This window comes from Sturnus vulgaris, chromosome 14 (genome assembly GCF_052056855.1).
Source record: "Sturnus vulgaris isolate bStuVul1 chromosome 14, bStuVul1.hap1, whole genome shotgun sequence".
NCBI lineage: Eukaryota > Metazoa > Chordata > Aves > Passeriformes > Sturnidae > Sturnus > Sturnus vulgaris.
In genome coordinates, this window is record NC_142256.1 from 5,892,793 (window position 1) to 6,027,674 (window position 134,882).

Here is a 134,882-nt window from a genome sequence, read left to right on the forward strand (position 1 = left end):
GGGGCTGAAAAAACCCACTCAAATAAAATTCAAAACCTCTTGAATTTGAAAAAAGAAACCCCGACTTTTTTTTTTCCCCCTTTCCCAGATTAAGGCTAGAAGGTTGGGTTAAGACTGGAGCCATTATTTGGATTTGAGAAATCACCCTTCAAAAATACCTGTTCAGTCAAGTGCTGAGAACTGGAAAAGCAGAGCTGGCTAAACACAGGTTAGAGTCAAAGTGGTGTCCAAGGGAGTTGCTCACCTCTGGAGCAGGCACAGTGAAGCAAACTGCTTGTGCAGAGGAGTAATGAACCCCGGGTTGGTTGCCATGAATAGGGATTTTAGGATTTCTTGTGCAGAGAGCAGCACTGCCCTCATTCCAGGGGTGCTGCCCAGTGTGGGTCTTTCCAAGGTGGAGCAGACCCTGCACAGCCTGGCAGAGATCCTGGCCCCACTGAGGCCAGCCACACCTGCACGGATTTCATCAGGAGGATTTTATGGCTCTGCTCGAATGGGAAAAATCCCAAAGGGCTCCACTCTGTTCTCCCACTCCTTCCCCCCGTCTGCCCTATTGTTGTTACAGCTCCTGGTTTTGGACAGGAGCTCTCACAGGTGCACACACACACCCTTTCTCCAGGCCACTGTGCATTTTCCAGCTTAGCAGGTTATCCCCAGACGTGTGAGGATTTAAAAGCACAGCCCAATCCCAGCAGTGAGAACGCTGTGGCTGCGAGTCCTGCAGCAGCTGCAGAGGGACAGGGACACCCTGACCTGCAAAAATCTGCTGTCCTTGTTAAAAATCACCTTACACCCTGACACTGCTTCTCCTTGCTAACAAGAAGGGCTGTTTGAAATGCTAATTTCGGTGCTTTCTGAACTAGCGGGTGAGCCGTGGTCAGCTCCCATCGCTCACATTTACATTCCATCCTCCAGCCTGGGCAGCCAGCTCAGAGGAAAAGCCAGCCCAGCTCTGGAGATGATTTTCACCATCACTCGCCGGTGCTGTTGGGATTCTCAATGCGTGGATCAGGTTCCCAATAGCACGAGCAGCTTTGGAAAGGTTAGTTTGTTTTAAATAGCTCAGCCATCTGTCCTGCGGTGCCTGACGGGAGCTGCAGGGATCCGAGCAGCCAAAACAGAATTTTTCAAACTGTCAGTTTCTCCTTACAAACATTGCAGTTTGAAACAGACTCGTGTCCTTTACAACAAAGTTAATTCTCTGTGTTTTTCTTGTGCATTACACAAACACTGCCAGTGGGCTTTAGCAGTTTCCTCGTGTTGTTGGAATTTTATCAATGCAAATATTGGGCCTGAACCTCACCAGCACCAGGCACTGTGCAAACCTCATTTGTGTACTCTGAGACTTTGAACTAAAAAATATTTATTTATGACAGGCAGCCACAACACATAACCAAGAACCAAAACAGAGCAGTAAGGAAAACACTTCATAAATGGAAATCAGGCACGTGGATTTGCATTTTTCTCAGCCACTTCCTAAATGTCAGCTGAAGCCCTGGGTTCACCTATTCTAGAAAGTTAAATCGATTTATTCACTTAATTCACAGGATCCACTTTCTTAATTAAACATTCATTTTGAGGGAAATGAGTTGAGAGCACACAGGCCAGCTATGATACCAGCAATTGCTGATACACTGCTGGAAAAATAAAAATGTATGAGAAGCAAGCAGTTATTTCCTTAGGCAAATGCTGCTCCACATCAGACAAACAAGCATGGCCTTGCAGGCAATAAAACCCCAGTGAAAATGCTGATTGTTCCTCTAGTACTGCCCTGGAAAAGCCCACACAATCCCAGGAGTATCCAGAGAGATGAGACAGACAACAAATGTATATTAATCAGAACAACATACCAAAGTTTATTGATTACTTCAAACAAAAGTTTCTGTAATGAAAAAAGAGCAAGTTGCATTCATAAAAGGTAACATTCACATTCAATTTCCTTGATATAAAGCAACATAAATGTATAAAATTGCATTTAAGTGAAAAAAATGTAAGGTTGCAGTCCTTTTTCTTTGCAAGAAGCTGAAAATGTATCTGCTCATTGCCTGTATATAATTTACATTTTCTATATACTACATGGTTTTTTAAAAAAATTCATAGCTGGGAAATTGGATAAATGGTGCAGTATTAGGAAAGTTTTTCAACTGAGTGTATACAAATTCAATTTGAAGCTTTTATGCAATTCCAAGTCATTTATAATATTCTCCTAACGATTAGGATTAGTTTTTGAAAAGTCTCTATGACTACACCAAGCTCCACTGTTACCACATAAGAGTTTTAGAGGGAATCTTAATTACTTTCCTTATCTTTCAGTGTCACTAGTCAGTGATAAAACTTCAAATGACGATGAGAAAACCCCAGCCTTTTTTCCTTCAAGTTTCTCCACCGAAAAGCCTGTACTGACCTTTTACTGCACCTATGGGTGAGGCAGGGCACCAGGAGTGTGGTGACACCAGGGGACACGAGCAGCCCCCATGGCACTGCTGTCCCCACCACTGCCACCCCAGCCCTGCCCCTGCCACCACTTCTGTCCCTCTCTGAGCCCGGGAGGGGTCTCCTGCTTCCCCTCATTCCACAGGTCACCCCCAGCAGCAGGAATTTTGTCGTTGCCATCGCTGAGTGATGAGGATCAGCTCCTCTGCAGCTCCAGGGCAGCCTGGCTGTCCTGGCACTCAGCACTATACTACCTGAAGACCCAAGCCCAAGAAAAACTGCATTTTTCCCAAAAAGAGCTGCTATTCAAGACATTCCACGTGAATTGCACCCCACCTCAGCACACACACCTTGGGTTTGAACACGCAGCTGCTGCAGTGGCTTGTTCCAGCTGGAGACAGGACACTTGCAAACACCAAGAGAAAGATTTGGTTTCTTGAGACAGGCAGCAGGAATTATCCTGTTCCCATGACTATTTGAAGAGTTCAAGTTTCACTGCTCCTGCTGGTATCACCAGTGGAATTCCAGGGGAACAGGCTGACCCTTGGAGCAGAGCAGGACACAGAACAGAGAAGCAAGGTGTCAGGCTTGGGACCATTGGGGCTTGGAATGGTTTTGAATCACAGGAATCAGGCATTTTAGTGCCCATTTTTGAAAGGTTATGTAAACACAAGTCAGCAACCGTGTATTTAAGGAGAATGGTTAGATTTGGCATATAGAGCTTATCTTCATTTATTCGTTGTGTACTTGATCTGTAGGCACCACGTTTCAGCAAGAAAACTTGAGAACGGGACAAGGTCTGCAAGTCGAATTCCAGGTCTGTGAAATGAGCTAGGAAAACGGGAAAAAAAAAAGGAAAAAAGAAAGAAGAAAAGGAGAGCTTTGCCCACGGGACACATGCTGGCAGTGCAGCTCCTGCCCTGCATGCAGCAAGAGCTGAGCTGTGCTCACTGACACAGACTGCACTTGTGGTGAGGCCAGTGCAGAGTGTATAATACAGTGTACAATCCATCCATCCATCCATCCATCCGTGCTGGGCAGGGCAGGGCAGCACAGGGATGTGCACTCCCCTCTCCCACTCAGGGAAGGCCCATCCAAATTCCTCCTGCTGCACAGGGAATGTGCCAGCAGCTGATCCACACCACGAACCACAGGGCTGGCAGCCAGAGAGCAAGACTTGATCCTTCCAAAAAGTAACAGCCTGCAGTCCACAAAATTCAGTGAGGGGAATGTTCTGTCTAGTCCCAAATTGTTCTGTGGTATGTACATGACACAGAGCCTGAGTGAGCAGGAGCCAAACCCAGCACAGAGCTTGCAGCTTCTGAACGAGCCTTGAAGCTTCTCACAGGAGTTCCTTGGGGGACATCAGCACGAGGGAGGGACTGTCACACCACCCAGCAGTGGCACAGAGGCTGGCTGTCACTGCTTATGACTCAACACAACAAAAAAAGCTGCTCTTACCACATATAAAGTATCAGAGGAAAAAAAAAAATAAAATATTGAGAGCCAGGCATCTCACCTTTGCTGTGCAGAACCTAAAGAGAAAAGTTCCTACGACCATGGTACAGGTAGGTTTAAAAAGAACATGCCAATTCAAAAAACAAATAAAATGTAAAATGAAATCAGGTTCATTAAACTGTCTTCTTTTTTTCTTAGTGCAAATAACTCAAGATGCAGTTTTGTGCACCTGCAGGTTCCCAGGCACAGCCCACGTCCCTGGGATGAGCCAAGGACTGTCCCTCAGGCACAGTGCAGTAATGCCAGCACAGCCCCAGGAGCTGAGTCTGCCACAGCACAACCTCTGCGACTCCTTTCTCCCCCACAACAGCTCCTTCCATCACAAACAGCCACAAAAGCACCTTTTCTTCACCCTCCAGCAGGAATCAACCCATCACAGGCTGGCTGTGGGAGGATGCTGTGGCACTTGGCAGCACTGCAGGTCTTCCCGTGGACACGCTGCTGTGGAAGGAGCACAGGCTGCTTCCCCTTGGAGGAGGGAGCAGCCAAGAGCCCTCCCGAATTTTCAGCTGATCCTGCCGTGGGCATCCGAGCAGCCTCTTCCCAGCACCTTCAGGGGCTGCAGGGGAACGTGACTGGGTTGGGCTCTGTGCTACTTCTTTGGTGAGGCAGAGCCAAGCTGCGGGCAGCGGGCACAGGAAAGGCCCTGTGAAAGGGGCTGGCACTGCACTCCTGCACTTCCATCCGTGCTGTCCTGGCTGAACTCCTAAAGATGCTCTCTCAGCCTCCAGTGATGCAGGACTTGGCAGAATTGGTTTTTCTGGGAGGGCAGGGAAGCCACAAGACCAAAGACTAAGGAGGGGCCAGAGCCCTGGCTGCTCTGTCAGCACTGCTCACAGTCCTTGGTACCAGCACAGGGCACTGCCAGGGTAAAACCATGGGTTTCCTACAGCATGACAATCTGCAGGGTTTGTGTGGAGCACTTTAAGGTATCCTGAGAGGATATCTTTCTGCCAAATTAGTAACAGCATCTTCAGCCTTCACATAACCATTCTCTATACGTTTGTATGACACTAACACAGGCAGATCAAAGGGGCCAGCCTGCAAAAATCAGAAGGAAAACAAACATGTATTGCAACTGTTACATCCCCAAACTCTCAAACCTTTTCCTGAGTTATTGAAAAAAATTATATAGGAGAAGAAGAATGATTAGCCCACGATAAAAGTGCCAAATATCATTCACAACCAAGTCATCAGATGATAAATCAACTTTCACAATTTGCAAAACGCTGTGTGAATTCTGAAAGTGGCACCTGCCCCACTGTGGCTCTTGCTCTGTGCTGGTCCCACACCAGTGTGCACCAGTATGTGCTGGGGGAGAGCACCACCTTATGTCCGTGGGGAAGGACTGGCTGCACTGCAGGCCTGGCTGCTGGCCCTGCCATGCCCACAAACCTCATTTCTTTAGCAGCACAAAACTGAGAGAGGTTTGTAGAAAATCTGCAGATTTATGTTTGCAGCAGGCACCACACACAACATCTCCCCTAAAAGCAGAATTGTGAATTCAATCAGGCACTTTTACTTTTTTTATTCTGCTATTGGCTAACTACAAAGTTTAAAATCGAGTCAATTCACATGAGGATGCTCTGGGTGTGTGCACGGACACCCAGACATGCCTCTGTCCCATGTGCTGACACACAGATAAGTACATGGGTTTAGTGTCCATCTATGCAGATGAATTAAAACATACTTATTTCTATCTGACAGAACAGCATGCACCCTAGAGAAAGGGATTTTGGTACAATTCAGATGCAATACTGGAATCATTTTAACAACTGAGATTTCCATCCTTCACTGCAAATGTATCAGCTTTTATAACCAGTGTTAGCACAATTCAGAGTGCACTCTCAAATTAAATTTTCTGCCAATATTAGACTGAAGTCACAGTTAGATTGAAAGATTCGTTTAGATATTGTTGAATATTTGAACAGATCTGTAGAGATACAGATTCTGAAGAAGCTGGAGAGTACAACATCCCCAGATTAAAATGCATCCCAAACATTGCATCTCCATTCCACAAGGACAGGTGCCCCACACCGATAGCCAAGAGGATTACAAGAACCATGGTTTAATTGATTTGGAGGGTTACATTTGGTTAATCAATGCCTTTAAACCATCCCAACTCCTCCAGACAGGGTACCTGTTACAACACATTAGACTCATCTGAGAATGTTCTTAACAGAAGTGGTCTGACAGAAGGTCTGGCCGACAATGAATCAGGGACCTTCCTGCTGCTCTGAAACAGCGAGGCAAAGACACTTATAGCACACAGAGCCGAGCCTGCCTGGGCCAAAAACACTGCAGCACACACAGAGCCCAGCCTGCCTGGGCCAAAAAACACTGCAGCACACACAGAGCCCAGCCTGCCTGGGCCAAAAACACTGCAGCACACACAGAGCCCAGCCTGCCTGGGTCAATAAACACTGCAGCACACACAGCCCAGCCTGCCTGGGCCAAAAACACTGCAGCACACACAGAGCCCAGCCTGCCTGGGCCAAAAACACTGCAGCACACACAGCCCAGCCTGCCTGGGCCAAAAACACTGCAGCACACACAGAGCCTGCAGCAGCACCCAGGGCAGCACAGCCAGGGCTGGGCACTGCAGGGGCCATGGCACTATTCACAAACTCTCCAGGATGGCTGCAGAGTGATGCTCCAGGAGCTTCTGAGGAGGAGGAAGACATCCCTGATCCCCACTGGTACTTCTAGAACAGCAGGTGATGGTGGAGATGTGCAGTGGATCCAAACACCAGGGATGTGCAGTCAAGGTGCTTTGCTCTGGGTCACCCCACCAGTGCCATGGGCAGCCAAGTCCAAAACTGTCCCTTGGAGTGAGGGCTGTGGTTCAATCACTAAGAACAACAACTGGGATGGACTGGGCAAGGTGGGCACTGGGGAAGCTGCTCGTAGGTCAGACAAGCCTGAGCCATTTGACAAGTCCTCCAGAGGACAATCAACATCAGTTCCACCTTGTCCCACTCCTATCTGGTCCACTAACACAAAACTACAGCAAGGAAGGAGAGTGTCACCAGCTTTGTCTGTGTCCCCCTCACCTGGACATCCTGAGCACGACCAGCTCACCCACCTGAGGAACAGCAAGACACCCAAGGGGAAGAGACAGACCAAATATTTCAGCAGAAGATTTAAATTAAGGCAAAAGGTGGGGAAAAGCAAGGTTCTGCTGCGTGAGCAGATCTAAACGTGGGTTTTCAGGAGTCAGGCATTAGAAGGAAGAGAAAAAGCAGTTGAGCAAGCAACACATTGCGACTCAGAAAGGAAATCACCTTATTCACTCCAAGAAAAGCTGTGATTGCTGGAAGTTTGAGAAAGCATGAAGATAGTGGATGTTCCTGAGGAAGGAAGGCGCTTCGTTACCTAGTTCACAACAGCACAAAAGACAGAAAATTGCAGTACAAGAAAGAGAAAGGCAGAAACCAAGGAAAACACAAATGCGCCTTGCAGTTAAAAAAACAAAGAAAACCAAAACAAAAACAACATTTCCACACAGCAAATTTAATAAAGGCTGAGCAGAGCTGATGAGCTGTTACAGGAAACTGGGGGTGAAACCCTGTCCCATTGGGATCAGCCTGGCCTCAAATCCATCCCCCCTTTCCATAAGGGACAAGCTGTGACTCAGGCCTCTCTGCAGTGCCCCTAATTTTGTTCTTCACTTACTGCTTCTCTTGGGACACTGATCTTTATTTTATTTCAATATTGAGGTCAGGATTCTCAATAAGGGTTTTGATTTGAAATCATCTAGCTGGTCTCAGATTCCTTTACAAATCAGGCAGTTGGCTTTGGTGTCTGATGGCTGGCACAGATATCAGAGCTGCTATCTCCTTCAGGCACTTATAACAAAGCTCTTACTCAAAATGTACATTTAAATATGGCTCAGCCTGTGTTTGGTCTGGGATGCACATCTGAAGAGACTTTTCTAGTTGACACTCACTTTGCTTTGCTAAGTGATTTCACAAGAGCCTTTTTTAAATTAATATAAAGCACTCTTGAAAGTAAGTACTGCAAGAGGGGATGGATCTTTGGTCAGCAGCTGAAGGCAAAAGTGGGTGACACCTCCCAGGTGAGCTGAGCTGCGGCTCAGAAATCCCCAGGTCACCCTTCCAGGGCACTGTCCCCAAACTGTCCCATGTCTGCAGCTGAGAGCAACTCCCTCCACCCTATTCAACAGGGGTGTCCAGCTAGAAACTATGAAACCACACTCAAGTGGAAAAAGTTACAGGGATCCTCACAAAACACAACCACAGCTCTCCTACCATCCCTACTGATTTCAACTTTAATGATGTCCCATCCCTGGAAGTGCTCAAGGCCAGCTAGGATGGGGCCCTGAGCAACCTGACCCCATGGCAGGGCTGGAACTGGGTGAGCTTTAAGGAGCCTTCCAAGCCCAGCCATTCTGTGATTCCATCAACAACCAGGGGACCTGACTGCCTGTGACCCCACCCCACATCCCTGCAGCTCTGCACGGGACATGCAAGCCCCAGGGCTAGAGACCAGGGCTGGCTGGCAACTCCCACGTGCTGGCCCAGGGCAGGACTTGATGCTGCAGGGGAAGAGAGGAGGGGAGCAGGGGCTGCCCCTGGGGATGCTCAGCCCCTCGGGGCAAGCAGAGACAAGGGGCAGGGGCTCAGCACAGCCTGGCAGTCAGTGCTGGCTTCACCACTCACAGGAGCAATGGAGAAAACTTTAAAAGAGGTTTCCACTCCCAAAGGGAGCCCTCCTCCCCAGCAGTGAAGGAAAAGCTCTTAAAAAACCAGACAATTTCCTGGGAAAGTGAACATCATGGGCTGAGCCTTTGGTTATTTATGGAGGATGAGCAAATGTGACCAGACCTGCCCCTGGTGCCACTGCACCAGCACCTGAGGACACACCTGGGGGAGCATCCTGCTTGCTCCTGACAGACAAACAAGCAGCTCTTCAGGACAACATCAGGTGTGCTCGGTGAGCAGCTCAGCTGGACAAGGCTTGTGCACTCCTCTAGGAGACACCACACCCCCACCCAGGGAAGGCACAGGTGGGCTCTCTCCCGGCTACAGATCTAGGCAGCATTTTTAGAATAACTTCTTGACGTTTTGGGCATGTGAAAGAGCAAGGCAAGACTCTGGAAAGCCTTCCTTGAGATGTGAGTGGTATGTGGTATTGTTAGAGGCCCATCTAGTGCCTGAGGGTAAGAAAGGTCTTCCTAAAAACAGTGTGAGACATCATCTTGTTCCTTACCTGATGGTTTTTCTCTTTTATATTTTTTAAAACTATTAGAAGAATTTCTGGGAAAAGGCTGATAAAGATCAGGAGAATTATTGCCAGCCATGTGGAAACAGAAGTCAGCATGTGAGCAAATACAAAATACATTCTTTGCTGCTTCAAGAAAGGCCTGAAAAAAGAAAGGATACAAATAAATTCTGGTTAACATGGGTTTTCCAAGAAGATCAGAATCAAAGGAGACTTCAGGTACAGCCATTAGCAGCTATGCCTCCCTTTCAGACAGAGATGGATGCAGCACACAAACACCCTGTCCATCCTTCTCCCCACCCATCTCCTGCCTCCAGCTGCACTATTTCTGGAAGATTGTCATGATCCATTTTGCATCTTCCACGTCTGTTTCTTTTCAGGGTGGGAAGGAGTTTGAATTTAGCCACCATCATTGAAAAATAAAATATTCACCTCATCAAAAACAAGGTCATTTTATTTCAACACCACAACCTGGCTCTCTCCTGTTGATTTTTCCCTCTGTCCCAGAGAGCCAGATCCTCTTGCTCTGTATCTGTTCCTTCCTTTTGTTTCACTGGGGTTCTTTCCACCACAAATTCTTTCTGTCCCTCTCATCCAAGTGCACAAACAGACCCTGGAAGTTTTACTCCAGAACCTCCCAATAAAGACAAGAGCCCCAGCACCAGGAATGACCCTGTGGGCAGAGAAGCAAACACCCCCTGCCAAAGCTGAGCACCTGGGTGATGCCCTGGCTGTTTTCTCTTTCGGGCTCTCCAATCTGGAGGGCTGAGACCTCCTCAAACACGTCCCATCACACACCAGCCCTCGTCCAGCACTGGCTCTGGGATGGAGGCATCCCCTCCTGCACACACCTTGCCACTGCAAATCCCAGGAGCCCCCAAGGAGGGGATGCTGCCCTGCCAGAGCCAGCACTGGGCACTCACTCCCCAAGAAAGCACAGAGGAAAAAAGAAAAGATACTTGCCAAATGACTCCTCCCCAAAAGAATGAGAAAAACACATAGAAAGCAAGGGAGCCCCAAATCACAAAGTGGTTCATCCACGTCCAGAATCGGGTATCTAATGCTAGCTGTGGGAATAAAAAGAGACAAAACAGGCTTTAATGTATGGGATTGCACTGAAATGAAATTTCTGACTGGTTTCACATTAAGGCTGAAGGTTCTCCAAACAGCTGTGCATATGGGCACCAGGAAAAACATTTTCAATGTCCACAGTCTGGCACAACGTTAGCAGGGAAACAGAGACATTCTAATTGTAACTGACATTTTTTAATGGAATAAATTTGATGCAACCCTTGATGTTACAGGAAAGAAACATCTAAAGGTTACAGGGGCTGTAATTGCCTCTTGTCACCACCTGCTGTCCTGAACCAAACACAAAAGACCTTTTGTAAGGTCTTATGCAAACAGTTTGTTCTGGAAAGCTCCATGAAACAAAATAGATTTGCTATTGTTATTTGACACGTGTGCTTTTGTGATCACTCTGGCACTCAGCCTTGTCTGAAACAAGGTAGACAAACCCAAATTCTCTACTGCTCCTCTCCTCTTGCTGGAACTGAACATCAAGAGGTGAAAGCATGGGGAAAAGTCAACCATTACCAACTAGAGTCCTTAAAAGAGGGGGAAAAAATAGAAAAAAATAAATTAAACAATACAAACACTTAATGACTACAGAAAGGAAAGCAAGCAGCTTCTGCCTCTGTGGAAGAAGAGATTGAAGTGTGGTGGAAAATGAGCACATGAATCCATGATTCTACAGTGCACCCGGGAGCCCTGGAAAGGCTGCAGGGAGATTCTCACCTTGAGAGTGACAGTGAACACCAGCACGGTGAAAACAATCGTCCCAAAGGTCCAGTTCCCAAACACCTGCAAAACACAGAGCACTGCCACAGGCGTCCCTGCCCTCCTCTGGGAGACACAGGGACACTGTGGGGACAGGGGGCAAGCAGGGGACACTGCTGGGGGACACAGACACTGCCGGGGGACACAGACACTGCCAGGCTCCAGCACACACACACCTCACACCCACCATGCCACCCTGAGCCATGCAGTGCCACACAGACAGGTGAGAGCTGGGACAGTGACAGGGACACTCTCCTACTAACAGCAAGTCATTGCACCACCTGCATTTCAGCCTTTCTTGGCAATTTACTCAGTTTCTGCTTTCTCACCACACTCATCATCATCTCTCTGCAGTCCCCTCTGCAGAATGCACCAGTGGGTTCTGTTCTGGTTGGGTTTTGGGTACTAGTGACTACACACACAAAGAAAAGCAGATACTGTCTGTAAATCCAAATGATGGCAATGAATGGGAGAGATGCTTACCAAAGGCTGTCAAGATCTGAGTGCATACATTAAAACAGAAAGTGAAATGTAAAAGTTTTCAAAAAATGCAAAAAAATTAAAGTCAACAGGAGTGAAAAACGAGTCAATCAAACATACATGGATAATTATGAACAATTGCTGGTAGCAGTTCTTACAGGCATAGGTGTTTACAGAGCAGGACATAACCACACGTTTTATTGTAGTGCCACATAGACTTGACCTCTGAAGGCATTCACAGAACATATCAGTGCTCCATGTTTCACTCAAATACAACCAGGATGGCTGCAGACACAGCAGAGCACTGATCTGACACTCAGGGGCTTGGCTACAAATAGCTGGGGCCATAAATGCTGGCATTGATGCAATGTATGAATATGCATATATAAATTTCATCAGCTTTTCTCTAAGTGTTAGCCACTAAAAAAGGTGCAGGTGATGGTGTAAAGAAGTTTCCCATCAGTCAAGATCTAATAACTGCACATTCCCTTGGGGAAAGGGTCCTGAAACAGCTCAGGCCACCACACATGGCAGCTGCCCTGCACTAAGGCTTTGCTCTGTACTCAGTGAACCAGCAAAATAAGAGAAAATAAGAAAAAAAGGAAAAATAAAAAGTACCTCCATCTTTTTTCCTGCTCTTTCTGTGCAAGTTAACCCCTGCAGCTCCCACAGCAGAGGCACAGCAAGCAGGGACAGCATCCTGCAGCCTCCAGCAGCTGGGGACTTCTGCTGGCTCCAAAAAGGAGCAGAAGGCCAGCACTGGCCTCCCCCCGGGCAAGGGAGATGGAGCTGAATGCAGAGGCCAGAGCAGGCACAGCACACCAGCAGCCCTGCACCCTGTCTGCCCTAACCAGCACCATCTGCCAAGGTGGGCTAACTGAGCCAGCCAGGCACATGCCCAGGGTGAGGCTGGCACTGCTCCTGCCTGGGATCACACAGCAGAGGGGACCAGCACCGTGCTGAGCTCACTGGCTGGGAACAGACCACTGATTTTACCTAGTGAGTGTAACCAGCTCTGCCCTGTTTCCATGGCGATCTGGAAAAGGTTTTATTTCAAGCATTTGCTGCAGAATCACACCATAAGCAAGGCTACAGTGCTGGACAGGACTGGAGACACACTGCACAGATTAAGCAGGCAGATATTCCCTGCCAGGAGCAGCAGAGGCAGGGCACAGAACAAACCCATCCTCCCTGCAGCCGTTACCTTTCCGTTATCTTCCAACGACGAGTTTTGAAACAGAAAATAAACCCCAAAGAAAAACACAAGTCCTTCAAAGGCTCCCAGAAAGGTCCAGTACAGGAAGGGCCTCCACTGCAGCATTGCATTATCTGACACCTTCCTGCCAAGAGACGAGCAACAACAACATCAGCACCACGCTCAGGCTGCACTGCAAGGCTCCTCACAGACACGGACTGGGGGCAGGAGGCAGGGGGGAAACCACAAAAACACCTGCCAGGACATAAAACTTCTCATATGCAGCTGCTGATCATGAGAGATCACAAGAGGTTCAACATATGAATTGTTTTGCCCCTCTCCTCTAGGTAACTTGGACCAAAAAAAACACAGAATGAACAGAGGCAATGCTGTCCTGAACCCCTCCTGCAGCCCCTGGTATCTGACATTATCTGCTAATTTTAAAAGCAGGGTAAAGCTGAAGATCCACGGTGTGCTTCCCTCTTTTTGTTGAATGCACAAAGTCCTTTCCTGAGAAAAGCTCTGCAAGTCCTGTTCCCTCAAGTGGTGTTTTTCTGCACAGGCTGAAAATAACCCCCTGAACGGTATGGTGGGTGTTTTTATCACAGGGGTTGTAGCAGGAGGCTCTTGGCTGAATACAGGATGAGATCTGGCATGGAGGCAGCAGCAAATGGATGGGCTGTGGGCAAAGCTCTGCAGGGACCACACACAGGGCCTGGGGAGTGAGGGTGGCTATCAGGACAGCGGGGAGTTAAAAATAGGTCCCCATATAATTCTTTTCAGATCACTGTCTTTAAAGTCCCCACCTTTTTTGCATTATTCTCCTTAACTCCTAAAGCAACACATCCATTTTTAGCAAGATGCTCTTTGCAAACATGTGTGGTGCTGGGCTCCTGTAACTGCAGTTTCTGAAAGGAGACCCCATTGAAACCCACACACAAGGATGCTGTGACCACACTCTAACATATCCCAGTTTGGGTCTGAGAAAAGAGCAAGGATAAAGCAGACTGGAAGTGTGGGGTATTGCAAGGAGAGAAAACACAAGCAGCTTCCTCCCTGCCAGCTCTGTTTTGCATTCCCATTTGTGTCCTGCAGTGCTGGTGGTAAACAGGCTTTTCCAGAGTCAGGATCTGCACTGCAGCAGCTCAGCACTTCCTCCAGCAGCTCTGCAGCCAGCAGCACATGCACAGTCATGAATATTCCAGCTCAGGCTGCTTCCCCTCAGACAGACCCCAGAGAGTAGAGAGCCCACCAGGGGAAGGCACAGGGGCCTGCTGTTGCTGCTCTCTGTTGCACAATATTCAATTACCAAGCTATTTAGAAACACAGACGGTGGCGTTTTGCATAGAGTGCAGAACAGAGCTCTAATCAATCATGGCTCTGAGTGTTTACTTCAGAACCACCCAAGCCCCTTCCCAGCCTTACAGCTCTCGTTGCATTCACTGCTTTTTCTATACCTAAGGCAACTTTCACACAGTATTTTGGGCACCTGGTAATTCCCTTTGCTGTCTCTGCACAGAGATCACTCTTGGCTCGAGCAGCCCCGTGTCACACCACAGCAACAGGGCTGGCACAAACAGCCCTGACCTGGCTTTTTCCACAGGGCTGAGCTGATGCCAGGCTGGGGAATTAGCAACAGGGAGGCACAGAGAGGGGTTTCCTCCAAAAAAAAAAAAAAATCTTCCTTAGTCTCTGCTGAAGGGCTGCCCCAAGCACGTGTGAGGGAGGAAGATGGAAAGCATCTCTGCTTCTGTGCAAGACTGGAGCCTCTCCCTGCTGCAAGCAAGGAGAGAAAACGACAAGCCAACAGAGAGAGACAGTCTGAGCTGTCCTTTCCCTGGGCAACGTGGCAGGAAACAGTGTGGATCAATGAGCAGAGCTCCCTGGGCTCTGATAAGGGGACCTGGCCTGTGGAGGGGAAGCCTGGGGGACCAGATCTATTCAGACAAGCTGAGAAACCACCTGCCTGAGCTGGGCTTCAGAAACATTCATCTTCCTGGAAATGAATGGATCTTCTTTTCCTCCTGAAAGCTGCATCTCCTCTCCCTGCATTACAGGCTGCATCACGTGCTTGGCTCAAAGGTAAAGGGAATGAATGAACGGTCTGGCCACACTCACAGCTCCATTCTTCTTATGGATGAATTCCACCCACAGTTTACTCTCTCACAGACACACAGCAGTGCAATTTGCTAGAGCAGATACTGTCAGAGAGCATAAACAAGCAGCAATAGGCAGTCAACATGAGGCTGCTCAGCTTGAACGCAGGGACAGCTGAGCCAGGGGGGACAGAAATGGCTTTTTCTGCATTTCATGGTGATCCCATCCCTGACACAGCACAGGGACACCTGAACCAAGAAAACTCCAAGCTGTGCAGAGGCTGAGCCAGCCCAGGATACTCACATGTAGAGCTGAGGGTCTGAGGTGAGAGTGTCAATGCTGATGTGCTGCTCCAGGAGGCTGTAGGCCAGGATAGGCAGTGATGTGAAGCAGATGTTGTACATGGTCAGGTAAGCAGCATCATACAGTGGCTTGGAAGGGGAAGAAAGGGTTAAATGAGAGACAGAAAAAGAAGACTTCCTTTTCTCTCCACAAAGAAACCAAACCACAGATTTCCAGCCCTTGTCTCCTCCATCCCTTTGTCCCTCACTGCATGGGAGCTGTGCCCTGGGCACTGCAAGGGGAACAAGGCACCCCAGGCTGTGCCCAGGGACCTGCTCCCACTGACAGCAGCTTCTGTAACTGGCTGGTCTCATCTCCAGCTTATCCCCCAGGAAAACAGGACTACCCAGCCCTGATCACAGCTTTCCTCTTGCTGCTCTTGTGCTGCCGTTTCTATTAATACATTTCATGCCTCCTGTGGCTCTCTGAAGACTAGACTGTTTGAGAGGAACTATAGCTTCTTTTTTTTAAAAAAAAAAGGAAAAAGGCAAGTGTTGCTGCCAAAACAAGCAGAGAATTCTCTCTCACCATTTACTCTGTTACTTTTGAGACCAAATAGACACAAAAGCCCCTTCAGTTGACACAAAAACCAAGCACATGAACCCCCTCACCACACGGATCTGCCCCTCTGATGCTTACTAGGACTAAACAAAGCTCTGGTAACACCCATTGTGTCTTTTTTTAAATCTGCTATAAAAGAATGAACCGTTCTTCCTTCTGAGTGTATTTCTAATGCAGTGAGAGGCAGAAGAGGAGGCAAAATCAGGAAACCTTTCAAAACTTGTTCTCATAAGAGAAGCAGAAGTAGCAAAATCAGGCACTGACAAAACAGCTAAATCCTTCTCTCATTACTTCAGGAAGGTGTCCACAGCTGGTGGGTGGCAAAGGAAAGAAAGCAGATTGCTTTCTTTTCAGTTATGGTCTCAAAATATTATGTTCCAGATATGGTGCTGAGCAACAAGGTCAGCTCCTACTGTCCTCTAGAGCAAGGTGGTGAAGGGACAGGATGCCAAAAGCCAAGTCTCTGCTAAGAATCCTCATTATGCCACTTGCTTTTTATCCTGCATTTATAGACAAATTACTGGAAGTTACCTGCTGTGAGAATCCACAAAAGAACTGGTATAAAAACTGTGGTAAAATGAAGCAAAGGTTCTGGGAAAACAAAAGACAAATGGTCAGCAGGGAAGCACCTGACTTCTCAACCTAAATCCAAGCAGCTTTCCCTGTTATCAGACATTAGTGTCTGACATTACAACATCAGACAAGGCAGGGCACTTGTTCAATCAAGCACAAAAGCAATGCAGTGAGCAGTCAGTATCTGCAGGAGACACCAGAAGAATGCTCACATTCCCCTGGAAGCTCTGCTTTCCATGGACAGGCACGTGGCAGACACAGCCTGTCCTAGGGAAGGAAAACAGAACTACAGAATACCCCACATATTTTTTTTTCCTGTTTATTATTTTATTCTATTGCCAAAGAAGTGCAGAGGATAAACAAAGACCAGCTGCACGCTGCCCCTTACCTTATAGAAGAAATACTGTACAAGGTGTGCTATTCTCACATAATATAAATGCCCATGTGCTAGTAGCAGTTTTCTTAAATGTTTAAACTTTGGCACAGCATAGTCGCTGTTTCTGGAGGCCTGGCGTCCTTCTTTGCCTTTTATCCCTGCAGACAGAAGCACGGCAAGGGTTAATCCCAGAGGGGCTGGCATCTGGACACTGCCCACTGGCTTTGCTCACATCACTCAGTGGCTCAAGGCACGACAAAGGCTGAGTTTCCCTCCTGAGTGTCCCAGGAGACCAAAGATGAATACTTTAAGTGTGGTTTTGGCTCCACAACACTCAGACCTGTCTCTGGAGTTTTTAAGCTATTTTTAGGCTGCTCTGTGATTTCCTGTGTAAGTGTGGTGAAGGGTGTCTAGGCAAACGTGCTGGGAGATAAGGAATTGGATCCCCATGGGCTGGCCTGCATCTCACACAGCTCAGTTATTGCCCTGCAGCTGCCCAGCCTCCTGAGCCATCCCCACAGAGCTGGCTTTTCACAAAAGCCACATCCAGATGAACTGCACTGGATTCCCTTCGTTAGAGGGCACCACTGCATTTCCAACAGCCCCAAATGAAGAACTGGTATTGCAGCAGTGTCCCACATTTCAGACACCAACGTGCAGCCAGGAGGAGCCTCCAGCCTGCTGTCAAGTCCCTGGGCACCAGCCCCAGCACACACCCGGGGCTCCCTGTGCTCAGCTGCTGCCACCAGCCAACACTGCAGTCCCTGCACTGCCACAACTGCCACCAATCATTCCCCAGCAATCACTGGTCATCTGTATCTGCTTGTGCCCCTCCTTCTCCTGAGCCCCCAGCAATCCTGGCCACCACTACTCTGCTCACAGAGTTTCTGAATTACCTGCAGTGTCTCCCTGACAGAACAGTACTAGCACAGGTGAGCAGTACATGGTGATCTCATCTCTCTCTCCTTTACAGTGAGGGTGGTAAAACACTGGCACAGGGTGCCCAGAGAGGCTGGGGATGCCCCATTCCCGGGAACATTCAAGGTCAGGCTCTGAGGGATTTGATGGAGTTGAAGATCTCCCTGCTCATTACAGGTACTGGATCCTTTAAAGGCCCCTTCCAACCCAAACTATTCCACGATTCTATAATCTCAAGGATTAATCTGGAATTAAACTGTGCCTCCAGAGAATGCAAGAGCAGACCTCCCACACTTTTCAGTGGGATTGGTTTAGCCAGGTGAAGTCAGAAATACCAACTGCACTCAGCAGTGAGCCCCAGGCAGAGCAGCCAGGTCAGGGCTGTGAGCTGGGTGTTCCAGGGACTCTTACCTATTCCAACATGTGCTTCCAAAATCATACTGACATCATTTGCACCATCCCCTATGGACAGAGTTATGGGGCTTCCTTTTGTGTTCTTCACCATTCGCACAATCTAAAAGATTTTAGAAAAGGACAGCAGCAGAACCCAAAATTCAGTCAAAAAGCCTGCAGAGACCTTCCCACTGCTCCCCCCAGGACAAGCAATCAGGCTTTTCCAGCAGCAACACAACACCTGGAGAGCTCAGGTTGATAAAAGCCCTTGTTACTCTTTGCAATCACAACAAGAGCAAAAGCCCAATCCAGCTGTGCAGGGCTGAAGGACAGAATTTAAAAACAAACCCCAGCAGCAACATCCTGCTCTTCCCTTCTGCCAGACCCTGCTCCCCCAAAGGTGGGATCTCTGACAGATCCCAGGGTGCAGAAACATCACTGATCAGGCTGGGACATCATCTGCTGGAGTGAGGAAGTCACTGACTCCACTTGACAAATTTGGAAAGGGGAAAAAAAAAAAAAAAGCAAACTGGGAGGTTTTGTTTATGTCTAACTGGCCTGGGTTTATGGGTTCCTGCCAGCATATTAAACAAAGGGTTTGCATTCAGCTTTGGAGGAATGGTGTGCTTTCATCATGCTGTGAAGCTTACACATAGCCTGGAGAAGTCCTGCTTGATTAGTATGATCAGGTCAAGTCCCAGCTGATGAATTCAGCTTGTGTCACATCAGGCAGGGAGAGGTAAAGAAATAAATACCTGTGCTTTCTGCAGTGGAGCCATCCTGCAGCAGAGCACTGCAGTGCACTTCAGGCAGATCTGCAGGAATATGCTTTTGTAATTGCTGGAGCCAGAGTCCTGAGAAGGGTTCAGGATCAGGGACAGTGTGGAGCCATCGATGATCAGTCCATATTCCTGACTCAATGTCCAGCTTCTGGGGAACAACAAGGAACACGTTTGAAAATCAGACTGAGAAGTCAACCTAGCTGCTTGTATCATCTTAGTGAAAATAAAAAACGGTTTTGGGTTAATCTTCTCTCCATCCATTTTTTGGGGCTTAGCAATTTTAAAAGGCTTAGACTTAACACGTGCCCTTCACTAAAGGAACAGTGCAAAGTTCAAAGCCAACTAATACCAGAGATGATGAGCAAAGCCAAGGAAGCAAGCACAGTGTCTGCAGGCAGCCAGTGCCCAGGGCCACAGCACGGGGCTCCTCCTCTCCCAAACCTGCATCTCAAACGTGCACAGCTGGCTCCTCTGGCTCACTCACCTCTTCAGGCCTCCCCGGTTTTTGGGAACATCCTGGATGAGTTTTTTGTGGTACTCCAGCAGCAGCTCATGGAGCCGATCCTCCTTCCTGTCAGTGTCCCCCACTGTCGAGGCTGTGAGCTCCAGCAGCTCTGTGCTGGTCTGGAACAGCCTGCAGGCGTAGCACGTGGACTTGGCAGTTTCCATCTTGTCCCCTGTCAGCACCCACACCTTCATGCCAGCTGCATGCAGGGCTTCGATGGTCTCTGCCAGCTGCTCCTGCAGCCTGCAAGCACGAGAAAAATCACCACACAACCCTGATTCTGCTTCTGCAGGTACAAAACACCAGCTCAAGACAAGTTAATTGGCATTTTCCATGCTGGCCTGATCACTGCCACAGGAATAAGGATTACAAGCCAGCAATACTAAATCTTTATTTGCAGGCAAAAAGAGAAATCACTGTTTTATACTCTTGACTCTTAGGCCTCCCAGTAAGAGTTTAATTTACACTTGCAGTTCCTATAACTGAATGTGAAATTGAATTTGTTTTGATGTGCAAATTAATGCTGTGTGCTTAATTCACTCTCTAGAAGTGCAAGTATTTCTGTAGTTTCATTAATAAATCCCAATTCCTACTACACCAGACAATTTAAGCAACTAGGGCACTGTGAAATGGGTTGTGCCATGGTGTAATTAATTGCCCTGGACACTGGCAGCATCTGCCTGGCTGTTCAGTTCCATCACAGCGAGTCTGGGCCACGAGGTGACAGCCCAGAGAAGGCACAGGCACCACAGAGCTGGTCCTTACCTGTCTTCTACAGCAGTAGCCCCAATCAGGTGCATGTCTGCTTCTGTGTCATCAAAAACCTTGGCCATCTTCTCCTCCCTGTCCTGCAGAGCCATCTTGGCTTCATTGAGCTGCCTGTCAATTTTGTCATACTCCTTCTCAGTGAGTTCTTTGAAGGCCACACACAGCGTTCTGTAGCCATCCTGGCAGCAGCAGGGAAAGAAAACAAAGTGGATAAACACTCTAAATCCAGATTTCTTACAGCTCCTCACTTGAGGGTTGGTGCTTTTGTCTACCATCAGTGCTTCTGGCAGTACTGGCCCTGAGGGCAAGGACAATTTGCTGGCTTGTGTCACAAGAGCAATTCTCTGTGTTTATACAGTAACTTCTTCCCACCAGAGTGCACATAATAAACAGAACCATGATGAGAAAGAAACGAAGAGAAGGAGCAGGGCTGAGAGTGTGCAGCCAGCAGGGAGAGCAGGGACTGGGTGCCACCACCACCACAGGGACCAGGCTGCTGATTTTACTTCCATTTTTAACTTGCCTGGGAGATGCTTGGACACAACCTTGGTGGAGACCATATAAGTATTTCAAATAAAGGTGGAAGCCAACCAAACAAAAAAGGAAAGAAGGCTGCCATCAAAACAATGTGAAGTGACACTCTGCTTTTCAACACTTCCCTCCAGAGCAAGGTCACACCCCTATTTTTGGAAGAAGGCTTTCCTGAGCCCAGAGCCAGCCAAATTCCAGCTGTGTGCTCACCATGGCATTGCGGTCCACGTGGACTTTTGTTTGTTGGATTTCTTCTTGCTGCACCCTTGGGAAAATAGAGGAGTCTGCTCCTTTACAGAAGAGAAGTAACTTTCCTAAAAGCGAATTATAAATAGTTTATAGCACTCACAAGCTGCAGAAAGACTTAAAAGTCAACAGCAAGTAAGTGATGCAGAGGGAGGAAACCTGGCAGGACTAAAGAGGGAACTGCTAGAAATCTGATTCCTACCAAAAATGGCCTTTGACCAGCCTGTGAAAAAATCCTGGCTGAGACTTTGGGTGTCCCTACCTGCCTCTGAGTAAGTTTTCAGCAACAGGCAGGGCATTGTATCTGTAAGCCTTGGCAACCCTTCCAGGGAGGGTAAAAGCAGCATCCCAAACCTTACAGCACAGACACTTGAGAGGGATGGTGACCTCACAATTTTTGTCTGTTATTCCCATGAAACCCCATCCCACCCAGGGGACATTCTCACATGTCTTCCCTGTACTTGTTCCAGGCAGGGAGCTCTCCATGGGTCACTGTCCTCATCCCCTGATCTGCTGCTGGTCCCTAACAGCTGCTACGAAGCAAAGTTAACTCTGTGACAACCAGACCAGTACAGAACCTTGGTTAGACCAGCCTAGAAAACATCCCAGCTCAGCTCGTGTGGGTGACAGGAATAAGGAGGATGTTTTCTGGCAGTGCCCACAGGTGTGCAGCAGCCCCACAGGTGCACCCTGCCCTCACCTGTGCTGGTTCTCACAATGACACTCATCCGGCGCCGCACTGGGTCAAAGTTCAGCACGTGGAGGAGTTGGTACCTTCAGAAAAAGGGGAAAAAAAAAAAAAAAAAAAAAAGCTCTGACTCAGTAAAGGAAAAACAGAAAAATAACTATTTGAGACAGAAAATCACTAACAGTGAGCTGCAGAAATCAATACACCCTACAAGCAGCATCAGCCACCTGGGAATCAATTTTACAGCTCCTGCACAAGAAAATGGAGGGAAAACCACCCCAAATTCCAGCAGTGCTGTGGTGCTCTGAGCATGGCACTGAGAGTGTGGGCACCCAGCAGTGCAGCAAGGCCCCAGGCTGGGCAGGGGCTCAGCAGGGCATGGGGCACCACGTGCCACAGGCAGCAACACCGAGCCTCCCATTTAAATAAGAACTTTTTTCATGAGGGAAGTAAGAAGTGAAACTTGCTTGTGAAGGCAGGTTTGGGGAGTGCTGGGATTAGTCAGTGACTCACAGACGTCCACCAAGCTGAGAGCACAGGGTAAAATCTACCTGTTTTCAGCTTGGGAGGGGAAAAAAGGTTCCAGGGAACGGAGCTGTATCACGAGTTTAGGCTTACAGTGTCCTGCTGTGAGCCCCAGCTCCAGAAGGTCAGCAGCCACCTCCTGAACCTGGTGCAGATGAAGGACACACACAAAGGACTGCAGGCTCCCGAGGGACCTGAATTTAGACATCAGTGAACCACCCGTGGATTTTTACAAGCGAGCCTTTTCACCTCCACCTTGATGTGGTGTGCTTTGTAAATGGGACAGGAGCTTTGGGGCAGCTCAGCACGGTGTGACAGCCCTCAAGGCACAGCTTGGACCTTGCCAGGTTGAGCAAACTCAGAAAAGCTGGGTGGGAGTGGTGCAGAAGAGCAGCCCTGTTCCTCAGCAGCACTTACATCTCAGTTTCATTCTTTTGGTTTCGGATTTTCATGAAATCGTTTTCAAGTCCTAGAAAAGTGAAACCATACCTGTCAATAAACAAAAGGACAGAACAACATTGAAAACACCCATTGGCACATATTATACATAACAATGTTCTCGTTTCACCTCCTGCACTGCAGAGCAGAGCTCGGGGAGCCTGAGCTAAGGGGCATGGCTGGATGTTTGTTTGCTACGATGTCCTGGCACTGCTCCCATCCCCTGGAGAGCCTGGGCACTGGAGCACACAGACACAGAGAAACTCTGGACATGGTCCACTGCCTCTCTGGCAGCTTCACAAGCCATGAGCAAGTGCACACAGCTGCAGAAGCCTCCATGGAAAACCTCAACCTCCATCTAAAACCAGGGGCTGGCAAGAGCACAGGATCACTGATTTGGGCTGGAGGGATCTTCCAGATCACCTGGTCCCAAAGCCCTGCCACGGGCAGGGACACCTCTCACTAGAGCAGGCTCTGCCAGCCTGGCCCCGAGCATCTCTGGCACGATTCAAAGGTGGGGTTGACTAAAGTAACCATCCTGTTATTTTGCCACTGCACGGCAAGGAAAAAAAGTCACTGCAATATGCAGATGGTAACTGGTCTGTGTTCCTAGGGGATTAAAGCACGAGGCCATGTGGGCAAAGAAGCCCCTGCCTCACCTGGGCACTGCAGCACCTTGGGGATGCTCTGAGTGAAGGCAAACCATGGGCTACCAGGGCAGATCCTTTACAGAGCTTCCCTTTGACAGAGCTCATTAAACCCCCAGGGCACAGGGCTGCAGCTCAGGCTCAGCAATGGTATCACAGCATGCTTCCCAGACACTGTGGACAGGGATCTACCACCTTCAGAGCCCCCTCACCTCCCTCCTTCCCACCAGAGAGGCAATTAGAAAGCCAACATCCTCCCATTCTTACTTTTCTGCTCCTTTCACCAAAGCGATTTCATCAGGGGAAGAGGAGATGTAGGTGCATTTTCTCTCTGGGTGTGCCATCAGCCCATCCACCTGGTCTGCCTCCTTGATCTGCACCGTGTGGCACAGGCACAGGGCTCTCAGGAACAGCTCCTCACGGCTCTGGCCAGGAGGGAGGGAGGGAGGGAGGGGAGGGCTCGTTACCAGCTCAGTGGATCCACACCCAGCCAGGAGCTGGCCACAAAACCCTTCCAGCCATCGGCACACACATCTCCTACCTTTTCAGCTTTGCCACAGTATTTGAGGGGTCCATCAGGCTGGGAGAAGCCATCCACCTCTGAAATGCAGTCCTTGTACTTGTGCCCATCTATGCAGCACTCGATGAACTCCATGCTGTTCTCTGTCAGTGTCCCAGTTTTGTCTGTGAACACGTACTCCACCTGCAAGCACCAGGCAGCTGCCACAGGGGCTGGGCAAGGAGCCCCAAAAAAGGGGCTGGGGCTTGTCAGTGCATGTGTGCCAGTGCTGGAGAGCACCTGGCTATCCTAACCTGGCTCTGCACTGTGTAGGTCTGCTGGCCCCTGAGCTTTTCATGTTGCAAGGTGGCAGGAGACAACTTCTGAAGACTTGAAATCTGTCTCCAGGCTCTTCACTTCCCCCTCATTCACTTTCTGGGGTCCTTTTCTACAGCCCTAGTGCTTACAGATCTGCTGCTGCCTCCTCTGGGGGATTTTCATCTTGGAGTTGTATTTCAATTTGTTAATTGCTACTCTGAGTATACTTTTATTATTGTTTTCAAAGCAGAATCAGGAGCAGGAGGCAGTACACATGCCCTGCAGATCAGAAAGGGAAGCCTGAGCTGTCTGGGTGCCCCACAAGGCACGTGCTCTGCACGCCCAGGGACATGACTGGGCAGACATTTTCCTTAATCCTCAAAGAGACAGAGGATTTTTAATTTTTAATTGAAGCAGTGAAAGCAAAGCACCCTGACACGCAGAGCACTGTGCCTGATATTCCCCAATATGGAAACAATTGGCGTGACCCAATTCCTGCTCTTTCATGCACTATTTATAACTTTATCTGCTTCCAGAGCAAGTGCAATCACATTAAATGGAAAGTGCCACCACAGAGGGTGAAGCTCTGGCCCGGGGGGACCACGAGGGATTGCCACAACAATGGCTCCTTGCAGGGAGGGCACTTTCATCCACGTTTTCACCCAGAAAATGCAAACACAGCAAGCTCTGACCTGCCCGAGCTCCTCATTCAGGTCCGAGGTGTTCACCAGTGCTCCCTCCTGAATTTCTTCATCATACATCTCCTTGTCCCAGGAGATGAAGAAGGAGCCCAAGAACTTCTGCATCTCTACTGTGACATACATGGAGACAGGGATAATGAAGTTGAAGAGGACCATGAAGGACAGGAAATCCGTGAACATCCGCAGGACCTGCAAAGGGAAGAGGAGAAGATGCAGCCTGTGGCTCTCAGGACACAGGGGCAGCTACAGCAACACCTCAGGGATTCTAGGCAGCTTCTCAGAAAGGGTTAAACAGGAAAAAACAACATGGAAATGAATACAGCTCAGATACAGGGCTAAACCCCATTGTCCTTTGGCACAGAAAATCCCCCAGTCCTCTGCAGCTCCACCAGGTACAGAGTACATCTCACTGCTTCATAACCACGTTTCATAAGCATATTCCTCTTAAGAATATCTGTTATAGGCTCGTCCTGACCCCAAATAACCAGAAAAAAGGAGCAGGTGGCTTGAGACCAGTCAGGTACAGGTACAAGAGGAGCAGTAACATCTCTGCACACACTCATTTTTTAGCCCATCACATCAAGATCTCTGCACACACTCACTGTCTCAGGCTTCACTGCCCAAATCTTAGCAAATTTACCAAACTGGCTGCCATGGCCTCAATTTAAGTTTACCTATTCAAAGCTGAAAGACAGCTCGAGTTCAGATGAGGACTCAGGTTAAACCAGCTGCATTTCTATATCATGGAGTATTTATTTATGCTTTGCCCTGCTCCACACAAATATCACTGTGCACAAGCATGAGAGAGGCACAAAGGAAACACAAACAGCAGGAGAGACCAAAGGAAACAACAGCACATTGTGTGAGCAAGCAGGACTCCCAGGGCTGGAGCAGGCACTACCAGATTAAACAAAACAGCCAGAAAAAGTCAAGCTGGAGGAGGTGCTGAAATCCAGATCCACTCACCTTGAATGTCTCTCTCTCTTTTTTAGTCTTTTCATTGTACCAAGGCTCATCATTAAATGGATTACTCTGCCAGACATATTTCAGAGTTGTGCACACAGTGGCCTTGCCCAGTAAGATGCACAAATACACTATCAAGAAAGCGTTGATAGATCTGAAAAACAGGTTTCTTTTTTAAATTCTTGCAGCTATTTTTATAGAGAAAAACATGTTCAATAGGCAGGAACTAAACTTCCTTACTTTTAAGAAGAGAATTACAAAGAAAGTGCTTTTAACACTGCTGATATTGAAGGTCGGGGTCATATTTTTTAACATTTCTTAATTTTGTTTTCAAATAAGAAAAGCTACTAAATGATGGTGCTTCTTACAAGATATGCTTTACCAAATACCCAGATTTTTCTATGCAATCAGAGAGCATCTGAAACAAAGGGCAGCAGATTAGGGGATTATTTCTGTACAAGCCACCCATTAAAAACCCAAGCCCAACAGGTTTTAGCGATTTTTTTCTGAACATAAATACTCACTTTTCCACAGCAGAGCGTTTCTGAGATTTCCCTTGGTAGTTCAGAGCCATTTTTGTTTCCATTCCAGTATAGACTGCAACTCCTGCAGGGCATTAAGGCAGGGCTCATTAGGGACTGGCACTCAGGGCATCAGTGTTTACATCCAACTCCAACCCAGGGAGGGAAGGGGCAGCACCCAAGGACTGCTCAACTCCAGAAACCTCTGAGGCTGCTAAATCATGTCACTGCTGTGTCCCAGAGCAGGAGCAGGGCCCAAGGACCACAGAGAGCCAGGAAAAGCATCAGTCTCCCATCACAGCCCTCACCCTCCATCACCAGAGCTCAGACTGCTCCCAGCAAAGGATCCGGGGACAAATCTTTGCTCATCGTGTCCCAGGCAAAAAGAAAAACCGGCTCTGGTGAACTGACAGCACCGAGCAGCCCTGCACACAGAACCAAAACCTCCTCATTTCACCCTGAAATTGCAACCAGCTTGCATGGAAGCTGCAGCTGCACAGCCCAGGTAGGCAGGCTGCACAGAAGTATGCTCAGTCCAGATTTAACAGGAAATATCTACATTTGTCATTACTTATCTGAACTGTTTAAATAAACAAACAAAAATAACTTCACCATAAATCTTCTTGGTATTTTTGAGGGTAGCACCTTTCAACAACAGGTTTTCAGGACCCAAAGACCTAAATATAAAAGAAATAACATGGCATCACTCAAGGAACATTCAAACTACCTTATAAACTAGAATCAGAAATTGGATATAAAGATAAGTAAAGGTTCCTTACATCTGATTACATCATTTGTGTTAAACTGGGGCCTTGCTTGAGTTTCTCTTATACATATAATTACATTTCCATTTCATCTTACAAATACCATCCCCAATGCACAAAGTTCCACTCTTGTTGGGGGATTTTCAGTAAAGCTTTGAGGAATAACTGCACAATGTTCAGATCCAGAATATTCCAGTACTCATATAAAAATGCAGTGTTAAAATCATCAGAAGCCTGTCCATTCCAGCCCAGCCAATCGATGGCACCACCAGAGCTGACAGCCCCATTTGTGTTTTTATTTCCCTGTGCAGACCCTCTGCTGCTCCCAGGGTATGACCAGACCCACCAGAGCACAAACCCCTCCACCATGCTCTGCTGAGGGCCAGTTGTTTTGGATGGCTTCTGAACATTTATTTACCCATTTTTTTTCTGTGAAACGCTCTGACTGATGTTTGAGTTTTTGCTTACCTTTGAATGACAATATTTTGTCATTGCCTGGTACATTTGTGCCCCATCAGCAGGGCAGGACATGACCAGGTGGTCCCTGCTTCCCCAAAGGGGGCTCAAACAAATCACAGGATGGCAGAAGAGATATCTCCTTTTAGAATGAAATCTTTGGAATGGTTAAAGAAAAAAAATTCCCAAATGATGGCAGGACAAACTCAAGATCCTTGAAATTCTCTGTAGATGCCCAACCCCTTTGAGGAGGGCCAACTGACCAACCTGGCTACAGGCTCTTGGTTACTTCTGTAGATGATAATTCTCCCAACAAATCTGTGATAAAATAGGAGAAACTTGTATTACAAACACACCAAAGAAGAGTCATTGACAGGAAATGGAAGCAAACACAGAAACAAGTGAATTGGAGAGTTCAATGAGCACAGAGGCCGTGCTCAGGACAGGGAGCAGCCACACTCTCCCCAGGGATGTTTACACACCCATTTCTGCAAGGGATGTAACCACAGACACTGCAGTGGTGCATGGACCATTCCCAGTGCTGAGCTGAGCAAAACCAGCTCACCCCACCAGGGAAGAGCTGCACAAGGGACACCTGGGTCACCCCACCAGGGAGGAGCTGCACAAGGGACACCTGGATCACCCCACCAGGGAGGAGCTGCACAAGGGACACCTGGGTCACCCCACCAGGGAGGAGCTGCACAAGGGACACCTGGCTGCCGAGACTCTGAGCTTGGAAAACTTTGCCATGCCCATGCACAGGAGGCTCATCCCTGCCCTGGGACACCCTTTGGTCTCTGATGCACAGACAATGATTGCTCTGCTGAGCTGCAGATGGCTCTGGGGATGGTGCTGAGGGGTCTCAGGGGGTGACACCATGACAGGGGGACACAGGATGGACAGACTGACTCGGAGGGGTCAGGGAGGGGACGCAGGAGGGACAGACTCACTTGTAGAGGTCAGGCTGTGGCTGCTCACACTCGATGGTGGCCGTGAGGGTGTCGATGGCTTCATCAGTGCAGAGCACAGTGGTGTCCCTCACTGCATAGTGAGTCTGGGACAGGAGCACAGGCAGTGTCACCACCAACCTTAGCAACAATCCCATCCCCAAATTTGATGCCCCATCACTTAAAACGTCTCTGTGCACAAGCCTGTCAGCACCAGCAGCTCTCCCAGGCCCCCACCACATTCCCAAAAAGCAGCTGAAGCATCTCTCAGCAAAAATGAAGTCACTGACACTTAAGAGAAGCCACAGCAGCAGGAGCTGCTGGGTGTCCCTCAGTAAGGCATCACCAAAAGCATGGCATCCCCCAAAAGCACAGCATCCTGGTTTTCCCTGGTTGGGGTGCAGGTAGCCCTGGGAAGGGGCTTGGAGACCACCTGTCCTGGCCCCTGATGGTAACCAGCCCCAGCCCCAGCCCCAGGGATCACCTGTCCTGGCTCCTGATGGTAACCAGCCCCAGCCCCAGGGATCACCTGTCCTGGCTCCTGATGGTAACCAGCCCCAGCCCCAGGGATCACCTGTCCTGGCTCCTGATGGTAACCAGCCCCAGCCCCAGCCCCAGGGATCACCTGTCCTGGCTCCTGATGGTAACCAGCCCCAGCCCCAGGGATCACCTGTCCTGGCTCCTGATGGTAACCAGCCCCAGCCCCAGCCCCAGGGATCAGGCAGAGCACCGGCAGACTCTGAGCTATTTTTAGCAGCTGCTGCAGCAAAGGTTCATCTCTCATAATTAACTGAAAAGCCCACAAAGGATCTGCTCTCTGCCTTTCAGGCTCTATTTATAGGAGCTGCTCAGAGCTCCAAGTCACGGCAGGCTGCCTCAATCCATCTTCATAAACAAATTCATTAAAGCTCTTCCTCCGCTCCTGCCGTGCTCGTCCCCTCCCCTGCACATCCCGGGAGGCACTGCTGTGTTACACACACACACACACACAGAGCCATGGCATCAGAAATCCCCACCCTCTGCTCTGCCAGCCTGCCTGGCTTCTCCAGCTGAAAATGCTCCAGCACGTGTGGATCTCTGGTGTAGATCTGAGCCTTTGTGAAGCACAAGCCAGAACTGCTCCTGCAGTGCCCAGTACCAAACACAGCCTTTGTGTGGGGGTTTGCAATCTGCCCTCAGCACAGACACTGTGCAGTCATTGAGTGATGTTTCAAAGCCACCTCCCAATCAATTCCATCATCTTTACATCCCCTGGTGCATTTAGAAAACACATGTTCTTTTAGCTGACATACAGCCAAAGATTTGTGCTTCAAAGACAGAGCCCTGGCAAAAATCTCTTTTACAGCTCTATTCCAGTTCCACTTAGTCAGGTGTCTTTCCCATACCTCAACCTGACACGTACCAAACAGCAGAAAAATCCCCAGCAGGAAGGCAGCAGATAGCCCTGCAGATGAGGTTTGGTGATTACCCAAGCATGCTTCCCTCATCCCCTTCTGCAGCAAACCCTGGTTCCTAATGTTAGCTCTATTTCCCCAAACAGAACTGGCTCTTCTATTCCCTCTTCCCCTTCAAACTCATCTTCACCTCCTCATGAAACAGGAGGCAGCTCCCAGTCACCTACAGGAATCCATAAACCAAGAAAGAAACACCCCAGTGCTTGATATAGAAACTCAGCATCACATCCCAGGACTCACAAGTTACTAAGAGCCAAGATTCTGCAAAAGTAATGTGACCTCATGCATAGAATACACCTGACACAAATAAGCAATAGCCTTTGAACATGCCTTGCTATTTTTGGCCTCAAGCCACTTCAAAGCTCCAGCTCCTCCTGCCCAGTGGAACCAGTTCTGTGCCACCAGCTCCCACACAGGTTATCCAGCACCAACTGAGAGCTGCCCAGAGAGAAGAGCCACAAATCCCAGAAAAACCCATCAGATCCACAGTGGCATTCCCACTGACTTCAGAGTACACTGGAATGAATCCTGTCATTTTAAAGCATCTTCCAGTCCTACTACTGCAGCTGCTAGTATCTGTATAAACATTTATCAAACTCAAGTGCAACCAAATGTTCATGTCTTCTGACATATATAAGGTCTGTCTTGTTGCTTCTTTCCCTAGTTTAGAGAAGGGGAGATAGAGAAAGAAAATAAACTGAAGATATTCATCCTGAGCAAGACCAGTATTAAGTTTCACTGCTTGCTCCAGGGAAAAGGAGAGAAAATCCCAGAAGTGATGCTTTTCTCATGCTGGTGGAAAATTCCCCAAATGAATGTGGACATGCTGCCTCCAGGAAGTCCCAGATCTCACTGGAAATGCTTGGTTAAGTAACAGGAGTGTTGGCAGGTGCTGGAGAGCTGCAGGCACTGCTGCCCTGAACCACCAGAGCTCAGAGTGTGGCTGGAGCAGGGGAGCACAAACACTGCCTGCATCAATACATGGCAATCCAGCGTGGGGCAGGGCCAGCACAAATGGCCCTTGGAGACAAAACAGAGCACAAACAACCCCCAGGGCTGCACTGCAAGCTGACAAGAGGCAGCAGCTGCTAAAGAGCACAGGGGCACAGGGATGGGCTCATGGCAGCCCCCACCTGGCCAGCAGTGCCACCATCCCCAGGTCCCCAAGCACAGGTGCCACACCCAGCCCCTTACCTTGAAATTGGACTCTCCATCCAGGCTTGCTGTGGTGACATAACAGGTCCCATCAGTGCTGCTGGAGGCCAAAAATATCAAATCACAGGGGAAGGTCTCATCTGCTTTCACTTCTACTATGTCTCCAACCTAGGAGAAAGGAAACATTTACATTGAAAATCCTCTCAGTTTTTATTAGATGATCATGGTTTAGTTTCTCTCAAAGCCTAGAAGAAATCACCTTGGCTGAAAGGTAAACTGGGGTGCAAGATGAGCACAGATCCCTGAGCACCCACCTGGCACTGCCAGGGGACAGTCCCCTCCTCACCCTGGCACTGCCAGGGGACAGTCCCCCCCATCGCCCTGGCACTGCCAGGGGACAGTCCCCTCTCTGCCTGGCACTGCCAGGGGACAGTCCCCCCCTCGCCCTGGCACTGCCAGGGGACAGTCCCCTCCTCACCCTGGCACTGCCAGGGGACAGTCCCCCCCATCGCCCTGGCACTGCCAGGGGACAGTCCCCCCCTCGCCCTGGCACTGCCAGGGGCCATTTCTCTGCTAAATCTTTGATGGAACAGGAGACTGTACTTGCCTGAAGTGTGGTGTGATAAATTAACATCAAAGCTAAGTGTACTTTCCTGGTGTCCTTGGGAGAGTTGGAAATAGAAGAGGACTGCCTGTCCTGGAGAAGTGCAGGATGCTGACAGATCTGTCACTAGTCAGCCCTGGTACAGCTTTTGTGAGACAGCTTTTCAAAAGCAATCAAAGGCAGCTTCACTCCCTCACTGGGAGCAGCTCTGGCAGCTTCTCATGTGTAGGTGAGCAGGCTGGGGCAGCTCTGAGCCAGCCCAGCCCTCCCCTGTCCCCTCAGCTCACAGCTCTGTGCTCCCACCAGCCTCACTGAGAGCCACTTCCAGGCTCTCCGTTAACATTACCTTGATTTTTTCACTCTCCTTCCGCACTTGCTTTGCATTTTCGACAACAAAGACGTTGCTTTTGTTCACCTCGTTGTCAGCTCTGTGCCTCAGCCAGTCCTCGTACCCCTAAGGCACAGACACAGGCAACAAACTCGTGAAACAGTGAGCAAACTACTGCAAAAGGAGGAGTGAGGATGAGAGGGACACATGAAAACAATGAATAACCGTCCCCAGACCTCCTTCATGCCTGACAAAACATCAACCACAGTAGCTCAGACTGAATCAATTTATTTTAAAAACTTCAATATGCATATTTGACAGATTCAGAACAGATTAAAATAACACAAAAATAATCTATATGCAGGGCATGCAACGAGCAGCCAAACTACTGTAACATATTTATATTATTCTCAGCTTTGCTAAGAACAGACTGATAATATGAAAAATACACCCAGCAGCCTACAACTCCTTCCTATGGTAATGCAGGATGAGTCTCTTCCTCTTCAGCCTTTACTGGAAGAATAAAACATTGAGATTTGAAGCAGATAGATTTTATTCTAGCTCTCCCTTTCCAGCCCCCGTAGAAGAAACTTCTTTTATTATTCAAGCAGGAAATTTTAAATGGCATGTGTGCCTGTGATGGGAGGCAAGAGGTCTTTTAACACTGCAAGGAGATGAGGATTACACGTTTTCAGGACTAGCTGAGGGGGTGAACAGAACCTGTCCTTTCCACCTACCAACACGGGAGCAGGGTGTGGGTGTATTTGGAGCACATCTCTGCAAGGACTCAAAGAGTGTTTCCAAGAGAAAAAAGCGTCCAAGTAACACCAGAGCTAGAGCAGAAAGCTTCACTGCCCCTCGCTGCTGCTCTCAGCAGCACAGGGATGCTGTGCAGTGCCAGGACAGGACACACCAATGCCCACACTGAAATTCAGCCTCTCCTGAGGGGCACCAGTGCCTGTCTCACCCCTAGGGAGGCTGCACCAAACGCACCTGCACGTGTTAGAGATGTTTAAATACACTCAGAATCCACCTTCTCCACCTGTCTCATCCTCTCCTCCCCACACTGACCCTGTACCTGTTTGATGGCTGTGACAGTGATGACAAAGAAGAGTGGGAGGCCACTGGTCACGGGGCTGGTTGGGGTGTCCACGATCACCTGCAGAGACAAAAATGCATTGCTGAGCCACTGAGGGCAGGTCAGAGCCCAGCACAGGAGAAAGGGCTGCTTGGGAAAGGGAGGGCAGCACCAGCCATCCTGAACCACGGACATTGGGAGGCTAAAAATAACACCCATCATCCCAAATTACCTATGAAATACACTGCAGAACAGAACATGAATATTGCAGTAAAGCAGAAATCCAGGCTTTGTCTCTAAGCTCTCAGATTTGGAGCTCAGAGCACCATGGCTGCACAGGGGCCCTGGGGCACAGAGCTGGATCCTTCCTGAGCTCAGCCCAGGGCTCAAGCCAGCACCAAGCCCCTGGATCTTTAATTAAACCTTCAGGCTGAGGGACACCACTGCTCCTCCTGACACTACCAGGACTTGGCTCAAAGGGTAAGAAAGGCAGGACGGGTTCATAAATGGGAGGGAAGCACTTTCCACCTTCCAAACCAAAACACCACAAACTTTTGGTCATTTTTCCTGCTCTCCTGGAGAGAATGGGAGCACGAGAGGCAGATGATGAGGGCTCTGATGAAAGGGATGGGGAAACTCAGCAGAAAGGCTTTGTGTCCCCACAAAGGGACTTTGTCTCTTGTTTGTGCTTCCCCAGCACGCTCTCCACCAGCAGCATTTGGATATTTATTGTTCCAGGCTGCCTGTGAAAAGCTGTGTTGAGGGCAGGGCTCCTCTTATCAGCTACGTGGACATTTTTGACCATGAAATGCTGTTCACTGCAATATTGCCCTGCACTACTGAAGCCAGAGAGAAAAGCCAGAAGATTCTCAAGTGGAAGAGATACACCACAAGAAGCAGCCAGATAAATGGCAGATGAATTAAGGCTAAACCAAGATAAACACCAAAAATATTTCCAGGTACAGTGAGCCCTGGCTCACTCAAATGGGTGTAAAATGTCTCCAAGCTGAAAGTCTGGTAGAAACCCCACTTTGGAGGAACAGCCTAAAGTGAGGACAGTGCCAAATGTCACACAGACACTGCACAGGGGATGGCCAGTAAGCCAAAGGTTATCCTGCAAAAACTGGACAGAAGTGGACAAAAATTCTTGGGAATCCAAAAAGAACTTGGGCTTTCTGCTGAGAGGGGCAAAGCTGAGGATCTCCTGCTGCCCAGGAGAGTTTCCTGCACTAGACAAGATGCAATTGTATGCATTTACGTCAAAAAAATACAATTTCTGTCCACATAGATATAGGATTACAGATATAGGAACCCAATATCAGATGAAGTGCCTAGAATAATTCATATATGCATTTGGAGTTTGGACTCCCTGCAAAATCCCTGTGGCTAGACACTGCTTCTCCCCTTTGTAGCTGGTGAAAAGCTGAGGGACACACAAGCAACAAGCCAGGACTAAGGCAGACTCCTGAAACTATTTTGGGACTGGTTTAGGACTTCAAAGCTTAATTTGAACGCACTTAAAAGTGACAAAGTCCTCCTGTTACTTAAGAGTTTCTTCTTACAAGAGTCCTCAGGACACTAAGGACCACATTCCAGAAATTCTCTGCATTTTCCTCCTCATCCTCTTCTCACTGCTGCAGCTCCTGACACAGCCATTGCCACCTGTCCTGTCTGCAGACACACCTGGGCTGTGGCACCCCAGGCCAGCCCTTCCACCAGGAGATTCCTGCAGGTGCTGTGAGAGCTGAACCCAAGGAACAGCCCCCTTGTGTCCCTGTCTGTGGGCAGCCTGCTTCATGATTAATGCCCAGACTGTGTCTGACAAAGAGCAGGGTCTGGGGTCCCAGAGAAGCAGGTGTTTAGATAAAGAGTTTCACTGCAGGTAGGGATTCCTCCAGCACTGTGACCCTCCACTCCTCATGCAGCAACCAGCTGGGACAGCCCCATTCATTCACAGAAATTTAAAGCTAAGCATGAACATTTAAGACAGAGGTTTTCAAGCTATAACCCTCGGTAGTTATATTGCATGGAGTGGCCCTGGGTGCCTTTTTAAGGCAGGTGACATCTCCAGAATGACAAGTAGCTGGGGGCAGGGGCTGCTCTACAGTGGTCACTGCTGTCAGCCTGGGCTGTGCCCAGCTGGGTTTGTTTGTTCTCTGACCAGGAGAGCTGCTTCCCGATTTTAGAGGTGCCCACAGAATAAAGACCAGGAGGAACAGCCAGGCTCTTCTCCCACCTGGGCCTAAAATGGGCAAGCAGCTAGACTGAAAGCAGGTTTGTGTTATAATCAGGAATGTTCCGTGTTCTCCAGAGCCAGAGGGTCAATAGATGAAATGTAACAGCACGTCACTAAGTGGCCAGCTACACAAAAAGGACACCCTGACTCCAGGGTATCGCTTCAGTTCAAGGCAAATTACAAATTGGGGCTGACAAAATGGAGCAAGGCCAGCGAAATGAGGAGATGGAGGCGAGCCAGCTGACGCTGGAGTAAATTGGCTTTTCATGTCACACTGCCAGGGGAGGCTCTCACAGCCATGGCTGGGGATCCCTGCTCCTGCAGCAGCCTCTGACTGCAGGCAGAGCCCTTCACTGCACAGACAAAGCATTCCTGGCTCCATCAGGAGCCGAGGACAGAGTGAGATCCCAGTGCTGAACCCCTGCAGCAGCCCCAGCTTCCCTTTGCCCTTGCTGGGCTGGAGCTCTGGTGCCCATTTCCAGCCCCAGAGCTGAGGGTTTAAAAGGTGAGCAAAGGCACTGCAGTGATTCTCCCAAACTCCCTTTGCCCCTGAGCATTTTGACAGCTTGGATGACAGAACAGAAAATGAAATTCCTCAGGATTTTCCCCTTCCCCCAAGCCAAAAAGCAGAGCAGGAAAAGCTTGTGCCTATAATAAATTTGCTGTTTTGCCCATGCAGAGCAACTTCCCGAAGCTTCAGGTTTCCAAAACTCATCTTACGCATTTTCTGAATTTTACTGAGTTCATTCTATCTCCCCTGCTTGCCTTGAAACTCATGATATCTGAGACATAAAAATATCATATCACTTGGGGAAATATAGTTATGAAACAAATAACAATGGTGACAAAAAAATAGATCTTAATTGTGTAGCATCAGTGGTTGAATGATGTTAACAGTTAGAATTAAGATGCTTTTTCAGTGTTTCAGCAGTCATTCAGACCCCATCTATTTTAATTATTTTTATGCCTTGGATGGTGTGGCAGAATTATAACACAGCTTCCAATTCAAAAATTCCCAAACTCTTATAAGCACTAAGAGTTTTAAAGCTCAATTGTTGTTCAAGCTGTGTTTGCCATCAGTGCCTAAAGAAAACTCACTCTTAGCATCAAAGCTCTTACCTGCACGAGGAAGATGATGAGGAAGTAGAAGTTGGCAATTCTTCTAAACTGCTCAAAGAGGTTCTTCGGGAGGAAATTCCAGAGGGTGTACTGTGGGGAGAGAGGGGCACTCACCAACACACCGGGGCTGGCAGGGAGCAGAGCTGCAGTTTGGGGATGCTCTGCACCCCCAGAGGGTGCAGAGGAGGGGCAGGGGGAGCACAGAGAGCTGCAGGGCTCCAGGACACCGAGCAGCTCTGGGTGCTGAGATTCCAAATGCTCCCAATTCCTGCTGCAGCCTCCAGCTGTCCCTGCTGGAGCACTGAGCAGCCACAAGTGTCACAGAGAAACAACTTCTAAAAAGGCAGTGGTAGACACTTGATTTCATTACAACATAACCCACAGTGGATGTTGTTTTTCCAAATTGCCAAAACCATATTAGAGCTGCTTTTAAAACAAAAAAAAAAAAAAAAAGCCATGCTGCCCTTACAAATTCAGCATTAGATTGTGCTTCATTATAATTTTAAGAAGGCTGCTGAATCATTTACTCTGGAAGGCACATGGAATTTAAGAACAACATGGAAAATAATGGGTCTAATATCTATCTTTCAGTCTGTCTGGAATAAAAAAAAAAATAAGCAGCCAAGTCCCAAGACCAATGTCCATTTAATTATAAAAGAGACTGGTCAGCTCCCAGGCCTAGCAAATATAAAAGGGAAAAAAAAGCAAGGACATAACATTCAAAAAATAAATCAAGGAAGAACTAAAATTAGTGCTAAAGCAAATCATTTGTCAGGGAGGGACTGAGATGGGGGAAGGTGTCCTCACTGCAGGGAAACGTCAGTGGGAACACTCCACAAGTTAAACACGGCCACACTGATAACTCTTCCCAAAAATAAACCCAGACATGCAAAAAAAACCAGATAAGATCCAAGATGTAGAAAGAAAGGAAGGAGAGGGAACAACCTCCTTGCAGCTCAAGTAGAGCAGAGCTGGAGCCTAAGTGTGTGCTGAGCATCACCAAGTGAATCCTGAGCACTGGGAAACGTTTCCAGCTGTGTTGACAACATGAATGCCACTTGTTTGATATTTTACTCGAGTTGGCTCCAAATCTTTTGAAATAGCTTCATGAATGTCACGGGAAAAAGCGAAGCAGAAGGCAGATGGGTGTCATCACAGTTTTCCACCATCAACAAAAGCTGCATTAATACCATATGAATGTTTCCCCCCCCTTTCATCCAAAGGGGTAAACAGAGAATGGTTATTTTTGTCCTATCTCAAGAAGGAAAAATCCCACAGAACAAAAAAAAAAAAAAAAAAAAAAGAAGGAATAATTTTTATGTCCCTTTATAAAATAATGCCACTCCCTTTCACAAATTTGAGTTGCTGTTATCTCATGCTGTATTATAAACCTAATCTGTCTTTTCCTCCCAAAGGGGTTGCCAGAAAACTTTGAATAAAAACCTAAAAAAAACCCCAACCCCACAAAAATCAATGTGTCCATGTGCTTTGCTCTCATCCAGACTACAAGAAAGAAGCTTTTCCATATCCCCACTAGCATGGATAGGATGGGAAAAAAAAAAAATTACTAAGAGAGAGACTGGAGCTGTGAGTAAGGGCTGTACCAGGCTGCTCCACTGGCACCTCTGCACCCATCCTTGAGGAATTTGGCCTCTCTGGGTTGCCAGAGGCAGCAGCAGGGTGAGCACAGAGCAGGAACCGAGCAGACATTGCCCCTGGGCCAGCTCACCTTGGAGGAGACGATCCTGTTGTCGCAGAACTTCTGTGCCACGTACGCCTCGGTGTCCGGGACAGGGCGGTGCCCGACCACCACGGTGCGTGTGCCCACCCTCTTCTCCTCCCCAGCACACTGTCAGGGCAGCCAGCAAAGGAAAACACAGCTTTTAGCTCAAAACAACTCCGACATTCACATCCACGGCTGCCAGCTTCTCAGCACGCCGTGCTGTTCGCTGGCAATAGCTCAGGAATTCACCCCTCTGCCCCAAAGCACACAGAATCAACAACAGCACACGGTTATTTCAGTAAAAGCAAGGATGTGCTGAGCCTGAAACACACCTTTGCTCAGCAGCAGCTGCCAGGACCACACCCACCCTACAGGCAGCAGGACAGGTCACTGTGTCACCTGTTCGGTCACCCTGTGCAGGACACCTGTGCCTGCATCTGCAGCCTGTGCCACCTTATTTCTCCTCCTGGAAGGAGGATATGTCTTTATCAAGCACTTCAAATCATCAGGAATATAATTTGGCATCTCTACATCTCTTGCTAGTCCTGGAGAATCCTTCAGCTCTGGTTTATTCATTGCACGGAGGATGATGGCAACTGCACCCTCCCTTGCACTCACTCTTCTGTCCAACCCTCCAGCCCCTGCAAAATGTCTCAGCACCACACTGGCACACACAGATTTAGTACTCAGCTCAAAAAACCAAACGGGTCTGCTTCTGCTATTTAAAAAATCTCAGCTAAAATCACGAATGATGAAGCAGACAGCTTCACACCACAAACTCCTCAGGATGACACACAGGCTGCTGGGGAGCCAGCTGGGCTTGCTGGGGCTTTAATTTAAAGCAGAATGAGATGTCACAAGTGAATGTGCCACGGGGGTTTGGTGACAGCCCCGCTGCTCCACAGCAGCATGAGGGAATTGCAGTGAAATAACCCCAGCAGGGCTGCTCTGCAGGACAGCAGCCCCAGCAAAGCCAGGAGACGTCTGTGATCAGCAACACGGGGCTCTAGCAGAGACCCCGGCACCCCAGAGCCCTTCCAGGATACCCACGGGAGGGGACAACACCTGCAAACCACAGACAGGTCCTCTGCACCCAAAGGATGCCAGCACACAGTAAACAACATACCTGAATGTATCAAAAGTACCAGAACTCCTCTATTCTAATGTGACTCTTCAGCATCCAATTTCCAGCTTCTTGTAACTCCTTTTAAAACCTTTCCCCACGTGTGACAAAGCCCAGGCCAGGCAGGTCCCTGCACTGGGAGCTCTCAGTGGTTGAGGCAGCACCATCACCCTCAGCTCTGGCCAGCCCAGCACACTCAAGTTTCCCAATGGACCAGAAACCTTTATTTTCAAAACCAACACAACTGTGCAATAGTTTAAAAATCAGCTTTTCATTCTGTCCAGGTCCCCCCCTTTCATGCAACAAAGTGTCCTTGCCACAGACGCTCACAGCCAAGGGAGAAGACCTGGCTGGCACCAGGAAGCATTTGGTGATGCTGAACTTAAAATTACACAGTGAATTTAAAATTACTACTGAGAGCAAATGGGGGAAGAGGGGTGAGGGGGAAAGAGTGGTGTTAGACCAGGGTAAGATTTCCTTAGAGTTCAGGTTTTGAATTTTCAAACATGAAGAGGGAAGACCTTTGTCACAGTCCATGCTTTGAGGGCATTAGCAGGCAGCAGGGCTGCTGAAACACCAGCAGGCATTCCTCACACGCCACTGAGTCAAACTAATCCTCAGCCCCACAGCCTGCTTGCTTTGAAACCCACCAGAGCAGGTGTCAAAAACGCCAAATCCCTGTCCCATGTCAGCTGCCCAGCACGGGCTCAGCCTGCTGCAGATGGATGCTCTGGCAGTGCCTGGATCTGGCTCAGCATTGGCAGCTTGGCAAGGTGCACACAAAACCCAGCTACAGAAAAGGGGCTCTGGAGAAAAACATGCTAAGAGAGAAGGCCTGGGACTAACTGCTGCTTGGGGAAAGTGTCAAACCCAAAAACTTAAACAGTTAAAAATGGTGGACCTGGAATAGCAACAACTGAATGGATCCTGTTCCATCAGGAGCAGGATCTGCCCAAAGAAAGCAGCAGCTCTTCCCTTCCCCTGTTCCCCACCCATGTCTGCAGCAGCTTTAATTAAAGCAGTGTTTTACACCATGCCTATACCTGGGGAGGTGTGCTGACCACTCTGCCTACAGCCATCCTCACACCTCCAGGGGCTGCTGCCTGAGCAGGAGGATTCTCACACCCTGCACCTCCCAGCAGAGCCAGCAGCACCCCAGCAGTGAGCAGCAAAGCTGGGCAGGGCTGGCACACACTCCCAGCTGGGGAATGCCACCATCCTCCCAGCCACACCACCACAGCAGCAAACAGCCAATCTTCCAAACTACAAACCAGACCCAAAAACGTTCCCTGATGTACCTGCTGCATGACAGAGGTGCCAGCCACAGTCTCATCACCAACTTGTGCCCCAGGAGCAGGAGACAGAGCCATCCATCCATGCAGGGCAGTGCCAGGCAGCTGGCACTGATGTCCCCAGGTCTGGTGCTCCTGTGCAGGCTCTGGAGCCAGGCGTGCCTGGGGACATCCCTGCAGCCCAGGGAGGAAGTGACAGCTTCCCCTGCCTGTGCTGCTGGCACGGAGCAGGGTCGGGGCTTGCCACTCACAGGCACTGGCATGGAAACCACGGAGTTGTGCTTCAAGCACTTCTAGAAAAGTATAGGCAAGGATTTCCTGACTACCCACAGAGAGCACGGGGTGTGTGAAGCCTCAGAGCAGAGCAGAACCCAAATGCAGGTGTGGTGTGCTGGCTGACAAAGCCACACTGAGTTACCTGCACCAGCTCCCAGGAGGGCTCTCAGCCTGCAATCCCTCCAGCATCACCTGCACAGGTGAGTGCAGTGCCAGCTGACAGTGGCACTGTAACTCCACAGAGCATCCCAGCCCTCCCTCCGTGGTCTGGCCAGGCTCCCAAAAACCACAGCATTCCATTTCCCATTCCCCCAACCTCCCCGTGGTGTCACACCTTCCCACAGCACACCAGACACCTGCAGCAAGGTGCTGGCTGAGCTCAGCAATTAAAAGCTCTCACTTTGATGAGCCCAGCCCGAGCCCTGGCTGGGTCATTAATAGATTGCTATGTCTTAATAATGGCTCTACACAGAGACTTAGAGGCAGATTTAGGGAATAACTGCCAGGCTTTTGGGAAAATTATAAAATATGCAGATTAGCAGGCAGAGGATTTAGACGACTTTTTCCGACTGCCTTTCATGAAAAATTTTAATTCTGATGGTAAAAAAAAAAAAAAAAAAGGAAATATTACTTGGATGCAATTCAAGCAGCTGCCTCATTGCCTGGTGGGGTTCTACACAGCCCACAGGGCTGGAGTGAGCTGGTGCAGGCAAAAGCCAGAGATTCTCTGGCTGTTTAGAGCCAAACCTGCCAAATGGATTATTCAAAAAATAAACAACTGCACTCCCCTCATAGGCACTCTCTCAGCTCCCTGGGCTGGAGCTGTGGTGTTTGTGTGAGAAGCAGAGCTGTGTGCAGGGATCAGCAGGGTCAGACTGGGCACGGAGAGGGGACAGTGCCAGGGAAGCCACACTGCATTCCCCCACCAAGGACCCAGGGATTCCTGCAGGTGACCACAGACCCATCTGCTGTGCCTTGTCCCTGTAACCCAGGAGAGCTGCCAGCAGCTGGCAGACACCAGCAGCACCAGGAGGACCCTGCAGACACCAGGAGCTGAGGGGAAGGAGGCAAGGAAACATTTTTGAGCAGAGCCACTCTCCTATCTGCATCCCCAAAGATGCAGGTCTGTCCTGCAATGTTTCAGGCCTCAGTGCAGAGCTCCTGCTCACTCCCCCAGCCCAACCAAGCCCAGTGAGTCAATCTTTCAGCAGGGCATCCAAACCTGACTTCTCCTGAAGGAGCTCAGCTGGAACACAAACCAGGGAGTCAAACACAAATCAGAGGAGATAGAGATGAGGCAACCCAGGCTGCTCTGCCAGGAGCATCCCTGGAGCTGCTCCCTGTGCTGGCTTTGCCCTGGGGCAGGTCCAGGTGGCCCCCAGGGCAGGTCCAGGTGGCCCCTGCACCCACACGGGGCACACCTGGCAGGGCAGAGGGCTGCTGTAGCACCACCCTTCTCATGCCAGGGAGAATCCCACACGTGAATGTGTTCTGCCAAATGCTTTGCTGGAACCCAAAATTCCCACACTTGCCCCTTTTCTGAAGCCCACGTGCTGCCAGAAGCAGCAGTTCTGAAATCAAGGCATTAGGGTGGATAATGGCTATTTTCTTAAACTGCCCAAATTTCAAAAGCCCAACTGTGTGCCCATGGAAGGTCACCTGAGTCTTGGTGTTTCACTGAAAATTTATCTTTGAGGAGATAAGAACGGGTATGATTTGAAGGCATCAGGCCAGGAGTAAAAAATGCCCATGGATGCAATTAATAACCCAACATATTGATGACTTGAAGCTGTTGGAGCAGAGATGGCAGAATTACATCTGCAGCCCACAGCAGTCCCCAAATTCTCCATCTGAGTTCAGGCAAGTGTCCCTTCGTGCCTCTTTCCCCTGCTCCATCTGTGCCCTTCTCCCAGGGAAGTCCCTGCCCAGCACAATCACCCCTGCCTGCCCTGGGGAGAGGCTCCTCTTCACCTCCCCTCCCCATTTTCTTGGAATCCACCACACCACCAGGCACAGCACCCAGATGGCACTGGATAAGAACTGCAAACCTGGATAAAAATTAGCAAGCCTGGGTAAAAATTAATGGAGTTAGACTGAGTTCAACAGGAGAGGTGAACCTGTGCTCTGCAGCCACTTCAAGGGGAATATTTCTAGGGCAGCTGCAAACAGTGTTTAATTATATCCCCCATATGGAAAGCAAGTGTCTGTGCTACCTTCTGGCCCTGTTTCCTGAAAAAAAAAAAACAGTGGCAGAAGAAAAACTAAAAAACCACCACCATTTGATTTACTACAGTTCCAGAAAGCACCAAAACCAGAACTAACTAGTAAAAAAAACCTCTCCTTTCATGTTTGCTGAAGATAACTTGAAGCCACAAAGTAAACACAAACAACTCATAGAAAACAGATCTAATAAAAAACCACAGGCATTTTTAAAAAAAATCATCTGCTAAACCCAGAGATTATACAGTACAAGTACAAAGCTCAAACACTTGAATGAAACCACAGCTTAAAGACATGCAAAAGAAAGATTAAATCACGTTACTTGGCTTCGATCTCATGAATAGTTTAAAGTCTAATTGCTCCTGTATTGTTCCATTTATCATGAAAGTAGTAGAGGAGGCGACCTGATTTACAAAAAAAGCTTGCAAAAACAACAGCACCTCCCAAAACAGCCTGTTCTAGCTCCTGTTTCTTTTAGCCTCAGAAGAACAAAGGAAAACACATCCACAATTTTAAAAAGCCTCCATAAATTTCCTGTAACCTCCCCAAAACATCCATCAGCCTCGGGAAGCTGCTCAGCACATCAACCTCATTGCCCGAGCGATATCTTTTTAATTGAGATTTCCATTTGCCAATTCTCCTCTGACTCTTTGTCCTCAGTCATTTCCATGAGGGTACAAGGGATGCTTTGAGAACACCCTTTAATAATTCAGCAGCTCGGGCTCTGCTTACCCACAGCGACCACATATCCAGGCAGAGCTCCTGGTTTAGAGGGGGAGCTTCACCGAGCAGGATCAACCCCACCACTGTCCCTGGGGCTGCATGGAAGGGTCAATAACATGCCCAGACCTTGGAAAAAACAACCAACCAGCCACCAGTGTATCTGCAATTCTGGGAGCTCATAGGTCCAGGAGAGGAAGGGCTGGAGGCACACACTGCCCGACCTCATTTCCCACTGGACAGGACTTGGCTGCTCATTCCCAAGCAGGATGGGAAGGCTGGTACCTTGGGAAAACACAAAGTTGAAATTTAAACCAGTATCCCTTCCCCTGTGCTGAGGCTGGAGCTCCCACTGATATTCCAGCCAGGGACAGAACACGAGCACCAAGGAGTGAGGGCTGGGCTAAGCTGGCTCCAGCCAAGGGGCAACCATGGGAGTCCCCAGAGCTGAAAACAAGAGCAGAGAGAAGAGGAGCCATGGGAGAAGGGCCAGCATTTGGGGGTTTCACAGCACAGCCCACGATGGGACTCAACACCAGCCCTCATCCCTGGGGATGGCCAAGCAGAACACGATGAGCTCCAGCACAGCAGCACTGAACCAGATCTCACCAGCCTCAGTGCAAGTGAGGGGCACCAGCCCAGAGCCCCCTCTGTCCCATGAGTGCCACAGGGAGATCACCTTCAGCAAGGACAGCGTGCTGGGGAGCAGCAGAGCCCAGCCAGGCTGCCTTTCCTGGAAAAGTTGACTTAGCCAACAAAGGCACTGATAAAAACAGACATGGCTGGGTGGAGAGAACAGGGGAAAAGGCTACTTGAGAAGTTTCATGAGGGTGGAGAGAGGAAACACAAGGTTTTTTTCCCCTAGTTAATAAATTTGAAGGAGGGCCCAGCCCTATCCTGGACTTGAGGAGTGCCATGGACAGGGGTGACAGCTGAAAAGACCTTTCTTGGCACGGATTTTGTTTTTCCTCCTGGAGGCAGTGTACCCTCAAAGCAGGCAGCCCTGCATCTTCCCGGCAGACACGGCACAATGGCTGCACTCACAGCCTCTGCTCAGCAGCACTGCTACAAAGCCAGGCTCACTGAGTGATGCACAAAGCCAAAGCACCATCAATTGGGGCAGCATTGCTTCAGTGCTGCTGTTCTCTACAAAATCTGTTGCTCCTGCTCAAACACAATCGCCGACCTTCAGAAGTTTTCAGCATCTCAATTCCTTTTTTTTTTTTCCCCCCCTGCCCCGTTGGCAGCCAGGGTTATGAAACCATCGCTCATCTTTAAACACAGGCAGCAGATCTTTATTTTTGGCAGCCCAAAAGAAAAGTTTGACCAGCATGCCGCCAGCATATAAAATCCAGGCTCATAGGAACACTTCAGGCTGGAGAACAGAAAAAGGACTTTGAATAAGAGCCAAATGTTTTGCAGAGGTCACAAAGCAAATACAACGAGGTCTTCCCGTCTTCAAAACTCTTCCTCCCTCCTCTCCCCGGCTCAAGCTGTGCACATATGTCTGTTCATCAGCAGCTATTTCAGCAGGGCAGCAAGCTCTCCAGAGCAGTGATTTGGCCTGGCAAAAATTAAAATAAGAGCAACATGGAAAAAAATCCTCCCAGTTTGCAATTGTCAGTGCTTGCATCACTCAGCAGAGCTATAATTTGTTGGTTTTCCCGTTGTTTTCTGGTCCTCTGAAAGCCTGAGCTCTTCAGTTATGGAAACAAAAAACCCCTAAATGCTATGTTATGCATCCCAGCTTGGCCAGACGTTACCCTTAACCTCTGCCACCTACAAACATTTTACCCCTTTTTAAGTTTTCCCAGCATTTCAGAGCCAGGCTGCCAGCTGACTGGCCAGAAGCCCATTTCCCAGAGCACTTTCTTGCCTTTCCCCTGGGAAGTGAGCCTGCCTGGCTGCAGACTGCCCTGCCAGCGTGTACCCCACCACAGCACCCCAAAAGCCAGGGCTGGCACCCAGGACGCCCAAGGAATCTCTCCCATGTCCCAAAGAGCCCAAACAGGAGGGAGGGGAGGGCAGGTCCAGCCTGCAGGGACTCCCCAGGTCCTGCACCAGCATCCTGGGGTGTCCTCCATCCCTCAGTGGGTACCCAAGGTCCCAGCACCTCCCCATGCTCCTCATTCACCTGGGCTCTGAGCAACTTTTTCAACTCCAAAGCCATAAAAGCTGTGGTTTTCTAACTCTGCCCCTTGCTGTCCTGCAGACAAATGTTTCCACAGAAGCAGCAGGAGATAAAAGGGAAGAGAAATAGAAATCACCTCCTTCACCTCTTGCTCCACAGCCAAAATCATGACCCAGACACGTTGGGAATGTTTCCATCTCCGGCTACCACGATGACCAACAGATTCATCCTTGGGGCTTGCAGGCACAGTCATGCCAGGATACTGGATGAGTGAAATCCACCCAGTCAGGAGAGAAATCCTCACCATGTGGCCCAGAGCTGTTTATCTCCAGGAAATCCTCTGGCTGCTGCTGGGCTGGGGGAGGCACCAGAGCAGAGGCTGAGCACTGCCCAGGAGTGTGGGACACATATTGAGAAAGTCAGAAAATTACAGCCTGAAAAATATTCCAGGCTGGAGCTTCTCAGCTCTGTTCTCAGCCAAAAAGCTGATCCAGCTCAAGGCTTGGGAGAATTTCTCCCAAGGTGATAATTTAGTCAAAATAATAAAAAAAAAAAATTAATGACAAAATAAAACACCTGTTGTAGTACATAACCAAACCCTAAAAATAAAATATCTTCTCTCTAAACCAATCACCTCTTCTCTACTCTTAAAGTTACAAGTCATACTATAAAATCAAATATATTTCTAAATAAGCTTATCTCTTTCTTCCTATCATAAAAAACAATAATGTAATTATATACCTTATTTCCACCACACTTAAAGGATTAAAACCCCTTTCCACAGCCACACAGGAGAGCTGCAGAGACACGGGGGACAGGGGGATGAGTGTCCCTGCCCCTGGGAGCCCAGGCTTGGAGCTTGGGGTGTCGCTGGGATTTGAGCCCACCAGTGACAGTGTCTGTGCCATCTCCATCTCCAGGCCATCGGTCTCCCTGCCCAGCCCAGCACCAAGGCAAGGGCTGCTCCTGCTCCCAGCAGCTCCTTCACCCAGGGGCTCCTCCCTCTGCCTCATCCTGCACTTAGAGCAAGTGGGAAATCCCATTTCCATCCATCCAACCAGCCCATGGAAATTCTGTGCTGCACGGTATTAATTTGGCCGACACGAGGACAACAACCCTCCCTTTAATTTTACTGCACTCCCTCCCTGAGCAAACAACGTGAGAAAAGGTGAGCTGTAAGGAAGGAGGAAAAAACAAAAAGAGTAAGAACATTCCACAAACGCAGACTGAACAAAAGTGGCATGCAAAACACCACCCAAAGCAAACAGAAAAAAAAAAAAAAAGTATTAATACTGCATTTCAAGGCTGGCTTTGCAGCCCCCAAGTGCAGTCTGAGTCGCTACAGATAGCAGCTGCCTGGCTTTGCATGAATGCTGGGGAGGAATTACACAGAAATCATAATAAAAGATGGAAGGGCTGCTCACAAAAGTGGATTTTTTTTTTTCTCTCTGCATTTAATTTCCCGGCAGTGAGACTTTTTTATTTTTTTTTTCCCTCTTAAGCCAATTGAGACTCCAGCAACAGAGCCCAGAGTCGCTGCAGTCAAGCAGTATTTAATTTGTATTACTGCTGAAGAGATGTGGGATGACAGCACCAAAGAAGCGCTTCAAATCGTCTGCTCTTGCCTGTTGCACATCTTACTCAGCTTTTCTAGGTCCTTCAGAGCACAAGAAATAGAGGATCCCTCTGGTTTGCAGATCAGTGCATTTGCCACAATACTGCAAACAAATTGCACGGACCAAGTGAGCAATGTCTCTGTTTCCCACTTCAGTCACCTCACAGAATCTCGTTAAGGTACACAGCACACTTTTAGACGTGCCAGATGAAAAAATTATTTGAAAACACACAGCAAGAAATTACCAAGCCCTCCATAAGCAAGGCTGGAGTCCTTTCACCTATAGATCCTGAAAATTCAGCTGAAAACAAGAGCAAAAAGCCTGCAGCAAAACATTACTCAGCAAAGGCCACAATGGAGTTTAACAGGAATCTTGTTCAAGATGGGAAAAAAAAAGAAAATCCTGATTTGAGAGCTAAACACCCAGCTAGAACAGCCTCACAGGGGCTTACCCCTCCTTCTGCTGCAGGAGGAAAACAAAAAGCTCTTTACAAACAACTGGAACATGCACTAAGCTCTCATTAAGGAGGGCAGGACAAACGTCCCTGAAGCATTATCAGCCAGGCTGGATGGCCAGAGGAGATGTGCTTTTAGACTAAATGGGCTTTCAGCTGGAATTCCATCCCCAACAACACCACGGGGGTTTGGGACAGAAAAGCACTGGAGTCAGCAGGATGCAACAGAGGAGGGACAAACTGCACATCACATGCAGGAGGGGTTAAACATTTTAGGGAGTGTTGGCTCTGCTCAGCACCTGTGGCAATGAGCACCACTATGAGAGCACGAAAAACGACGAAAGGGAGGAGAAGCAGAACCCAGGGCTGCTCTCCTGCCACCAGGGAGCCTCAGCTCCTCTGCCCACCCCTGCCCCAGCATCCAAATGCACTTTGCAACCAGCAGAGTGGTGCCCTGTGCCAACCACTGCCCAGCAGCTCCCTGGGCTTTGGCCAAGCCTGAGAAAGAGCCCGCGAGCAAAAATAAATATATATATATTTAATGCATCTCTAGATATTGCTCATATGCATATTTAATGTGCATATATTGCATGTATGTATATTTAATGCATATATATATATATATTTTGAAGTCACTGCAGCCTCTGGGCAAAACAGGCTTTTCCTGACCCAGCAGCTGTGCTGCTGCCAAGCAGGAGCCAGGTGAGGGCAGCAGCCAGAGAAGACCTTTCAAAGCAGGGAAGTTTCACTGTTTCCCCAGGCTATGAGTTAGTAAATCAAGCTTTAAAGCAGTTGGCCACTCACTGCCAGCCCCTGCAGCACAGCAGCAGCACTGCCCTCCTCCCACAGCAGGGTTAGGGCACCCCAAGGAACAGCTCCATGTTCAAACCTTGGAGTCGAGTTTATTGCAAGAAAGCAGAATTCTGACTGCCCAAATCAAATGTTATCCAGTTCAGCAAACCCAGTGAACAAACCACTGGTTGGATAATTGCAGGCAGCTCAGCAAACTGCAGTGATGGTGACACCCAGAGCAGCAGGGGCTGCAGGAAAGGGTGCAGGGAGCCTCAGGGGAGCAGAACTGCACAGGATCACTGTGAAATTATTTCAATAATAATAACAGAAATTGCTTACAACCATCAGCAGCAGCGTCCCTGTCACCTGTGTGCAATGAGCAGGACACCCTCTGACTGGCACAGTGACACAAAGGGCAGAGCCCATTTCACTGTGCCCACCTAACAGCATCCCAGAGGGGTGAGGCTCCTGAGTGACCCCCAAACACAGCCCCAGCCCAGCATCTGCATGGCCCCACAAGTCAGAGAAAGCTGAAAATCTCCAAAACATTAAAAACCACAGCAATAAACCTCAATATTGCTTAGTAACTTAAGTAGGGAAAAAAAAATAATCTTGTCTACTTGCAAGAGGTGCAGGAGCTGGCAGAGCTGCAGGTGTGGGCCAGGCTCTCCTGGCTCCACAGCATCACCTGTGGGGCTCCAAGCCCAGGACAGGTGTGCTGGCTGGGGAGAGCACAGCCAGGTGAAGTCCACGACATCCTGTGTACAGCACTGACAAAACCTGCTGGGGAAAAACCAGCCCGTCCTTCCCAGACCTCAGACAGCACAGAAATATTTCAATATGAGCAGAGAGAAGCAGAGGTGAGGCGTTTTCCAAGATAACCTGTCCTGGCACAGAGAGCTGCTGCCCTGTGCCCTGAGCAGGGGACACATTTGGGCACAGAGGCACTGGAGTGACCACCCCAAGCATGCAGGAAAACCTCCCCACTGCCCTGCAGCCCAGCACTGCTTCCCACGCACAATAAACTCAGGAAACTCCCCTGAAAAACCCCCGAGGCAACATCTGCAGGGAAAGGGGCTCAGAGCACACTCTGTCACCCTGTGTCCAAGCTGCCTGGAAAATTCCCCTTCCCAGGCACCCTGCTCAGTGACTGCCTCACCCTGCAGTGCCAGCTCCTCTGGCAGGCACAGAGATGTTCCCCTACTTGGCCATTTTCTCAGCAAAGACACTGGGGTTAAACCTCCCAAAGCCCCACAATGCAAGGGATTGCACATCTGGAAGAAGAGATGCAAGCATAGTGCCAAGGTAGGAAGATGCTCATAGGGACCAAACCCACATTGCTAAAATCGTGATCACTGGCAGACAACTAATCTGGGTGTGGAGGTTTGATCTGAATGCTCTCCACCAGCTCTGCTTTTAACTAACCCTTAAAAAATTTAAATCTCTCCACTAGAGACAGCTACAGCCAGAAAACAGCAGTTTTAATCAGAAAGGAAACACACAAACCAAAAGCAACAGGATGAAATGAAAGGCAAGGCTGAAGAGCTGGTTATTAATAGATGTCCTGTTTGCTTTTACAAATTTTATTATTAAAAGCAAATTGCCATGTCAAGAGTGGTATGGAAGGAAGAAAATACAGCCAAGACTCATTCTCCACAGAAAAGTTTCAGCATGCCACAGGTTTAATTAGAAGTGTCACTTATCATTAATGTTTGACCAGTGCTTTCCAGCTCTCCCTTCAGCTATTTCCAACTTCCCCAAACTTGAACTGCACACACAAACTCTTCCACACAGCTGTTTATCCCAGGCCAAGTTTTTTGTTTGATTTTTATTTATTTTTAGCCAAATGGCTGAGCTATTTCTGGGAATAAGGTTAGCAGACATTAAAGAGGAAATGGTTACAGAAATCTCTGTCCCCCAGAACCTGAGAAACTCCTGTGCCTCCGTTTTCCAGGGAAGGAGCACCAATAAGGGATTGCAACCCAAAGGTTTTTGCAATTCCAGCTTCCCTATTTGAGCCTCCCTCGACTTCTCTGTGGTCAAGCATGAGCTGCCCTGTGGCTGCTACAGGGGAACTGGCCTGAGCACACGGGATGCTGCTAGCACGCTCAAAACCTCTGACAAAACAAAATTCCAGCAACTTCCACGAGAAATTCAATTAAATTAAAACCCATACTCTTCTGAAATGCTGGATTTCTCCAAGCAGAACTGCCACCTGGTGTCACAGAGACACCCCAGCCCCAACCTTTGCTGCTTGCAGGTTTTTGTCACATCAGTGAAAGCCAAGCACTTCCTGCAGAAGCTGGCAGTCAGGTACAAGGTGTGTGACATACAGCCTCACTGTCCAGGTGTTAACATGGCTGGACTGGGGGGGAAAAGGCAATTCTTACAGCTTCCAACTCCTACCTGGAATCATCTTTATTATTAGAATAGCAACTGCAACCACACACTGATGTTTGGTTCACACTATGGAAAAAAAAACAAACACGTGTGAAAGAAAATCACAGATGTGCTCTGTGTGCACAAACAGATTTTTATTACACACTTGTTGCACATCCTAAAGATGGGAGTGCAAATCAGCATCCTCCACCACAGCCTTGGACACGTCCCACAAGCCATCCAGCACCCCCTGAGCTGGGGGGACCAGCCCCACACTGCCCAGTGCACCCCAGGGGCTCTCCCCATCCACCCCTGCCCCTTCTCACCTATTCCCCAGTGCCACTGAGGAATTCCCTTCCCATCCAAAACGTGACTTTGGGCCACTTCCCATTTCTGAAGAAGTCTCAGTGGGGTGTCCTCCTGCAGAGCTCCAGGTAGGATCAGCCCCCCAAAACCAAGCTGGGGGTACCCCCACTGCTGGCAGCTGGACAGGAGGCAGGGATGCAGACCCCAGAGGAGGGAGGGAAGGGGGGAAGGATGCAGACCCCAGAGGAGGAAGGGAAGGAGGCAGGGATGGAGACCCCAGAAGAGGAGCAGCAAGAGAACATCAATGCCTAGGACAAGGCACAGAGCCACAGGGGTCCAGCCCAGGGACAGCCACTGCACACCCACCTAAAAGGCACCTTCCTCCCCCAACACCAAGCCAACAGTGCTGAGAACCAGCAGCTCACAACAAGCCCAGCACTTGCCAAACACCAGGGATTTACCAGGGCACGGTCTGCAGAGAGGATCAGGCCCCAAGGTTTAATTAAACTGGAATAACACAACTAAGGTCCTATTGTTACACACTGCACAAACACTCAAACAGAAGAATTTTGCTCCCAATTACAGAATGTTTGTTGTTTTCTTACTTATCCCAGGTTTTGAACACAAACAGGAGAGTGCCAGAGCAAGGAGCTGCACTGACTGCAGAGGCAGGAGACCCAGGACAGGGCACCACGACAGCCCAGGGGCTCAGCCAGCACCAGGCACCCCTGGAGGAGGGAGAGCACCCTGGGGTGCTTCACCCACCATCCCAGCCCTCCTGCACCCTGAGCAGGGTCACAGCTCCCAGGGCTCGCTTCCAGACCAGCCTCAAATAAAAGCAAATTGGGAGGAAAACGGAAACGATGAGGGCATCAGTAACTTCTCCTTCTGCATTTCTCAGTTATTTCTTCCAGCAGCCCGAGTGGGCACTGGCAGAGCTGTGGTGCAGAGCTGTGGCCTCGGGGTGCAGCTGCCTGCACACTCCTGGGGAATATGGGGAGAGTCACCCATGAGACAAAGCACGCTGTGCTTTGCTTCCCAGCGAGTTGGGACGTGCACAGTGCTCAGCCCAGCCCTGAGAGGGGCACAGCAGAGTGACCCCAACCCTCCCCTGGACACCCTCACACTTCTCCACTCCATTCCTGCATCCTCCCACAACAGCCAGGCAAAGCAGCAGGAGACTAAAAATACGACTCCAGTGCTAGAATCTGTTTCCAAAAAAGAATTAAAGTTATATTTCAAGTTGACAGTATCTCCTAAAAGTGGATTAACCATGGCAATTCAATCCCACCTCCCTGCAGTGATCCCAGCCCCACTCTTTCTTTGGCAGGGATTATTTCAGCGGTGCAAATCAAAGTTCAGAATCCAATTTGTTTCTGCAGAGCATCAGGCTGTACCCCCGGGTACCAAGCAGATCCACACGCACCACTCTACCCTTCTTGCTCATTTCACCATCCCATTTCACACCCTACCCCGGTAAGAGTTTATGGGAGGGAAAAACAAAGCCACAAACAGTCATGTTGATAGGGCAAGTCACGTCCATTGTGCCTGAGCTGAGAGCTACAGTTGAGAACGGGATTTCTAATATCTGTTGGTATTTATGAGCCTCAGGCAGAGACCACACAATGGAGAGGTTACAATATTTGTCTGAGTAGCCCTATGGGATCCAAAGTGTCAGAAAATCTGCAACCTCTAGTAAGTGCAGTGAATTTCTGCAATGCCACTGCCAGGAGATGAGCATCCCTTGCAGCCCAGCATTGCCCATGCAGGACTGAGGGCAGGACAGCACCTCGGGGACAGCTCCAGAGACTGGCACAGGTTGTTCTCTCAGGGAGCAGCAGGGAGAGGACTGACCCAAACCTATGGTGGCACCTGCAGGGCTGGGGACAGGGCAGAGCTGCAGCAGGAGCTGCTCCATCAGCCAAAGGCTGATATGGGGGGACCCGTGCCACTTGCACCAGTGTGATAACAAACAGCTCCGTGCTGCTGAAACGCTGCTCACAAAGCCACGAGGTGGAAACAATGTCTGAATCCCCACACCAACACTGCAGGTGACCTGGCACCCTGTCCTGGTCCCCGAACAAAACCACCTCTACCCTTCCCAACGCGGGCTGCCACAGCTCAGCCTGCACACAGCGTTCAGAAATACCCGGGTTGTTTCTTCCCCACCTCAAAGGACATCACAGCCCAGCAGCGCTGAACGCCCTCTCCCCACACCGAGGGACAGAGAGGTGACACACAGACACTGTGGGACCCCCGGCAGGGCAGGGGCTGCTCCTCACGGGTCAGGAGGGTGCTGGACACAGAAACCAGCCTGGCACTTCCAGTCACCCGCTCACAGGAAGCGGCCACCTAAAAACGCTTTTAACTGAACTCGGTGGAGATGCCTCAAACCACAAACGCCTCTCGACATGACTGGGACAAAAACTCCCGCTAGGGTGGGTGGGGTAGGAAGCACTTAGGGCAGAGCTAAACTTAAAAGGCATCAAAGCCGGAAAACTCAGGGCACTCAGTTTCCATCTGATCCATCTGTCCCCGAGGCTGCAAAACAATGGTTGCGGTAGGTGTGTTCTCCACGAGGCTAACCCAGAGCCTGCAACAGAAACACAGCCTGCAAAAGGGAAAATCAACCCAAAAAAAAAAAAAAAAAAAATATCAAACCGTTCCCGCCCAAGCTCCGCGGAGCTACCTCTAGACTTAAAAAAAGAAAAAAAAAAAAAAAAAAAAAAAAAAGAAAAGAAAAATGAAAAAAAGATTTAGAGTCCCTTGTGCTACAAGCCTGGAAAATCTGGCACAAACACCTGGCTGCAAACCGAAAGTGAATTTGAGAGCGCGGCTCCGGCCCTGGGGCAGAGCCCGGATCCCGGCAGGTACCGGGGGAGATCCGGGAAGCGGCTCCGGAGCCTCGCAGCGTGCCCGGGCTGTGCCAGCCCCGCCGCAACTCCGGCAACTTTGCAACTACGCACTGCGCAATCAATGACACTGCCGAATAACAAACAGCAGCGCCCGAAACGACGGCAAAACGCTGCTTTTCCCCACGTTTGCTGCGGAAAAGGAGAAAATGAGTAATTGCAGAGCTGAGGCCAAGCAATGAGGTCACGGTGGAAGCTCCGAGCGGTTGATGTGGCAGCGGGAAGGGAGCGGGGCACAGCCCGCATCCCGCCCGGGCGGCGGAGCCACGCGGCCGGGCGAGCAACCCCCGACAGCTCCCGGCAGGGGAAAAGGCGAGGCGTGGGCTCCGGCAGCAAAGGCAACTTGTGGAGGAACGGCGGGGAGGGGGATGCGGAAAACAGCCCCGGCACAAGGCACGGAGATAAAACAGCGAGAGAACAGCGAGAGAAGCTCTCCCCGCCCGCCGCCACGGCCCCGCACTCACCAGCCGGCTGAGGCTGCGCCGGAGCATCGCGGCGGCCCCGGCCCCGCCGCGCTCAGCGCCGCATCGCCCGGCCCGCTTCGGTTCGGCTCGGCTCCTAGCGGGGCTGCGGGCCGCGCCGGCGGGCCCGTGCCGTGCCGAGCTCCGTGCCCCGCTCCATGCCCCGGCGCTGCCCGGCCCGGCCCGGCCCCGCTGCTTTGTCCCGCCGCGCTGGAGGCGGCGCCGCGCCCGGAGCAGCCTGGGAGCGCGGGGACTGCGAGGCCGGGAGTCACCGCCAGGGGGAGACACCGAGCCGGGCCACGGGGGACCGGGATAGCGGGACCGGGCACACCGGGGGGACACCGAACCGCACCGGGACAGCGGGACCGGGCACACCGGGGGGGACACCGAACCCGACCGGGACAGCGGGACCAGGGACACCGGGGGGACACCGAACCGGACCGGGATAGCGGGACCGGGGACACCGGGGGGGACACCGAACCCGACCGGGATAGCGGGACCGGGGACACCGGGGGGACACCGAACCGCACCGGGACAGCGGGACCGGGGACACCGGGGGGGACACCGAACCGCACCGGGACAGCGGGGACAACCGCACCCAGTGCCATCCCCTCCCCAGCCTTGAGCAGCCACAGCTTTTCTGGACAATCTGTCCCAGAAGGCTCACAGCAGCAAGGATTTCTTCCTAATTTCTAATCCAAACCTCCCCCCTTTCAGTTTAAAGAGGGCTACCCTCTGTGTGACCTGCCCAAAGCATCATTCCCTCCAGTCTTATAACTACATGCCTCACTAAAAGTCTCTGCCCAGCAATCCTGCATCCACTTTAGGCACCGGAAGAAACTCCAAAGTCTCCTCAGAGCCTTCTCTTCCACAGTTTGAACACCCCAGCTCTCTCAGGCTGTGGCCATAGCAGAGATGCTCCAGCCTTTAGAGCATCTCCACGAGGCACTGCAGGTGGGGATCTCAAGGTGGGATAAGGGGCAGAGCCCCTCCCTCACCTGCTGGGGCTGCAGCCAGGGCAGGGTTGGATTTCTGGATTTGCAAGTCCTGCCCCTCGGCTGCAGCACCCAGCCAACATAAACACACCTCGGAGCGCTTTTCCCAAGCCATGACTGACCACAGGAGCTGTTTAGAGTCTCTGGGTACTTTTCCTCCTGCCGTGTGTGGCTCAGCCAGCTGACAGCCAGGTCTGCCTGTTGCCAGGGCAGCTCTGCAGCCTCTTAGCCCAGCGTTCCCCGGTGCCCTCCGGCCCCCAGGCTGAGCACACACCCCCTCCCCGGGGCTGGGACGCTGCAAAAGGGGAAGCCGAAATGGCCTGAAATGCTTCCTCCAGGGAGCTTCTGCCTAGCTGAGCAGGCACAGAGCGTGAGAACGTGAAATTAATCAGCAAAACTGAAAAAGACAAGAGGAAACCTAACGTGTTTGTTATGTTTTCAACACCAAGTTGAAAAAGACGAGATGTAACCAACAAAATCGACATGGTTTTGTTATGTTTTCGACGTCATTATTGCCCAGCAATAAAACAGCCTTTTCTGGAGCAATATCCTCTGCAAGAGGGCAGAGAGTTTTTCTGCTGCTGTCCCTTGCTGACAGCTCCAAGCACCTCCAGGAGGTGCAAGCTCCTCGACCCCAGTGCCCAAGTGCCGCTGCCATTTCAGCAGCTTGGTCTGTGACCCTGTTTTAAAGTCAGCTTCTTCTTGGAAACTGAGCAAAACTCACCTTGTGGCACCACAACTGGCAGCTTCCAGAGACCTGGAAAACACACAGATTTTTCACTTTGCATTTTGAAAGTGAAAATAGCATCATATTGATTTTACTAAGGCTAAACCCAGTCACATTCGCTCTACATAAGCACCCACTGTCTGGCAGTTTTACACAGTGTGATATATCTAAGCCTGCCTCAGCACCAAAGTAGAAGTCAGGTGTTGGGCAGGAAGGAGCCTGTGGGGTTTTTTAACCCCATTTCTCCCAAGGCAGCAAGCAGAGGGATCAGTGAAGGCAAGGGATGTTCCCAGGGCACAGCACATTCATCTGCATCCCAAGTGCAACCTTCCCACTATTCCCTGTGCAGCTGGGCTCTTACTCACCTTTCCACACAAAAGCCTAACCACAACAGAGGAAACCAGAAAACAATGCCAGGCACTTCAAAATAATGAATGGCAATTGTTAAACACCTTTATATAATGCCTAACAAGTTTGGCTGTAGAGTTCCCTCCCTCACAAAACAACAGAGCACTAAAGTCAGACCAGCACTACCCTGCAGCTTTTGCCTTGCTTTTCGGGTACTTTCCTGATGTTTTTCCAGCCTGCTGGTGTTGGCTAGAAGAGGGAGCTGTTGTTCTCAGCCATTTTTCCTGTTGCAGGGCTCAGTGGTAGGTGCTGAACAGCCCAGCCATTCCCAGTGAGCCACCAGCCTTGGGGGTCAGGCAGCTGCAGGTTTCCAAAGGCCAAGGAAATCTGGCTCACCTGGCCCATAGAAAAACAGCTCTGTTCTTCTCCTCATTATATTGCTACAGGTACAGTCACGCCTCATCTTTCACCTGAATTAATTGAACAGGAGAGTTAGCCTTGCCACCAGAAGAGAGAATCCGTGCAGCTGCAGCAGTTTTCCTAAGATTCCTGTGCCATACAAATTGCAGCCCCTAGCCAGTTCAGTTTGAAATGCTGATATGTCAATTTTTATTTTTTTTTTAATTCTTGCTGGGATTAGAAGCAAAATGCAAGACTTGGACTGTGACACAGAATTAAACATTAGATAATTAGCTTTAACACACTGCTAACAGGGACAGAGCCTTTTCCAGGGAGATCCTAGATGAAATAAATCCAGAAAGAGCTCCAGGTGAGCATCTGGTCTCCCAAACTCAGGCAGAGCAGAACCAGAGTACCCTGCTGTGAACCAGATTGTTTAAATCCTTCCATCCATCTCCTTATTTAACCCCGAGCAGCCAAAGGCAGGGTTTCCCTGGAGGAATCGGGGCAGCTGACATCCATCCCCCGGTGCTGACACTGCGGCCTCGGGGCAGCAAAACCCCGATCTCAGCAGAAACCAGCCCTGCAGAGAGGAAGCAAACAACCCTGACTGGGCTTTTCCACACCCCGGAACAGCCTGCACGCTTCCACTGCTCGTTTGGTAGCAATTGTATCAGCTCGCAGATCCTTAACACGGGAAATCTGCTTTTAATGCGCCTTTAGAGCCACAGCAGGCGGTGCCGAGCGGGGGCTCAGGCAGGGACTGTGTCCCACACCCAGACGTGCCCTGCCCAGGAAAGGGGACCACAAGGGACAGGTCCCTCTCCGAGGAGGAATTTTTCACGGTGCAGCTCGGTTGGAGTCCATCGCCACTTCAATTGGCACCGAAAATGAGTGTCCAGCACATCAGCCAGGCGCTGAGCGCACGGCAAACAGGGCACGAACGGAGCGACCCGGGGGATTGCCTTGGACACCTCTCAGCTTGGGTAAATCCATTAAATCCTCTCACCAAATAGTTCTCCTTGGAAGGAGGTTTTCCATGCGCAGAGCCCGGCTCCCCTCTGACCTCGGGGCAGACACCAACCCTCACCGTCTTGTGGGTTTGCGTTGTTTTTTTGGTTTTTTTTAAACATTTATTTTTGCAGTGTTCTTTGCTTCTTCTGCCATCGTGTGGCCAGCTGGAGGATGAAGAGCTGTCTGTAAAACAGACAATCGGCTTTCCAAACATTGCGTGGATTTTTATAACACCCGCTGCCGAATGAACTCGGTGGAGATGCGTTACTCCTCACCGAGATCCTTCCCGGCACTACAGGTTTGTCCTCAGAGTTACCACAGCTTGAAGCAGGTTTTGTTAATCCAAGCGTGTAGGCTGACAGCTGATTTATTGCCAGGGCATGACCTGCCCATTGACTTGCTGCTCCTCACAGCGGGGGAAGGCACTGGCTGCTGAGTGCCACCCACTCGTGAGCCGGTCCTGTCCCCCTGGCAGCCACGGCAGGGCCACCTCCACCTGGGAGCCGAGTTCGTGCTCAGGCTGCTGCAGGCACAGCACTGAGTTCAGAGACAGGCAGGGCTCAGTCGGGATCCACGGGTACCCCACAGTGTGCCCGGACCCCCGGCAGTGCCAAGGACAAGCTGGCACCTTTTCTTCCCTTCACTTCTCCTGAATGGGACAGATCCTTCACCGATTTGGTGAAACAGGTTTTAGAAGAAACGAGAGCATTTTTGCCAGCAGATTCCAACAGAGAATTCTTGTCCGTGCACAGCTGAGACTCTCAAATCTACCCTGCCAGCACAGGGCGAGCAGCAGGCACAGGACCAGGAGCTCACTCGCTGAAAGCCACCCAAATTCTGTATCTGCTGACCCCTCTGGCAGAGTGCAGGTCTCATCCTCCCCATCTGCCTGGAAAAACCAGGTTTCCCTGGGAATAACCAGCAAGTGCTCGTGTGTGCGTGGGTGTTCCGAGGAGGGATTGCATCACTCTTGCAAAACACCCCTGAGAGAGGGAGGGAAGCCTGTAGCTGTCTGCAGAGGGGCGTGCATGAATCCCTGCCTCCAGAGCTCCTTTGGAGCCTGTGCATCCCATCCCATCCCCCTGCAGCAGCAGGACCTGGCCAGCACCACCTGGGAACATCCCCCGGCTCCCCAAGCCCTGCCCCACACCTGTGCCCAAAACATCGGATTTAGGTTTAGGGTTTGCTCTGTGATGTCATAGCCTGCAGCAGGGAGTTCTTCTCAGCATTCCTGGAAAAAGGAAGGAAGAGGCAAGTTCTGAGGCAGCACTGAGGAGTTGACTCAGCAGTGACATGCACACCACAGTGTGCAGTGTCCATCACACAAGGGGACGTGCTCGTGCCTTTCTCCACCCCTCAAGTGCATTTTCAATCAGTTTGCTGCTCCAGCAGCAGCTTTCTTTACTGGGGCAGGGCACAGAGCTCAGGTGCTGGCTGCTGCAGGGTTCTGCAGCCATACCTGCAATATATGAACACAAAAAGAAAAGAACAAAAGAAAATAAACATAGAAAAACCCCTACAAAATCACCCCCAAACCTCTCCTACAGCTGCACTATGCATGGAAGGTGGGGCCTAAGGTCTAATCAGATGAGAGCTTGGAGAGCAAGAAAGGTTTATGCCACCAGGTCAGGGATTTGGGCTACAGTCTTGCTAAACTCAGCACTGAAATACAAGTCCAGTTTAAGAGGGTGAAGGTTCTCTCATCAGCAAGGCCTGAGCTCCAATTGCTGCAGCTGACATTCAAATCAAAAACTTTGGTTAATAAATTGGCTCCTGATCCCACATCCAGAGATATCCTACAGGAAAAGCCCTTCTAATTAATACACTGATAGCCTTTCTCCTTATAGAGTGAAATAACCAATTCAAATATGCAGGAACTTACAGAGTGATAATTTATGAGAGAGAATACCGATTTTAGTTAGCCTTCTTTTTTAAAAAGGGAGATTTTGTTTTTTTCTTTTTCTAAGGAGAAAAAACCCAGTAAATATATTTGGTGCATGATGTGACATCTATCTACCTCAGACTCCAGCATATTTCCTGGTGCCTCAAGACAAACACATCCACTAAATAAATTTGATTATATCCTTCTTCCTTCTGCCAGCAACAATGTCTCCAATAAAGCTCATTTAACCTAGAAGAGGAAAGTTTCGTAGTTTCTCATTTTCCAGTCCTTTGTCTTCTCCTTTCTTACAAAGTCTTAACAGCTTTTTCCATGACAATCAAAAGAAGCTTAGGGAGTTACTCTCAACAAATTCAGCCTTGTTTTTTCCAACATTTTTTCATCATACATGACAGCAAACACTCCAGGTCTCATTTTTAGTGTAACACAACAAAGGGTCTATAACACACAACAAAACATCCTAAAGATTCTCTGTGCGTGGCTACTCATTACTCAACATGCTGAGAGTTGCCTGTTAAATATTGCTTAATATTGCAATATTTTGAATGATCTCTTGAAAATCACCTGGACCCTGGTGTGCTCATGTAAAAATAATACTGAAACACTTCCCAACACTCACTTCTCAGCTAGGAAACTTCCACAAGAGCACCCTGGCACCCAGCCCACCCGAGTTAGTCAGAGGGTAGAACCTGCAAGCAGGAGAAAGTGTACATAGCAACCAGCTTCTCAAGTACAAAAAAAACCACCCACCCCAGGCTTTTATCAACCCTAACACCCATTCCAAGGTTTAAAATGCACTTACCTTTTTCATACATGTTTATTTAAGTCTGTACATACTAGAAGCAGCTTTCAGACAAGAGTGGAACACGGGAAAGAGCCCCACAGCTTAGCAGTGCCTCCCAAGGCACAGCAGAGCCAAGGAGCAGGGGCTGCTCACCTTTCCCCCACAGCCACTGCTGGGGTGGGCTAAGACATTTATTTTAATTCATTTTTGTACCTTTGTCACAAAGCAGGAAGAGGAGAGCTCCTTATGAAAGCCCCTCAAAACCCCAGGTTGTGCACCCCAGGAATCCCCTGCCCTTCCTCTTGCTGTTTATATGACCCAGGACAGGTGATGGGATTTACAGAGGGGTTTGAGGGGAATGAGGAATGAGAGTCACCTGCAGGCACCCCACAGGATGTGATCCCTTCCATTCGCCTTGTGAAGCACCCATTAACCTGGATCACTTACAATTAATTCCCTTTACTGCCCTAAATCAGTGTTCAAATCCCAATGTCTGAGATGCTCTCAAAAAACACCTCCTGGCTCTTCCTTCTATAAATTTGGGTTAGTGAAGAGCAAAGAACTGGCGTGTTTTTCACACATCACAAATCTCTGTCTCTTATTTCAGTTATTTTCCTTTGTCAGGCCTGGCTGCTGATGGGTTTTGCTCCCAGGACCAGGCTCACCTTCCCTGTCCTGCCCCTCAGAGCATGGGACATCCTCACTGCAGGTGCTAGGAAGATTGATTCCCAACGGGTGTCTCCATCAAAATCCTGAAATGATTATGGAATCCACAATGGTTCCCACTCCCCTGGAAACACTGATGTGTGTGGGAAAGCCACAGAGTGTAGTTTTTATTAATAAAACACAACAGTGGATGTAGAGCTGCCAAGGGAAGGGCTTTGGTGATTTGCCTTCCCCTGGACCACAACGGCAGTGCCTGTTAATCAGTAATCGGGAGAACAGAGGTGACTAACGCACACTTCCACTTCTAACACTCCTTGCTGCAGGTGTCACGAGAAAACCCCAACCCCTGAGTTCTCCCGAAGTGTTTTTAGGGCTGATTTCCCTGCAGGGCTGGCACGGCTCGGTGCCCGGGGCAGCGCAGCTCTGACACACACACACACACTCGCTGTGCCCAGGTTCTCTGTGTGCTGCTGCTCGTCCCCGAGCAGAGCCGAGAGCACATCAGGGACCAGCTGGGGCAGCAGAGTGCCAGGTGCCAGCGACACGAGGAGATTTGGCTGCATTGTCCCTCCTGGAAGGATGGCAGGGACAGGAGGATCATCCTGGGGAAGGAGCCTCCAGCTGCCTCCATCACTATTGAACTTAAATCTTCACTGACGGCTGCAGGATGCACAAACACGGGCATCACCCTCCTGCAGCGTGTGAAGAGGGTCCTGCCAGCCCTGCCAGATGTGGCTGAGGGATGGCAGAGCCCTCCCACCCTCACCAGCAGGGAACGAGACTGTTCCAGGCAGGAGGTGACTGACGGGCCAGCTCAGCCCCTGACCTGCCGAGACAGCTTTCCCAGGGCACAGGTCACTTCAATAGACAGGCTTTCCCCCTGGGATGTTTGCTGGGATCTTCCTCTCCTCCACAAAGCCGGGTTTAGATGGAGTTTTCCACGGAATGCTAACAGGGGGCGGCACGGGGCCGGCTGTTCCCTCTCCAGACGGATTTGCCAGCCCTGGGCAAGCGCCCCGGCAGCTCTGCAGGAGCGTGGGTCCCACTGCCACTGCAGTCCGGGTCCTCCAGGAGCACACAGCCCTCTGTGCTCAGGGAGCCATGGATGGCTGCTTCCTCTGCTCCTGCCTCATCCTCAGAGCCAGCATCGCCCGGCGATACAAATCTGGCAACAAGGGGAGCAGTCAGGCACTGACCTGGGACCAGCCCCAGGGTCAGCCTGTGCTGTGTGAGGGCTGCAAGGACAGCCCAGGCTCCCAGTGCACTCGTGTGGCCTCCCTGCATCCCAGCACCTGCCTCCACCACAGCCCCACCTTGCCCTGCACTTGCTGTGCTCGTGTCCCCCACACCAAGCGCCCCATGGCCAATTGTCCCTGCACAGCTCGCAGCCCCCTGATGCTTTCAGCAAAATCTGTCCTGAGAATTACCGAAGGTGCTTGAGACCTCCTCACGCTGCTGCTCCAGAGAAGGTTCCCGTGACTTGATTTTATTCTTGATTTTCTTCTTTTTTTTCCTTTTCACACCCTGTGCTGAATGGAGAAATATAAAATTTCAGGCACCACACACTGAGCAAGGGTGCCTTTGTCACCAAACCATCTGAGAGGACTGCTGGTGGCAGGTTTGTAGCCCTCCAGTGCTTCTGTGCATCATTCCCTGTGGAGATGCTCAGATGTCTCCTCTTCCCCTCTCCATTCCTGTGACCTGGCTCTGCACTCAGCTGATCTGCAAGCAAAGCTCATGGAGGTGGCAGACACCAGTGGTCCAACATTTTGTCACATTGCCATGCCTGGCACCCTCCCTGCAGGGTGGCTCTGGGGGTCCAGAGCTGGCAGCCCCCACAGTCCCCTCTCACCTGGGTGTGGGGTGGCCATGGGCTCCTCCTGCCCGACCCTGTTGGGGAGCAGCAGCCCCCCGGCAGCCCCTGCCCGGCTGTCACCCCCTGCTCCCGGCCCCTCCGGCTCTTCGGCTGCGCTTGGCTGCCCCGAGCCCTTCTTCTTCACCTTCACCTTCCTCTTCCTCCTCCTGGGGCCCTTAGCGCTCTCCTCCTGGGCAGGGAAAGGGGGATGAGGGGAGAGTGGCAGAGCTCCTCCTCCACCCGATTCGATGCCGGGGGCGTCTCTCACTCACCAGGGGCAGGAGGCGGCAGACGGGGCGCACGGCCGGCTGCTCGCCCCTCTGCTCGCCCCTCTGCTCGCCCCGCTGCTCGCCGCTCCTCCCCGCGCCCTCTCGAGCTCCTTCCCCGTGGGGCAGCCGGTCCCTGTGGGACAGAGCACAGCGGGGGTGAGGACAGCGCTGCGGGGACAGCGAGGGGACGGGGACACGCACGCACGGAGCCCCGCACGCACCTGCGGGCCGGGCGGGCTCGGGAGGCGCTCGGGCCCGGCGGTACCGGGACCGGCGGGGCAGGACCGGCGGCGGCAGCGCGGAGGAGCCAGCGCAGCCCCTGCAGGGTGGCACGGGCCGGGCCGGCGGGGGGGACCCGCTTGGCGACACAGGGCTCCTGCGGGCGAGCGGGGATCAGAACGGGCAGCCCCGCGGGGCCGGGGGGCGAGGGGCGAGGAGCGGGGCCAGCCCCGCACTCACAATGCGGCACGGAGAGCGGTTCTCGTTGACCAGGCGCTCCAGGCACAGCCGCTCGATCAGCTCGCACGGCAGCAGCGCGCCCGCCGCGTCCTGCTTGTTGGCCAGCCTGGGGCACGGGTACAGCGGCGGTCACCGTCAAGGGTCACCTCGGTCCCCGGGGCCTCGCTGTGCCCCGGAGGGGGAGGCTGCGTGCTTTCCTCGGCTGCGATTAGGGGAAAGCATCGCCCCAGGCCACACCTGGCACTGGAGCCCCCTCCCCGACAGCTCCCCGGGCATCACATCCCCGCAGCAGCCCAAAAACTCAGCGACAGAGGTCCCCATCCGCCCCTCGCCCCCATCCTCCCGGGCTGATCCCAATCTTACAGCAAGAGCGGCTTCCCGGACACATCAGGATGGCTCAGGACGCGGCTCAGGACCTTGCGGGCCTCCTCCATCCGTGCCAGGTCGCCGGAGTCCAGGACGAAGAGGAGCCCGTGCGCCTCGCTGTAGTGGCTGCGCCAGGCGCTGCGGGAGCGCTGAGCCCCGGGCAGGTCCAGCAGCGTCACCTCGAACCTCTCCACCCGCAGGCGGCTCCGGCCGGGCTGCGCATCGGGCAGCACCTCCCCGGCCAGCGCTGCGTGTGCGGAGAGGGCACGGAGCTGGCATTGGAGCATCCCTGAGCCCTGTGCCCCTCCTGGCCCAGCCACATCCCCGCTCCCGCTCCCAGGGTGCTGGGACACGGCCGGAGCCCTGCACGCCTCCCCAGAACAGCGGCTGTCGCTCCTTCGTCCTTTGGTTTCAAAGGACCACGAAGCTGCTGCCTCCATGTGAGGCTGGCTCTGGGTTGTGCTGCTCCTCACCTCTCTCCATGTCCATGATGACGGAGGTTTTCCCTGCATTGTCCAGCCCCATGACAAGGATGGTCACCTTCCTGGGGAGCAACAGCAGCAGGTGAGCATCCAGAAAAAGGCTGTGCTCCCTGGGGAGCAGTGACCACCGCGGGACCCCAGGCAAAGGGCCTTGGCCATGGCAGCCACATTCCAGCCAGCAGAGAGGCAGGAGGGTGACACAGGCTCTGTCTCAGCTGGGGACAGGTGCAAGGACAATCTCTGGTGCATAGGAGAGGGTGAGGACAGGCACGAGTGCCTGAGGCCACCCCAACACCATGAGATAGCCACACTGCAGAGCCCTCAAGGTGCTTCCTATGGCAAAGATCTATTATCAAATTATATAGGATTATGCAATTATATGCACAGGCCAGCATGATCCTTCCTTATATGCAGTCAATGATTACCTTCCTTGCAGTAAGTTTTGAGCATATACAGGTAGGGAAAGGTAGCAAGCATGATTTTACAAGCTTCTGCCTGGACTCAGGAGTTTTTCCTGTTGCTAAACAGTCCTGTCCACTCTCCAGCAACATGACCCACCAGAGCCACACAGACAACACTTTCTCTGCCACTGACAAGCCACTAGAGTTATTTGCAATATCATTTTCTTCCTTAAATATATAGAGCAGGCTGCATGGCAGGGGAGGTGGCACAGCTCCACCTCCAGCACTACAGAAGGTGAGATGTCCTCTCTGGAGGGAAGGCACCAGAAACCTCCTTGCAGTGCTGTCCCGGGGAATTACCCTGGATGTCCTGGTACATGCAAACAGGGCAGGTGTTCCAGTGCATCCTCCCCATCTTCCCTGGGGAGCTGCTGAGCTGGAATCCCAGTGGAACCATTCCCTGCATTGCATCCCTGCCCAGCCAGCTCCTGCCTGCTGCGGGGGCAGGACACACCTGTGCCTTGCTCAGCAGTTTGGGGACAGTCCCTGCAAGGGGCATCCGTCTTTTCCTGTCACCACGCGGGTGCCCTCACCACTCATAAACACACAGGTAAATATTGTCACCCCTGGGAGCCCCGGGAGTGGGCACAGGGACCTACCTGATGGGCTCCTGTATGGCCTGCAGCCACGACCAGCAGTGAGAGAAGAGGTGGAACATGGTGTGCAGCCCCGAGCAGAGGGGTGGCTTCTCTCCAGCACCTACAGAGTGAGCAGCCCACAGTGTCCCTGTGCTTCATCCTCCTGCCTGGGCTCTCTCTTCAGGGCAGGGAACATCTCCTCCCGGGGTGCCCTGTCCCACGGCACGGCACTGCTGCCTCCAGTCCAATGAACACAAGTCAAACCTGGAGAGGAAACCGTCCTGGGCAATGCCCCATGGGCACAGACCTGCTGGGCACACCCTGCTCTCACAGCCCCTCACATCAGGGGTGCCAGTGAGCCTCTCACCTGCTCATGCCCACTGCACAGCCTCTGCTCACATGCCCTTTGCATAGCAGCTGCTTACATCTAATCTGGATTTCAATTACTTACTCCTGCAGGCTCCTTAATCCTGCTGGGTCGGCCCAGGCCAGTGGCCACTGGGACATGGCTGCTGTGGGACTGCCTGCCACACTGGGTGACACAGCACTGACTCTTCCACCCCACTGCAGCCTCGTGTCCCCATCACTGGTGTGAGTGGTTTGTGGTGGGGACACTGCCTGACAGCCCATGGGGGCTGAACTGGGGGCTCCTCTAAGGAATGGCATCTCTGGTTTCTCACTGCCTGAACCTGAGGGGATGTTCCTCTGCATCCCCTTCACGGTGTGCACAGCTCTGCTGCTCACCCAGGGTCCCCTCTGAGCCAGCCTGGGGGACATCTCTGCTCACTCTTGTATTTGGAGCCCTGGCAAGGCACTGCCTGAGTGGCAGCAGGTCCTGTGCTCCCTGGGGCAGAAACAGCAACCAGCCCCAGCAGGAGCCGGGCTGGGAGCAGGGAAGTGATGGAGACCCTCAGACCACAGGGCAGAGAGTGGAGAAAAAAAAGCCTCAGCTCCTTGATCTTCAGCTCTGAAGTTCTTATCTTGCTTCTCAGGTTTCCTGCTTCTTTTCCCAGCCAGAGCTGCCCTCCCTGGCTTGCTGCCACTGATGTGTGTGGAGGAGAAGTCACACAGGGATGCCTGAGCTGCAGGAGCTCTGCGTGGGGGAAGTGGAATCGGGAGGGACAAAGGCATGAGATCCTTCAAAAGCCATACCCAGGAGCAAACAGGGAGCCTGCTGGCTCACATCAGCCCGTGCTGAACCACCCAGCACCAACTCGACCTGGTGAGCACCAACCACGAGCCAAAGATGCTGAGACACTGCCCTGGCTCTGGGGTGCAAGCCCAGGATGGGCACTGCCCCCATGCCCTCCCCTCCAGCCCCATGCCCTCCTCTCCATCCACATATTGCTGGGAAGTTCTGCAGCTGTCCTGGGCAAGGGAGGCGCCCCAGCTCCACGCCGTGGCAGGCAGCCATGTGTGGTTAATGGTTGATGAAGGTTCTGTTTTGATATCACAGCTAGATGCTGTGTGTGGGGTGACTGGTCACCCCTGTGCTGCAGGTGGCAGGGCAGTGGCAGCACGTCCCTGTGCCCATCCTGGCAGCCTTTCCTGCTGTGCCCTGTGCCAGCAGCCTGCCAGCAGTAGCAGCTTCACACACAGCGTGGGGCTGGGATGCTTTTTGCACGATTAGCTCTATGAGGGCTGAAATGATTTGCTCTGAGTGTCAACTCTTGCCTCTCTGTTTTGGGGTGGCACTGTCAGGGGACAGCCCAGCAGGGACAGGAATGTGCTATAACATGAGCACAGGTGCTATAAATAGGGAAGTGCCATGTGTCAGGCAGCCCTGGAGGCAGTGCCTCATCTTCCTGAGGGGCAGCAGGATCTGATCTCCCTTTGGCACCCATGGATTTCCAGAGATCTCTGAACACTTGGGGTGCCACTGCTTTTAAAATAAGTGCCCAAAATCCCTGTTCGGATCAGAGCTGGGGACAGGGAAACCCCCCCAGAAGCATGAGGCAGCTCCTGGTCACACTTCCCAATGCACACACAGCAGAATCAACAGCCAGGGAAACCTCAAAATCCACCCCAAACCTGGTGAAACCCACACTCGGCTCCAGAGATGTGGCACGAGGGCCAAGCCCACACTGCTGCGTGTTCTGCTGGGTCTGTGCTCAGGTTCCCATGTGCCCACACTGCCCAGAGTGCAGCCAGGCACCTCTGCCAGGGCCACTGGGCCTCCCCTGGCAGTGCCAGCAGGGACCCGCAGCAGCCATCCTCGTTTCCTTGGTGACTGTTGCCAGGTGAGAAACTCCGAGGCAGAATTTATTATCTTGGCAGATAAATGGAGATGTTCCTCACCAGAGCTAGAACCAGGCTGTGTCCCGGCACGGTGCTGGGCTGGACCCCCTAGAGCTGCCAGTGCCAGCAGGAGCCCCCGGGGCGGGCAGTGCCCGGGGCTGCTGGCCCTGGCATCGCTCCCCGGAAGGCAGCACGTGTTTTGGGGCTATTTCTGCCCTCTGGAGCGCCGCAGGAGAGGGATGAGGAGAAAGCACAGGGAGCACGGAGCAGCGCAGATGGCACCGGGCTGGCGGGCTGCCCTGCCCTGGCTTCTCTAGACCCCGTGAGTACGTGCCCAGCTGGCACCGGGCACACCGGGCACCCCACTGACACCCCGGGAAAAGCAGCAGAGCTGGGGGGATGGCTGGGGAGCTTGGACGTGGGGAATGACGGTTTGCAAGGGAACACAGTGGGCAGAGCAATAGGGGCTGCCTGGAGAGCCTTGAGATGAGGTGGCACCAAGGCCAAGGTGATGGCAAAGACCAAAAAGTCCTGGCAGAAATGTTAGCAAGCTGCTCTGCTTTGCTTGGAACCGCATCAACTCTGCCCGAAAAGGGATCTGTGGTGGCAAAGACACACACAGGCTCTGAGGAGAGACTCATCTCTCTGTTTAATGTGTCATATGACAGCACACTGAGGTGGTAAGGCATGCAGAGAGCTGCATTGTCCCTTTAAATCCCAGCACGGTGCTGGTGGCTAACGATAACCCCGGATCACAGCAGCTCCCAAATCCCAAGAGCTAATTACAGGCAAACGCCCCTGTCATGCTGGGAACACAGGATATTTACAGCCTGTGACACCGAGACCTGCTGGTGAGGAATTGGGGCACCGTGGAGTGCGCTGGCATGGCACTGGGGAGAGTGGATGGTTTACAGCCATTGTGGGCAACCATTCCCCGAGTTCTTTCGGGTAAGGGAGATGGCTTTTCCCGAGTGTTCTTCGCACCCCCACACTGGTGCCATTACCCAGTGTCGGGGGCAGGAGCAGGCAGGAAGCACGCAGGGAGCTGTTTGCTTTTCACCCAGTTCCTGGCGGGGTGCTTCCCAGCCAAAGCATACACAGATTTCTGGGAGAGGCTTGGATGTGAGTGCTCTGCTCCCTGCGGCCTCCCTGCTCCTTGCCCCATGCACACAGCTCTGGGAACCCCTGTGAGGGCTACAAACCCTACCCAGGCTCCTGCAGTGCTTTTGTTGAGAGTGTTGTGGTGCTCCTGCTGCTTTCCTGCACAGGGGAGAGTATAAACTATTCCTCCAAGAGAGTATAAACAATTCCTCCTGCCTGCCAGGATGCCCAGGGCACACGCAGGCACAGCCTGGCTGGGTCAGCACTCTGCCAGGGCTGGATACTCTTACAGGAGGTGGGACTATGGAAATCAGTTAATTAAAGGTAATTTTAACCCTTCCTGCCTGGTTTAGTGTCACAGCATCACCCACTGCCTGTGCTGGGACTGCAGCCAAGGAGGCATGACTTCAAAATGTGTAATTATCACAAAGATCTATAAATGCACCCAAAGGTAACTCTGCTTTCCTTTTAAAGAACTGGAGCATGATATGGCCTGTGCTTTGCCTGCAAGCATCCTGGCTCTGGCAGCACTGAGCCCTGTGCCCAGATCCCAGTGAGATCTCAGCACAGCCTCTAGTGAGATTTAGAGGGATGATATCCTCCACACACATACCAGACTCTCTCCCAGCAGGGTCAGAGTGAAGCTGGATGAGGATCTGGAGTGGTAAAAGCAGTCACATTGTGAAGCAAATGGAATAAATATTTCCCCAACCAGAAACTATTCCACAGACTGCTGGGGCAGGAAAAATTACAGCTGAGTTACTGTGAAAGCAATGCAAAATCCAAACAGTTTAGGCTGTGGAAACCAGTCATTTGCAAAGCTATTTCCAAACTAAGTAAAAAATTCCCAGCTCACAGATTCCTGGGAACCTCCCAGCCCTACTGGTAGGGCAGACTGGCTGCACAGAGGGGACAAAACTGTGTCCCCTTCCCACATACCCGTCAAGCTGGGGGACACTTTGTGATTTCCACTTCCCCAGCACACGGGGCTTTGCTGATTGACACGTCCCCACCATCTCTCCCTGCAGCACCGGCTGAATGTTTAACCCCCAGCTCAGACTGTGCTCCTGAGGAGGCTTCAGGTCTGAACTCAGGGAGTTTGGCCATCCCCACACCCCAGCAGCTGCCTCCACCTCTGTGTGCAGGGCTATATTTGGGAAGGCAGCAGAGCTCTTGGCATGTTCCAACGAGCACCCTGGGAGCGCTGCCTGCTCTGGGTCCTAGAGAGGAGAGCTGGGGGAGAGTGCTGGCTGCTCTCCCCACCTGGGCTCTTTAAGAGTCTGCCTCGGAGCTCCCTGTCTTTTCCAAACAATTTTCTCTTCTCCTTTTACAGGAGCTGAGCCGCCAGGCAGGCATGTGTAAAGCAGACAGGGTTATTTTGGGACTGAGAGCCGCTGAGGAAGCTCACTCCCACCCCATGTACAGCCAGGCTCCCACACACAAATGCCCTGGCACATCCAAGGGGCTGGGAAAGCTGCACAGCAAACCCTGTGGGTTCACACAGCGGGCAGCCACTGCCCTTTGTGCAAAGTGTGTTGTGTGAACACTGGGATTTTTAAAAAAATGGTGGAGGCTGGGATTAAGAAATTAATGAAGCTGGGATGCTGTCCAGGGCAGGGCAGGCACTTGTAGAGACAGGAAAATTGACGTGGTAATGAGACTCAGACTGGTGCCTTGAGCATCCCCGATGATCCTTGTGGGTCCCTTCCAGCTCAGGAGATCTGCGATTCTGTGATTCTGTGATTCCATGGCACTTCACACCCACCAGCCCAGGCGTTGCTCTGCTTTGGGAGGTTCCAGAGTGAGGGCCACTCAGCAGCCACCAGCTCTGCTGGTCCACAGTGCAGTCCCTGTAGAGTGGGGACATCTGGGTAGGATGTCCCAGTGCCTGTCCCGTCCCTGCTGGCCTGTGGCAGCTCTGGCTCAGCAGTGTCTCTGTGGCAGGGGTGTCCCAGGGTGTCTGTGCAGCCCCAGCGGTGCTGGGCTGGCAGGCAGAGGTGTGGGCAGCGAGTGGGAGGGACGGGGAGTGGCAGGGAAGTGGCTCAGGAGCTCTGGCTGGTGCTATCTGTGACCCACATCACTTTTATGGTCTGTCTGCTGTTTACAGCTGAGCTGAGGACAGGTGGGGTCAGGCTGTAGAGGTGACTCACAGCGTGAACAGCTCGCTGCCTCTCCGTGCTTGGGACAGAAAATGGGATAATAACTGGTGTGGAAAACCCTGTGAGGCTCCATTCCTCTTGACTGCTGCTGGGGCTTACGGATACAGGACTGGAATTCTTGCTTGCTTAAACAATTGCTCTTAAGTATTTCGTCATGAAGCAGGGGAAGCTGAAATTAAAAATATGATGAGTGGAAGCCCAGGCATTGCTCAGCCGAGGGTTTGGTGACCTGCCAGACTCCTGGTGAATGCTATGAATTTGGATAAGTGGAAGTTGCATAAATGGTGCAAACATCACGCTGCTCCTGCTGCTCGTGCAGAGCCGTGGGTGCAGTTGGCAGTGCCACAGGATGTGTTGACTCTGGCTGAGCACCCAGCCAGGCACAGCTGTCCCTGTGCACAGCTCCCACCCTGGCTGGCCACCGTCACCAGTCAGCCTGGACACTCTGCCTTCACCCTCTGCCCTGAGAGGTTTTTTTTGGAGAGGCTGTTTCCAAAAACAGCTTGAAAATATGTAAGTGTCATACCAGAGCTGAGTGGTCACACATCGATCTCCCGTCCCCGCCAGTCAGGCCAGTCCCCATGAGCTCATGGGGTTTGTGGTTTCTCGAAGCAGCTGTTCAGCTTGGAAGGAAAAGCTCTGAGCAGCTGCAGGGGCAGGGTTTGCTTCTGTGTGGGAGCTGTTGCTGGGGGGGGACCCGGCTTCCAGAGTCTCAGGCAGTTTTATTCTCAGCTCTCCTGCTGATATAAGCCCGATAGCCCTGGTAATGCTTCCAGCCTGGTGGAATGGAAAACTCCTGTGTGTGTGGTTGGGGGGTTTTGTGCTTTTGGCTTGTGTGGGGCAGGTGAGTGGAAGGTGTCTCTGTTGCTAGTGTGGGGACTTGTGAGCTGGCCTAGCTGCTGAGGGTCGAGCACTGAGAGCCTTTTAAAAGTTACCTAAAAATACCTGATGTGCCTAAACTGGGGAGAACTGATCAATGTCAAACACTCTGGCTTGTCCCATCTGTCCCAGCCAGGCAGTGTGTGCCCAGGATGGACTGAATGATCTGGCAAGAACAGGGTGCTCAGGCAAGGCAGTGTGTGCTCATCCCACACCAAGTGGGTGCTCATCCCACACCAAGTGGGTGCTCATCCCACATCAAGTGGGTGCTCATCCCACATCAAGTGGGTGTGTTCATGTGCTCATCCCACATCAAGTGGGTGTGTTCAAGTGCTCATCCCACACCAAGTGGGTGTTCATCCCACTCCACCGCTCCTGGGGAAAGGTGGGCAGGGCTGGTGCTGCAGGCTGCGTGTGCTGGGCAGAGCAGGGACCCCGTGGCCAGGCAGCCTTGGATCACTGGATGGGTGATCAAGGTGGGACACACAGGAGGGATGTGGGGCTGAGCGCTGCCAGGTTTGGCTCTGTCAGCGAGTTCATCTATCCCATTATCTTGAGGGTGTGTCCTTGAAGGTCATGGAAAAGCACTCTTGCTCAGCTGGAGGCAGGAACATCCGAGATACAGCAGACACATCTCCTGTTTAACATAGTTCCCAAATCTTGCTACACACACCAGGCACTCACAGGACCCCGGTCAGGGGTGTCCCTAACAGTGCTTGTCCTGCAAGATCCCAAAATGCTCCCTGCCTTGCCAGCACCCTCCCTCCCACACGCTGCCCCATGTGGTGCCCTGACCCTGTCCATTTCTGGGGCTGGAGCTGGGTCAGGCGCTGGATCTGAGGTGCTGGTGGGTGCAGGCAGCTCTCTGGCAGCTCTCTGATTCAGGCAAGGCTGGCACCCACGCTGGCATCCTTCCTGTCACTCAGTGGGACCCCAGTGTCCGTGGGGCTACCCAACAATTCTCCCCTGGAGGGACCCTCCATGTGTTGGAATTGATTTGGCCTGGACTCGACAGGGGGGTCCTGGGGAGGGCTCCAAAGTCCCAAGGGCACACACAGGGGGTAGCAGGGGGGTGTCAGCCCTGTATCTGGGGAGTCCCAAGGTGGGTGCTGCGGGGGTGCTGGGCTGTGGGTCCTGGCCATGTTGGGGCAGTCCTGGGGAGGCGGCTCCCTGCGGAGATGGGGACCCCTCGGTAGAAAATCCTGCTCCAAGACAGGGGTGTTGGGACAGAGCTGCAGGTGGGGCTGTCCTGGGGCAGAGACCTGCACACCTGGTGGGGACCAGGGCACAGTGGCGAGGGGCATCCTGGAGCAGGAGGGTGGCGGCCGGGGCAGCGCTGGGGTACCGGGAGCCTGGGGCTGGAGGATACGGACCGGTGGGGATGCCTGGCCGCGGGTTCGGGGCGGTACCGGGGGAGGATACGGACCGGTGGGGATGCCTGGCCGCGGGTTCGGGGCGGTACCGGGGGAGGATACGGACCGGTGGGGATGCCTGGCCGCTGGACCCTGGCCGCGGGCTCGGGGCGGTGCCGGGGCCGGTGCGGGGCTCCCGTCGGGGCTCGGTGCGGCGGGACAGCCCCGCCCCGCCCCGTCCCGCCCCGCAGCGCTGCTCCTCTCTCCGCTGCAGCCCGGGATGGCGCCGCGGCGGGGCTGAGCGCCCGGGCCGGGCCGGGCCGGGCCGGGGCCGCCATGGACGGGCCGAGCGGGGGCTGCCCGCCCGCCGCCGCCCCGGCACGGGCCAAGCTGCCGCTCGGCATCGTCTTCTCGACGGCGCTGTTCTGCGGGGAGGGGGCGGCGGCCGCCGTGCTCTGCCTCTCCTACGGCCACTCCGACGACCGCTTCTGGCTGGCGCTCACCGTGTTCTTCGTGCTCTGCCCCTCCGTCCTGGTGCAGCTCACCCTCATCTTCGTGCACCGCGATCTCAGCCGGGACCGCCCGCTCGTCCTGCTCATGCACCTGCTGCAGCTCGGGCCCATCATCAGGTGAGCGCGGCGGGGACCCCGGGCACCCCCGACACCCCCGGGCACCCCCGGCAGCGGCTGGGAGCAGGGAGCGGTGCGGGCAGGACGGGCACCCAGCCCCGTCTGTCAGTGCCCACCTGCCCGGCGCGCCCGGGGCTGCTCCTGCCGCCTCCCGGAGCCTCCTCCCGGCACTGCCGCTCCCGCTCCTCGGGGACCCTTGCTCGCCGCTGGTGCCACGGGTGTTGCTGCTGCTGGAGCCCGCTCCGTTGTGTCCCAGCTGCTGGGAAAGCTCTGCCTCTTGGGTTTGCCATCACCGTGCTGAGAGCACAGATGGGAATCCCCGGTGGGTGAATACTCACATGGTGTGGAGCTGAGTCAGGGGAGGTTTCGATTAGATACCAGGAAAAGGTTTTACACCCAGAGACAGTGGTGGAGCTCTGAAACAGACTCGCTAGGAAAGTGCTGACAGCACCTGGCCTGTCACAAACAATTGTCACAAACATACCTTCAACAAATATTTGGACAACACTCTTGGGCACATAGTGGAGTTATTGGGGTGTCCTGCATAGGGCCAGGAGTGGGACTCAGTGGGGTAATGGGACACAGAGGAGAAGGGCAAGGTGCAGGAGTGGGGCTGGCATGGGAACAGTGGGGTCACTGGGCTGAGCTGGGAAGAGGACAGTGAGGGGGTGGATGGATGTTGCACAAGCTGATCCCTCATTCCTTGGGAATGCTGTGGTGCTTCCTGGGCTGTCGTCACCCTGGGCAGCCTGCTCCATGAGAATGCACTGTGGGCAGCGTGGCAAAGCCACCACCTCCATGGAGCTCCTTCCCGAGGGCAGGCCAGCAGCCAGGCTTTGGGCTCACAGAGCTCCAAAACCACTGTGGCTGCTCCACACTTCCTCTGTCACCGGAAACAAGCAGTGTGCACCAGATGTGTCCCTGTCACCATGTCTTATCTCCAGAGCCACCTGGGCTCAGTGCTGCCAGCCTGTGCTGACCCACAGGAGTGTTGTGACTCTCACCACACCAACCAAGGCTGTCTGAGATGGGTACAGTGCTGCCCAGCTGCTTGTAAGAGTCAGCCAGGGGTGCCCAGGAAAGGCTGCTCAGGCTGGAGATGGAGCCCAGCCTGCTGAGAAGCTCTGGGAGCCAGCTGGGACTACCCTTCAAGCTGGGCCTTTGGTATGAAACTATTTTCCTGTTAGAGTTTGCAATGAGCCATGAGCTGTCTTGATCTGTCAAGAGGTTTTATCCTAAACCCTCACTCCTTTTGGGTTTGATTCACAGCAATTTGTACTGTCCTGATAAGCGCTCATAAATACTGATGTCCTGTTGGTCCCAGAACCAGCTGGACCCCAGGCAGGAGCCAGGCTGATCCTCTCTGGCCACACACACCCACCCCACGCTGCGTGGAGGGGCTGGGGGTCCCCCTGTCGCTGCAAGCATGGCAGAAAGTCACACACGTGAGAGCCCGCAGAGAAGGGGCTGCGGAAGCGCTGCCTTATCTGCCCGTGCCACACACGGCTTCACCCTGCGCTCTCCTTCCTGCTGTCCCCACCAAGGAGGAAGTGTGGAAGCCTTCTTCTGCTCAAGATGAGAGATCAAAGAAAACTCTGATATTCAGCTCTGATACTTCAGAGCTTCTTTTGCTTCTGCTTAGAGGAAGAGTTTTTTGGCCGTTGGGAAAGCAGAACCCAAGGGTGATTAGCACCTTCCTGTAGCTGCAGCTCCCAGCAGGGTCACTGTTTTGTACCCTGGATGCTGCTCCTCTTCCAGCAGCGGTTTCACCCCTCGCTGGAGCAGTTGTTGTACCCCTGTTGTGAATGCTGGAGCACAGGGGCAGCCACTGGGCATCCCCATGGTCCTGGTGTGAGCAGTCAGCACAGCTGGACAGCTGCCCAGAACACCTGGGCTGCACTCGGCAGGAGCGGGGTCTGGCCAGGTGCAGGCGAGGTGGGGCAGCGGGGACAGCAGGAAGGCTGGGGGGTGACAGCTCCTGTGTCCCCACAGGTGTGTGGAGGCCCTGGTGGTGTACTGCTGGTCGGGGAGGGAGGAGGAGCCCTACGTGACCATCACCCGCAAGCGGCGGCTGCGGAAAGGCTACGAGGTGGAGATGGAGCAGGAGGTGGGGCACTCGGAGCGCCGCCTGGCCACGCACCGCAACGCCTTCAAGCGCATGGCCGTCATCCAGGCTTTCCTGGGCTCCACCCCGCAGCTCACCCTGCAGCTCTACATCAGCGTCCTGGAGAAGTACGTCCCTGTTGCCCGAGGTAAGGGCGCCCGGCACAGCGTGGGCTCCCCGGGAACCCCTCCAGGCTGGCAGCTCCTTAGCTGCTTGTGCTCATGGGGCATCCAGGCAATGCAAAAAAGTCATTCCTAGGGACACAGGTTCCACTGGAGTCCCCTAAACGTGGAGCTCATTAGCTCTCTGCTTTCCTGCTTGCAGTGATGCAAAGTGGGAAAGGGCAGGCATGGCTGAGGTGCCAGGCTCTGCTCCCAGCCCCGTGAGTATCTGTCCTCCAGAACCAAGCTATCCACCCAGAGCCATGTCTCATAAGAGGGTCAGGTCCCTGCCCTAGCCTGCTCCAGTCTCCATTCATTTTTTTTCCATCTAGCTACAGGCTCTGGCTTCCCTCAAGTCCCTCCACTCTATCTATTTCTGCACATTTTCCAACAGCTAAAGCTCCCAGCCCAGCACTCCCACTCTGAGGCTCCCTTGCCTGCTCCCAGGATGTTTATGTGCTTGGGGGTGGATATGCCAGAGCAAACTTTTAACTCCCATTTTGGCATGGTACCAAGCTGGGCACGCCTGGTGCCCTGCACTATTGCAATTACAGTGCTGGGTGCAGGAGCTGCCCTCACTGCCTGCTCTCCCAGCACTGCTGGGAGCCCAGACCTTGTCATCTGTGCCCACAGCAGGTGCATGAAAATGGAAGCACAGGAGATGTCCCACAGAAACCCCCTAATATACCACAGCCCTCTGCAAAGGCATTGTGGGGAGTTGCAGACACACAGGAAGAATGAGTGGCAGTGCTCCTGTAGCAGTAGATGCAGGAAGTAAATACCAAATGATGTGTTTTGGGTGATTCCCTCACAGCTGGAGTGCCAGCTCAGCCCTGCAGCTGGCAGCCACCATGGATGGGACCAGCTGCACTCTTCTATTTTCCTCCATGGTATTCCTGGCTGTGCTGAATGTGAGCAGCTGCTGGCATTCCCTACAAATGACCTTGGCTTTGCAGCCCTCGGATGGGGCTGGTTCTTGGGATGCCTCGGGGCTACAGTGGTGCAGCTCTTGGCTGGGATGAAGGCAGAGGGGCCCTTGCAGCACAGCCTTTGCCTTGCTTACCCTTGAGCAGCATTTCCTGCACAGGGGTGCTGGGGCATGGTCCAACCACAGAAATGCCTCTGGTTTGGCCAAGGTATGTATTTATTGGTGTAGGGGGAACCTTTGGGTTCTGAGCATCCCACTGCCAGCAACTTCCCCCCACAGCCACCTCATCATGGGGGCTGTCACCATGCTGAGCCTTCTGCTGTGAGACTTCTCACCCAGGATTGGCACCCCATGTTTCCCACCCGGGGTTGTCACCCCACACTTTGTGGAGAGGCTGGACACAGTCAGTGCCTGACTCCCCTGCTCTCTCCTGTGCAGCCGTCCTCATGGCCATCTGCCTGGTGTCAGTGACCTATGGAGCCCTGGTCTGCAATGTGCTGGCCATCCAGGTCAAGTACGATGACTACAAGGTGCAGCTGCGGCCGCTGGCCTTCCTGTGCATCGTGCTGTGGCGCAGCCTGGAGATCTCCACCCGCATCGCCGTGCTCGTGCTCTTCAGCACCGTCTTCAAGCACTGGATCATCCCCATCGCCCTGGCCAACCTCCTGGTGGTTTTCTTCTTGCCCTGGGTGCAGTTCTGGCGCAGCGGCAGCCGCCTGCCTGACAACATCGAGAAGAACTTCAGCCGCCTGGGCACGGTGGTGGTGCTCTGTGCCTTCACCCTGCTCTACTCCAGCATCAACATGTTCTGCTGGTCGGCAGTGCAGCTCAAGCTGGCTGACCGGGACCTCATTGACAAGTCTCAGAACTGGGGCCGCTTAGCCGTGTACTACACGGCCCGGCTGGCCGAGAACACGGCCCTCGTCATCCTCTGGTACTTCTTCAAGACTGATGTCTATGAGAACGTCTGCACCGCTCTGCTGGTGCTGCAGCTGCTCCTCGGCTACTGCCTGGGCATCTACTTCATGCTGCTCTTCTTCCAGTACCTGCACCCCTGCCGCCAGCTCTTCCGACACAACGTCGCTGATTTCCTGCACTGCGTGTGCTGCCGCCAGCGCCAGGCAGGGACCCCTCTGTGCCTCGAGGCACCCCTGGAGCCCGGTGTGAGGCACAGCATTGTCTGAGCACCTGGCTCCTCCAGCAGGACATGGGGATGGGCAGCACCAGCCAGAGGATGCTGCTGGCACAGGCCAAGCGCTGCCTGGTCCTGCAGTGGCAGCGGGTCCCAGGGCATCCCCACGGTGGCAGGGGAACAGGAGTGTGCTTGCCTGCTCAGGACCACTCACGTGAACATGAAGGAGGATGCATTTGAATTGGACATAAGGAATTTTTTACAGTGAGGGACTGGCACATGTTGCCCAAAGAGATGGTGGATGTCCTGTCCCTGAAAACATTCAAGGCCAGGTTGCATGGGCTCTGAGCAACCTGGCCTAATTGAAGATGTCCCTGCCCATCTCTGGAGTTGAACTAGGTGGCCTTTAGAGGTCCCTTCCAACCCAAAATATTCTACGGTTCTACAATCCTACAACTTATGGGGTGCCCAAACCAGTTGGCCCTGCAAGCTGGCTGCCCCATGGTGCACAGCCCCTGGGGTGCCCTGACACCCCCATTGCTGCTATGGTGCATTTGGTGACCTCGGGCCGTGGGTGCCACTGGGACTGTTCTATGCAGTAAAGAAACTTTGCTGTGGCTGAGTGTCTGGGTGATGGCAGTGACTCACGGGGAGGGTGGGGACTGTCCCACCAGGGCCGGCACGGATGCACACACCTGATGTCCCTGTCACCGAAATGGGGCTGTGACAGTGGGAAGTGGGGATGGGGAAGCCCCTCCGTGGAGCTGCTAAGATTCAGGAGCATGGCGGGATAGGGGCTGGCCCCATCCTGTGCTTCCGTCAGCATGGCCATGGCTGCAGGCCAGGAGAGAGCAGCATGCCAGCAGGGAGCAAGCCTGTCCGACCTGTTCCTCCAGACTCAGGGGCCCAGAACAGGCTGCTGTTCCCAGCTGGAGCACTGGATACCCCAGAGCTCAGGGCCCTGCAGTGCAGGGCAGGCAGGAGGGGAAGGCACAGCAGTGGCAGTGGGTGCTGGTGGGACCCAGGCATCCTGGCCCCAAAACAGAAGTGGGACACCCCCCACCCCAGCACCCATTTTTGGGGTCAGCTCAGTTTGGGTGCTGGACTGAGGATGCTCATCAGCCCTGGGGGGCCCATGGAGGTGCAGCACCTCTGGTGGTCAGTCCTATGTCACTCACCCTGTAACGGATGCCGTGGATCCTGGCACCGGTGCAGCGCTGTGACCCCAGGATGCTTCTCTTCCTTTGTTTTCCCCTGCAAAACGGGCAGTGGAGGCTGGTGAGGGAGCCCAGGGAAAACAGAGCTGTTGAGCCAGGCACAGGACGGATCCTCCACAGTTTCTTCCCAGGAAATTCCTGCCTTACGAAAAAAGCCCGTTTCTGTCTAAGACAAAAGAGACCCCAAGAGGAGCAGCCCGACCCCCTGTGCCACCCAGCCCTGGGGATCTCTCAGCGGGGGCCATCCCTGGCCAGCACAAGGGGCTCGTTTCGGTGTTGGCCAATTGGGTCAGCCCTGCCTTCCTGGAAGGTGGCCTTTGAAACCACCAGCATTTCCTTGAAGTCTTCTCAGGGGAAAGTCCCGTGGTGCCGTTCCCGTCGCACCTCCTGCTGCCTCCATAAAACGCCGGGCGTGCGCGGGCGGGCGGCGACAGCGCGGGGACAGCGCGGGGACATCGCACCATGGGCAACTGGCTGGTCAACCACTGGTTCTCAGCCGCCGTGCTCGTGAGTCTGGGGGCTGGGGGGTCAGCGGGGGGACTCGGGGGGCTCACGGGGGAGATGGGGACCGATGAGGTGCCCCGGGGCTGGGCTCTGCGGAGAGATGAGCATCCCCTCTGCTCCGCCAAGCCGCGCACCCCGGGCAGCCAGGGCAGGGCTGGGCTCTGGAAAACTGAAGTTTTGGGGAAAACACAGCTCACAGGAAAGGGAGTACTGGAAAAATTAAAAATGCTGCTGCTTTGCTCAGCCGATTTGGCTGGGAGCGTCCCACGTGCCTCTTCTCCCCTTGTGAGAGGAGGAGGATCCTGTGAGAGCTCCTGGCAGGGTGAGGAGATGGCACCGTGGGGACCATCTGCCAGTGCCGTGCTGCAGCATCTCTGGTGTAACAGAGCTTGCCTGGCCAGCACCCATCAGCTGTTCAGCACTGTGTGAGGAGCTGTGAATGCATGGCAACATGGGTGTTTACAGACAGTTGGGCTATTTTAATTCTTTAAGTTACTTAAAAAAGAAAAAGAAAACAGCCAAAACCCAAATACACGGCAGGGTGGTTTTTTTTGGGACCTCTGCAAAAATTCAGTGTCTGTGGGAGGCGGCACTGTGGGGTGCAGTGGGGTGAGGCAGGGGACAGCAGCACAGTGGGGCCAGGTGAGCCAGCTCCCTGTGAAACTTCCTTCTCCCAAAATCTTTCCCACACGGTCCTGAGCACCCTCCTGCTTTCCTTCCCGTTACTCGGCCGTTGCCTGCTCCTGCCTTTCCTCCTTCCTCATGCAAGGATGATGCACAGGACAGCGTGTGACAAGATAGCAACTCAGCAAGACTTCCACACCTGTCCCCACCTTTGTTCCTGTGTCCCAGCCCTGTGCGTGACAGGGCAGCTCATAAGGAAACAGGACGGGAAATGCTCCTGACACGCTCTGGCTGCACCTGGCCCTGACTGCTGCGGTGTGAGAGGCTCCTGGGACAGGGTCCCTCACGAGGCTGTGACTTTCCCCCACAGGCAGCCTGGCTGGGAATCAACATCTTCCTCTTCACCTACTACTTTCTGTTCTTTGACCGGGATGAGCGATATTTCTACACCAGGGCCATCCTTGGGGTAAGGAGCTCCCCACAGGACCCTGTCTGCCCAGGCAGATGAGCCCCTCGGGGCCCTGCTGCAGTGGGGTGGGGGCTGCAACATCCCACACCCCTTTCACATAATGCCTTCTTCCAGCCCACCATCATTCTGTCCCACTCCATGGCCTGGCATTGCACCATGCTAGTCCCTGTCTTGATCTCTGTCTGGTCTCAGCCCAGTAGCATCCCAGTTCCCAGCCTAGCATGTCCCTCTCCCAGTCCCCATGCCAGCCCAGCATCTCTCCATCCCAGTTCCCAGCCTAGCATCCCTCAGCCCCAGCTCAGCACTGATTTGCCCCATTCTGACCCAGTCCTGGCACAGCATGACAGGACAGTGGTGCTCACCCCTCTCTTCTCCCCAGTCTGCCTTGGCGTGGGCTCGAGCATCAGCCAAGTGCCTCAACTTCAACAGCATGCTGATCCTGCTGCCTGTGTGCCGCAACCTGCTCTCCTTCCTGCGTGGGACCTGCTCGGTGAGTGTCCCGTGGTGGCACAGCCAGTGTGGCCGTCCCCATCCCTGTCCCCATCCTGACACCACTGCCTCTCCCTGCAGTGCTGCAGGCGGACGCTGAGGAAGCAGCTGGACCACAACCTCACCTTCCACAAGCTGGTGGCCTACACACTGGCCCTGCTCACAGGTACCCCTGGACTGGGATGGGGCAGCAGTGGGGACTGGGAGCTGCCTGGTGGGTGACTGCCTGTCCCCTGTCCAGCTGTCCATACCATCGCCCACCTCTTCAACCTGGAGCGCTACAACCATAGCCAACAAGCCACTGATGGCAGCCTCCACGCTGTGCTCTCCAAAATGCACCTGCAGGGCAGCAAGTGGCTGAACCCCATCCACTCCAACCAGACGGTGAGCGTGGCCTTGGCATCCAGCAACCCGCCAGGACCTGTCCCCTGCCCCCCTAACCCACCCTGCTGCCCCTGCAGACCGTCGAGTACGTGGCTTTCACCACCATCCCGGGGCTGACGGGGGTGATCATCACGCTGGCACTCATCCTCATGGTCACATCCTCCACCGAGTTCATCCGCAGGAACTACTTTGAGCTCTTCTGGTACACACACCACCTCTTCCTCGTCTACTTCGCTGGCCTCGTCATCCACGGCATCGCGTAAGGCTCCTGACAGTGCCCAGGGCAGGACAGAGAGGGGCGGTGCACACACAGCTCTGCTGGGGCAGCCACCACTGGGGAGAGCCCAGTGGGGCTGTGACTGCCATTCCCAGGGTGGGCTGGCCCAGCTGGCCTCACGCAGTGTGGCTCAGCCCTGGCTGGCAGCAGAAGCTGGCCCTGGGCTCACCCCTCCCCTCCCTGCAGCGGGCTGGTGCGTGGGCAGACGGAGCAGAGCATGGCAGAGGTGCACCCCTATCACTGTGCCGAGCACATCACACAGCGGGACCCGCAGAACTGCACCCACAAGTGCTGCAAAGACCCCGAGTTCGGGAGCATCCCTGCCGAGGTACGGCAGTGCTGGGATGGCAGTGGTGGGGGAGAAGCTCCTCCCTTGCCCTTGGGATGCTCCAGCCCTGGCCCTTCCCAATCCTTTGCTCTCCTCCATTTTCACAGTCCTGGAAGTGGGTGCTTGCCCCCATCATCCTCTACGTGTTTGAGCGGATCCTGCGGGTCTGGCGTGCGCAGCAGAAGGTGGTTGTCAAAAAGGTGGGTGGTGCAGGAGCTGTTCCTATGCCAGTTCTACCCTTGGAGTCACTGGTGCCACAGCTCCTCGCCATGGTGGCCATGGGGAGGTGGGCAGGGGCCACAGCCACAGCCCCTTCCCAGGGCCAGGGGCCAGGCTGGGCTGAGCCCTGACGTGCCCCCAGGTGGTCATGCACCCTGCCCGTGTGCTGGAGCTGCAGATGGAGAAGAAGGGCTTCTGCATGGAGGTGGGGCAGTACATCTTCGTCAACTGCCCCTCCATCTCCCCGCTGGAGTGGCACCCCTTCACCCTCACCTCTGCACCCGAGGAGGATTTCTTCTCCATCCACATCCGGGCAGCTGGCGACTGGACAGAACGTCTCATTGACACCTTCCAATCAGAAACACCTAGGTAGGCTGGGGAGAGCCCAACAGGTCATGCCAGGGATTTGGGGAGGCTGTACCTCTCACCCAGGCCCTATTCTGGCCAGGATCGAGGTGGATGGTCCTTTTGGCACGGCCAGTGAAGACGTGTTCCAGTACGAGGTGGCCATGCTGGTTGGAGCAGGCATTGGTGTCACCCCCTTCGCCTCCATCCTCAAATCCATCTGGTACAAGTTCCAGCAGGCTGACCAGACCCTCAAGACTAAGAAGGTACAGAGTGCCCCTTGGGACCAGCTGTGGGTGTCTCCCTCTGGCTCTGCTCCACCTTGAGCAATCTCTCTCCCCCTGCATCCCAGATCTACTTCTACTGGCTCTGCCGGGACACGGGAGCCTTTGCCTGGTTCAACGACCTGCTTGCCTCACTGGAGCAGAAGATGGCTGAGTCGGGCAAGGCAGACTTCCTCACGTACCGTCTGTTCCTCACTGGCTGGGACACCAGCATTGTGAGTCGAGCACAGGCTGGCATGGCTGCAAGAGGGGGACAAAGGGTGGCCAAACTGGGCAGGAAGGGCAGGGCAAGCATGACAATGGCTCTTAGGCACCAAAGTTCAGGCATGGCGTTTAGTGGGATCAACAATGGATGCTCCTCTGTGGTGAGGGACTGGAAGGGGGCTCATGAGTGGTGCCTGGGGTTCTCACCATCCCTTCCTGCCTGCCCAGGCCAACAATGTGGCACTCCACTTTGACACTGCTATTGACACAGTGACGGGCCTCAGGCACAAAACCATCTTCGGGCGGCCCATGTGGAACACGGAGTTTGCAGCAGTGGCTGCAGCCCACCCCAGGTGAGAGCTGAGCAGGGAATTCGGGATGTTGGGAGCTGGAGGCACACCCTCTACCCTGGCACTCAGCACTGGGCTGGCTTTGGGAGAGGTGTGCTATCCCCTGCAGGCCCAAAATGCTTTTCCATCACATTTCCCCGAGTTGTCTGCCTGGCATTGACACCCCCGTGCTGTTTGCAGGTCAGTGGTCGGTGTGTTCCTCTGTGGGCCAGAGTCCCTGGCAAAGAGCCTGTCGAAGTCTTGTCACCAACACTCCAGCCTGGACCCCAGGAAGGTCAAATTCTATTTCAACAAGGAAAACTTTTAAGTAGCAGCAAGGCTGGTGACACAGCAGGCAGGGACCCTGACTCTATTGCCTCAAACCTTTTCCAAAGCAAGGCTTGGGAAAAACACCTGTGCATGCACTGAAGCCACAAGGCAAGCCACACAACAAGGTCTCCATGAGAATTCCAGGTTCAAAGACTGCTGCCTGCCTGTCCTGGAGTGCAAGGAAGCCTCATGGAGCAAGTGGGGCTGTAGCTCCACCCAGACCCCTCACTGGGATACCAGAGACACTTTCTGTGATGCTGCTGGAGCAGCAGGAAGCAGAGGGAGCCCAGCAGGTTGGGCAGAACCACGGGATGGGGATGGGACATGGGCATCCACGCAGGTTGTCGGGCCAAACGTGCCCCTCAGGGTTTAAATAGTCTTTTGTATAAGAATAAATTAAACTTCTTTTTCTTTGTAATGAAAGCCTCTGTGGTGACTCAGCTGTGCAGGTCGAAAGGCCCCCTTGTAGGGCTGCAATAGAAGAGCTGGTTGACAGCAAACCCTTTGGGGTGCAGATCAGACACCCCTCTGCAGGGGCTCGCTGCCACCCTGGCACCCCTAGAGCCAGCTGAGTACAGAGCTCAGCTCCCACTGCAGCTCCCACCAGGTTGTGCTCAGTGTATGCAAAGAGGGAAACCCCGCTCCCTGAGCAGGCTGCTGTGGTAAGTGATACTGCAATCGGATCCAGAGCCCTTCCTGCCCTGCCAGCAGCGACAGAAAGCCAAGATCTCTGTCCTGCCCTTCCCCTACACCCCTGTCAACAGCACGGCACAAGAAATTCCATTACTAGCTCTTGCCTTGGTGTGGGAAGGAGGGAGGATGGCAAGTGGTTTGGACAAGACTAGAGCCAGGCCACACTGCTCCCAGAACCCAACTCTCCCATTCTGGCCTCCATGAGAGACCAAACAAGGCAGCCAGGGACATGCATTTACTCAAACCCTCCTCCCGTTTTATTTCAAACATCATAAAATATACACAGGGAAAAAAAAAAAAAAGTATGAACTGGAGGGAAAAACCTCTTGAGGGTGACACAACCTCTCCCAAAATGCACCATCAGCTCAGGTAGCAATGGGAAGCAGCTGCCATGGAGCATCACCTCTATCCAGGCACACGGCATCTCCATCTTGTGCCTACCAGAAAGAAGGGGAGAAGGGTGAGCCTGGCACAGAGGGAAGCAGGGCAGAGCCCCATCCCAGGCAGTTCTGTTTTACTGGAGGGGAACAGGCACAGGGTGAGGGCAGGTTAAGGACATCACCTGTCAGGGTGCCCCTGTGGATTTCTGGATTTGCTCCTTCAGAATGAGGATGCTCTGCCGCTGTTCTGGGGGCAGCATGGCGATCTGGTCTGCTGTCAGCTGCAGGACCTGCATGATCAGTGCTGCCTGTGGGGAAAGAGAGGTGAGGGATGTGCCCTGCCAGAGCAGCCACAGCATACCAGAGCCAGGGAGGGGCTGACCCCGCCACAGAAAGGCACACAGGAAGTGCTGCTCCTACTGTGTCATCCTTTCCCTTCTGTTCTCTCACCTTCTCATGGTCCTGGGGTGTGACCTGGCTCTGTCCAGGGCTAAAGCCTCCAGGCTGACCAGCTCCTTGGACTCCTGCCCCAGGAATGCCTCCTCCCTGCATACCTGCCCCAGCCATGTTAGGAACCTGGGGGAGTAAAAGAGGGGTTAAGGACTGAGGGGTTTCTGGACTCACTCAAACAAATCGAGGAAGGTAAAACAGATGATCAGGTGGACACCCTCACGGACTGCTTGGAGATGCCTGAGCACAAAGGGAGACAGCATTTTATATGCTCTCCTCTCCCAAGTCCTGTGCTCCTTCCTGTGCCTCAGGAAGAGGTGGAGAGAGGCCTGAGCCTTGTCCTGTCCCCAGCTGATGGGCAGTGCCCGGGGAAATGGGACAGATGCCCTGACCCCTCAGAGCCAGTGACCAAAGCCTGGTGCTTCCCAGAGCTGCTGCTCTGTAGGACACCCCCCACCCAGCCCCAACCTACAGGACACTGTTGGTGCCCAACCAGCTGAGCAGAGATGTGTGTACCTGGCGGGGCCCCTGCGGGCCACTGGCTCCCATGTTAAGTGGCCCAGGACCCTGTATCCCACCAGGCATTGGGCCACGTGGGTTGGGACCAGGCCCTCGAGGCTCCAGGCCCCGGGGCTCCAGGCCCCTGGCCTCCATGGCCCTGGCTTCCAGCACTCGTGGCTCCAGGACCCGTGGCTCCAGGCCTCGCGCCTCCATCACCCGTGGCTCCAGCCCTCGTGGCTCCAGCCCTCGTGGCTCCAGCCCTCGGGGATCTCTTCCAACTGCAGAGGAAACACAAGGTAAGCTCTTGAAGGAAGCAGTGCTGCAGGGAGTGTGCGAGTGAGCCTGCTGCCTCCTTTGTCTGAGGGCCAGCAAGCACCAAGAGGTGAAGGGCAGAGGGGACATGCCTGCAGAAAGTCCCTTGCACCCTGGGACTGTCCCTGCTCGCCTGGATCAGTGATGTCACTGCCCAAACCCCCTTCCTATGCCTTGGGTCAGGGCAGCCGGCTCCACTCTGACTTCTTGCCTGCACAATCCAAACCACCCAGTATTTCATGCCCCCTCTCTCACCTCGAGCATCCATCAAGGGCCCCCGCGGCTCTCCCATCAGTGGTCGGGGTTCTCCCATGGGTCCCCCCCTCATCTCATGGGGGGGGCCACGGCTGTCATGACCAGGCATATGGTGCATAGGGGCTCCCTGGTGGGGCGGCCCAAGGTAACCTCTGACGCAGAGAGACGAGGAGAGCAAAGCAGGAGGAGGAGAAAAAGCGAGAGAGTGTGAATCAGACACTGGCTTGGCACGGTCTGGGCAGAGCGCTGGGATTGCCCCCGAAGCCGGCCACAGGGGAGGAGGGTGAGGCTGGCACAGGGATGGGTGCTGGTGGCCCCATGCCACAGGGCAGCTGCCATCACCCCGGGGATGTCCCTTCCCCGGGGAAACGGGCCGGCCCCCGTGGCTGGCAGCACACAGGCCTCCGACCAGGCAGCAGTGACTCCCGGAAGGCTGGTGCCATCCCTGTCCTCAGCGAGAGGAGGTTACCCTTGGGCAGGGGACAGTGCCAAGGGCTCCTCTCCTTCCCTCTCCCCTCACCTGGGCTCCACTTCTCCAGTGACTGAGAGCAGGGTCCCTCCGCGAGGGTCATTCGGGGCATCTCCCAAAAGGCCTCGGGGCGGCGGGCCACTAGCAGGTAGAGGTCCACGCTGCATAGGGGCCCTCGGGTCTGGCATGGGCACTGCCAGGGAGACACACAAGAACTCGTGAGGATCTGCATGACCAGTGCCGTGCCAAGACTGTGCCCGGCGCTCTCAGGCCGGGTGTGGGGCAGCCACGCTGCTCCCCTGAGCTGTGCTGTCTGCTGGGGACACAGCCCCACACACGAGGCTGGAGCACACCAAAGCCCCTTCCCTGGCTGACAATTTTATTCCTCTCTTTTTCTTCTCTGGTTTTATCTCAGGTTCATTATGGCACCAGAGGCCAAACCATGTATGGTGTGCCCCCGTGGCAATCCCTACAAGTGTGGGCATCAATACCCTGCTGATGTGGGGCCAGGAGCAAAGCAAGACCTGGAAGGCTCCTGGAAGCACAGCGTCAAAGGGGGCTGGATCTTAGGCAAAAGCCCTTTCCAAACAGGCTCTCCTTTTCCACTGGAGGCTCCGTGCATGGTTCTAGCCTGTTCTCTCCTGTAGCCCTAGAGGAAATCCTGCCTCCTTCATCTCCTCTTACTGCTGTCAGGCTACAAGGAGTGACATGCCAGTCCCTGGCCCTGAGAACAGTGGGGTGAGAGCTGCTCTCTGCACCCTCCACAACGAGCTCCATGGGAAGAGGGAGCTGGCGGGTGCCAGGATACCTTGAACGCGTTCGATAGACGCAGGCCTGGCAGGTCCCACGGGCGAGAGCTGCAGGTTCCCTGGGCAAGCAGCAGGAAAAGAGGGAAAGAGCAGACACGTAAATAGTGTATGCACACATGCACCGGCTTTGGGGACTGTGCTGCCTGCAGAATTGCCCCCTCAAGTCCCCAGGAAAACCTACAGAGAAAATGTTGCAAGTCTGGCTTTATCAACCTCTTCTGTTAACACCACCTTTGTCACCACGGGCAGGACAGCCAGCGTGGCACAGTCCTTCCCTCACTCAGGGAGAGAGGCAGGGAGAGAAGACATCCTGCCAAGAGATGCAGCATTCCATGGGGCCACGCTGGCCCCATAACACACACCCAGCTTCTGCTCTCCAAAACCTTTGGGTGCCAAGAACTATCAGGTAGCTTTCAGGAAGACAGTGCCCACCCCAAAGAAAATGAGAGTCAGCTGCCCCTAAGGCCAAAGGATCTCAGACTAGGTTTGCCATGTTGCTGAAACAAGGCCTAGGATAGAAGTCAAGGCAACAGAGAGGTGACAGGTGTCTGCATGTGCTGTTCCTGGGAGAACAGGAACACCCGGGTCGAACTAACCTATCCATGGCAATGTGTGAACAATAAGGAATCGGGCCCCAGGGCCGGGCCGTGCAGACCGTGCCTGCGGAGGGAAAGCCGAGCCGAGCCGTCACCCTGCACAAAGTCCCTGCCAAGCCTCAAGCCAACGCGGAGACGCAGCTCCCTCTGCTGGGCACGGCGCGGGAGGACGCGGCAGCCACACCAGCTGCTTCCCAGCACCCAGGCAGCAAAGGAGCAGGACAAGCACCAGAGAAGAGCAAGCTCTGCCTGCCCGCACAAGCACAGGGACAGACACGCGCTCGCAGAGGTGGAAAACACAGGCACATCCCGCTCGGCGGGGACAGGCAGCTCTCCTGGCTTCCAGGGCACAACTGCACAACTTGGCACAGAACAAGCTGGGAGCCAATCGGGGCATGGGCTGAGCCCTGGGAGCCAGGGAGCTGCTACCACAGCCTTGTGCCTCAGTGAGCAAACCCAGGCACAGCCCCAGGGCTGGGCACAGCCAGGCTGCAGAGAGCTGGGGCACAGCACTGCTCGCTGGAGCGAGACTCACACCACACACAGCACTACACACGTCTGCTTTACCTTGTCCACGCTCCAAGGGGACAGGCCCTGCACCCGGCATCCCAACCTGTGGCTGCATCCCACCTGAGAGGGGACAGGCATAGATCAGAGCCCTCCTCAGTCATCCCTGACAACTAACCAGCTCCTTTGGTCCCAAATACCTTCTCGCTCCCAGATCCTGGGGGAGCATCTGGAGGTTTATTCCTTTGGTGTTGGTTCCCCACAGGGATAATCCAACTTTGCAGCCCACCTCTAGTAGCAGCACAACCACAATGTACAGCACAGGATTACGTGTGCTCTCACAGGGCTGAGCTCTCTGGTTAGGGCGAAGGCAGAGGGGGGTGTCTGCAGGACGTATGTGCTCACAGGTAGGGCAGCTTGGCCCAAACTCACCTCCTGGAGCCATGGGGCCAGGGCCTGGGCCCTGCACAGGGGCTGCCATCTGTCCTGGGGCTGGCACCCCCCCCTGCATGGGTGGCTGCATCAAAGGAGGAGCGCCGTTGACGTGCATCCCGCCCTGCCCGGGAGAGACACCTCATGTCAGGGACACCCCGACACCCGGGCATGTGCCCCAGCTGGCACAGCTGCAGCTGGCACTGCCCATTTCTCCTGCACAGCTCATGTGTTGTGCAGGCTCTTACTATGGGCTGTGGCTGGGATGATGGGGTGTTCTGCGGGTTCAGCTGCGCGTTGGGCCCTGGCCCAGGCCCCGGTCCTGGCCCAGGCCCTGGCCCTGGCACTGGCTGCTGGTTGCCTGGGATCAGAGGAGGAACACTGGTCTGGCGATGCAGGATTTTCTAGGGGAGGAAGAAGGAGAAAGGAGTTCTTTTCCACTGCCACTCCACAAAAACTACCACCAATACTCTCCCAAGCCCAGATGAGCAACAAGGCACAAACCAGCGCGATCTCTGGGTCCACGATCCTCATGACCACCTGGGCCTGCAGCAGTGCATAAGCCAGCTGTGGGTTCTGGAGCAGCATGTTCCTGGCTTCCTGGGGGCTGTTCTGCACACACAGCTGAGAAGACAGGCACCGATCAGAGCTCTGACAAGGTGTGACAGGGGCTGGGAGGAGCTGTGCTTGCACAGGGAGCAGGGCCCTTCTGCACTCACCTTCATCTGCTTCATCAGCTCAAACATCTGCTCGGGTGGCAGGCTGGCCACTGCCCGGCTGATGGACTCGGGGGCATCCTCTGGGTTGACAGGGTCCCCATAGGGTGACTCTATGATGGGTGCACCTGTGCCCAAGCCTGCAATACAGTTGGTGACTTTGTACTGCAACACGACCAGTGCATGTAATGGGCTCATCAGGAGGGGAGTGTCAGCCCATTGGGAGAAATGGAGGCAATGAAAACAGGGAGATGTTAGGAGGAATTTCTGCACTGAAGGGGTGATTAGGCATTGGAACAGGCTGCTCAGAGAGGTTGTGGAGTCACTGTTCCTGGAAGAGTTTAACTAAAAACTGGATGTGGCATTTAGTGCTCCAGTCTAGTTGATGGAGTAGTGTTTGGTCAAAGGTTAGATCATGATCTTTAGAAAGCTTTTCTAAACTAAGTAATTCTGTGATTTAAGTGATTCTGTGATCATGTAGGAGCAAAAACACAGACCTGAGTCTATGCTTATGTTCCCTCTGGGGAACTACTCACACCACCTCTCAGAGCAGGCCAGGTCTGCCAGCCTGGCACAAGAGACAAGCCCTGCAGTGCTGCCAAGGCCGGGCCCAGCAGGACACCCCAAAGCTGACTCACTCTTGAGCTCCTCCTTGTTCTTCTCGCTGGCGGCGTTGTCGACGCGCAGGGCCCTGCCGCTGAACTCGCGCCCGTTGAGGTTGCGCATGGCGCTGAGCGCCGTCTCCTGGTCCTGGTACTCGCAGAAGCCATAGCCCTTGGGCTTCCCCGTCTCCCTGTCGTACACCAGCCTGGCAGTGAGGAGAGCACCGCTGCTGCTGAGGGCATTATGGGCACCCCGCTGCGCCCACAGCCCCACAGCTCCAGAGGGGGTACTGGGATAGAGGCACAGGGGTGCTGGGAGCAGAGAGAAGGCTCCCGAGTCAGCCCAAGGCACACAGCAGCTGGGCTCACGCCAAAGCCAAAGGGCCTGCTGGCTCCTGGCATGGGTGCTCCCAAAGCTGTGGTGTGCACAGTGCCAGCCCTGTGCCCAGCATGATCCCACGAGGCACAGGATGGGACTGACTGCTCCCAGAACTCCCAAAATCTGAACTGAGAGCTCTCCAGGACCTGGTGCCAAAGGCTGGCAAACACCTCTGAGAGGCACAGGGATGGGAGCGAGGAGCACAGAGCCTGACCAGGACCTGAGCACTTCTCAGCCACATCAAAGTGGCTGCTCCAGCCCAGAACTGTGTGCCCATGTCCATCTGCTGTGCTCGGGGCATGGTGCTCCATCTCCAGGTGACCCTGGCACAGCTATTTGGTCCCTCTGCCCTGAGCACAGCTGGCACAGACGCACAATCCCTGCAGATGCTACGCTGCTCTGTGCGAGGAAATAGCCTCAAGATGGGCAGGGGAGGTTTAGATGGGATATTGAGAAAAGTTTCTTCACCAAAAAGGTTGTCAAGCATTAGGACAGGCAGCCCAAGGCAGTGGCAGAGTCACCATCCCTGGAAGTGGTCAAAAGGTGTGTGCATGTGGCATTTGGAGCCAGGGGGGCTTGGCAGTGCTGATGGAACGGTTGGGCTGCCTGGTTTTGGAGATCTTTCCCAACGCTAGGGATTTACGATCCCACGGTTCCAAGGCCGGTTCCGCGGGGCTCGGTCTGCGCCGAGCAGGGGACCCGGGGGAGGTCTGCGGTCGCTCTCACCTAAAGCTGACCACGGGCCCAACCTCCGAGAAAATGTCCTTCAGCTGTTCTTCCGTGGCCTCATACGGGATGTTCCCCACTGCGAAGACAGACGGAGCCGCCGGTCAGAGCGGAGCGTACCGGCCCCGACGGCGAGTGGGGGACACCCGCCGGCCCCTGCCTGCCCTGCTCGTCCCTGCCCCTTTCCCTCTGCAGGTCGCGGTCCCGCCCCGCGGCCTCACCGAACACGGAGCGCAGGGAACGATCCACGGCGGGGTCCCGCACCGACAGACCCGCCATCGCGCCGCCCGCGCCGCTTCCCGTCCGTGCGCTAACCGTCCCCCCGCTTCCGTTTCCGCTTCGCCCGCGCTCGCAGCCGGCATGGAAGCGGCGCTCATAGAAAGCGCTCCGGCGGGAAACGCGGCACCGAAGGGAGCAGGGCAGGGGTGCCGGGACTCGCCGGGGCCCCCGAACGGGGATTGGGGATCCGCCGGCACCGAGAACCGGCCTCCGGGAAGCCCCGCAGCCTCAGGGATGCCCTTTCGGGCACCGGCGCCGAGGCACAGCCCCTGGCGAGCCTGACACCGCCGGGGGCTCGGCAGGATGGAAGCCATGGATGCCCCCATGCCTGTCCCCATCCGTGTCCCTGCGCTGGCCACAGAGCGGAGATTCGCCCAGCGCCTCAGGTGAGGGGCAGTAGGAACGAGGGCAGCCCTGTGCTCCGGTCACAGGAGCCTGTACGTGGCGATGAAGGGCCTGAGCAGGCCGTGCCTTGCAGGGAATGTCTGGAGCAGGAGCGGCTCTCGGACCGGCGTTACGGGCTGCAGCGGGTGCCAGGCGGCCGCGTGGCCCTGCCTGTGCTAGAGGAGAAGCTCTCCCAGCTCTGCCTGCCCCCGGAGGTGCCCTGTGAGCTGGTCCGGATCCAGGTTGGCACAGCTGCCTCGCCCTGAGCGCTGCGAGGGGCGCTGGGCACTGAGCCCCAGTGCCACGTCCGTGCTGCAGGACCCTGTCCCCTCCAGGGCCGCCCGCCGGCGCACGCCGGCCCAGAGGCTGCGGGATGAGCTGCGGCCGCTGCTGGGTGCGAGCTGGTCGGAGGAGCTGGAGCGGGATGTGCCCCACGCCTGGCAGCGCCACGGGGACCTGGTCCTGCTGAGCCAGGACAGCTTCAGGGCTGAGCCCTGGGAGAGGCTGGGTAAGGACGATTCACACCGACCCGGTGCTGCCCCGGTGCTGGCCACATTCCCCACATCGCCCGGGATGTTGTGCTGCAGGCTCGGCGCTCTGGGAGACGGTGGCCTCGGCTCTGGGGGCCCGGCGGGTGGCCAGGCGAGGACGGGTGATGCCGGATGGGATGCGCACCCCCAGTGTGACCCTGCTGCTGGGCCAGCACGGCTGGGTGGAGCACGTGGACAACGGCATCAGGTGGGCAGCAGCTGCAGGATGCGGCTGTGTGGGGAAGGGACTGCCCTCACCATCAGGGCGGGCTCTTCCAGGTACACCTTCGATGTGACCAAGTGCATGTTCTCCCCGGGCAACATCACGGAGAAGCTGCGTGTGGCCTCCCTGCCCTGCTCCGGGGAGGTCGTGGTGGATCTCTATGCAGGTAATGTGGATGGAGTAGGAGTGGGGCAGGTGCTGATGGCATCCAGGTAGACATGAAATGTCATTTCGGGCTTGGAATGAAAAATACTCAGGCTTGGAACTCCTGTCTTGTCTGTGAGCCCTTCCGCTATCCTGGCAGTGCTCTCCTGACTGTGTCCCTGCAGCCTTTGGACATGTCCTGTACTCAGCCTAGTGCTGTTTTGGGGAGTCACTTGGATCCAGGGGAAAGATTTGCCAGTGTTTGTGCTTAAGGAAGTTAGTGATTCCAGTTTGTGCCACACTGAAAGGACATTGCACCCACAAAACTGCTCTGGGTTAATCAAACTAAACAATAATCTGGACACTTCTGCAGAGCCAGGCAGGTCTCGACCTCATAGCCAAAGACTGAAGATAAAATAAGTTCCTCCAAATATTTTTCAAGGCAGATTTTGCTTTTGCATAAGAGAGAGGGATAAATTTCCATTTTTCCAGTGTTTTGGCTTTTTCCAACCCAGAGCAAAGCCGACTTGGAGAGCCAAGGTGGCATTGTGCATCCTGCCTTGCTCTAGGGAGGAGCGTGGATCTCTGGAGGTCCCTGCCCTCAGCCACTGCCCCCTCCTGCCTGCAGGCATCGGCTATTTCACGCTGCCGTTCCTGGTGCACGCGGGAGCTGCCTTTGTCCACGCCTGTGAGTGGAACAGCCACGCCGTGGAGGCCCTGCACAGGACCCTGCTGCTGAACGGGGTGCGGGATCGCTGCCACATCCACGCCGGGGACAGCCGGCAGGTGAGCGCTGCCACCTGCCCACAGACCCCCCCCTCCCTGCTCTGAGGGTGGCATCACCTCACCTCCTCTCTCCTCCCAGCTGCAGCTGCAGGATGTGGCAGACAGGGTGAACCTGGGGCTGATTCCCAGCTCGGAGCAGGGCTGGCCGGTGGCCTGCCGCGTCCTGAAGAAGGACACGGGTGGGGTTCTCCACATCCACCACAACGTGGAGACCCCCCCCGTGCTGCTGGCTGAGCAGGGCTCTGCAGAGACAGCCGGCCCTGGGGGAGAGGCACAGCACCCAGAAGAGGACTGTGAGAAGGAGATGCTGGGGGCCAGGCTCAGGCCCGAATGGCAGCAGTGGGCTGAAGCCACGGCCACACGGATCCAGGGGCTGCTGGCAGAGCTGCACGGGCGGCCGTGGCGCAGCAGCGTCCTGCACATCGAGGCAGTCAAGTCCTACGCACCACACGTGCATCACCTCGTGCTGGACCTCGAGTGCCGCCCAGTGCTGCCCCTGTAGTGGGGCATGGGCACTGCTGGGGCTCCAGCTCCCGTGGAAAGGTGGTCTCCAGCACTAGGGGCAGGGAGATGCTACCAGCATCTGGATGTGCCTTATGTCCCCTGGTGCCAGCACTGCCCAGCAGTGTTTCCCCGTGCCCAGGACACCCAGGGTTGTGCTCCCATGGCAGTTCCCTTCAGGATCCAGACAAGGATGGAGCAGGCTGGGGCTCAGAGTGCTGGTGTTCTGCCCTGGCTCTGCCAGTCTCTGCCCAGGTCTTGGGCATGTGGTAGCACCTTGAGCCCCATTTTCACACAAGAGAGAGCCACAGTGCTGAGAAGCTTTGGATTCCTGCTGGGTTCATTTCAGCAGGTCAGGGACAAGCTTTGTGCATGTATTTACCAGCATGTTTTTTTAATGTACTGGAAACAAGTCTGTTCATCTTGTTTCCTTCCTATCTTTTTTTCTGAAATAAAGATGTTTCTCACCTCCTCTTGTTGGTGTCCAGTTAAAACGTGAGCACTGGTACAAACGTGGGGTTCTGGCCTGGGGACTTTGGGTCTAGGGTCGTGTGTGGAGGGGCTCAGGGAGCAAAGCCTCTGTGGCATTGTCTGCCTGCAAGCCCAAAGCCCTCTACATATTTATTGTGTACTCCCGATGGAGTGAACCCCTGCCCCATGAGGAAGCTCCCGCGGGCCCTTTGATGTGTCCGTGTATTTTTCCACTGTGTCAATGTCCCATCACTTCCAACAGGGCTGGGAGCTTCTGGGTGCGGCCGAAAGTGTGAGCAGGGCCGCGTCCTCTCGTTTGCCTTGGGGCTGCACCCAGGTGACCTCCCCCGCTGTCCTGCCCACGGCTGGAGCCCCACGCCTCGTGTGCTCAGGGTTCCCCGGAGCCTGTGCTGGGGGCAGGGACGAGGCGCCCTGCGGGGACCGTATCTCTGCTCCGAAGGACAAGGACAGCGGCTGGAGCCTTGCGGCGGGAGGGCACCGCAGCCCCCGGGGCTCCTCCTTGGGGATGCCGGGGGTTCCCCCCGCAGTTCGGGTGTCGGTGCACTCTGCGCTCTTCGGGAGGAGCTGCCCACCCTGTCAGGGCCATGGGGCGCCGGGTCCCGCTCGGCCCGCGGGGCTGGAGCCGCGGCTCTACCGGGGATGATGGGGCGGGGGAAGGGGCTGGAGGGAGCGGGCACCGCCTCCCGCACGGGCCGCCCCGTCGGTGCCGCAGGTGCGGCCGGCTCGGCTCCTTTAAGGCACCAGCACCGCCCTCCCCTCCCGGCTCCCCCCCTCCCGCTGCCGGGAGGCGCCGGCCGGAGCCGCTGCAGGTACCGGGCGGATCGCGGGATCGGGCGGGGGTACCGAGGGTTCCTCCGCCGACCGGGGAGGACGGGGATCCCTCGGCTGGTGGGGAGTCGGGGGAGCCAGAGGTCCCTCTGTGGTCCGGGGGTCGAGCCGCGGTGTCCCGGGGCAGGGGCAGTTCCCAGCCCCGGTGGCCGCGCTGAGAGCGCGGTGCCACCAGCCCCGGCTCTTCCTTTCCCCGACAGAGAGGAGCTTGGGGTCCATCCCGTTGCCCCCTCCTCCCCGAGGGACACCGGAGGGCGGCTGCGGAGACGGGCAGGTCCCTCCCGCGGGTTCCGCCGACCCGGGCGGGGATCGGGGAGCGGCTGCAGCCCCCGAACAAGCGCTCCGGCTCCGTCGAGGCTGGAGTGACGCCCGGGTCCCGGTGCCGTGGCTGCGAGCCGGATCCCGTCCGTGCCGCGGCTCCCGGTGCGCATCCGCTCCCGGCGGCTCCTCGGGCTCCGGCAGCTCCGAGCCCCGGTGCGTTCGGGGGAGGGGCAGCCCGGGGCGGCTCCTTCCTGCCGGGGCTGCCCGCGGGTACTGGGCGTCAGCCCGGTCCCACAGAGCCGGCTGAGGTCACCGGGGCTGGCAGGCGGCCCGAGCCCAGCCCGGGGCAGGGCGGGGCGGACGGCGGGCGGGCCGGTGTCCCCGGTACCGCGATCCCCGGAACGGGCACGGGGCACCGGGCGGGACCCGGGCTCAGCAGTTGGTATGTCCCTAGCTGGTCAGTGTCCGGTGAGGGCCAGCCATCCCGGGTGGAGCGATGTCGGAGGCTGTGGATCTGTCCTTCCTGTCGGACGTGGAGAGAGATCTGATCCTGCAGGTCCTGCAGCGCGACGAGGAGCTCCGCAAAGCAGAGGAGAGGAGGATCAGGTGCGAACGCGGCTGGAACCGGGCTGGAGCTGGTTCCTCGCTTTGCTCTGGAATGAGTGAGTGTGGATCACGGGTATCCCCGGGGTCCTGGGGCGCCTCTGACAGCTCCTGGTGTCGGGTCTGAGCAGGCGCCTCAAGAATGAGCTGCTGGAGATCCGGCGCAAGGGAGCCAAGCGGGGCAGCCAGCGCTACAGCGAGCGGACCTGTGCCCGCTGCCAGCAGAGCCTGGGCCGCGTCAGCCCCAAGGCCAACACTTGCCGGGGCTGCAACCACTTGGTGTGCCGGGACTGCCGTTCCTACAGCCCCAGCGGCTCCTGGCGCTGCAAAGTCTGCACCAAGGAAGCGTGAGTAGCCAGGACAAGTGGCGGGCACATTCTGTACATGCCTCCTGTCCCCTTCCTCCTCTCAGTTGCCTCAACTTGATGCACCATGGCCAGCCTTCCTACCCTGGCTGGTCCTCTCCAGTGCAGGGCAGCTTTCTCTGCTGTTGCTCCCAGAGAGGGTTCCCATGTTTGGGTGATGGAGAAATGGGTCACAGCCCACTCTTGTGTCTCCTTCATCCCCCTTGACTTGACTGCAGCATTCCCTGTTCCCCTTACACAGCCTGTGTTTCAAGCATCGCAGGTTTCCTCCCTTTTGGCCTCCCCTGTCCTACAAAGCTTGGTTTGCTCCCATGTTTGCTGAGGATGTAGCTGAGCCTGCCAGCTGCCCAGTGAATTGTCTCTGCCCAGTCACCTGCTGATTTTGCCCATCGTGTTCTTGGGTTGTGGCAGCAGCGAGGGTGGGTTGGGGCACAGCCCCCACCGCTGCTGACTGCCCCCACCACCCCCTGCCCTGCAGTGAGCTGAAGAAGACAACGGGTGACTGGTTCTATGACCAGAGGGTGAACCGCTTTGCCAACCACCTGGGCAGTGACATGGTGCGACTGTCCCTGCGGCACAGGCCCACAGGTAAGGGTGCCACAGCCATGCCTGCTCCCACAGCCCAGCCTTGGATGCTCCAGCTTTGCCCAGTGTGCAGCTGGATGGGAGCAACTCCTGCTCCAGGCAGTGTTCCTCCTGATGCCTCTCTGCTTCCAGCTAACAAAAGAGAGACTGTGGGACAAACCCTCCTCCAGAAAGCCCAGCTCAATGAGCCTAAAAGCTGCCCTGCAGTCCGGCAGCCGAGCCCCCCTGCACCCCGGGAGGGGTCCAGGTAAGAGTCCCTGCTCTCCCCTATGCTCCAGGCACCAGCTCTCATCTGCTGCCGGTTTGAGAGGAATCTGCTGCCCCATGTGGATCATCGGCGGTGCAGAAGCTCTCTCAGACCGACCTCCTCGCCAAACAGGACATACCTGTGGTTTTGTTTGTCTGCAGTTCGCTTCCAGATGCCTCAGACCCTCAGGATGGCAAAAGTGACACAGAGTCCATGGAAAACATGAGCCTGGACAGCTACAGACCTAGCCCTGCTGATGTGGGGGGCAGGTGAGAGGATCCTGGGGTGGGTTGTCCTTGGCAAGACTGGCTGGCAGAGGATGGGACCTTCATCTTAAGTGTGTTTTTCTCAGTCTGGTGAGGGGAAGTTGGCTCCTCCGGCTGGAGCCTGCTCCTCTGCTCCCAGGCTGCTACAGGCAGCTCAAGTGGCACTTCCTGGCCAGCACTTGTTCTTCCAGCTGTACTCGTGGCCTGAGACAGACCTTTCTGTGTCCACCACAGGAGGAACTCCCTGGAGAGAGCCATCCCTGGAAAACAGGTTGTTGTGCCAGCAGGACCTGCTTCGTCCAGCCTGACCCTCCCTTTCCGCTCCAAAAATGCCTTCTCTGATGGTCGGGTGCGTGACGCTGCTCCAGCAGGCTCAGCCCTGGCCTGGGGCGTGGGGCTGGGCACCCCACAGGGCTCCTAGCCCTGCCCTGCTCTGAAAGGACTCTTCCTCCCCAGGATGCCACCGTGGGGACCCGCAGCAGCACCTTGGTGGACGAGCAGGAAACGATATTCAAGAAGAACCCCCGGCGGGTTGTGAGGCCTGCGGGTAAGAGATGTGTGGGTTTGGATGCCAGCACAGCCAGGGGTGGGCAGCTCCTCCTCCCCAGGCTTTCAGTGCAGATAGGAGAGGCTGGGGCAGCCCCTTGTGTGAGGGAGCAGCAGGGCTCTGCTAGTCCTGCTCGTGCCCCTGCCTCCTGCTCACCACCTCTCGTGCAGACTACACCAAGTCCGTGATCGACCTGCGCCCCGAGGACCTTGTGGGGGAAGGTGGCTCTTTGGGGGACAGGAGCAAGTCAGTCCCTGGCCTCAACACGGAGCTGGTGAGACCCTCAGAGTGCCACGGAGATGGCTGCCAGCTGGAGGAGCCGGGGGTCCGGCTGGCTGTGCCTCACTGTTCCCCACGCAGGAGCTTGTGTCTGTCCTTGCAGGAGGAGGAGGAGGAGGACATCGATAACCTGGTGGAGATCCACCGGCAGCGGGTGGCGCGGGGCAGCATGCGCAGCGGCACCTCCTCGGTGAGCTCCTGTGTGGCTGTGCTCTGCTCCACTGCAGGGAAAAAGGGTGGAGAGAGGCAGTGCTGATGGGTTGGGTGGGAGGGAGGCAGGGCAGGCAGCTCCTGGAGGGAAGGGCTAAGAGCCTTGTGTGTGAGCCCTGTTTGGGGTCCAGTGGTGTTCTTCCCAAGTGCTGTGACCTTCCTGGGGAGGCATCCAGCAAGGACATCCCAAAGGGCACAGGCATGTCCCTTAGTGGCAAGTGACTTCAGCTCTAGTGATTTCTAGCTGTAATTACTTCAGCTCTAGTGATTTCCAGCTCTCCTGTGAAGTCACTCCCGGGTGACACAGGGATAAAGGACAGGAGCCTCATTCGGCCTTCCACAGGGAGCAAAGCCTTTATTATAGGAGGCCACTCTGTGAAGGGTGCCAGGGACAAGAGCTTCCCCCAAACTGGGAGAAACAGGGGATTATATGGGGAAGGCGAGGGTGGGGTAGAGCAACAGGGCAAATAGTCTGAAGGCTCAAGGTCCAAAATAAGGGAAAGAGACCAACGGGGTACAGGCTATTAGCATAAAGAAACAGCACGATGGGGGTAGCTTGCTTCTTGTCACCAACTGGGGACTCGTTTGGGAGGTATCTCTGGGGAGTCTTATAGAACCCTTTGGCCCTTACTCCAGCGCAGGGGGTTCCTGTGCTGAAGGCTTATTGTCCTCCACATGAGGAATTCTTCACCTTGAAGAGAATCAAAATGCAGAGATTCAGCTCTCTTCCAGGCTGCTGTGTGTGTGTGGGAGACACTTGTGGCCTTCCCCAGCCAAGGGGAGGTGAGGGGGGCTTGCAGAAGAGGCACAAGGAATAACCTTGCTGAGGATGAAGAGGGACTGTCAGGTGATGCTGTGCCAGCTCAGCCTTGCCTTGTCTTCCAGAGCACACTGGGAAGCATGGTCAGCATTTACAGCGAGGCCGGTGACTTTGGCAGCGTGGCTGTCACTGGGGGCATCTCCTTCTCGCTGAGCTACGAGCAGAGGACACAGACCTTGTTCATTCACGTCAAGGAGTGTCGCCAGCTGGCCTATGGGGACGAGGGCAGGAAACGCTCCAACCCGTGAGAGCCAGGGGGGCGATGGCTGCTGGCACCGCTGCTGGTGCCCAGCTGGGTTGTGGGGTGCCCAGCAGAGATGGGAGCTGTAAGTGGGAGGGTCCTGGTGAGGCAGAAGGTCTGGGGCTGCCCTGAGGAGCTCGGAGGATTCATTGTAGGGGTAGCTTGCTCAAGTGCTGCCTGTTCTCTCTTCAGGTATGTGAAGACCTACCTGCTGCCCGACAAATCCCGGCAAGGGAAGCGCAAGACGACCATCAAACGAAATACCATCAACCCCCTGTACAACGAGCTGCTGAAGGTCAGTGGGGACGGGCTGGGCTGCAGGTACTCAGGGGATGCTGCTGGGACAATCAAGGGGAGGGGTGAGCTCCTAACCCTGCAGTGGGGTCTCTGCAGAGAACCCGTGTCCAGAGACTGCGCCCTGAAATCCCTGCACTCCCAGCTCTGCTCTGGCTGTGCTGCCAAGCCCCAGGGCCATGGTGGGGTGGAGGCACAGCTGCAGGTGTGACCGTGTCAGGGGACATGTCCCTGGTTCCTCTGGCATTCCCCAGAGCAGAGGCATCCTGCTTACCCTGCATATTTCCTTCCAAGGTGAAAGCTTCCTGGCGTCTGAGTGCACAGTGGCAGGAGGGAGGGCAGCACGCCATTGGGGTAGAGATAAGAGTTCTGTGCCTCAGGGCAGAGCAACCTGGCACTGCCTTTCCCCATCCCTGCTGGCTGACTCTGTCCCCGAGTCTGGCAGTGCACCTCTTGCACAGGAGGAAGTGAGAGCTGTGGTTTGGTTTTTGGGCTCCCACAGCCAGATTTGCTGAGGTCTTGGTGGGCTAACAGAGCTCTGCTTGTGGTGGGATGGCTGGATGCCATGGGTGCTGGCTCTGAGGGCCATCTGCTGGGAGAGCACAGACTCCTGCACCACTGCCTGCCCTTGGACTCTGAGGTTTCAGCAGGTGTGGAAAGAAAGAGGACCTGGCTCCCGTGCACATCCATTGCTTCTCAGACCTGTCTCCTCTCGTGCTCATGAGCTGTAGCTGATGGAATTTTCCAAGCCTGTCCCTGTGCTGTGCTGCCTGCTCACCAGTGGATTTCTTCTCTCCCCAGTATGAGATTAGCAAGTCCCTGCTGCTCACGAGGACGCTGCAGTTCTCGGTGTGGCACCACGACCGCTTTGGCCGCAACACCTTCCTGGGGGAGGTGGAGCTTCCACTGGATGCCTGGAACTTCGAGAGCCACCTGGAGGAGTTCCTACCCCTGCATGGAAAGGTGTGCCCCTGCCACACACAGCCTCCCTTGCCTGGTCCTGTTGGGGGTAAAGCCTTCAGTGGGTAGAGGGTGTGGAGACCTCAGCTGAGCACTGCCAAAAGGCTTGTGCCAAATCAAATATTTGGAGATGTGAAAACCCCAGACAGCAGTGCTGTTGTAGTGAAAAAGGGGAGATTTTTTGTAGTAAAAAAGGGCAGACCTTCTGCCTTGAGCCTGGCTTCCCTACTCCTGGTCAGATGATTGGGCCAAAATAAGATCCCAAAGGAGCTGAACTACACTGGTTGTGCTGGGGGGAGTTTGCAGGCACTTGTGTCAGCTCAGACACATCTAGGAGAAGCCAAGTGCTTTGTCCCAGCCTGGGGAGGTGCTGTATGCCAGGCTGTCACTGTGTGTGCCATGGTTTCTCTGCCGTGGTTGGTAATTCTCACCTCTTTGCAGATGGGGGCAGATGCTGCTGGTCTCCACCAGTACAAGGGGGAGCTGGTTGTCTCCATGAAGTACATCCCATCTGCCAAGCATCCTGGGGCTGGGAATGGCAGGAAAGGTAAGTGCTGAAGCTCCAGGATCAGTGTAGAGTCCTGCAGGGCCTGCTCATGGCCATGCAGGCTGGCTCTGGATGGGGTTCTTGGGTGGTGTCACTGCAGCCTTCTCCTGTGCAGCACCTGCAAAGCTGCTCTGGGTCAGGGCAGACCTGGCTGTCCTCAGGCTGCCCAAACCATCTCACTGCTTCCCTGGGGCTGGACCAGGCTTGACCATGAAGCAGTTTTGTCTACCTTTGCCTCAGCAGGCAGAGCCAGTACAGGAGAAGGCAAGAGGAGATGCCAGTCCAGGCTCTGCACCTATATCTGGGATGAAGAGTGTTCAGCCGGAACGTTCCAGAAGTTTGCAGTGGTAGAAATTAAATTTGATTCATTTCTACTGTGTTGGGTTTTTCCTAGGCAAAACAGGGGAAGGTGGTGAGCTCCAGGTCTGGATCAAAGAAGCCAAGAATCTCACAGCAGCCAAGTCTGGGGGGACCTCAGACAGCTTTGTTAAGGGGTGAGTGAGGGTCCTGGGGCAGGGGCCATGAAGGCACTGTCCTCCCTGGCTGTATTCCCAAACTTCTGGGGGACCTGGAAGAGGGCTCCTTGCGGGGTGTCATGGTCCTTCTTCCTGAGCAGTGCCAGGAAAGGCAGCAAGGGGGGCTCCAGGCTAGGTACTGGGGTGCTGAGGTGCCCCAGCCCCTGGAGCAGGAGGCAGTTGCCCAGGTGCTGCTAACCCAAGGGGCTGCTTCCCCCAGCTACCTCCTGCCACACAAAAACAAAGCCTCCAAGAGGAAGACGCCCGTGGTGAAGAAGACCCTGAACCCTCATTACAACCACACCTTTGTCTACAATGGCATCAAGCCCGAGGAGCTGCAGCACCTCTGCCTGGAGCTGACAGTCTGGGACCGGGAGCCACTGGCCAGCAATGACTTCCTCGGGGGTGTCCGCCTGGGGGTGGGCAATGGTGAGGAGCCCACGGGACCACCACACCCTGAGCAGCAGCAGCTTCACTGGGGCTGCTGTGCTGCAGGCTGCTCCAGCTGTGACTTTTCCATCCTTTTCCCCAGGCATGAGCAACGGGCAGGCTGTGGACTGGATGGACTCCACGGGTGAGGAGCTGAACCTGTGGCAGAAGATGTGCCAGTACCCGGGCTCCTGGGCAGAGGGGACACTCCAGCTGCGCTCCACCATGGCCAAGCTGAGGCCCTAGGCTGTGGCACCAGGACTGGCACTGCTGTCAGGAGCCACACTCCCTGCACAGCCTGCTAAGGCTGCCAAATATGCTTTGGGTGTTTTTTTTTCTTATACTTTAATAAACATGACCTTCTCTAAACAGGCTTGGGCAGAAAGTCTTCTTGGCCTAGCTTCGTTTAAAGGGTTTTTCTCTTGTCATAAGCCTCGTACTGGATTTCAGGCTGAACTGGAGTCCTTGTGGACCCTCCCTTCTTCCCCCCCAGGCACAATGCTTTGAAATGTCATTGTGTTTTTGTTTCTTCCTATTCTTTTTTCCTACCACCCCGTTCCACAGTCTGCTCTCTCCTTGTCCTCTCCACCCTCTTCCCCATACACAGCCCAGCCCCAGCTGCAGCACTGGATGGATGGAACTGTGTGGAGTCAGCCTGGGGGAATTGGGGCTTGTGGTCTCCTGGAAACATTTGTTTCCCAGGCCTCTCAGTGACACATAATGCTAGCACTGACTTTTTATACAAATTTATTTATTTCAAGTTAATATTCTACTGCCAAAGCAGTTCCCAGAAGGGGTTCCCCGTGGGTGGTGGGAGGGAATGAGTGCCAGGGGCGATGGCAAGCCCTTTAGGGTGGACTGCACACTGGCTGGCTGCTATGGGCTCTGCTGAGCGTGGGGCCATTTGCTTTTAATAAGGGCTTTCAGAGTGGGAGGATTGGGTCCAGGTTGTGCACGGAGTGAGCCGTGGGGAGGCTGAAGCTGCTGACTTAGAGGCTGTCACACTGCTGGCCGGGCTGCCCTCCCTGCCCTGCCGCTCTCCTCCAGCTCCCCCTCTCCTCCCCGCTCTGGGATTTGAGCAGGGGCACTCCAGTGTCTCCCACCAGGCTCCTGGTTGGGCTGGACCCTCACGCAACTGGAAACAGCTCCTGGCTTCTGGGCAATGGGACACTGCTGCCACACAGCCCCTGCTCCCTCCTGCGTGCCAGAACAGCCAGAGAGGGGCTCCCCTTCCCCGGAGCTCCTTGGCACCCTGCTCCTCCTCTACAGTGGGCGACTAGAAAAGCAGAAAGGCAGGTGTCCGTGCCCGGGGGGCAGTGGCAGGGCTGTCCCGGCACTGGCTCACTCGCAGGGGTCCCCGCCCTGTGCCCGCCTCGCCGCCTCTCGCTCGCTCAGCAGGAAGGTGTCGATGAACACGAACAGCTCGTCCGGGCTCACCGGGGAGATGTAGCGCTCGCGGTCCGTGCCCGCCTTGTCCAGCAGCACCGCGTTGAAGTGGGAGCGTGTGAGGTGCAGGAAGCGCCTGCAGGTGTAAGGGAATCACTGCTCAGGGTTTGCACCGAGGGCTGAGCCTGCACACTTCTTCCAACCATGCTCAGGTGCTCCTGGAGTGGGGGCTCCCACCTCTTCTCGGGGCTGTGAGCTCTGGGAAGCTCTAGTGACACTCAGGCTTGCAGGGGCTCCCCCCATTGCACAAGCCCCTCTCCATGAAAGGGGGTCTCCATGAAGCCAGCTGCAACCTCATGCTTTGCCATTCCTGGAGGCATTCCCATTCCCTGTCCCCTTGAACAACCACCTGGCTCTGCAGGCCAGCCCCATGTCCCCTACCTGAGCTCCTCGATAATGCCAAGGGACAGCCGGTGCTCCCGGATGCGCCCCACCTCGTGTGGGGGCTGCCCCACCAGCTCCACCGTGGTGACGTGGCGCAGGTCCAGCCCGCAGGCAGCTTGCTGTGGAGGAGGGGACAGTGAGGGGGTGCTGGATGTGGAGGTGGGGAGGGGGCAGCAGGAAGGTCTCCTCACCTGCAGCATGGAGATCTGCATCTTGTAGTAGCGGTTGGAGGGGTCAGGGGCTGAGATGACAAAGAGGCGCCGTTTCTCGAAGAACTGATCCAGCAGGCTGGCAACCGAGTTCACATCCGTGTTGATCTGCATGGCTGGGGCAAGACACACAAAGTGTGTGGGGAGGTGCCATCGTGCCCCCCATCACCCCTTTGACCCGTCAGGCAGCATCCCCCAAAGCTCCGGGCATCGCCACGGGCAAGTCCTGCCCCACTCACGTGCACAAAGGGGCTGGGAGCCCGTCCACTGCTGGGTGGACTGGCACACCCGCAGGGAGGTGCCCTGGCGCTCGTAGCCCCCGTCGCACAGGTACTCGCAGGTGGCCCCGTAGTTGTTGCCGTCGGAGGTGCAGGAGATGTACCCGTTCTGCGGCGGCTTCAGCACAGGGCAGCGCCTCACTGCTCAGAGAGGAGCTGGGTGAGGGCTGGGGGTGCTGCAGCACAGCCCCGGCAGCGGGGCTGGAGGCTGGAGCTGGCGGGGAGCAGTTCCCACGGGAGACCTCTCACCTTGGACGCGGATGCGGAACTTGCAGCTGGCTCGGTTGTAAGCCTGGTCGTGGGCGGTGTAGCGGATCACATGCTCTCCTTCGGCGAATTCCGAGCCGGGCTCCGGGCCCCGCAGCATCACCCTGACCCAACAGATGGTTTCTCCATCAGCACCCCGGGCAGGGGCACCCGGCACGGCCTCCAGCCCAGGCTGGCAGTGCCTGCAGCTCCTCTGCCCTCACCTCTTGATGACGCCGTCAGCAGAGTCCCGCACGCGGGGAGGGTCCCAGTAGACGGTGGCAGTCAGCTTGCCTGGCTCTGCTATGCGCTCCCGGGACTCTGGGCAGCGGATCTTGGGAGGCTCCAGATCTGCCAGAGGGAGGAGAGGGATTCATGGAACCTGTGGATGTCTTTGGCTGAGCTATGAGAAAGAGGCACCAGCCCCGGTGTTGAAGCACCCCAGGAGCCACCCGGACCCGCTGCAAAGCCAGCGCTGAGTGCCCCAGTGCCAGGCTGGTGCCTGTGCTTCAGGGCTAATGGCACTGCAGGGAGCAGCAGGGACAGGGGTCCCGAGGAGGGAGGTGGGGTTCGATGTGGGGTGACACCTGCAGACACCCCAGGCACGGGTGAGGAGCTTGCCCCAGCAGCGTGGGGTGAGAATTTACCTACACAGACTGGCTCGCTGCCGCTCCAGCGCCCATCCTCCATGCAGATGCGGCTCCGGTCGCCCTCCAGCTGGTAGCCGGGCAGGCAGGTGTAGTCACAACGAGAATCCATCTGCACGCCTGCCGAGCACACGTAGGAGCCCCGCAGCACCGCCGGCAGCACGTGGCACCGGATTTCTGGGATGGAGAGAGCACAGAGGGCAGGGAAGCAGATGCCGGCCATGTGAATGTGCAGAGCACACGCTGTGGGTGCCTGTGGGGACACTGGCAAGGCCAGGGCTGGGACACTCACGTCGGCAATACGCCATCCCGGACCAGTGGCGGTTGGGCAGGCACTGGACGGCACTGGGACCCACCAGGCGGTAGCCACGGGCACAGCTCAGCTCGCAGCGTGTGCCCAGGCTGCTGCGGTACGAGCTGCCCCGGGGGGAGTAGCAGGTGGCCTCTCCGCGGTGGATGTTGAGGGTGGCGCACCACTGGGGCACTGCGGGAGAGCAGGGAGGTGACGGGGGAATCTGCCGTGCCTCGGTTTCCCCATGAGCACCATAAGCACGGCTTGGGTGCTGTTACCTCGACGGTAATCCAGGGCAGGCTCAGGGGGGGGTTCTTCTGCGTACACCTCGTTGGTGTGACTCTCCAGGTAGTAGCCAGAGCCTGGGGGGGAAGGAAGAGACGAGCAGGCTGCAGGGTAGCTCATGGCTGCAAAACGTCCCAAAACTCCCAACCAGCAATCCCAGCCCTGGGCAGACCGCGAGCCCAGTCCCCAGTGACATTGGTGAGCTCTGGCACCAGCTGCAGACTAAACAGCGGCAGCAGGAACCGTGGTTGTGGCAGGAAACGGGGGCTGGCACGGAGTGGGCTGGCACCGACCCCCGGCTTCGTGCTGCCGGGAAAACCTTCCACTCGCTCCCATGGCACCGTCAGTGCCACGGGGCATCCCAAGGGAAGGAAGAAAGCAGCCCTTTCCTGCCCTTTCCTGCGCTTTCCTGCCCTTTCCTGCCCATCCCCTCACCAAGACAAGGCACTGCGAGCACGCTGCCCGCCCGGGGGCTGGTGGGGGCGCAGCCCCTTGCCCGTGCTCCAGGGAAGGATGCAGCTGCTGAAGGGGCTCGGCCGGAGCTGCTTCCCCCTCGCCACCCGCGCTGCGCAGCGGGGCCCCGCGGGTGGGGTGAGGACAGCCCCGCGCCGTCCTTGTGCCTTCATGGGCAAGGTACTCGCCGGTGGGGAGGGAGCCAACAGGGGGACAGGGCTGACGTCCTTCCCCGTGGCCCCTCGGCGCCTCGGCCGGCCGCGGCATTCCCCAGCACTGAGCTCACGTTTCCGCCGCGTTTCCGCTGGCCCCCGCCAGCGCTGCCCCCTCCTCGCCAGCCCAGCCCACCCTGCTCCCCCTCCGGCATGGAGGGGTTGCTCGGGCATGGGGGGAACCGCAGGAAAAGCGGCAGCCCAGCCGTGGCTGCGCCCATCTCCCCTGGTCTCTGCTCTGGATTTTGGGAAGGGGAGATCCGCCGGGGCCAATGCGAGCAGAAGCCCCGCCGTCACGGGGAGGAAACTCCATTACGAATCTTTCCAAAGTGAACTTTACTATGGAGCGGCTCCCCACCGCTTCCCTCAAGTAGCCCGCTCGCTTTCACAACGCATTTATCTTGCTGCCCTTTTCAGGCTGCCGTGGGAGAGCAGAGGAGCAGGGACGGTACCCATGGGGATGTGTCCGTGACCTGGTGAACGAAGCTGTTTCCCGGAGGGGATGCCAACAATCCCGCCGAGGCCCTGGGGACAGAGTGCACAGTGTCCCCGCAGGCAGATGTGCCATTTAATGGTGATGTTTCCTTCTACTGCGAGTGCTGCCTTTTCCTTCTCACCTGGGGCCAGCTCACCGGGCAGGAGCATCCCCAGGAGCCCTGGCAGCGTGGCCAGGGGAGGGGATGGGAGCAGGGAAGGGGGAAACCACCCCAAACAAGGCCTGTGTCACCTGGCTGTCCAGCCATGGGGCGGTTGTGACTGTGTGCTCCGTCCAGCAAACATCTGCCGGCTGATGGCCCCCGTGGGAGTGGGGAGTCAGCGGGACACGGCGCTCCCGCAGGCGGGGGTGTGATGGGGAGAGGCTGGCTGGTTTTCTGCTGCTCCCTGGATGCCTGCCAGCATCCCCTCCATTCCTCCCTGTACCCACAGCTCACCCCACGCCTCAGGCACTGATGCTCTCCCGGCATCGCTGTACCCAGGGACCCTCCATCCCTTCCAACAGGAGCAGCAGTGCCCGGGCTGCCATCCCCAGGAGCCCCGCCGTGCCCGCACACCCCGGCACTCACCTTCGTGCCACGTGGATGACACCAGCCTGGCAAGGACAACCAGCAGGACGGGGGCTGCCTCCTGCGCCATCCTGGGGAGCCGGGGGGCTGCGGGGGGCAGCTCACCTGCCCTGCTGGCTCCGGGAGCAGCCGTGAGCCCTGGCGAGGATGGAGAGGAGCTGGAGGAAGGATGACGGCCCCCTCTGTCGCCTTGTCACTGCACAGATGTCCGTCCCTCCTGCCCGGCTGCTCTGCTTGTGCTGAGCAAACTTACTTTCCCCCTTGGCTGCCCATCCCAAAACATTCAAAAGCCGTGAGTCAGGCCCAAAATGATGAGATTGTAAAAAATAATAAATCCCAGGATCGCCCGTTTTCCAACGCGCCTCCTGCTTCTCCGGAGCTTTAAAAGGTTCTAAGAAGTTTTCTTCTGCAAGCTGAAGAGCCAGGAGCCTGTTTAGACACAGGAGAGAGCCAAACCGAGCCTGGGCCAGCCCCGACGGGCTCCGGGAATGGGGGGGCCGGCAGGGACGAGCACGAAACCGCAGGAGCCAGGTCCCCTTTCCCACCTCTTGCCAGGAGGGAGGAGGAGACCCCGCTGCAGACGGGAGGCTCCGACAGCGCTGCCGAGGCAAGCGCTTCCAGCCGGGGTCTGTTCCCTGCCCAAGTTCGGCCCCCGAGAGGCAGAGGTGCCGCAGTGCCTTTGTCGGGACCCCACGGCCCGCGGGGCTGGGGTCAGGCTGGAGGCACGACAGGAGCTGGGACCACCGGGGATTTGGGCTCTGGAGCCGCGTGGGCAAGGAAAAGCGAGGGATGAGCCTGGCACGGACAGGTAGGAGCGCTCGCGTGGGGTGTGTGCGGGGGAGGACGTGCTGCTGCCTCAATGGGCTAATTATGCGGCGGCCAGGCTAATTAATAACACAGGACAGGGCAGCCGGGGGGCCCCGTGCGGGGCTGCTGCTGCCGGTTGTGGGGAGCCCGCAGCCCCCCCAGCCCGGGGACATCCCCACGGGCTCACCCCACGGCGGCCAGGAGGCTTTGTGGCGTGGTGGCAGTGCCATGTGCTGGGGAGGGAGGTGGCTGTCCCGCTGGACACCTGGACAGGGATGGGACACGCCAGGGCTGGGGCAGGAGAGCAGGGACTGGCTGGCACCGGGCGGGAGGTGGCACGGGACAGGAGTGTGACAGGACAGGGGGTATCACAGAACAGGGATGGCTCCGGACAGGGGGTGACAGAGGACAGGGGGTGTCACAAGGAGTGTCCCAGGGGGTGTCACAGGACAGGGGGTGTCACAAGGAGTGTCCCAGGGGGTGTCCCAGGACAGGGGGTGACAGCGGACAGGGGTGGCCCGGGCGCCCTCTGCGGGACACGAGGGGAAGGCACCGCGCCTGCTCGGCCATTTCCGTGAGCGCTCGGGCACTTCCGGCGAGGGGTGGGACCAGCCCCGCTCGGGGGCGTGTCCGGGGAGTGTCCCCGGGGCCCCGCCCACCCCGGCCCCGGTCCCGATCCCGCCCCGGTCCCGCCCCGGTCCCGCCCAGGCCCCGTCCCGTTCCCGCACTCGCCCCGTGTCGGCCATGGCGTCCCCGTCGCGGCGGCTGCAGACGAAGCCGGTGATCACCTGCCTCAAAAGCGTCCTGCTCACCTACACCTTCGTCTTCTGGGTGAGCGCCCGCCCTCCCCGAGCAGTCGCGGCTGCGCCGCCCTGTCGCGATAGTCGCGAGCCACTGCGGCTCTCCCCTCTCCCCACCAGGTGTCGGGCATTGTGCTGCTGGCCGTGGGCATCTGGGGCAGGGTGAGCCTGGCCGTCTACTTCTCCCTGTTGGACGAGAAAGCCACCAATGTCCCGTTCGTCCTGGTGGGCGCTGGCACCGTCGTTGTCCTCCTGGGCACCTTCGGCTGCTTCGCCACCTGCCGCGGCAGCACCTGGATGCTCAAGCTGGTGGGTGGCCTGGGACGAGGCGGGATGGAGCCCCATCCTCTCCTGATCCATCCCGACCCGTCCTGATCCATCCCGAAACATCCCATCCTATTCCTGGCTGATCCCATCCCTACCCTACCCCGTCCCATCCTTTCCTACCCCACCCTCTCCTCCTGACTATCCCCTCCTGTCCCATCCCATCCTGTCCTACCCCATCCTCTTCTCCTACGCTGTCCCCTCCTGTCCCATCCCATCCTATCCTACCCCATCCCATCCACCCCCTCCCATCCCATCCTTTCTGCCCGCAGTATGCCATGCTCCTGTCCCTCATCTTCCTCATCGTCCTGGTGGCCGCCGTCGTGGGGTTCGTCTTCAGGCACGAGGTGAGTCTGGGTGGCCACTGTGCTGCATAGTGAGTTTGATGCTGCTTTGACCCCAGTGCAGTTGCAGATCTCACTGGAGGGACAGAGGTGGTGCTTAGTTTAGCAAAGATAGGGTAAAACCAGCTCAAAGAGCAGCTTGGTCCCTGTAAGGACCCAGAAGGACAAGCCTGGGTGCAGGGTCAGTCCAGCACGGCACGTTATCCCTCCATCAGAACAGGCAGAGTAGCCCTGGACTGTAATTTCTGGCTTTGGTCTAGCTTCTGCAATAATTCCAGCAATTAAAGCTCCTCGGAGGGTTCCTGTGCCTGCTTGGGAGGGAGCTGGCACAGTGCATGTCCTTGTTATTACAGGCAGCATCCCTGCTGCCACAGTGCATCCAGCCTGCCCTTTAATACAGCCTCTAATTGCCTGGTGGCTGGGAAATGTGTGCTGGCCATGGCCAGAGTCATTCCTGCCATCACCGAGCGCTGACTAACACAGGGACAGGGTCCTGCAGGGCAGGAGGGGATGGCAGCACTGCTGAGACCTCGCTCTTACAGATCAAGACAAACTTTGAGAGTAACCTGAACCTGGCCTTGAAGGACTACAATGTGACTGCAGACCGGCACAGCGAGGCTGTCGACACCATCCAGAGAACGGTGAGAGCCCAGGCCGGGGTCTGGCTGCCACACGTGGGAATGCTCAATGCTCCCCTCGGCCCAGGGTGTCCCCATGAACGCCTGTGGCATCAGCATTCCTGTCACCTGCTTTGGAATTTGGCTGGGTGAGATGGTGAGGGTAGGGGGGAGCTGTGGCAGTGATGGTGGGATAGGGGTCAGTTCCCTGCTGTGACCAAGCTCCCCAAATGTGCTTCCCACTCCAGCTGCACTGCTGTGGGGTGCAGAACTACTCTGACTGGGAGAAGACTGAATACTTCAGCCAGAGGGGCATCCCCCGGAGCTGCTGCAAGAACCAGAATGACTGCTCAGAGGAAGATCTGAAAGACCCAAACAAGGCCAAGCTCAAAGTGTTTGTGGATGTAAGTTAAACTCAGAAAAATCTGCCTGCCAGTCCTGGAGGTGGGGAGGGCAGGGATGGGTGTGTGGAGGAGGGCTGGTCTGTCCCTGGCAGGATTGAAAGGAGAGCTGCCCTATTGATGCAGATGTTCAGTGGCACAGGGACTCCCCTGGAGTGGGTAAGGGTATTGAGGCCTCTCTTCTCTCTGAGGTTTTTCCCACTCCTTCCTTTGAGGTCAGGGAGCAGCCAGACCCAGGCATTGGCCTTTGGGGATGTGTGTTTTGAAGAACAGGTGAGTAAGGAGGTAGTTTCCCAGTAAAGTTTGTTTTGTCAACGCTGACGTTTCCCTTGGGTGCAAAGTCCTGACCAATGGTGAGGGTGTGTGAGCTCATCCACAGGGATGGTGAAGTGATGTAAGGTCCTCTGATGAGTCACCTGGCTGGGCTTGGGAGCAGCCCAAGGGCAGCACTCCTCTCCATAAGGCACTGGGGCTGGGAGACTGGGGGGGCATTCCTGGCAGGGAAATGGCTTTGCTGGGGTCTGGCAGGAGGGGTGCAGCCAGGACCCCCCTGCTGCCTGCACAGGAGCACCTTCCCCTGGAGCTGGTTTGTCCTCCTAGGGGTGGAAAGCCCTGGATCCACCTTCCTTGCTTTGCCTCCTCTGCAGGGTTGTTTTTTCCTGGTAACATCAACAATGGAGTCCAAAATGAGCGTTGTGGCTGGAATCTCCTTTGGCATTGCGTGTTTCCAGGTAAATCTGCCTTGTCTGGCTCGGGAGGAGTGCAGAGTGGAGCTAGCATGTCTCCAGAGGGATTTCATTTCAGTGCAAAGTCTGGTGTGTATAAAAGGCACGGTTGGTTTCAGTCAGGGAGGAGCAGCTACTCTGTGGATTCCCCCTAGATTTAATCTGGCTGCTGTGCAGCCCCAGTCTCTTACACCCAGGGCTGAAGCCCCAGCTCTATTTCCTTGAGCCCAGGCTTATTTGGCTGTGAAACAACAGACTTCAAGAAAAAACAAACAGAGATGGACAAACTCCCTGTGCCTGCTGTTGGCAGAGATCAAATCTGTGCCCTTCCTTTTCCTATCCACCCACCCTCTTACCAGGAAGGTGTTTGGCATCGCTTCTGTGTGCTGGGGTTGCTGTGAGTGCTTCCCACTCCCCAGTGTCTCCTTCACTCGATCGTGCAGGGCACTTCCTGCAGGAGCAGCAGCAGCAGCAGCAGCAGCAGTGTGCTCACCAGCCCCAGCTCCAGCAGCTTTATCCCAGCAGGAAACGGGAGGCCCCTGCCCCCAGCTCGGGCGCTGACGTCGTGCTGGGCTTTCCCGAGGTGCTGAGAGTTTTCCGCCCTTTCCCGAGGGTTTTCCCGAGGGTTTTCCGATGCCCTGCAGGATGTGCAGCTGGGCTCTGGAGCCTTGCTGGGCTCTTGGTGCTGAGCAGCCAGCCTTGCCTTTGGAGGGGCTCAAATTCTGCCTCCCCGTGCCCCAGAGCTGTGATGTGAGTGTCAAGGTGCTGCCGGCCGGGACTGCAGGAGTGGGGAGCAGGAACCTGCCAAGATTCTCAGCTGTAATGAGCTTGTCACAGTGTGTTTTCCATAAAGGATGGACTGAACTGGGGGAGAGGTGGGAGCCAGCAGCCCTTGGCTGCAGTTTGTGCTGCTGAGTGCTTCAGGAGAGCCTGAGCTGCTCTGCTGTGCCCCAGTCCCCTCCTGGGCTGGGCTGGTCTGGGCTCACTGAGGTGTGGCTGATACATGGATGGTGAGCTGCACACACACTCCCAGCTGCAGCATTATCTCAGCTGATGGCAGGCTTGGGAATTGTAACCAGTTCTCTTAGCTTTTATTGCCCCTTCAGCAAGCTTGGCTGGGTCATGCATCTGGCAGGGACTCGTGCTGATGTGATGTGAGGTCAGAGCCATGCAGGATCTGGCCCTGGAGTCTGCACAGGTGCTGGGAGGCTGTGTTGTGATAACAGAGCATGCAGTGATAACAGTGCCTTCCTGATGTGAGAACAGCAGCCTTGCTTCCCCACTGTCCTTGCAGCAGGGAGAGGTGCTGCCATTCTCTGGTGCCCGTGTAATTGGCTGTGACACTCCTGATATCTGTGTAATCTCTGCAATCACCACAAAACAGTCGATGCTTCGTGAAGCACCATGTAATGGGATGGGACCTGGAGCATCTCTTGTGAAGAGCTGGTTTAGTTGGTGCCTGCCAGGATCCTGTGCTTCAGCCACTTTTGGTGATTCTGAAGCAGCGTGCAGCAGCCCTTGTGGTTTGTAAACCCCACTGTCCATCCTTGGATTTCATAAAACCCTGGATCAATTTGTCAGGTTTTCTGCTGAAAACACTTCTCCCTGGTTTTGGCTACCTCTGACATGTGGGGTTTGTTTTTTTTTCTTTTTCAGTTGATTGGCATCATGCTGTCCTGCTGCCTGTCCCGGTACATCACCAACAACCAGTATGAGATGGTGTAGCTGGCCCCCAGTGCTCTGTGCCTGTGGCTGGGTATGTCTGTAAGCTGGGTGGGCTGCCCTGCCCCCCTGGCTGCTGCTGGTCACCCATGGGGTGGGGGGTACCACGTGTGGGGGGTACAGGATTAGAGGGCACCTGCAAGACCGTGTCTGCTGTGTCATTTTACCCTGTGTCTAAATCCATATAACACTGGCTGCTAACACTCTGCTGTGTGCATTGCAGGGAATGGCTGGGGATGATGCCTCCACCTCCAGTTTTCCTCTGAACGCCACGTTGTGAAATCTTGCTTTGAACTGACTGATCTTCTTCTCAACTAGCTCATAGAAAGGAGTGCAGCAGCTGTCCTGGTGCACTCAGGGACTTGTCCTGACACTACTCTGCTCTGCCACCGCCTGGGATAATTGGTGTGGCAGTGGTGGCTGCAGCCAAGGCTTCCCTTCTGGGCACTGCAGCCCCCAGCTCTTGCCCCAAGTGCCACACTGTGCTGAACTGCCTGTGCCTGGTGGCCTCCCGGGTGTCCCAGTGCTCATCTTCAGTGCCTCCACTGGGAAAGAGGTGCTTCCCCTTCCCTCTGGCAGCCTTTGGACATCCCCTCACTCTGCAGACACAGTTGTTGTCGAGGTAGGGCTGTTAAAACAGTCCTGCCTGCCTGAAGCCTTGGCTCAGCAAGGTTGTTGCCAAGCTGTCTCATCCCTCCCCTGGGTTTTATATACTTTTTTATAGTTGTACTTCTTTAAGTACAGGCTGTAGTGGTTCTTTGTAAGCTGTAGCAAGGTTTGGTGATGTAGCTCCTGGTGCCTTTACCTTGGTAGGTGTCCTTGCACCGATTCAGCTGTGACTTGATTGTCAGTATTATATGCTGCTTCAACTCATTTTATGTATTGAGTAGAATTCTTTTTGTCCTGAGACACAATAAATATTAAGATATTTTACTCTATGAAGCTTCCTTGACTTTTCTTTTCATGTCCTGGAAATTCCTCTGTTTGAAGAGCAGCAAGTCCCCCCCAGGGCTGATCTGCTCACTCTGGGCCAGGCAGGAACCTCTGCCTATTGCAGTTTGCATTCCTCCAGCGTGCACTGGTGCATTTCTGCTTGCAAATAACTTCAGTAATTGAATTTTCTTCATAACAGCAGTTGTGTAACTGTGCTGGAGCAGAGGGCCTGGAGCACCCCAGCCCAGAAGCAGGGTGGGTGAGTTCAGCCCAGTGTGAACATGTGCATCCTTGGCCTGCTGGCCACTGCTTTGGAGCAAAGGGCAGGGCAGTGCCAGGCCCCAGCTGCTCCCCAGGGCAAGAAATGTGGATTTAAGTTTTTGAATTCATTTGCTGCTGCTCATTTTTGGGCTGTTTTGTCAGCAAGCCTCTGCCTTTGTGAGCCTGGTGCTGCAGTGAAGCAGTGAAGCACCCCTCTGCCAAGCTTGGGAAATTTTGGGGTCTGAAACACTGAACTCAAATGAGCTATGTCTGGCTGGATGGTGCCTGTACTGTTCCTAGGGGGGAGGCAGGTGTAAACAGAGCAGGGGTAGCAGTGGTGGCCCTTTGTCAGTATCACCCCTCTGGCAAAAGCTGCCTGGGTGCTGGGTGAGCTGCCCCAGCCCAACAATGACCTGGTATGGGCCAGCCTCGCTGCTGAACCTGGAGGGAAATGCCCCAAATCCCCGTGCTGCATTTATCCCAGGTGAGTAAATCAGCCTGCTGTCAGCTCCTGGCTGCCTGGAAGCCTCCTGGCTTGGGATGGCAAAGCAGAATGTGTCAGAGCCCGGGAGCCAGGCTGGAGATTGGCCAGTGGCAGTGAACGGATGGAGATAGGGCAGGGACACGTGAGAGGCAGGATTTGGATAAACCCATCGTCATCTCAAAGCCTGCACAGAGGGAAGGAGCCTGCCCTGCTCTGTGCAGATTCCTGCCTGGGGCACCAGTGGAGGCGATGCCAGCTGGATGGGGATGGTGCTGGCAGAGGGTGGCACGGGGAGCCTGGGGGTTTCCAAGCAGCTGCAGGAAAAGCACGATGGGTTGTGCCAGTGTGGGGAACGTGGAGGCTTGTGCAGCCTTCTCAGCCCCACAGGCAGCAAAAGCACTGCAGCCATCAGAGGGTGTGGATTTACCTGGCTAAACAGCCCTTAAACAGACAACTCCCTTTAGTTTGGAGACACGTTCTGGAGGTACAGGCATGTGCTGGGGGGTGCCAGGCAGACTTGGGACACCAAGGCTTTGGATGAGTCGCACTCATCAACAGAACCAACTCGAACAGGAGCAGAGCAGAAACCCTGCCACAACAAGGCATCGTTTCGCTCCGCCCGCTCCGCTCCGCCATCGCTCCGCCCCCGTTTCGCTCCTCATCCCCGCTCCTCATCCCCGCTCCTCATCCCCGCTCCTCATCCCCGCTCCTCATCCCCGCTCCTCATCCCCGCTCTTCATCCCCGCTCCTCATCCCCGCTCCGCAGCCCCGCGCCGCTCGGGTTCCCCTGGTTGTGTTTCCCACATCGTCCCGCTGGGTTTGCGCCTCCCCTCTCTGCGGGATCAATGTCTCAAGGGACTTTCAGGAAGGTTTGGTGTCCCCAGGGCTGGGTGCTGTCCCCGAGGCGGGGTGCTGTCCCTTGGGGTGCCGTATGGGGTGCCTCTGTGTTCCCAGTGTTTTATCCGCACTGTCAGCGCAGCCATGAACAGGGAGGGGGGGAACCGCCCTTAAAACGTGCTCACATCCCCACGGGAGCTGCGGGCACGTGGAGGGGTCTGGCAGTGCCACACCTGGCACCTGTCTCTGTTCCCTCCTCTGTACACTCCGGCTGTGGCAGTGTGCTCCCTCGGTGACACAGAGGGATTACCTGGTGACACCTGCAGGATGGCTGGCTCCATGGGATGAAATCTGGGACATGGCTTTGGCAGGAGCCCCAAAATCACAGCCAGAAGAAGAAGTCTGCCCAGGGGTGCACGGGGATTTTGGTGCAAGCGTTCAGCCCTGCTGCAGGCAGTGTCCTGCTCAGGGCAGCTGCGTGTCGAGGACTTTCTTCTTCCCTCCTGCAGCTCAGGTTTCGCCCATTTGTTGGTGGCAGGGCTGGGGACAGCTGGTGGCCCTTGGGGTCCTCCACAGGAGTGGCTCCTTGGTTCCTCAGGGAGCTCCTTGTGCCAGCTCCTCCCTGGGCCCGGGCTGCACACAGCTCCAGAGGGGACTGGTGTAACAACCACTGAACACGGCCGAGCAGAGGGTCAGGACGTGCCGAACAGCCCCCAGCAGCATCAGGGAGCAAATCAGGGACCTCTGCACGTCCCCAGTGAGGTGAGCGCTGGCAGTGCCCGTACCTGAGTTATGGATGCTGCTGACGAGGCAGCCACGCAATTAGATCACTTCGCAGACCCATTAAGCATCAGACTCAGACTAAACGACTTTCCATTCTCTTTGCAATCGCTCATACAAGACATTTATTGCTTGCCTCTTGCTGCCCGGCGTGGCGACCACACTCTGGAGCCCCTCAGGGTGCGGGGGTGGCACCGGGAGGTGCCAGGACCCGCAGGTGTGCGGGTTCCCCGGGCATCCCCCCGGCAGCGCCCCGCTGCCGGCTGTGTCACCCCGCACCTGGAGGGTGGCAGCGCTGCGGGCGGGCTCTACACCCTGCCCAGCATCCTCGCGATCCACCAGTTGCAGGGCATGATGATGCGGCAGATGACCCTGCCGCCCTGGTAGCAGTAGGGGTAGGGGTAGTAGCCCAGCAGGGGCTCGCAGACGCGCCGGCAGTAGCGGTTGGCACGGCGGCACTGGGCACAGCAGTAACCTCGCTCATCCCACAGAGGGTGGAACTCCAGCCCGTTCTCCGACTGCCGGGGAGAGACAGAGTCAGAGCAGTGAGGGGTGTGTGGCTGAGACACCCCAGGGGCATGGACAGCACGGCCTGGGAGGGCAGTGGACAGGGAGACGCATCCCAAGGAGCACACCCTGGGACCATAGATAGCCCAGGACTGTGGCTAGGACACGCCAGGGTATGGCTCCCTCACTCACGTAGTCATTGACGGGCAGGTCCTCCTCGGTGAGCTGCCGTGCCCGACGCTTGGGTCCCCCCTGTGGGTCCTTCTCCAGCTCCTGTTCACTCCCCCCGTCCAACCAGCTCTGGTTGTCTATCAGCAGCCCAGGGTCTTCTTCTTCTACTGCCCCTTCAAGGTTGGCCAGCTCAGGAGCTACAGGAAAAGTCCAAATATTGCTGTCAATAACCACGGAACAGGGGGACAATTGCAGCAGAAAGAATTAATGACTCTACCAGAATCTGGTGCCAAGGTAGAGGAAAAGCCCCCTGGCACACCAGTGCTCCATTGCCTCCTGCTCTCAGCCAGCCTGGGGCAGGGCTGTAGGAGATCGTGGCCCGTTCCATCCCCATGCCCATGGCTGGGTGGTGTTGGTGTCTCCTCCGTGGGGCTGTGGGTGTGTAGAAACACATCCTCACGGTGAGCTCTGCTGCTGGGGGTGGATTTGTAGATCCCCACCAAAGCAACGTGATTTGGGTCAGATCGTTCCCAGCTCTCTTAGCTCGGGAAAGAACCACAGCAGCAATCATTTCCTTGGCTAGGAAAGGTGCCAGACAGCCTTGGGACACTGCTGTCCTGGCAAAGGCTTTGGATGCACCTTGGTGACCCAGCTGGACTCACTGGCCCAGGACTCTGCTGCAGATGGGGTCTAACAGCAGGGACAAGGAAGCAGAAAGGAGACAGCACTCAAGGACACCAGCCTGCCTCTGCACCAGGGAGCTCTGGTGCCCACCTGCCCTCTGGACCACCTGTGAGCTGGCCTGTACCTGCGAGCCATGTGCCTCTGTGGCTGCAGAGCAGAGGGAGTTTTCTCAGCAGGGAGTTTTAAACTGGCTCATTCAGCTGCAAGTGGGTTAGAGAGAGCAGGTAATTACACCAGCACATCTCAGAGGCCACAACCTCTGCGAGGGCTGTGCAGTGAGCAGCTGGAGGTGGCAACCCCGCCGTGTGATTTAGATGCAGATGTCTGCTCACACTCTGATGTTCATGTGGTGACGAGGATTTAGGCGTCCCAGTTTCCAGCAGCGCTGCTTTCTTTGCAGGTACAAGGGTTTTTTTGGTTTTTTTTCCCTTGTTATGAGGAGGGTGGCCACTCTGCAAAGTGTAGGGCAGCGGGGAGCCAGCAGAAACAAGTGCTCTGCAGAGAGAAACATCAGCCCCTGCTATTACATTGGTCATGATCTCCCGTGGTGGTGGGCACACAAACACTGTGCTCATGTCTGAGGTGTACAGCGAGGCTGTGAGAGTGGGTTCCCACCGTGTCACAGAGGGAGACGTGGCAGGGGAGCCAAGGGTGTGTGACAGGGCTGTTCCCAGTGACAGAGCCCCTTGGAGAGGAGATGGCTCCTTGTACCTGCTATTGGCGTGGGGTGGATCCAGAAGATGGTCACATTTTTGCAGATATCAAAAATTTTGGAGCTCTTCAGGAATTCCTTGTTCTGAATGGGCTTTTCCCCAGGCACCCAGACCACAGACTGCTCAAAGTAGGTGGTGGTGATCTCTTGTCCCTGGAAGAAGAGCAAGACATTACCCTGGCGTGGTGAGACACCCTGTCCCCACCACTGGCTGCTTCTCCTCCCCTGGGCTTCGAGGCACCTCTCCCCTCCCAGAGAGCAGCTGGACTTCACCTGCCTTGGCTCCTGGTGCTCACAGGATGCACATGCAATACCCCCACAGCCCTCACCACCCTGCTCTCTCCTCTCTCAGTTCATCATCCAAGACCCTTTTCCTGTGCAGTCCCCACTATCTGGAAGAGCCTCCTGGATCCCCCCTAGTCATTTAAACCACAAGATTAAAACACCTCTGCCCTACTCTGCTCCTAGAACTTAATTCCTTTTTCCTTCTGTTACTGATTTTTTGATCGAACACTTTAATTTACTCCTCACAGAAATTCTTTGCACGGCTGTATCCTGTAATTTATACCACATGTCTCTGCTGTTGCATTAGTGCATGGTGTGTTTTGGCAGGCACTTAGGGAGGGAGATATATAAAGATTATTGGATGGATCTGTGCTGAGCTCTCTGCCAAGGCAACATCGTCTGTGTTGGTGGTGGTAGCCCATAGAGCAAGCTGGCAAAAAGCGTTTTTTCTCTCCAGAAGGCATCTAGAGCTGTATATCTCTTTTATAGAGCTTTTCCTTATGGCTTTGGGAAGTCACAGGAAGGAGCCAACACAACCTGACTCAGTCTGGGTCGTTTTTGGAGTCTCTGGTGGGAGCTGTGGCGTCGGGGAGGTGCTGCCTGCAGGACCTGGCAGCGTGCAGGCTCCGAGAAGACATGACTAGAGCTTAAATCTACATTTATCTCACTGGGTTTTACATTTCAGCTCCCTACCCGGGGCAATGTTCTGCTAAAGCCTGGGAAGTTATATCCCTTTTACGACGGTAGCTGAAAAGATCTATTAGCTTCTTAGGGCATAATCAAAGAATCGGTGTCTGGGAATTTGGGTCATGATTCAGGGAAATGTTTCTGCCCACGCTTCATTTCAAACACGTGTCCTGCCGGCGTTTTATCTGCAGCAGCTTCCTCAGGGGGGATTCAATCTGCTAACACCCATCCTCCTGCAAATGGGGGGGCAGCAAGGCTGTGCCACCACCAGGGCCTCGGGGATGGGGACAAGGCACAAAGGACATGAGCTGTCACTCCAGGTCACGCTGTCAGAGAGGGGTTAAATTATGGAGTCCACACTTTTTGGCACGCAGCATGCAAGGCTTGAGGCTCTGTGCAGCAGGATGCAGTGAAATGGGTGCAGGAAGCAATCAGGGACATCAGTGGCATGAAGATCCAGGACAAGGAAGTGCCCCCAGCCTGGTGCTTCCCACCTCCCAGGTCTGCACACTGAGAGTTTTCTCAATTTGCATGTCTTAAACGTGGCTGCTCTTTTAAATCCCTTATTTCTGCCTCATTCTGTTTGAAAACATGAGGCTCAAATCTCGGAGAAAACAATCTGATTGACTTTTTGGTGCCTGCTAATCCTGAGCTGCCTTACGACCTTTTGACTACAACAGGATTATTGTTCTTGATCTCTGCTATTGTGCTGAGAGGCTTTTGTCTGTCGCTTTCTAATCCCGTCTCTTTTCACTTGTTTTTATAAGCAATCCTCTGAAATAAGATCATTCTATGAAGCGATCACAACTCATTATTTCTTTATTGCAGCATCTCTGGGAAGGCTGGAGCAGATGGGAGGGCGGCAGGAATGGCAGCCCCTATGCCAGGGAGAGGAGTGGATTCCACAGGGCAGAGGGGAGCTCTGTTTTATTCACCTACCTCAAGCTCAGGGATCTTGGCCTCTGTTGTCTCGGGCAGGACTTTAGTCTGAGTTTTGATGAAACATTTTTGAAGTCCCACAAAGAAGATGCCGGTTATTCCCTGCAGGATCAAAGCAAACACCCAAAAAGCAGTCAGGGCAAAGAGTAGGATGAATAACCCATTGGAGGCAGGGTACAGCTGGAGGAGGAGGGTTTAGTCATATTTTTCCTGTTGCTATTTTTGTACCAGTTCTGTTCAGTGGTGGTGCTAAGGTGCACTAACAGGTTCTCACAAGGGATATTGCATTTTATGGCTTGGGAGAACTGGGCTTTTTACAAATATTTTAAGGCAGGTAGTCATAAAATTTTACTCTGCTCCTCTTCTCCTTATAACTATTATGAGCTCTCATTATCATAAATAAAAATATGCAGAATAGCATCTGACCGTTATGGTTAATGAACATTCAGCCCCCAGTTCCTGCTAAGCTATTAGCTCAAAATTTTGCCATATGTCACTGCACAGGGTATTTCCCTACAAATTTTAATTAGGTTTCATAGAGAGTCTTCTACAGTGTCACGAGGTTTTAATGCTCTCCAGACAGACAAATGCACTGGGCTCAGATAGACTGATGATCATTGGGTTCCTTTGCAAGGGTAAATCCAATAATTAGCTCTTGCTTCTAAGATGTATTTCATTGGAACTGAACCACTTCACTATTAAATACAGGTGGAAGCTTTTGTAGATAACACATCTCCTTTCCTCTGAGAGCATCCCCAGCATGTCTGGGTCTTGCTGTCCCTGATGCAGGAATAAAAATCCTGGGACTTGCTTCAGTGACTTCACAGTGTCCTACAGGATCCCACCAGCCTTGCTGCAGGACTGCAGGGACTCTGGGACAAGCTGCCTCACTCACGTTTTTGAAGTCATGGATCTCCAGGATCTCCTCACTGCCATTCCCACTGCTGAAGGTCTCTGTCCTGGCCAGAGGGTCAATCTCCATCACAATCTTCTTCTTCTCACCATTGCTGAAGAACGTGTGTTCCATGTCATAAACCTGGGAGGCCAAAGTCACACAGGGTCAGCTCAGCACCCCTCTGGTTTCACAGGCTGGTGCTGGGTGTGTGACCACCCCTGCCATGGGACTGGCTGCTTCCTCACAGCCCAGCTCTGAGCCACAGGATGGCACAAGGAGAGGCAGCTCCCAGGCAGGAGCCTGGGCTGGGTGAAAGGGCAGGCTGCAGGAGCAGGGGTAATGTGTGTCAAGCCTGGGAGAAGAGCTTCCTCCTACACCTGCACCAGGAGCTTTGCCACAGCTCAGCCTTTCTGTGGCTTGAGCCTGGTTGCATCCTAGGCTGGACTGAACTCCTGAATGCACAGGTTTCATTCTCCCTTCTCCCTGCCTCGTTTGCTCCATCCCTGTGTCCCCGGCTCACCTGCTCCATCGTGTCCTCCCCATCTTACTCGCTCCATCTCTGTGCTTTCTGTTTATCCTGAAAGGCAGAGGTAGGAGCCTCTCTCTGCCTGGAGGAGATCAAGGATTGCCTGCGGATCAAAGACCTCCTCGAGGGATGCTGCAGAGCTCCGGGGCGCAGCAGCCGGCGGCGCTGATCCCGCCGGGAACGGGCAGCCCTCGGTCCCTGCGGATGCCTGACCCTTCCTTACAGGATGAGGAGCACAAAAACGATGCTGCTGGCGGGCCCTGGGGAGCCTCGCTTCCCAAATGGGACGGTGCTGTGTGGAAAAGAAGGGATTGTGCAAATCCCCTCAAATCCACGGGGCAGGGAGCAGAGATGGACGCACAGGGATGGGAGAGCCCTGCTCATCCCCAGCATGGCCATGGAACCAGGGCAGGAGCTCTGCCATCAGTGCCAGCCCAAATCCCCTTCCACAGTCCCCTGGTTCCTGCACATCCCTCCCCTTGGGTGGTTCAAAGCCTCCCAGCAGTGTTCCCAGCATTGGTGTGCCCTGTTTGGCATCCACCTGGTGCAGAACTGGCTGTGCAGATGGGAACTGATGGGTACATTCACCCCTGCTAAAAGGTTAGAGGAGAGATGAGTGCCTTGGCAGCCACGGACACCTCCTGTTGGTCTGCAGGAAGACTTTGTAGAGATATATAGCTCCCAATGGATTTTATGATATGGTAAAACAGTCTGAAGCCTAAAATGGGTGGAAGGCCACTGGTTTTGACTGACAAAATGCACACAGTGCCATAAATAATTTCAAGGAGGGCAGGATCCCGGGTGGCACCTTACCTTCAAGTGCCTCTCCATTTACAAAGAATTACTTTGGCCAGCACAGCAGCCAGCTAACCCACTTGGGCTTTGCCAGCTCTGTGCTGCTCAGACAGCTCTGAGATGTTTTATAGGGCTAAAAATGACACTTGCTGGTGAATGGCTGAAAAATGTCCCTGTGCAAGGCTGAGATGAAGCCCTCGTTAGCTGAATCATCAGCTGTGCAGAGGGCAGAGCCGTGTCCAAGGCCAGCCCTCGGGGGAACAACTCTTCTTTCTTTGTTCCACTCTTCACTTACATGAAGGAAGCTTGAAGGATTTCACTTTCTTTAAAGACTTTAATTCCCCTTGGCTGATATTTTTGAGCGTTATGAGCTTCCAGTCCCCCTCAGCCTGCTTTGTCCTGAGGACTCTTTGCCAGCTGGAGAAGCCCCATGGCCATGGGGGCAGTGCTGGGCTCTGGGAGTGCCTGTGTGCAGCTCCACTGCAGGAACAGCTCTGCTTTCTCCTACTGGCCTGCCCATCATGTGCTGGAAATGCTGGATGGACTCCATCCTCCACCAGTGCCACCAGTGAGGACACACCAGGAGATCTGGATGTCCTTTCTGAGGCTGTGGAATTGTCTCTGTGCTGCCTGCTTGGAGAAAACCGCCCCTCTAGGGGTTAACAGCCTCTTCCCCTCATGGCTGGCATGACCCCTGTTTTTCTAGGAACAGTAGAGACTTTATAATCGTCTTGGCAGGATTCTGGAGGAACATATGGCTTTTATTGTTTTTTCTTTAATTTTTTTTTTCGGGGGATATTTATTTCTGTTTGCTGATAAGAAGATAAAGTTTCCAGCGAGCAGGGTGCTTCCTCTGCCCTGCAGGAGGGCAGCCTGGCCAGGCTGGAGCAGCTCCAGGAAAGGACAGGGAGGAGATTGGAGATGCCAGCGTGGGAAAGAGGCTGCCTTGGCTGTGCACAGGAATTTTGGAGATGCTCTTAAGAGCCAGCAAAACCCACTGGTGATGGGGTGCAATGTGGGGTCTCTTGGATGAGCATGGAAATTCAAAGCAAAGGAGGATGGGGGGCACCAGGCAGGCTGTTGGCTTCAAGGTTAAACGATTTGCTCGGGGTGTGGGATGAAAAAGGGTTTTGGCAGCACTGTCAGGATGCTGGGCAGGGATGGCTGGAGATGCAGAGTCCTGCTCAGCACTGACAGCAGTGTCCGTCTGCAGCTGAATAAAGGAGCCCAATCCAGTTAGCAGGAGCTCCTCCAGAAGCTAATCCATCTCACCGTCCCTCACATTGCAGACACATTAAAGTAAGAAATATAATCCATGACAATCAATCACCACTGCGTCCTGGCTTTCTCTCCTCTTTATGCGGTGGCATAATGACTTTTCCACCGGTTTCTGGCAAGATAATTGAAATGAAATGGAAAATATTTTCTTACTTGTCATAAAATTTGCTGCCGGTGAAATAAGAGGAACTTTAACTCTTCGTGGCATAGCTCCCATCCCCTGTAATTGTCAACTGGGGAAAGAACGTGGTGACAGGGAAAAAACCCAGCCTGTACAAAGTAAAAGCTAGTTATGAATAATACAAGGATTTTTAAAAGTCCTGTGAATACCTGTGGTCTGAGAAAATGCATTTTGTGAAGTTGCCTGGCTTTTGGAGAGTTGTTAAAAGTTTCAGCGAGTCAAGGGGAGGGGGACAGCTCTGTCCGGGGAAGCAACGCTCTGAAATGCTGGATCAAAGAGTTTTTACTTACTTTTCTGGGTGCTGGGTTCCAGAGGTATTTGACACCAAAAAATATCAGAATAAGAGAAAGGAGCAGCAGGCTGAAGAGCAGTCCACAGAGCTGGTACCTGGGGCAGCTCTTCTTCCTCGGCTTGGCTGCTTCTGCCTATTAATGACACACCAGTGGTAGCCAGGGTGTGCTCAGGGCTCCCAGGGGAGGAGGACTCACATGTGACAGACATTTCTGGCACTGCAGGGATCAGGGGTGGCAAGGCAAGCCATGAACTTACGTGCAGAAAGCAGCAATCGTCCGGGCTGTGCCGAGCCGTCCCTCCCATGGTCTCCTCCGTGTGCGAGGAGCCAGCCCGCTCCGAGGTGGAGTCACAGCGGCTCTGGCTGCTCATGTGCTGGGGAGGCTGGGCCACGGCCACCCCCGTGGAGGGCAGCCAGCTTTCCCACTGTGTGCTGGCCCACGCTGCTGACACGTGCCCACGATGGACACGGGAGCCCCACGGTGCCCTGGCTGTCAGACACGTCCAGGGCCTCCTTCTTGTTTGAGCTCTGCTCCTGCCCGTGTGCCAATGGCTGGAGGTGCCCAGAGTGCTGGGCCCCCGTGAGCGTGGGGACAGGGATGCTGCTGCAGCACTCATACAGGTGTGGGAACAGCCCAGGAGCTGGCAGTGGGGACATGGCCATGGCAGGGGGACACAGGAATGGCAGGGGACACAGGAATGCAGGTGACACAGAATGGCAGGGGATACAGGAATGGCAGGGAGACATGGGTATGGCAGGGTGACACAGGAATGGCAGGGGACACAGAATGGCAGGAGACAGGGCATGGCAGGGGGCACTGCCTTGTGCACAGCCTTACCCCAAAGTCAGCCTGGCCAGGAATTTCCTGACTTAATTTTTTTTTTTTTTTTCTCTTTTTTCTATGTTCAGAAATTTCCGTTTGTTGAAATCGTAGCATTTCTTCATGGAAATGAACCCTTCTTAAGAAAGGCTTGCAGAAATCCGGCGTGAGGTTTCTAGTCTGAACAGGATGAGGCTCCCTGGTGTAGAAGAGCTGGCATGGACTTTTTTTCCAAGCTGTTTACTCTAATAAAAACCCAAAGTGCATCATGCACTAATTAAAATTGCACTGAAAAAAAGAAAATCCACATCGAATTTTGCTCAAGATGAGAAATGGAGAAAGAAATTGCTTTTAGCAGGTCTGGCACTAGCTTTGTGAGCATTGAGATATTGCTGCCTGCAACCTGGGGTAAATCCTGGAGGGACAGAAGTGGAGATGCTGAATGGCTTGGGGAGAGCACAGTGTGTGCTGGGGGTGTGCCCTGGTGTGTGTCTGCTCCCTGCAAAGGGCTTTGGGCTCCCTGTGCCCAGAGCAGCAGGAGCTCCTCACCCCACAGCCCCTCAGCAGTGCCAGGGGTGCAAAACACACTGGAGGGGGTTAATATTTGAGATGGCAATAACACAAGGGAATCATACTGATGAGGTTATTTGGAGGAGAAAAAAAAAAAACCTTTTTAATGGAAAGCAATTGCAGGCAGCCTTTGAAAACATCAGAGAGGTTTTGGAAATCTAAATGCAGCAAATCTGTGCAGACACCAGGTTTGTCTGTCTCCAGTTCCCACCAGAAAGTTCCATCTCGGAAGCTTTTGTTATTCACTGGAAACTCAAGTATTTGAAAACATTTTCTTTTCTTGTCAAAATTAGAGTTTCAGAGGAAAACTTTGGAGCAGCTCTACTGCAAGATGGTTCTGATTACAGGAAAGAATTACAGCAGTGCTGCTAAGCAGACATAATTGATCAGCAGATCTTCACCATATCCCCCACTCAAGGCACAGGAAACACTGCAAATACCACTCATAAACCAAATTAGGCATTATTATTTTATTACTGTTGTAAGGTAAATGTCAAGCCTTTTAATGGCAATCACTGTAACTCCATCAGGAGTCGGGTGTCTGAATTAGCTGCATGAGGTGAGAAGCTCCCAGGGCTGGGAGTTAATAAAACTCAATAAATATCACAGGCCCCTTCCAGCACTGGCAGGGCTGGGGATGGAGAGGCCAGGGTGGCTGGTGGGGAGGATCCTGTGGCTGGGCTGGAGCCTGCTGATCCTGCAGATTTGGGCTGTCCAGGATAGCTGGGGGGCAATGGGGGTGAGCCTCATGAAAAATGTTGAGGTTTTTTTCCCCCATTCCCCAATACTCTGACTCAGACTTCAGGGTTTCAGAGAGGGGGAAAAAAAAAAAAGACTTTTTATGAAAAGACAACAATTTTAGGGGAAAACCCCTTAGTGTCCTTAAGATGACAATCAGGTCCTCTGTATAAAAAGCTGATGAAAATCTCTCATCAATGCCATTGGAGAGGGAACAATTACTAATTTTCCATGAAGCTAATGAGAGCGAGTGTATATGGCAGGGGAGAATTTAATCTGATGTGAACTGAGGAAGAGAAGCAATACTGATATTAATGTGTGACTAATTGATACCCAGAAGAACATTTGAAATGATTAAAAGGCATTTGATTTTTATACAGGACAATAAGAGGCTCATTGGCTATGACTGGTGCATCCTTTCAGTTTTCTACTCCTTGTTCCAATCTGCCCAGAAAAATCTATCATGTCTGCAGTGTAGCTTGACTGCCACATAAAATCTCTGTGCCTGGGAATGTTACACCAAGAAATTCCTCCTGGACAGCACAAAGGATTGTACACGGTGTGAGTGGGGATGAGAAATAAAATAGGTCCCCAAACCACTAAAATCAGCTCCTCAAAGCTGTGGGGTTTGGGCAGCAACCTCCAGCTGAAAGCCCCTCGTGATTAATATCGTGCTCTTTGTTATAATGAAAAACCCATTAAGGTCAGTGGCAGCATCTCTGAGCAGCACTAAATTGGAACGATGGAGACAGTAAAGTTAAAAATGAGCCATAATATTAATGTGGATAGTGAATTAATTGGGCAATTCCATAGGTAGTAAGTAAATCATATCATTTACTGTGGCACGTGGAGCCATGCACTGCTGGCAGTGGTGACACCTGCTCCTGGATGGAGCCAGAGGAGCAACACAGAGCCCCAGAAGCCAGGGACCCACTGTGCCACCTCCACTGTACCCCTTCTCCCTGGCTGCTCTGGGAGGTCTCTCGTAGGGAAAATGCCTCTTGCTTTGCTCTTTTTGGTGCTTCAGCCCCAAGCATGTCCAGAATGCAGGATGACAGCATGGCTGGAGTGCTGCATCCCTGCTCTAATGCAGACAGCATGGCTGGAGTGCTGCATCCCTGCTCCCAACACTGACAGCATGGCTGGAGTGCTGCATCCCTGCTCTAATGCAGACAGCATGGCTGGAGTGCTGCATCCCTGCTCCCAACACTGACAGCATGGCTGGAGTGCTGCATCCCTGCTCCAACACTGACAGCATGGCTGGAGTGCTGCATCCCTGCTCCAACACTGACAGCATGGCTGGAGTGCTGCATCCCTGCTCCAACACTGACAGCACGGCTGGAGTGCTGCATCCCTGCTCCAAGGTGCTTTTCTCTCCATCCTCAGCTGTGCTGTGTCCCTTTGCAGCTGCACTCGTGAAGTGTTACCAGACTGCTGGCAGACTGACAGCATGGCTGTTCCTCTCATTTGGGTGGTCTCTCAGGAAAGGCTCCCTTACCCCAGAAGATGTGCAGCACCACCAGGCAGCCCTTGACTGTCTCCTGCTGCTCCTGTGCCTTGTGCTGGGATGCACTGTGGGGGCAGAGGGCAGGGATTTGTACCGTGGTGAAGCATTTACTCCACATGGCTCAGGCTGACAGCTCCCTCTCCACTTCCAGCATTATGGACAGCAAACAGAGAAAGGCAAAAATCACATATAAAAGGAAGGTGCTCATTAGCCAGAACTGTCTTTGCTTCAAACCCTCCAATTTTTGGCAACATTTGCCAGATGAGAGGACGTGTGCCTCCTCTTATCAAGCAGCCACACACGGCCTCAGCCAAAGGTTTTAGTAAGGGAGGTTTCAGTAATTGGCCTATTCATCATTCATTGTTTATCTTAAGTTCACATCGTCGTAGGGAACTCCAGAGACATCCTTGATTCAAGTTAAGAAACTTAATCATGATGATAAAACTGCTCAGGGAGTTGGAGTTCATGTCGGAGAGGCACGTGGCCGTGTGGCACTCCAGCAGCTGCTACTCACAGCAAATTACTCAAAACTGACAAAGCTTTGGGAGAGAAGAGAAAAAGATAAATTCGTGGTGGCCGTTCTGACGGAGGCGCCCAGAAAGTTATTACAGCAGAAATGCACTTCCCTTGCTCACAGCCCATGAAAAATCCCACTCCTGTGAGCTCCGGGGACAGCTGCCTCAGCGCTGCTCTCACAACTCCCTCGTCAACAGAAGTTATTAACAGCGCTGGAGAATTTTATCCAAATGCCAGCTTCATCTTGATAAATAACATTTTCATGTCTCTGTTCTACCAGATGACTACACAGTTTTACTTCAAGCACTTAACTTCTTCCAAAATGCTTCCCCATGCACGAGGCTTAGCTCAGCTATGGAATGTGTGCTGAGCAGGTTTTTTTTTTTTTTTCAGGCTTTGAATACCTGTAATGCAAAGACCAAACCCATAATCCTGCACTACCTTAACTCACTTTTCCCAATAAAGAGCTGCTTCCTACTGGGACAGCTAAAATGTAATTGAAAGCTCCGTGTGTGTGTGTTGGTGCCACACTGAAAAGCCTTTTATTAAAAATAGTTTGAGGGTTGTTAAGGAATAGTCTGCAGCTCCTCTGGGATGTGCAAGAGCAAGGAGAGGATGACCTGGGGGTGGTGGGTTGGTGTCTCCCCCCGTGGCCCATCACCCCAAACCAGCCCAGGGTGTTCCTGGGCTCCCTGCTCACAGCAGCACACAGATGCTGGGGGTGATGCCAACGCTCTGCTGGCAGCAGTTAATTGCCAGCCTGCTTCATTAGCAGCAGGCAATTTTGTGATGGCTGTGTCTGAGGAGAGGGAGGTGGATGAGGCTGGCCTCAGAGAGGTGCAGGTGTGGTGCTGCAGGTGTGGGGTGCAGTGCAGGATGCAGGGATGCTCTGGGGACCAGCAATAAACTCCTCAGCACGTGGAGAGGCACCAGGGCCCCACCTGAGGAACTGCCAGGCAGGTCTCTTACCTCAGCTGAGAACTGGGCAGGGGGAAACCTACAGGGAGAAGAAAAATTTTGGTAAAATGGACTTCATTGTTCTGGGATTGTGCGAAGAGAATAACCAGCAAATTATCACTGCTTAACAAACCTAAAGTGTTTAATGTTAACATATTGAACATCACCCACTGAATCTGTGCAGTACCACAATGTCTCTGCCGTGTTTTACTGTCACCTGACACAGGCATTAATGTTGTTTACTCTAAAGCAAGTTAAGAAAGAGTTGAGATTACTTCCACATGCTACTAATCAAGACAGGATCCATTAAAAAAGAGTTTCAACACAATTAATTTTTCTTTGATTGTCATTAAACTTCTCATTGATGGCTTTTACCATTAATTGCCCAATGATGATGCAAACATTTTCCCTCATCCTTTGAGACCACAGGCAGCTGCAGCCCAGTGAAGGGAGGATGAATTCCCCAGAGCTCCTGGGTGCACCGAGGTTCCTGGGGAGATTCTGAGGCTCAGGACATGGGGGTTTGCCTGTTCTTTCTCAGTCAATCTCCATGCAGCCTCACCTGTTTCCCTGCACCTCCAGCTCTGCTGCTGCCTCTTTCCCAGCTCTCACATGTACAGTCAAGCTGTTCACAGCCCCAGGGCCCTTTTGGAAAAAAGCAGCTATTTTAAAAATCAATAAAATAAATAAAATGAACCAAAGTCAGCATGATTGCCCACGTCTGCCTCGAAGAGAACAAAGTGATGGAAGGCTCCATAACCCCAGGAGTTTTGGGGTTTGTCAGCTGATGCTGTTCCCTGGCAGCTGGGGGGCCCCTGGGGGTGCCCAGAAGGGGGGCATTTCTGACAGCCAGGCTTCTTCCTGGGGCATCAGGTGTCCCTCATGAGTGAAGGGGGCTGGACCAGCCTGCTCAGCTGCCTGGGCGGGGATATAGGGGATGGAGGGGTTTGGGGTGTGCCCTTGGCCGGCAGAGTGGGGCTGCAGGGCTCCCAGCAGCAATGTGTGCTGAGAATCAGCAGGAGGAAACACAGACAAGAGAGGTGGGAGGAGGTTGTGGTGCACGCAGGTGAGGTGGGAGCTGTGGGTCAGCAAGGTGGGCACGGCACCAGGCTGGGCTGTGTGCCCATGGGGCAGTGAGGCAGGGGATGGTCTCCTCCTCCTCCTCCTCCTCCTCCTCCTCCTCCTCCTGCTCTGCTTTCTCTCTGCCTCTCTCAGCCATGTGTGGTGGCAGATGGGCTGCCAAGGGGCTGCAGGGGGGACACGATGAGCATATTGGCGCTGCTGTCCCGTGGCACTCGCTGCCAGGGAGGGCTGGCTGTCAGGCCATGGGCACAGTGCAGGGCTGTCCCTGCCCACCTTTGGGGGCACACGGCTCCAGATGTGCTGCAGGGCACTGCTGACAGCCCAGAGGGCTCCCAGTGCTCGTGCTGTGGGACAGGGATGTGCTGAGGGCTGTCCCAGGAGCTGCTGTCCCTGGGGTGCTGGTGTGACCTGGGTGACCCAGCTATTGCCCTCTGGGGAGTGCTGGGTGAGGGTCTCCCATGCTGGGTTCTCCAGGGGGGCTGCCTTGTCCCCATCGTGTGTCCCACGAGCTTCTTCCCCTGCATCTCTGCCCTTTCCTTCACTCCGAGGCTTTGGGACCACCCTCCCACCCACCTGTGCCGTGTGTGCTGTGCCTGCCCTCACCTCCCACCCCGTGCACCCCGAGGCTCTGCTCTGGGGGCTCAGCTCTCTGTCCCAGCCTGGCTGTGCCTCACAAAGCCCACTGAGACAGCCCGTGTGCCTTTGGAGCAGCCTGGGAATGCAGAGAGCATCTGCAGTGCCCTCTCTCAGATAACACCTCCCTCTCTCTCACTTTTTCCGTGACATTAAGGCTTGAAGCTCCATCTCACACTCCTCTTCTACTGCTCTGCTCTCCCCTTGCTATACCTGGCAGGTTATTTTTTTTCCCTCCCTCCCTGCCAAGGTGCTTCCCTTCTGTTGGATTTTTCTCTCTCAAAGCCGTTGCTTTGTTCCCACTCTCCCTCCTGGTTCCTGCTGCCTCCTCCTTGCTCTTTCCCTCTCCGTGCCACCTGCTGTGATCTTCTCTTCCCTGGCACCTCCAGCATCTCCCCTGCTCCTGCACCCCTGGGAAGGGACCCTGGCCCTGGGTTTGCTCCCTGGCTCTGTCCCTGGTGATGTCTTGGCTGGGATGTGGAAATTCCCAGGAGATTCTGCTTTACTTTGCTGTCACTTGCAGTGATTGGTTTCTACCTTTCCACAGTTTTTTTTTTGTCCTGTGAGGAACTGCTCGCTAAAGAAAGCACATTTTTCTTGCTTACTGGGAGTTCCTGTTTGTCATTTTTATAAATCAGTGTTTATTGGCCTAATTATTGTAAATGCAGAGCCCAATAAAGGTGACTGTGATTGCAATATCTGATAATGAATTTTATAACAAACCTGCTGAGCCTGAGAGCTGCCAGCAGGAAAGACATTATGTCAGGTTAATGACAGAGAGGAGAAATCCTCCTCGCTAAGCTTTTTTCCAAAGCATGAAGGATCTCTGCTGGAGGGTGCTGAGGGTCCTGCTGGGCTGGAGCACCTCAGGCTGGTGGGGTCTGACCCTCAATGCTGCATCCTAAAGCTTTTGGGGCTCCCCCCTGACAGGAGGATGCTTTAGGGATGTAGCAGGGAGGGTTCTGAGGAGGTTCAGACCCTGCTCTGGGTGTGCAGGTCTCAGGCACCCAGAGGTGCTTGTACCTCTGCTCCTGCTCCCCCATCTCCTTTAATCCCACCATGCAAATGCTGAATGTGAGGCACAGGGAAAGCAGCTTAAATAGCACCTAAAGCCAGCTCAACTCCAAATCTGGAAATAGATTAATTCAAAAAAATCAATTTTGCCCCGCAGGGGTGGGTTATCCATAGAGATGCTGGTGCCTGCTCTAACCTCATGCCCTCATGGTGCCCTCGGGGGGTCAGGATCCCCTCCCTGCCAAGCAGGGGAAGCAGCTCCTGCCTTTGCTCAGCTGTGTAGGAGCTGCCCCTCTGCTCCCCAGCCTTTTCCTGCCCGCAGTGGCTGTGGAGGGCGTGCAGGTGAAATTTTCTGGGAGATGTGCTGCCGCTCCTGCGGGGCTCTGGGTGCTGAAGGTGTGGGGGATTTGTGGGGTCCCTGTGGGGTGTCTGCACAGCCAGGTGTGGTGGCATTGTGGGGCTCCAGATCCAGCTGGAGGGAGGAGCTGGGGCTGTGCTGGTGCCTTGGGGACCCCAGGCTGGTGCTTTGCTGTGTGATGTGACAGCTGTGACATGCCCAGGGCATGGCTCCTTCCCACAGTTTGGACCTGGATGTGCCATCCAAACCTACACGTGCTGGGCTATGGGCTTTCAGACGTTGGCTCTGCTGAGCCCAGGTGTGCACAGCTCCAGGTCTGGCTGACCCCAGAGCTGCCTCTGGCTGCTGCATGAGCAGGGATGGTTTTCTAGACCTACATTACAC

General features: G+C 54.4%; 10 protein-coding genes and 1 long non-coding RNA gene across 18 annotated transcripts; 5 read left to right on the top strand and 6 right to left on the bottom strand.

Annotated features, from left to right (window-relative positions):
- Window positions 1–1,828: 1,828 nt before the first annotated feature.
- On the bottom strand, window positions 1,829–59,025 carry ATP11C (ATPase phospholipid transporting 11C (ATP11C blood group)). Of its 2 annotated transcripts, XM_088173412.1 has the most exons (30): window positions 58,126–59,025; window positions 56,367–56,399; window positions 37,972–38,091; window positions 36,243–36,332; window positions 32,888–32,968; window positions 31,828–31,935; window positions 30,917–31,045; window positions 28,272–28,375; window positions 27,589–27,639; window positions 26,714–26,778; window positions 26,105–26,186; window positions 25,584–25,734; window positions 24,609–24,806; window positions 23,641–23,802; window positions 23,367–23,524; window positions 22,432–22,503; window positions 21,502–21,575; window positions 20,766–20,869; window positions 20,022–20,203; window positions 19,236–19,499; window positions 18,725–18,899; window positions 17,988–18,090; window positions 16,671–16,816; window positions 16,241–16,300; window positions 15,110–15,237; window positions 12,719–12,854; window positions 10,993–11,058; window positions 10,159–10,262; window positions 9,184–9,337; window positions 1,829–4,992 (listed from the first exon to the last, which is right to left on the bottom strand). In XM_088173412.1, the coding sequence occupies exons 1-30, from the start codon at window positions 58,342–58,344 to the stop codon at window positions 4,876–4,878; spliced, it is 3,636 nt and encodes a 1,211-aa protein (XP_088029538.1). In that variant the 5' UTR covers window positions 58,345–59,025; the 3' UTR covers window positions 1,829–4,875. The 2 variants fall into 2 exon arrangements, with proteins under 2 accessions (XP_088029538.1, XP_014740467.1); XM_014884981.2 differs by lacking the exons at window positions 56,367–56,399; window positions 58,126–59,025 and adding an exon at window positions 54,651–54,765.
- LOC148222122 (uncharacterized) lies at window positions 44,865–46,705 on the bottom strand. The gene is made up of 2 exons (XR_015806888.1): window positions 45,864–46,705; window positions 44,865–45,160 (listed from the first exon to the last, which is right to left on the bottom strand). It is a non-coding gene; the product is annotated as an uncharacterized LOC148222122 (long non-coding RNA).
- Window positions 59,026–59,458: 433 nt separating the features above from the next.
- On the bottom strand, window positions 59,459–66,325 carry ARL13A (ARF like GTPase 13A). The gene is given in 11 exon segments (XM_088173478.1): window positions 59,459–59,589; window positions 60,148–62,645; window positions 62,908–63,009; window positions 63,333–63,525; window positions 63,608–63,737; window positions 63,826–63,980; window positions 64,064–64,169; window positions 64,427–64,676; window positions 64,903–64,973; window positions 65,972–66,214; window positions 66,318–66,325. Coding segments are annotated over 10 exon segments (1,332 nt in total). The 3' UTR covers window positions 59,459–59,589; window positions 60,148–62,571.
- Window positions 66,326–73,975: 7,650 nt separating this feature from the next.
- On the top strand, window positions 73,976–79,250 carry XKRX (XK related X-linked). The gene is made up of 3 exons (XM_014884972.2): window positions 73,976–74,308; window positions 76,301–76,560; window positions 77,940–79,250. Exons 1-3 carry the CDS (start codon window positions 74,016–74,018, stop codon window positions 78,683–78,685), a joined length of 1,299 nt encoding a protein of 432 aa, XP_014740458.2. The 5' UTR covers window positions 73,976–74,015; the 3' UTR covers window positions 78,686–79,250.
- A 781-nt stretch (window positions 79,251–80,031) lies between these two features.
- Window positions 80,032–85,059, top strand: NOX1 (NADPH oxidase 1). Its single transcript, XM_088173056.1, has 13 exons — window positions 80,032–80,357; window positions 81,349–81,444; window positions 81,827–81,937; window positions 82,018–82,102; window positions 82,178–82,320; window positions 82,398–82,579; window positions 82,784–82,925; window positions 83,033–83,125; window positions 83,287–83,513; window positions 83,593–83,755; window positions 83,842–83,988; window positions 84,206–84,330; window positions 84,508–85,059. Exons 1-13 carry the CDS (start codon window positions 80,313–80,315, stop codon window positions 84,632–84,634), a joined length of 1,686 nt encoding a protein of 561 aa, XP_088029182.1. The 5' UTR covers window positions 80,032–80,312; the 3' UTR covers window positions 84,635–85,059.
- Window positions 85,060–85,563: 504 nt separating this feature from the next.
- On the bottom strand, window positions 85,564–92,782 carry CSTF2 (cleavage stimulation factor subunit 2). 6 transcript variants are annotated; one of them, XM_088173050.1, is made up of 15 exons: window positions 92,685–92,782; window positions 92,464–92,542; window positions 91,395–91,564; window positions 90,760–90,896; window positions 90,545–90,664; window positions 90,289–90,444; window positions 90,041–90,164; window positions 89,669–89,731; window positions 88,505–88,564; window positions 87,748–87,889; window positions 87,228–87,379; window positions 86,676–86,938; window positions 86,160–86,285; window positions 85,892–86,017; window positions 85,564–85,766 (listed from the first exon to the last, which is right to left on the bottom strand). In XM_088173050.1, the coding sequence occupies exons 1-14, from the start codon at window positions 92,740–92,742 to the stop codon at window positions 85,895–85,897; spliced, it is 1,773 nt and encodes a 590-aa protein (XP_088029176.1). In that variant the 5' UTR covers window positions 92,743–92,782; the 3' UTR covers window positions 85,564–85,766; window positions 85,892–85,894. The 6 variants fall into 6 exon arrangements, 5 of the variants coding, with proteins under 5 accessions (XP_088029176.1, XP_088029177.1, XP_088029181.1 ...); XR_015806667.1 differs by having other exon boundaries at window positions 86,676–87,379; window positions 90,041–90,060; window positions 90,389–90,444; XM_088173051.1 differs by lacking the exon at window positions 88,505–88,564.
- Window positions 92,783–92,855: 73 nt separating this feature from the next.
- Window positions 92,856–95,782, top strand: TYW2 (tRNA wybutosine-synthesizing protein 2). The gene is made up of 7 exons (XM_014884974.2): window positions 92,856–93,128; window positions 93,221–93,368; window positions 93,445–93,634; window positions 93,714–93,864; window positions 93,936–94,045; window positions 94,652–94,809; window positions 94,889–95,782. Exons 1-7 carry the CDS (start codon window positions 93,046–93,048, stop codon window positions 95,309–95,311), a joined length of 1,263 nt encoding a protein of 420 aa, XP_014740460.2. The 5' UTR covers window positions 92,856–93,045; the 3' UTR covers window positions 95,312–95,782.
- Window positions 95,783–96,510: 728 nt separating this feature from the next.
- Window positions 96,511–104,184, top strand: SYTL4 (synaptotagmin like 4). Its single transcript, XM_014885003.2, has 17 exons — window positions 96,511–96,611; window positions 97,346–97,497; window positions 97,626–97,841; window positions 98,338–98,447; window positions 98,577–98,691; window positions 98,853–98,960; window positions 99,192–99,306; window positions 99,414–99,504; window positions 99,675–99,778; window positions 99,887–99,973; window positions 100,879–101,057; window positions 101,247–101,349; window positions 102,150–102,311; window positions 102,750–102,855; window positions 103,250–103,349; window positions 103,591–103,799; window positions 103,903–104,184. The coding sequence occupies exons 2-17, from the start codon at window positions 97,388–97,390 to the stop codon at window positions 104,043–104,045; spliced, it is 2,058 nt and encodes a 685-aa protein (XP_014740489.1). The 5' UTR covers window positions 96,511–96,611; window positions 97,346–97,387; the 3' UTR covers window positions 104,046–104,184.
- A 351-nt stretch (window positions 104,185–104,535) lies between these two features.
- SRPX2 (sushi repeat containing protein X-linked 2) lies at window positions 104,536–110,258 on the bottom strand. The gene is made up of 10 exons (XM_014885004.2): window positions 109,316–110,258; window positions 107,580–107,663; window positions 107,302–107,493; window positions 107,010–107,186; window positions 106,587–106,713; window positions 106,366–106,487; window positions 106,078–106,257; window positions 105,821–105,954; window positions 105,627–105,748; window positions 104,536–105,321 (listed from the first exon to the last, which is right to left on the bottom strand). The coding sequence occupies exons 1-10, from the start codon at window positions 109,383–109,385 to the stop codon at window positions 105,141–105,143; spliced, it is 1,389 nt and encodes a 462-aa protein (XP_014740490.1). The 5' UTR covers window positions 109,386–110,258; the 3' UTR covers window positions 104,536–105,140.
- A 548-nt stretch (window positions 110,259–110,806) lies between these two features.
- TSPAN6 (tetraspanin 6) lies at window positions 110,807–115,993 on the top strand. 2 transcript variants are annotated; one of them, XM_014885006.2, is made up of 8 exons: window positions 110,807–110,953; window positions 111,043–111,231; window positions 111,519–111,593; window positions 112,133–112,231; window positions 112,456–112,611; window positions 113,256–113,339; window positions 114,990–115,089; window positions 115,279–115,993. In XM_014885006.2, exons 1-7 carry the CDS (start codon window positions 110,867–110,869, stop codon window positions 115,056–115,058), a joined length of 759 nt encoding a protein of 252 aa, XP_014740492.1. In that variant the 5' UTR covers window positions 110,807–110,866; the 3' UTR covers window positions 115,059–115,089; window positions 115,279–115,993. The 2 variants fall into 2 exon arrangements, with proteins under 2 accessions (XP_014740492.1, XP_088029183.1); XM_088173057.1 differs by lacking the exon at window positions 111,519–111,593 and having other exon boundaries at window positions 110,820–110,953.
- A 2,463-nt stretch (window positions 115,994–118,456) lies between these two features.
- Window positions 118,457–126,657, bottom strand: TNMD (tenomodulin). Its single transcript, XM_014885005.2, has 7 exons — window positions 126,560–126,657; window positions 126,301–126,435; window positions 123,231–123,371; window positions 122,336–122,437; window positions 120,424–120,577; window positions 119,050–119,225; window positions 118,457–118,868 (listed from the first exon to the last, which is right to left on the bottom strand). The coding sequence occupies exons 1-7, from the start codon at window positions 126,605–126,607 to the stop codon at window positions 118,659–118,661; spliced, it is 966 nt and encodes a 321-aa protein (XP_014740491.1). The 5' UTR covers window positions 126,608–126,657; the 3' UTR covers window positions 118,457–118,658.
- Window positions 126,658–134,882: the final 8,225 nt, after the last annotated feature.

What these genes read in the sequence shown, in the direction of transcription:
- ATP11C (XM_088173412.1), bottom strand. Translation starts at nt 58,344, where the DNA reads ATGTTTGGAAAGCCGATTGTCTGTTTTACAGACAGCTCTTCATCCTCC. An exon ending in CCACAGCCTGACCTCTACAA is followed by an intron (nt 27,640 to 28,271) that starts GTGAGTCTGTCC and finishes ATTTTATCACAG; the next exon opens with ATTTGTTGGGAGAATTATCA. An exon ending in CAAAAGAATGAAACTGAGAT is followed by an intron (nt 21,576 to 22,431) that starts GTAAGTGCTGCT and finishes CTTTTTCTGAAG; the next exon opens with GTACCAACTCCTCCACGTGC.
- NOX1 (XM_088173056.1), top strand. Translation starts at nt 80,313, where the DNA reads ATGGGCAACTGGCTGGTCAACCACTGGTTCTCAGCCGCCGTGCTC. An exon ending in GGTTCTCAGCCGCCGTGCTC is followed by an intron (nt 80,358 to 81,348) that starts GTGAGTCTGGGG and finishes TTTCCCCCACAG; the next exon opens with GCAGCCTGGCTGGGAATCAA. An exon ending in CTCGTCATCCACGGCATCGC is followed by an intron (nt 82,580 to 82,783) that starts GTAAGGCTCCTG and finishes CCCTCCCTGCAG; the next exon opens with CGGGCTGGTGCGTGGGCAGA.
- CSTF2 (XM_088173050.1), bottom strand. Translation starts at nt 92,742, where the DNA reads ATGGCGGGTCTGTCGGTGCGGGACCCCGCCGTGGATCGTTCCCTGCGC. An exon ending in CCCCTTGGAGCGTGGACAAG is followed by an intron (nt 88,565 to 89,668) that starts GTAAAGCAGACG and finishes CTGCTTGCCCAG; the next exon opens with GGAACCTGCAGCTCTCGCCC. An exon ending in GCCCGCAGGGGCCCCGCCAG is followed by an intron (nt 86,286 to 86,675) that starts GTACACACATCT and finishes TTACTCCCCCAG; the next exon opens with GTTCCTAACATGGCTGGGGC.
- TSPAN6 (XM_014885006.2), top strand. Translation starts at nt 110,867, where the DNA reads ATGGCGTCCCCGTCGCGGCGGCTGCAGACGAAGCCGGTGATCACCTGC. An exon ending in GCACCTGGATGCTCAAGCTG is followed by an intron (nt 111,232 to 111,518) that starts GTGGGTGGCCTG and finishes TTCTGCCCGCAG; the next exon opens with TATGCCATGCTCCTGTCCCT. An exon ending in GGTTCGTCTTCAGGCACGAG is followed by an intron (nt 111,594 to 112,132) that starts GTGAGTCTGGGT and finishes TCGCTCTTACAG; the next exon opens with ATCAAGACAAACTTTGAGAG.
- TNMD (XM_014885005.2), bottom strand. Translation starts at nt 126,607, where the DNA reads ATGGGAGGGACGGCTCGGCACAGCCCGGACGATTGCTGCTTTCTGCAC. An exon ending in GGAACCCAGCACCCAGAAAA is followed by an intron (nt 123,372 to 126,300) that starts GTAAGTAAAAAC and finishes TTGGCCTCCCAG; the next exon opens with GTTTATGACATGGAACACAC. An exon ending in CCACCCCACGCCAATAGCAG is followed by an intron (nt 119,226 to 120,423) that starts GTACAAGGAGCC and finishes CTTTTCCTGTAG; the next exon opens with CTCCTGAGCTGGCCAACCTT.
- SYTL4 (XM_014885003.2), top strand. Translation starts at nt 97,388, where the DNA reads ATGTCGGAGGCTGTGGATCTGTCCTTCCTGTCGGACGTGGAGAGAGAT. An exon ending in CCTGCTGATGTGGGGGGCAG is followed by an intron (nt 98,961 to 99,191) that starts GTGAGAGGATCC and finishes TGTCCACCACAG; the next exon opens with GAGGAACTCCCTGGAGAGAG. An exon ending in GGCTGGGAATGGCAGGAAAG is followed by an intron (nt 102,856 to 103,249) that starts GTAAGTGCTGAA and finishes GGTTTTTCCTAG; the next exon opens with GCAAAACAGGGGAAGGTGGT.
- XKRX (XM_014884972.2), top strand. Translation starts at nt 74,016, where the DNA reads ATGGACGGGCCGAGCGGGGGCTGCCCGCCCGCCGCCGCCCCGGCACGG. An exon ending in CAGCTCGGGCCCATCATCAG is followed by an intron (nt 74,309 to 76,300) that starts GTGAGCGCGGCG and finishes GTGTCCCCACAG; the next exon opens with GTGTGTGGAGGCCCTGGTGG. An exon ending in GTACGTCCCTGTTGCCCGAG is followed by an intron (nt 76,561 to 77,939) that starts GTAAGGGCGCCC and finishes TCTCCTGTGCAG; the next exon opens with CCGTCCTCATGGCCATCTGC.
- SRPX2 (XM_014885004.2), bottom strand. Translation starts at nt 109,385, where the DNA reads ATGGCGCAGGAGGCAGCCCCCGTCCTGCTGGTTGTCCTTGCCAGGCTG. An exon ending in GTTCCGCATCCGCGTCCAAG is followed by an intron (nt 106,258 to 106,365) that starts GTGAGAGGTCTC and finishes CTCTCTGAGCAG; the next exon opens with TGAGGCGCTGCCCTGTGCTG. An exon ending in TGCAGATCTCCATGCTGCAG is followed by an intron (nt 105,749 to 105,820) that starts GTGAGGAGACCT and finishes CCTCCTCCACAG; the next exon opens with CAAGCTGCCTGCGGGCTGGA.
- TYW2 (XM_014884974.2), top strand. Translation starts at nt 93,046, where the DNA reads ATGGAAGCCATGGATGCCCCCATGCCTGTCCCCATCCGTGTCCCTGCG. An exon ending in GTGAGCTGGTCCGGATCCAG is followed by an intron (nt 93,369 to 93,444) that starts GTTGGCACAGCT and finishes TCCGTGCTGCAG; the next exon opens with GACCCTGTCCCCTCCAGGGC. An exon ending in CACGTGGACAACGGCATCAG is followed by an intron (nt 93,865 to 93,935) that starts GTGGGCAGCAGC and finishes GGGCTCTTCCAG; the next exon opens with GTACACCTTCGATGTGACCA.